The sequence below is a fragment of the Lissotriton helveticus genome, chromosome 10 (assembly GCF_964261635.1).
Source record: "Lissotriton helveticus chromosome 10, aLisHel1.1, whole genome shotgun sequence".
Classification (NCBI taxonomy): Eukaryota; Metazoa; Chordata; class Amphibia; order Caudata; family Salamandridae; genus Lissotriton; species Lissotriton helveticus.
In genome coordinates this window covers 750,237,977-750,382,155 of record NC_136071.1, presented here as the reverse complement: position 1 = coordinate 750,382,155, position 144,179 = coordinate 750,237,977, and positions in this window count along the sequence as shown.

The window sequence follows — 144,179 nt, the reverse complement described above, 5'->3', positions numbered from 1 at the left end:
TCATAAATTGCATGTAAGTTCTGTAACATGCATGTACCACTTTGCTTGGTACAAACGCGACACAAACTGGCTCATAATATACCCCCTGATTTATGGACCCACTCAAGACCACCCAATGGCAAAGTATGTAGAGGTGGGCCACCAATAAGGCTTTTATGAGACATATATCTCTCCTTTCTGTTAACTTGGGCTAATCTGTTGTGTCATGTAGAAGTGCAGCGTTTGTGACCAGTAAGGCAGCTATAACCATGGTGATAATTAGTGTGACCCAGATCTCCTACCAGTAAGAGCTAAGGGTGGTGCATTTTCATAAGAAATGGGCCATGTCGCGAGTCGCGGCTTAGCATCTTCAACTCCGCAGATCTCTGGTTAATCCTCCTTTGTTTAGCCTGCTGGGTGTCTAGTGCCACCTATATAATATATTGAAGTAACTGAATTTAAGTTCTGCTTCTGAAACGTGTTTGTCATGGGAAAATAGTTTTTCGTCCCAGAATCTTATTCTATGTAGTCATAGTAGTCTCTCCAACCACCATTTTCCTAGGTGCATATAAACAAATATATCAGAATCTGGAAGTCTGGTAAATCTATTGCAGGTGGTACCAGGAGCGTATGCACAAATTGTCTCAGCCTCTGGTAGATCTAAAATTGTCTAGGCAGTAAGTCAATCTCTATTTATGCTTCAGAAAAAGTTCTAAGTCTGCCCTCCATGACTAGTTGGTCTATTGTAGTTAATACTCGTTTTGTAAATGCATGGCCAAATTGTGCCAGCTGTGCATATTGCACCATTGTCCCAGAGGTTTTCCTTGTTGTAAATGAACTTGTGTATCCAAAATATTCCGTATATGCTATAGGCTATCACGTGAATTATGGAGTGCTTTATCATGAATGTCACGAAAGTGCTTTATCGTGAATTATCACATGCTTATGTTTGACACTTATCATTAGTGTATATCATTTTAATCCGTGCGGCATTCCCCATTATCACATTCTTCTTAACCCTTAAGTGTGTTTCTAATGTAGTGTGTAAGTGATATCAAAATTGTGCTGGCTGGAAACCTGACTAATAGGAGTCTACGTACGGAAGACAAAGATCACCAGATTTTGTAGATGCATGTAACTTGACTTGCTAAGGCTTGGCTTTCTGCCTTGCCAAAAGTATGTCTTCCATAATTGCATTGTGGGTGGTTTGCGCTCAACCCCTGCCTGGCCAGGCTTTTGGCTTCAGTCGCAGAGACAGTGAACCCGGAGGTTAACAGTCTTATCAATATGTCACTACAATCTGCTTCAGTTCCTCTAGCTTGGAAACAGGCCAAAACTTTTGCCTCTTTTGAAAAAAACGTCTTTTAGTCCTTCTGTCCCTGCTAGCTATCGCCCTATCTCTCTTCTTCCTGGTGTGGCGAAGGACTGCGAGAAAGTTGTTAACAAGCAGCTCACCAATTATGTTGAGGGTTTTGGCCTGCTGCACCCAGCTCAACCAGGCTTCCGAGCCGAGTACTGAAACGGCCCTTGTCGAAATCTTTGAAGCCATTCGGGAATGTTTGGACATCGGTGGCAGGTTGGCTGTGATCTTGTTGGACCTCTCTGCAGCATTCGATACAGTACCTCACTCTCTGTTGCTGGCCCGTACCCCGGGCATTGGTATCTCAGGGTCTGCCTGGAACTGGCTGAAATCGATCCTAGAGGGCAGAACACAGCAAGATTGGCTCCCTCCTTCCTTGTCTGCTCCTCAAAGTGTGACAACAGGAGTGCCTCAGGAGTCTACTTTGAGTCCCCTCCTTTTTAATATGTATGTCACCCCACTGATCTTGCTGACAGAGGAACTTAGCCCCAAGATCATCGCATATGCTGATGATATCCAGCAATCTCACGTGGAATAAAACTGATCTATCCACCTCTCGTGCCAGATTATGCCTTACGGCCATTTTCCAATGGTTCCTCTCCACGCAGCTCAAATGCAATGAAGATAAATCAAAGATCCTCCTGTTTGGGAATTTCCCTCCACAGTTCAGGGAATTGCTTTGGCTGGCAGGCTTTCCAATGCCTAATTCCGTGGGTCTGCCCACTAAAAACCTTGGAAATTGGTTTGACAAAAATGTTTGTTTACCACACAGATTAAAAAGCTAGCTGGGCAAAGCTTTGGCACTCTTAAAGCACTCAAGAAATGTCTCCCCCTCCTCCCTAGGGCAGTCAAGGAAATGATTACTTGTGCCTTAAACCTTTCGTGCATTGAATATGCGAATGCCCTGTACATGGGCCTGCCAAGTTACCTTTTGAAGAGGCTGCAGGTAGTCCAGAAATCTGTAGCAAGGACTCTTCTTAATATCCCTGTAAGATCTAGAGTAAGGCAACATCTGCACGATCTTCATTGGCTACCCGTATCTGAAAGAGTAAAATTTAAAGCCTTTGTTTTGGCTCACTCAGCTCTGTATGAATTTGGTCCAGTTTACCTAAGAAATCGCTTCAGGTTCTGTCCCTGCACGACAGCTGCGCTCAGCAACGCAGCTTATTCCACGCTTTCGCCTCAAGAGAATTGGTGGAAGTTCTTTGACATACAAGGCAACTTTAGCCTGGAATTTGCTTCCCCTGGACGTTCGCAGTAACCTGGACCCTAAGCTCTTCAGGAAGAAACTGAAGACTTTACTTTTCATCTAATGGTCCGTACACTTCCGCCCCACTTTGTTCGTGCCAGGACACTCTTGAGTAACTGTGCGCGGTATAAGTGCTAATAACATAACATAACAGAGGAGAATCATAGCAAAGAGTTAGTTAAGGTGAGTCATTATGTTCATTTTGTTGGGGTATACTTTCCTCCATAATGAAAGATTAAGTTTGGAACAATAGGTTGTGTCTCTCTAAATCTTTTGAAGGAGTGGGCTCAGGTTGCCATGCATCATATTATAAGATGCTCTGTTGAATTTTATCCCCAGGTACTTAATATTGTGGTGGGCCAGTGGAAGGGAGTGGTTCCTACTCCCTTGGTTGTTGCAGGAGTTAATGGCAGGGCTTCACATTTTCTCCACTTAATACAATACCCCGAGAAGACTGAAAATGTTTATATTTGACCGATTGAGACAGTTTTGTGGATCTGAGAGTGTTATTAGGAAGTTGTCCATATACAGTAGTGCTTTGTGTTAGCCTTGCGCAAATGACTGTCCGTTTAATGAGGGCTTCATCTCTTCTTGCTGCTGCCAAGAATTCTAACACAAAAATAAAGAGAAGGGTGACAGGTGGCATCCGTGTCTTGCGGTCCTTTGGACACGTGGTGGGATTGGAGTACAACCACTTGCTTTTTTGGTGAGAAAGCCCTCTGTGATTCCAAATGTGTCCAATACCTGGAACATTGTAATCCTATTATACCCTTTCAGAGCCTATTTCCATATCCAACAACAATGCCACCATTTTTACTTCATCATTCCTCACCTACCACAACACATGAGAAAGGGAGCGAAGGTGGGAGGTGGAGGAGTGATGGGGACACATCTCACTTGGGCAATGTGTACCATGGTAGTTAGTAGTGTTGCTGATTTGGTGAAAAACACCTTTGTGTGCATATTTTGATCTATAGTGATCAATGAAATCAGTCTATAACTCTCACAATCTAATGTATCTTTCTCAGGGTTCAATTGTAAGGAAATAGCGGCTGCATTAAATTCAGGCAGTAGCTGTGTTCCCAATAATATTTTCACAAAGAGTTTTTGCATCAGGGGGACTACTCTTTCTATGTTGATTTAACAGTACACCAAGGGGTAGCTGTCTGGTCCTGGGTCAAGGCATCTATTGCTTCTCTGCTTCTAATGATTTGGCTTGTCCCAGAGATAGTGAGTTAAGTATATAGTGGGCAAAGAACCTGTCTTCATGCTCTAGTGTGTCCCTGATTTCTGAAGTGTGTAATGATTAGTAGAATTCTTGGAACGTCTTGAGTATAGTCACAGGGTGTGTTATAAATGTGCTTTGGTCTTTATTGGCATTGATGTGCATGGAAAGCAACTTTCTCAATTGGGTCTCATCAGTACGTTAATGGTGTGCTTCACCTGTGGTAAAGAGTGTAGTCTTTTTCGGATGTGACCATGAATGTATGTGAAAGTGAGAATTTTGACCTCTTCTAATAGGGTGTGCTCTTGTTCTTCTTTCTTATCTTTTTTGCGTATGGATGAATTGTGCATTAACTTCCCCCAGATGCTAGCTTTCCCTGCCTCCCACAGCATTTGTGTGGAGGTAACTGTGTTTTCGTTGTCGGCCGGGGTGGTGGTTAGAAACCCTCATAGGAATTTCCTGTCATCACGTAACTTTTTTTCATAAGCTGTATTAAGTCTGCAATTACCTCTCGTGGCTTTTGGAGACCAAGATCTATTGTAGCTGTCAATGCGGCATGTCTGATATGCTGCATCTTATTATGTCAGTCATCCTGACACCTGGGAGGAGGTTGCTCGTTGCTTAGTGGTAGTCTATGCCTGTTGGCATGCCCTTTACACATGAAGTAAAGGTATAATCTGTGTCAAAGGGGTATTGAAGGAGTAATGGGTCAACCAGCAAGAAGTCTCAAATGGTGTCCTTTGAATGCACATACTTTGTAGTTTATCCACGTTTAAGGACTCTGGACTATACTCCAATATACCCCTACCAGGAGTTTGCCACGTGGTAGGAAGAGCAACAGTGTGATCATATTTCTGAAATAGTGTGCTTGCACCTCACCAGGGAATGGATAGGTCCTATAATCAGTGTTTGTTGTTGCAATTGTAGTTTGATAAGTACATGGCGACTATCTGGGTCTTGCCCGGTCTGTGTATTGCATACTGGAATGGCCGTAAGTATCAGGATGGCAACTCCTTTTTCCCTATATACTTTGGTCGCTGCCATACAATTATTGTGTGGTGGGAATATGCAAAACTAATACACATTTCCTAACCATTCTCTCTTTAGTTTGTCTCCTTCTTTTGGGTGAGGTGCATTTCTTGTAAGACTACTATGTTAGGCGTATGTGAATCGAGTACGAGATGGTTTTGCATTTAAAATATTGCATAAGTCCATTGGGGTTGAGTAAGACAATGGCTAGTCCATTTTTAGAAGACTCAGTGGCCATTATGGGTCTTGTAAGGGTCAGGGGCTAGAGTATTGTTAGAGTGTCTACCCCAGTAGAGATTTACTAAATGTGTTCTGGCACTATGACTTGTAGAAGAGGTATCGTATTAGAAGTCTCCAGTCAGTAAGGGGGATCATTTGAGTGGGGTTCTTCGGGAAGGAAGGGTTAAGATACTGGGATAAGCTTTGATACTGGTGGTCTGATTCAATGCAGAGGCCGGTGCTTCATAGCTTCTGAGTGTCATCTTGGGCAGTCCTATGGGAGTGGCTAATTATGTGTGCAGCTTGATTTTATTTGTAGAGGAGGGTGGTTGCAAGCAAGTATCAACTCAGGTCTGAGTGTTACTTGTTGTTCAAGTGTTACGTCTTGGGGTTTGTATAGGGAATCAACGCTTGTGTTAACATCGTTACCTCTATGAGAATTAGTAAGATGCCCTTTGTGGCTAGTGCCATGAAGAATGGCCTAACATAGCACTTCACCTTCTTAACAAAGCAGTATTTATTTGACAATTACACTTCTATCACCACACCCCCTTTACCATCATACCACTGCCAGTATGTGGACTGGTTCAAGTCTTTTCTGATGTGTTAAATTATGTTTTCAGCGTCTTTTTTGCTTAAGCTTTATCATCTTGGTTTGATTGAGGTTGTGGAGTGTCTCTCTCCTGTGTGGGCTTGAGCTGGCATCAGGACTTGTCATGTTGATGATCCTGGAGTTGCTTGGAATTTTGCTTCCCACCTGTGGATAATTGGTGCATCATTTTCTTTAGACATTCCCTTTTCTAGTACCAGAGTCTCTACGTTTGTGGAGTCATGGGGGCAGTAGAGAGTCCAGATGAATCTGTGATACTTCCATTTCGGTTTTTGTCATCTAGGAATCTGTCCAAACTTCTGGACCAGTGGATTCAGTGGTGCATCCATTATATGTGATCAACATGGTTGTTCCCTCTAACAGCCATATCAAATTTCTAGTTTTTTAATTCTCACCCTGAGCACTAGAATGTGCTTTCTCTTTTGCAATGTTTCCTTTGAAAAGTCTTAGGATGCTTATACCTTGATTTCTTGGCACGGATGTATGTCAGTACAACGCGATCTTTTAGATCGCTGTACTTTAAAACGCGGTTATTACAACGCAAGTCGTTACAACGACTTGCGTTGGAGGGTGCGGATTGAGGAATCTTATAATTTTATATTCCAACACCAGTCCACGTAACAGTAGGGAAGGTGTTGGCATATAAAATTACAATATTCCTTAACCAACAGCGCCGGTAGGCAGACAAAATATCGAATTGTTAATATCGAAGTACAATAATATCGAAGTAGTAATATCGAAGGTGAGTAATATCGAATGTAAGTAATATCGAAGGTAAGTAACATCGATGTTACTAATATCTATGTTAGTAATATTGATTTTACTAATATCTATGTTAGTAATAGCGATGTTACTAATATCTATGTTAGTAATATCGATGTTACTAATATCGATTTTTATATGATTTTTATGTATATTATTATGTATTTAATATGAATATTTTTTTATGTAATTTAAGTAACTTTTGTATTTTAGTACCGTAGCGGGTTGTGGGTTTATAGGGGAATAGGCTGGGAAGTAATTTAATTATACAAAATTAATTATTAATTTATTAGGAATTATAAATTAATTTTTAATTAATAGGTAACTAATTTTTATTAATTAGTAATTTATTTTAATTAATTGATTAATTGATAATTATGTTCTGTAGCGGGTTATGGGTTTACAGGGGAATAGGATGGGAAGCAATTTAATTATAGTAAATTCAATATTAATTTATTAGGAATTATAAATTAATTATTAATTAATAGGTAATTAATTTTTATTAGTTAGTAATTTATTTCAATTAATTGATTAATTGATAATTATGTTCTGTAGCGGGTTATGGGTTTATAGCGGAATAGGGTGGGAAGTAATATAAATGTAATTAGGTAATCATTTTTTTATTAATCGTTTTTGGTAATCATATTATTGTTAATTAATAATTAATTGGTAATTAATTTTTATTAATTGATTAATTGATAATTATGTTACGTGTATTATTGCTGTTTGTTGTGCGCTAATAGGGGAATAGTGTGCAAAGTAATTGATATGTAATTAAGTAGTTATTAAATTTAAATTTGTGTATTGGTAATTAATTTATTGAATGTTAATTAATTAATTGGTAATTATTTTTTTAATCATTATTTATTGGTATTTGTAAATAGTTTAGATTTATTTAATAAATAATATTTTTTATATTTTAAAATATAAATTTATTTATAAGTATGTTATTTTTAATGTCTACGCTATCCAACTCTTTCCCTACTGTTGCACTCTCTGGAGTTGGAATAGTAATTTTTACCCCTACGCTATCCAACGTTTTCCCTACTGTTGCACTCTCTGGAGTGGGAATAGTCATTTTTTCCCCTACGCTATCCAACGCTTTCCCTACTGTTGCACTCTCTGGAGTGTGAATAGTAATTTTTACCCCTACGCTATCCAACATTTTCCTTACTGTTTTTTTGGGGGGGGAGTTGGAATAGTATTTTATTTCCTCTGTTATTTAATATGTTTTGTTTTGTTTTACTTAATGTAGTATATAATTAATTTTAGAAGTATTAAAAGTAAATTATTTTTTTTGTATAATTATTACATTTTTATTTATGTTATTATTTTATGATTATAGTTGAATTTGTAATTTATAATATTTGTATTATGTATAAGTTATTACAATAATTATTAAAACTGAAAATTAAGTAAGTATATATATTATCTATTATATGTATTTGTTTAATATATTTTTTGTTAAATTATGTATATTACTTATTCATTTTAAATAATATAAAATATGTTTGACTATATTTATTATATTTTTAAGTATGTTTTAATTAATTTTACATATTGCTTTTAATTAAAAATAACGATATTTTTTTTAAACGATATTTTTGACATCTATATACTTTTTTCGATATTTTTGTACTTACCTTGTTGTAGATAGGATGTCGATATTGTTGACATCGATATTTTTGTTGCGATATTTTTGTATCTCGATATTCTGAGTTTCGATATTCTGTCTTAGATCCCAACAGCGCCATCCAGCGCAAGTCGTAGTAACGACTTGCGTTGTAATGGCAGCGTGGTAAAGGTCGTGCGGTGTAAACACCGCACTGTAAACGACGTTTACGGTGGGAACACACCTCTGCTTTTAGCCTGTTGGAGTATATGTCTCCCTTGTTTTTTTCTGAGGAAACAGACTATCACCGTTTGTGGGCTGTTTGTTCTTGTGGAAGTGTACATGCATACTATGTGGGCAAATACTAGTCTAGTAAGTTCTGTGAGAAACCTTTTCAAGAAGGTCATAATGTGGTCTGTCCAGTATCACATAGGCATAGAGGTTGTTTCTCCTATTCACGTCTTCTAACTCTGTCAGTCTAGCCCACATTTAGAAGATGTCCTGTTCCCAGTCTACTGCGGTGGCAAGCTTGGGTTCCACTTTGTCTAGTCTGTACTCTGTGGCCATTAGGTTGTTGTTGCAATATCAGTTTGTAGTGATGATAGTTATGAATTTGCTTTCATTGTGTTACCTTCTTTTGTTGAGACAGAGGTTCTAAGAAATGCATGTTCCTTCAGAACTAAAATAAGGGTCAAGCCTTTCATCATGTTATCTGCCAATGATGACTGTTTTTCTCCCTCAAAAAAGCACACATAAAGGATTTTGAGGGTCTATCTAAGGGAAACACAAGAATGTTCTTTTGCACTCTCTAGGAAAGTAAGCAATTAAGGATGAAAAATCTCACCTCCCTTTGGATAGCATGCTTCATCATTGGGGTCCTCCTGTTACAACTGGAAAAAGTGATGATGGAGTGGGCTACAACTCTTCCAAACCAACAGAAGAGGATCCACGTTGCCCACTGTAGCAGAGGGAACACCAGTATGAGCCGACAGGTATTGATGAGGTTAAACAGAGTGTAGCGTAAAAAATGCCTCTCAGTGGACTTAAACACAACTTTAATACATGTCACTGAGGAGCATATTAAAAACGAAAATAAGTGAAATAAACCTTTAGCTCAAGACAGATAATAGGGTCAACATGTTTCTGCCACTAGTAACAAGCCTACTATGATGGTTATGGCATTCTTCAGGACCTCAGTTCTAAAACATATCACTCTGAAGATAAAAATTATAGAAAAATATGTGAATAAACTAATTTAAAAACTGAGCCGTAATCAATATGGCTGTTTCCATTGTTATCCGCATCTGTGAAGACAACAATAAGACCATTAAAAACACACATTACCACAATATAGTGACAAAGAACAACCTTATTCACATGTAACTGTTTCACATAGTATTCCCTATTACAGAGACACATTAAATTCATAAGTGCCACCACTATCCCCACAAAGATTAACTATTCATGTCATCAATGTAATCAAAAACACCACAAAACGTGACTTAGCATATCTCTCTCCTTTTTGCCCACATTCAATCAGGCTACTGGATTCACCTCGCCAAAATTGACAAGAGTGCAAATCATGATTTGAAAAACAAATCAGCCTTATTTACATCCCCCATCTAGTGATTACAGCATGCCTCATATTCAGACCAAAACCACCACATGACAGTTCACTAAAGATAATCACTCGGTCCATACAGGCAGGCTATATATACACACAAGCACCCTGCTTTCAGCGGGAGATAGAAAACACATCCTCAATGGTAAGTTTAGGTGGCCTCAGACAGAATTTACAACAAACAGTACAGATCTGGGATGAAAGTCTCATAAACTAGCAAAAATAGCAAAGGTGGAAAGCCACAGCCTTCGCCGTATGGATCACCTCTGCAAGGAACACAGGGAACAAGAAAACCCCCCAATGTACCTTTAAAATAGCTACTGTCACTCACCATGTTCTGCCCAAGATGGTGAGGAAAAGTGCTTTACGCACTTCCTTTTAAAGACAGTTCCTCTCGGACGCAGGGGACATCATCAAAACATCACCACAAAGCGACCTCATCTGGAATGATGGGAATAATGTGGCCCAAAAGATGCAACTCAAACAATTAATTTTGTTAAACAGCATATCACCTGGCTCATACACTAATACTGCATCCCAATCACAAATCAAAAATATCACTGAGAGTAGGCTTACTATGCCATATGTGCAGAGGACTTTCTAAATCTGAAACCAGGACAAATAGCAGGCCGTTGCCTGTATGCCTCAAGCGCCCTGACAGTTGGGTTCTCATTTATTCAATGATCAGTAGGGATCAAAGCCAAACTATAAACGGGAACTGAAAGGGACAAACCATGCATATGGAAATTTCATTACAATAACTCTTCTCTGATATCTGTAACAAAAGTCACAAATAACTGGTACTGAAACAGATGGCTGGACAAAACAAATGCAAAACGCACTCAAACAGCCTTTGAAAAGAATTCTGAAGACAAGGATTCACCACAGGGTCTTCCAGGAAATCTCATTGTTCAGACCTCCTATCTGAGTTTTAAGCCTGAATACCCACCATTGTTCCAGATTGTGTAGGAAACTTTGTCTAGCTGTCCCTGTGGGAATCCAAATGAGTTTATCATTCTCTGCCCAAAAGATATATTGATCGGTGTGGCCCATCTCAAGGGAGTGTCTAGTGAGCTTTGTATTGTTGTTATTGCACCTAATTATGCTACTATGCTCAGAAATCCTGATCTTGATTTTATGTTGAATAAAGCCAATGTAGCGCAGGCTGCAGGGACCCATGATCATGTGAATCAAGCCACTGCTTTTACAATTACTAAAATGTCTTAGTTGCCATAGGGTATCAAGACCCAGTTCTACCTGTATCATCTGTTTAGTGAACTGGCACACCGAACAGGTGCCACAGGGGAAATGTTTAATCACTTTAGGCAGAGACCACAGTGCATCTCCGTAATTTGTCTCCTTCTGTGGTGGCCTGGTGTGTACAACCGTAACTTTCATGTTAGGGCCTCACTGGTACGTGCACATGGAAGCTGCTAAATCCATATTGCCTGTGTTTAGTAACATCCAATTTTTATGACTTGATTTTTAAATATTATTGGAGAAACTACAAAAAGTATTCACAAAAATGAATTGTTCATTGGGTGGTCAGTGGTGATCTTCTTACAGAGCATACCGGTTATTATTACAGGTCTACTTGACTGCTCTTTGAATCAGATGTGTGGGATATTTCCACTCTCTAAGATGTCTACTTAGAGCACCAGAATGTGTGTCGTAATTATTTACTTCTGAACAATCTCTCCTAATCCTGAGGAATTGCTCCACAGGCATGTTGTCCCATAAATACCCAGGATGGTAACTATCATAACATAATCTCAACTGTCAGGGTGCTTGAGGCATGTAGATGACATTCCACAATTTGTCTTGGTTTTAAATTTGGAAAGTCCTCTGAACATAGGGCATATTGAGTCTACTCTCAGTGACAGTTTTTGTTTGTGATTAGCACACAGTATCCGTGCAGGAGCCAGGCGATTCTCTGTTAAAAACCTTGATTGCTTGAGATGTATCTTTTGACCACATTTCCTATCATTCCAGGTGCAGTCGCTTTTTGGTGATGTCATGTGGCATCCATCAGGAGCTCTCTTTACATGGATGAGCATAAATCCCTTTTACGCACCACTTCGGGCCAGGCATCGTGAGTGACAGTGTACTTTTTCAAGGTACGTTGGTGGGTTTTTCCCATTCCTTGTGTTCCAACAGACGAGGTCCGTACTGCGCTGTCTTTGCTAGATTACGAGACTTTCATCCCGTGTGGAAGAGTTGAAGTCCACTCCACCGCCACTTTAGCCAGTGGCAAAACGAGGAACCAGATGATGAAGCAGGCAATTTAAGCATGGGTGGGGGGTTTTGTCCTTAAAGGATTACTTTCCCAGAGACCTCCAACTGCCAAAACCCATTCTTGTGTTTCCCTTAGATAGCCCCTCAACTTCCTTTATGTGTGTTTTGTGTAATTGGGGTTTACATTGAAGGGGTCTGGTGGCTTAGTGGACTAATGTGTTCACTGGAGGGGCCTGTGTTTGACCTGATGGTCACAAGTTCAAATCCCGGCCGTTTTAATCAGCCTTTCATTCTTCTTAGGTCTATAAAATGAGAATCAATACCAGAATTGCTTTATGCAGATGATGCTGCACTCCTATCCAGAACACCAGTAGGCCTGCAGAAAATGATGAATGCATGTGGCAAATTATTGACTCTAAGGAAAATGGTTATTAACAAAACCAAAACATTCACTAAGGTGGTCATATACGCAAATGATGTAGAACTTTTTTTATTGATAGTACCCCAATCGTTTCAGTGAAATCCTTTTGCTATCTGAGGATATTGTTTGTGGGCAAGGGCTCATGGACCCAGCATGTATTAAATACCAGAGCCAAAATGGGGGAGGACTCCAAGGGGATCTTCAAGTTTGCGCCGAAACAGGGTAGCCGTCCTATCAAGAAAATGGTGGCCATATATAAAGCTAAGGGCATGACAACAGCAACTTGTGGAGCCAGTTTTGGGGGCCACGCCAATGCCCATGCCCTGAAAATGAGGAAAATACATTTTTAAAAAGGCTTTCATATTTGCCACCTTGTGCAGCAAACACTATAGTCCACAATGAGGTTAACCTGCAATTTATAGAGGACATCCTTCTGGTTAAACCCTTGTTATTATGGATATCACTGTGGGCCAAGGATGAGATTAGCTTTACTAGAAATATAATCCTTCACTGTCTAACTATGGATAAAGCCCTAAACATACTGTGGCTATTTTACGTTAACTCCTGTTTGGGCGAATTGTTTAAGTTGTCCGTCTGGTCTGATTTTTTTTTTTTTGCGAACTATATTTTTATTGCAGAATAGTGCAGTATACATCTAGTACGATCAACAATCCAGATACTGGCATGTGCAACGCACACGCCATTAAAGTGTAGCACACGGCCATTCAGCCCACAACCCGGAGGTCGGACGGCATGAATCAGGAGAGTAATGGTAGTCTGTATGCAATATAAATGCAATTGTGATCAATCCACAAGATTCTTTGCATCCACATTTCCCTTTTCTCCCGTCCCCCCAACCCCCAAACATCAACTCCTCCCGTAATACCGAAAGTAGGTTAACTCCACAGCTACTATTCTTACACGCCTTTACTACTTACTATTGTGTAACTCCTCTTACTGATAAACCTACAATACTAATTCAATGCAATATCAGATCACCAAAAGTCCGTCTGGTCTGATACTACTCGGTTTACATCACTTAGTAAAAATAGGATTAAACAAACTTTTTTCCAATCTAGGCTCGCCAAACGTAATCTGGAAGAGGGGAAAAATCATTAGTGATATTTTACAAGACCCTGGACAAGGAAGAGGAGGCTAACTATTATTTGACATACGTAAATATCGCACAACACTGCTTGATGCTTACATGGTTGACATGCGGTATTGTGCACTACCTAGTCACTTTCCCATATATGAGGTCTTGCCCCTCTGATGCAATTGTGTGCCCTTGTGATGGCCATAGTAAACAAAGCACTCTGCACTTTATAATATTCTGTAAAATGTACCAGAATTTGAGGACCCGTTTTCTGAAACCTATGTTTATCGCCCAGAATATCCGAATGCATAAAACTGCACTGAACTTTTTGGTGCCACTAGGAGGCCCACATGTGTGTTACAAGGCTGCACTATTTATAACGAATGCTAATAAAATTTGGAAAGCATACCGTAAGCAGCTAACTGTGATGTACCAAAAGGTCTATGGAAGGTTGGACTTTTATATGCTTTTATTACAGATCTGTAGTATCCACCTATAAGATCATCTGTATTATTTTTAGATGCGTTTTAACCACCTCTCCATATATAATAATTTATACACAATATGGATTTTATTCTACTTATGCTTATATTGATATGTTGATTTTAGCATTGTACTTTTATGGCTGTATATTTATAGACCCGAATAAAGTTTATGAACAAGAATCATTGACTTGGGTAACAATAAACATTTGACTCCGACAATGCTACCACCTTGAACATTCACCACAGCTTCTTGAGGGGTGCTCATAAAGAGTCGACCATCGGGGGGGTAGGCTAAGCCGCGAAGCGCGATGGCCACAGCTTAGCCGAGCTCTGCTAATCCCTCTCCTCCCCCGTCTATCCGCCACATTCATCCGGAATTTAATCTCGCAGTCTTTGAAGAGGAAAGTATTCGGTACGTGTTCACTGGAAAACAAACATTGAGGAGCGACCATTGGCTGAGATCTGGCCGTGTATGCTGTGCGGCCTTATCGTGAAGGAGAGACTGGGGTCTCGAGTGGCAGCTAAGGCGGAGAATGAGGATCGTCCGGGAATACCCCAGCTGGGAGTCTAGTGCTGGAGTATATCGGACTTGTGTCACCTGCTGCAGCTGGAGCGGAGTTTCTCCGGGAGTCCCGGAGCAGACTTTGGAGCACCTGGGGCCTAGACGAAGAGCCGGCGCAAGGACCTCGAGTACTGAAACAGTTGGCACGTGGCCCGGGTGCTCCTGTGACCGACCAAGAAGTCTCACCGGGGTTTGGGATCTGCTGACCGGAGTCCATTCGGGGCTACCCCCACCCTCCCCCTCCTACATCGACAACATTGCGGCTGAAAGAAATCACAAGAGCGGGTGAACAGAGTGGTGGCTTGGATTGGGTGTGATTGGCACACACTTTGTCCGTTATCCTCTGGAAGCGGAAGCACTCGCACCTTAAAATCAAGCCCCCGCCTGCATAGTTTACAGCGCTCTCAGATGGCCTGAAGGAATTACGTTGTGAAGGCCTATCCTGAGGGCTGCACACTTGCAACACCTGCTGGCACAGAACAACCACAATTCAAGCATCACCAGTTCGCTTACAGGTGTACCTTCTGCCCTTTGTATTGTGGCGCTTCCACGGTGAGTCAACTCATTGACTGATTCGACAGCCGCCCTGGGGCAGTCTGCCCTGCAGATATTGTAACTGGTGTTGTGCTTGACCTGTTCCCCCACCCAGAAAGGCCTGATGCGGTTTGTTATCACCTAATGGGCACGGTGGCCCCTTTGGGAGTGTCATTTATTGCCACCTTGGTACGCCCCACCCCCCCGGGCTGCGGCGGTAACAGACTCGGTTGGACACCAGATGAGAGTGCGGGCGGGTCGTAGACATTACCAGGACCTCCCTGCCTGGTCACTGACTTAGAGGCCGGAACTCGCGTGAACGCTGGAGGGGCCAGGTGCAGTGACAGAGTGACCCACGCCCTTGGGGAGCGAAATCTCACGGTTGCCGCACCGGGAACAAGGGGCGTCATCAAGGGGCAACAAACCAGTGCAACAGAATCGGCTTGATATATGCACTCTCCCCAAGACCTTGATGCCTCATTCCTCCCCTGCTGGTAAGGAAAGCGATGCACAAGGAGAAGTAATGCCGGAACCCACACTGAAGGACATCCTGGCGGCGATTGCCGATATTAAAACTTCCCTAGAACACAAGATGGACTCCATTACGGTTGAAGTTAACCTGCTCCGAGCAGATATGAACAAAAACAACTAACTTGTTAAGCAAGTTAAACTAACCATTGCCAGTCTGGTGGAAGATGCCTCCAAGCTACAATGAGAAGTCAAAGACCTACAAACATTCCGGAGATTCGCAGAATCTAAGCTGGATGACTATGAAGGGTGCCTGCGTCGTAATAATGTGCGGCTCCTAGGCGTCCCAGAAAAATCAGAGGGAGAGTCTACAGATCTTTTCGTGGAAGATCTTATCCTGCAACACCTGCATCCCAAGGGGCTTGGAAAGTTTTTCATTATCGAGAGAGCTCATAGAGTTCCCGGAGGTAGGCCTAAACCTGGGGCCCCCCTCGTCCAATCCTGGCCAGGGTACTCAACTTCCGTGACCAAGATGTCATACTCCAACACACCAGGGCGGGACCACCCTTGAAGTACGAAAACACAGACATGACCTTCTTCCCGGACTGCACCCAGCTAGTTCAGAGACAGCAACGCTCCTTTCTGGGAATCAAAAAGGCATTGAGGGATAAAGGCTACAAGTATGCCATGATGTTTCCAGCCAGGCTTCGAGTTGAAGCAGGCGGTGGAGCCTGTTTTTTTGAGCATACAGAATCAGCGGCGGAGTGGCTAGAGAATCGCTGATTAGTGGAACATTTGACGCAGTGGTGAGACCGGCGGGGGGGAGTGGGTGGGAGCTGATGGATGGGGTGATTCCCAGAGTGGGCCTTCAGGCAGACCTAAGCAGGCCGGAAAAAGGACCTAAAAAAAGTACACGCCAGTGAGTAACTTCAGACATTCTGGGCCTTCTCAGTGCATATTATTGAGTGGTAAATTGAATTATTTGTATAAGATTGTGAGATTGTTTTTTGAGTGGGGGGATGAGGGGCTCAAAAAACAATCTACTTTTAGTTACTTGGTGGGGTGACGGGCACTCTACAAGTTTAATCATGGGCAGTTCAAAGCCCGGAGTGCAGGAGATCAGGGAGGGGGTGGTTGGGAGTGAATGTTCATGTTGTTTGAAATTAATGTTATTGAAGGAACAGTTCAATCGACTACACTGGATGATGACATAGAGAGGGAGCAATGTACAATTACAATTACAGATGGGCACTCAGTCCTTGGCTAGAATGTCAACGGGCTGGGCGATAAAATTAAGCGTAGCATGGTGCATCAGTATTTCAAAAGGCAGGCCCCAGATATTATCCTGATGCAAGAAACTCATTTGATCGGTTACATGTGCCAAGCGATGAACAGAGAGGGGGTACAGGCTGGTGGCACACGCTGTCTTTACAACAGGTTCCACAGGGGTGGGCATATTGGTCAGGAAATCGTTCCCTTTCACGGCGCATTCCACATGGTCCGACAACAGGGGAAGATATGTGGGAATATCAGGGCAGTGGGAAGGTTGGACTATGACGTGTGTTTCAGTATATGTTCCCCCGACCTTCAGAGTGAGAAATATAGAGCTAGGTTCAGTGCTGCTGATATTTCCGCTGGGGCTCCTAATTGTAGGGGGGGATGTTAACGCTATTTTATCCAGTGAGCTCGATCGTCACCCCCCACGGGACATTAAGCCTGCGCAGCGGTGGCTCTCTAACACCCTTGAGGCCGTGGGGCTGGTAGATGGATGGAGGATGCGAGAAAGAGCCCAATACACCTTCCAGTCAGGGGCCCCTCATAGTCTGTCCTGCATTAATTATATCTTAGTCCCGGCGGCGCAGGCCTGTGATATCCGAGAGATTCACCATCTGGGCAGGGGCATCTCAGATCATTCTCCTGTCTGGATGTGACTGGTCCTGGGTCAAATTAGTGTAGGGAGAATTGCTCCCATGAATCCGTGGTATCTACGTGACCCTGACATTAGTAAAAAATTGATTCAGACCACTGATCATTATTTCCTGGAAAATGAGGGAACAGTGCCCAGCCTATAAATCAGTTGTCCGTGGGGAAGCCTTGTCCCTTATTACGGGTAAGAAAAAAGACAAGCAAAAAGACTTGGGGAGGGCAGAGGATGAAGTGCTTAAACTGGAAGAGGAACTGTAGCATATAGTGACGCCTGAAAAGGTGCACCTATTAAGCTTAAAGCAAGATGAATTCAGAGGCATAGCAACAAATAGAGCTAGGGCACAGGGGAGAGAAATGCAGAGTACACTTTATGAACATGGGGACAAGGCAGGGAAATTGATTGCATGGTTGGATAGGAAGGAATGGGCATCACGGCTGGTACTCAACCTAACCGGTGAGGGTGCCAATCCCAACACAGACCTGCAACGTATAGCAGACCGGTTTGCAGATCACTATCAGGAAGTTTACAGAACAGAGGGACAGTACACTGAGGGAGACCATGTTGCCCTACTTCGAGATATTATACTCCCCACCCTGGCTGACGAGAATCGTGAGTACCTGGAGTCCGCTTTTTCTATTGATGAGGTGGCTCAGGCTATAGGAGTGGTTAGTTCTGGTAAAGCGTCGGGTCCTAATGGTATCCCGATCGAGCTGTACAAATTGAGACCGGATAAGATAGTTCCTCACCTCCATTCAATGTTCATGAACAGTAGGGACAAAGGGACACTTTCAATAGATCAGAGAATTGCTAATATTGTGGTCATTCATAAAGAAGGCAAGCCTAATACTCTCTGCACGTCCTACAGACCGATATCACTTCTCAATGCTGAGCCTAAGATCCTAGCTAAAATGCTGCCTCCACGCCTGGTAAAAGTGATCGATATCCTGGTGCACCCTGACCAGTCTGGCTTCATGCTACACCGTAAAACTGCCTTAAACTTACATCAGCTGCATGGGGTTTTGGGCAGAGCTACAACTATCTTAGAACCTGCAGTCCTGGTGTCACTAGATGCCACCATGGCATTTGACATGGTGGAGTGGCCGTATCTCTTTGCTGTTTTAGATAAAATGGGATTCGGATCCCAGTATGTGAGCTGGATCCGGTTGTTATATTCTAAACCCATGGCCCGAGTTGTTGTGAACAATCGCAAGTCAGTAGCATTTGAGCTTAGTCGTGGAACGCGTCAAGGATGTCCCCTGTCACCGCTCCTCTTTGCCTTAGCACTGGCGCTGTTGGTGGCGTGGATCCGCAGAGATCCAATGATCCGCTGTATGCGTTGGACCCCAGACTGCAAGGATAGGATATCATTATACGCAGGTGATGTACTGCTGTATTGGACCTATCTGAGGGCCTCTTTGATATACTTGCTAGACATCCTCACAATATTCGGCAGATATTACGGATTTACCATAAACTGGTCTAATTCTGTGATTTATGTCTTGCACGGTAAACCGCCGGTTCTTCCAAAAGGCTGCCTGATACAGATTGCCCCAGATGGTTTTAGATACCTCAGTATTTTCATTACATTAAACACTACGCTCCGGTTCACCCATAATCTCCTACCACCTATTCAGAGATTGAAGGGTGATATCACCCTCAACTGGTACGATGGAAGCATCAGTCTCCCGGACCTTAGAAAATAATATTGGGAAGCCCCTCTGGCCGCGATGAACCAGGGGATGTATGGTCATCCGGATGGCCCATGATATGCCATGGATAGATGGCTCCTCCCAGATGAGGACTATAGTAGAGCACTCTATTCCAAACCCCGTAGGTACCCCCTCACCGGTTCAACCACGCACTCAGTTCACATATGGCATAAGGTGACCAAACACCTGGGATGGGACCGTAGGCTCACACTGGCAACTTCCCTCTGGAATTCCAAAAAGCTGGGGAGCCTCTGGCAAACTAAAGGGTTCGATAAATGGGACCTTATTGATATTTCCCAAATCAAGGATCTCTGGGTCAAGGGCGCAATCCTCCAGTTTGCCTCTCTCCAACAGCAATATAATCTGGCTGGCACTGGGTACTATAGATATCTGCAGGTCCGACACGCACTCCAGACTAAACTTGCTAGTAGATCCTCCCCTCCCTACATATCCCCTCTAGAGGATAGGATATGACGGCCATCTTCCCAAGAGGTCTATCTCACTGATTTACAAAAAATTGATAAACAATATGGAAGACCCACTCCAGTCCCTTAAGGACAAGTGGGTTAAAGATGGCTTAGAACTGGACAACTAAGACTGGCAAGCAGCGGTCTCCTCCCCGAGGGAAGTGGCAGTACAAGCAAGGTTACGTTTGGTGCAGCTAAAGATTCTGCACAGAATTTTACATCACTGGGCCAGGTTTCGTCCGGATGGGCAGAATGGATAGTGGAGAGTGCAGACGTAAGTGTGGGGAGGTGGGTACATTTATCCACATAACACGGGAATGTGTGCAAATACAATCGTACTGGAGAGTCTTACATCATACTCTCCGTGAGGTACTCACAGTCGACTTGCAGCCCGAAACCCGCAGGTGCCTCCTAAACATTTGGGAGCCGACAGACCTTACCTTTTATACTAAGCAATGGGTGACCCTGGCACTAATGGTGGCTAAAAGGAACATAGCACAAAATGGGGGGCCCACCAACCGCCAATGCTAGAGTAATGGAAGGAAGATATGGACTGGTGCAGGTTCCAAGAAGAGTATATATATGTGCCAGAGGGTGTCCCGGGAAATGGAGCAAAGTATGGGGGACCTGGAACTTGTATAGATGAAATATCTGTATCCCGCCAGCACCCCTGAATGGTGATGAGACTCTTGAAACCCCCTAATTGTCATGTTTTGTATATTGGGAATGGACTTACTGTAACCCAAGTCGGAAAATTGTAGCATAAATAGTTTCTTGCTCATGTCGCATATTGGTATATAATGTCGATTTGTTTCATAATAAAAAGAATTACAAAAAAAAAAGAGTCCACCATCCTCCTAAAGCGCCAGGCTCCATTACACACCTTTATTCTTAATCAATACATTTCAAAACTCTCCAGTGAACCACAGAAACTTTTATCATTTTCCACAGCTTAGGCAACGGATAAATATTACACCAATAACACTTTACTCTGTAGTCACACTTCCAATGGGCTTCAATGCTCTTTTGACATTTTGGATTGCTGTTTTTAGAAACCTAACCTGAAATCAACCTCGTCAAAACCCAAGTGATAATATTTCAGCCAGGGAATATTCATATGAGATTTGGGTTGAGCAGAGGCTTTGGAGGTGGCACTTATTTTTTGCTATTTGAACACCCAGACTTATGGCCAGCTCTATAGGCTCTATTAATACATTCAAAGAAGCAATTTGTAGTATCCAGTGTTTGGCTTTATCTGCTTCATTATCAAATATGTGGTGGATAAGCAAATGGTCAATTGTATAAAGCCAAAGTGTTTCCACAGGAACAACATGGGGCAGCAGTTGAGATTATTGATATTAAATGAAACACATATTGTTGACCTAAAAGTATGAGGAAGATGTGAGTCCTTTTGGTGCACTGAAGTTGTGAGTCTTTGGGATTTGGAATTCATCATTGGTGGAATTAATAAAGAGTGAAGTTGAACTGTACTCTGCAGGATTAATTCTAATGCACAGATGGAACTTTCCGTTTTACATGCATACTCATTCAAAGTTTCATATGTAAATTATGGACAGCTAGAATACAAGCACTAGATGTTCAGAATTTTAATTAATGATGAAGAGATATGAGCAAGACTTGATGATTGTGCATGGAAATCAGTGGGCAAGAGCATGCCGCCACACATACAGTGTTGCACTGTGAAATCTAGCGGGGTAATTTTGACCCATAACAGGTGGCCTGCCAATCTGCTAGCCTTCTTGGAAGAGATACCTTAAATGTCAGAGAAAACACCACAGAGGCGATTACTGTGAAGGTTGAAGAGTCTCCTGAGCAGGTGTCATTTTTGTGGTACCCTTTCTTTAGCCATTTTGATTTTTAGGAAAACACTGAGTTTGCTTTTTTGAAATTAGAAAAATCAAAGGCCCTGACAGGTTCACTGGCACAACATCGATGTAATAAATATCTATATAAAAAATATCGAGTAAAAAATATAGACAAGAAAAATATGGACTCCTATACATAAACAGGTAAGTAAAAAAATATAGACTAAAAAATATTGATGTAAAAATAAAGATGTATAAAATATTGACTTTGATATAAACATAAAATAATTTATATATTCAATATTAAATGTAATTTTAACAAAACAAAATACATTTAATAAAAACATTTTAATAAAATATTACAAATAAACTTAATAAAAAAGATAAACACACACACATAATTATTTATACATATACATTTATTTTAAAACAATTAATAAGCTATTATTTTTAACGTATGTTAAACATTTAAAATTATATAAAAAAAATAAAATATATATTAATGATTTCAAATATAAAAAAACAAAAATCTATAATAACTTAAAACATTAGGCACAGTCCTGGGCACATGTGATGAGGATATTACAGAGTTAAATTCAGTCTCAAAGCGTTAGATAAATGCAGTGGTCAACACCAATATAAGTTCGAAAAGTTTTTTATGTTGCTGCAACGACTATGTTGAACAGAACAAAACCAACGAACACGTGTTTCGTCACTAGGAAAGGTCCTGTGACTCATCCAGGCTGGGAAGGATGCAAAAGATAGGGAGAGAAAAGAATAAGGGGGTAAACATAGGGTAACCTAGTCGTTGACATACACAGTAAATAGTGAGAAGGGGATCATCCTGTAAAATAAGGGGGGTGGGAGAGAAATGTACTGTGTGGCACTTATGGTGAGAGGTGACTATTGTTAATGTGCAGCTTTCATGAGTGGGGCTCACGATGAGGGCGCTGGAAGACGTGGCAAATAGTGACTGTTGTGAGTGTGCTCTCATGGAATGGAAAACATGATAAAAAACGCGGGAAACATGTTACATGAAGTGATGTGGCATGTACAACAAGTGCGAGTAGTAGTGAATATCTAACATATTCCCAATGGACAAACAGCAAAGGGTACACAATTGCAACAGTGGAAACTGCTTTCTACATGGTGGGCAAACTCTGCCAAACATTTTTTATACAAAAGGCATTGAGTAAAGAGGAGCGATTAATCTGCATGAATCGGGCTGAAGAAAGAGAGACCTAAGGGAAAGAGTATCGGAAACTACTCAGACAGGGACACAGTGGCCTACTCAGAGGGCTAGGACATTAGTAAACGTAAGGTAGAGAGCCTGTTACCTGTATTGTGAGTGGATAGGAAGTTATGCAGGCCCCTGTGTGAAAAAAGAAATGGGACGACAGCGATCAGTCCAGTGGAGAGAATACCACAAGCTGTGGCCTTCCTGACATGAGGTCAATGAGTATATAGTGCTGCTCACCATGGAACCGGTGATAATTCCAACCCGGTTTAGGGGCGTGTGGAAGGCTAAAAGTATTTTGGATATCGGCACTAGGAAGATCGCCCCGTTGGAGAGGAGATGCGGATAGATAATGGTGGACGGTGTGGGAGGGAAAACAAGGGATAAGGATGGGGACGAAAAACTACTGGTTTGGAAAGGGCTGTGAACAAAACAACACCTACCAGGCAGGATAAAGCTGTTCAGCGTGATCAGAGCAACAGACCGGTGCAGGTGCGCCGAGACGGTGGAGTGAAAGATGATGCTGTGGGGAATTGAAATAAGAGTTGGAGCTTGAAGTAATTGGAAAGCAGACCGACACTGTAATTATAAAATAAATAGCGTGAGCTCACCCTGGGGGTACGAAAAGGTGGAGATCCAGTGTCCGAAGGCATGGAGGGGTAAAGACGCCGGGTTGGCGGTGTGGGTGGGCCGTGTGGAGCTAAAAAGGAGCCGCAGAGGTATAAGGAGTCTAGACCGAAAGGAGCCCAGGAGCTCTTAGGTACGGGTTTAAAAAGAAAGGAAAACTTACCCCAGGTGCGGAAAAAGTTTTGGCAATCGCACACAGTGCAGATGCAGGGTGGTGAAGGCGCCTGGAAGGTGAAACGGAAAGTAGATGTAAAAAGTGTTGACAAAGGCCAAGTAAAGGGCAATAATGGAAGGGGGAGTAGGCGGCAAGGCAGCGAGGCAATTTACCTGTGGTCTATAGCAAATGATGCACGGAGGACACTGGAGCCGTCTGGATGATCAGGGTGAGACAACAAAGTGGTGGGGCGTGTTTTATCCTGTCTGTAGGTCAAGAACTAGACCGTGCAGAGAGGATTAAACTGATTAAGAGTGGGTCGCCATGTTGGGGGGCTGGGGGTGGAGGCGACTGGTGGTGCGCATGCGCGGAGGAAAAGACGCGGCCGATGGGGCCGTTGCCGTGGTAACCGGAGCAAGGAAGACGTGCTGAGGTCAAAGAGGAAATATGAATGATATATAAATTAAAGAACAGAGGTATTAGTAGTCACAAAAGCACCACGCGGCAGCAGCCATATGAAACGTGGAATGAGGAGAAATAAAAGGGGCAAGCACCGTCCAGGTCGGCTTTGAATCTGGTGCTCTGTCACTGGCATGAAGTTACAGCCAGTATATCGTGAGAGGGAAGTATAGCCGGCAAATTGACTTAACAAAAAGGCTACGACACTGGCGCACTGCCGTTCACAGGAGTACAGAGGTAGACTGAAAACATAGGAATTGTGGTGTGTACATGTACATCACATATCAGTGGGTGCAGCGGGCGCCACCCAGACAAGATAGGCGAGTGCATACAAGATTGGCATGACAAATTAATTCATAACATTAGGAACAGTAACAGTGGAGACTGGCAAGGTCAGAGAGACGCGCAAGTGTGACATAGTTAGCAGTAAGAGGACACATGCAGTGACATGAGGAATTAGTTAATAAAGAGTCCAGCGCATTGATGCTAATCAATTGGTCATTCACCCAGGAAGTAATGTAACTCATGGTCATTGTTAAGTCCATGTTGTACCATCCGTAAACGCTTAATCCATGTTGCTTCCAGGCGTCTGAGTGTGAATTCTCTGCTGCCACCTCTGGCATTGGTGCTTGCAACGTTGAATCCGAAGAAGGAGATCTGTTTCTTTGTGCCTTGGTTGGGGCAAGTGGCAGCATGGACAGCCATGGGATATCTGGTGTCCTGGTGTTGTAGGGCTCTGACGTGTTCACCAATTCGATCCTTCAGTGGGCTGATCGTGGTACCAATGTACCAGCATTTGCAGGTGCATTCCAGAATATAGACCATGAATTTGGTGTTGCAATTAATGTTATGCTTGATTTGATATTGTTGTTCGTTCGTGGCTGTGAAGTTTCTGGCCCCGTGTTGAGCTGTTTGAAGACCCCGCAACACCAGCATTTAAAGAAGCCTAAGTTATGGGTGGTGAGCCATGTGGGACTAGTACTAGGGTTTGAGATACTAGGGCTGAGTCTCGTTCTGAGAGTCCTGCCTCTTCTGTATGTGATTTGTGGTTTTGGTGGTATGACCTCTCTGAGAGTGTTGTACATGAGTAATACGTTCCAATGTTTGTTGAGGCTTTTCCTCATTGCTATCCCCATGTCGGTGTAGTCGGTGATCAGTCCGACCGGTTGGTCCTGCTCGGTGGTTGTCTTCTTGGTGTGTAATATGTCCTCCCTCTTTTTGTTTTTGATTCTCTTTTCTGTGGAGCCGATATTGCAGGCACTGTAGCCCCTGTCCTTGAATCTTTGTTTCATGTTAGTAAGGCACTCCTGAAATTCTGGTTCCTCGCTACAATTTCTCCTGGCTCTCATGAATTCCCTGTAGGTGCTAGAGTTCTCATGAATTTCATCCTCATGTCATTGCGATTAAGGTGTGCACAGAATTCGTCAAGTTCATGTTGTTACCCAGACCAGAGAAGCAAGCAATCGTCTATGTAGCATCCCTAGTATATTATGGAATCAACCCATTGTGCTCCTTTGGTGTCCCAGATCCATTTGGACTCTAGAACACCCATGTACAGGTTCGCAAAAGAGGGTGAGAATTTAGAGCTCATGGCTACTCCTTTGTTCTGTTTGTACCAAACATTGTCATAAATAAAGACGTTATTATTCAGTATGATATCCATCATAGTCAAAAGCATTTGGGTATGTAGCCACAAACTGGCTGGTCTGTTGTTGAGTATGATGGTTTCAGCCTCCAACCCCAGTATTGGTTCACTGGTAGTAGATAGGGAAACTATATCCAGGGTCGCTACACTAGGGTCATGCCCGGTTGCCATTGGACATCAGATAAGATGCTAAGAATGTGCTTAGTATCTTGAATGTTGGATGGCAGGTTTTTGACCAAAGTCCCAAGGAAAAGGTCCACATATTGTGTTAGTCTTTCGGTTGGTCCGCCAATACCCGATACTATATGTCTCCCTGGTGTAAAGGGTGCCGACTTATGTATTTTAAGAAGGGTGTATAAATAAGGAAATGCTGGTCTGTGTACTTTCAGATACAGCAGTTCTTGGTCATCATTGAGACCTTGCGTGTGCCATTCTGATAAGCATTTGTTAATTTCAGTGACCAGTGTGGCTGTAGGGTTGTAAGAAAGCTGTTCATACAAGATGGATCTCTAAGTTGGGTCAAGATTTGTGCGTGATAATCATATCTGTTCATGACCACTACGTTCCCCCCTTTATCAGCATCCTTGATTATGATTTATCTGTTAGATGTAACTTTCTTCAAAGCCACTCTTACGTCTCTCTGGAGATTGTCTTTATTGCTATGCTTGGCCTTGAGGGTTTTGGTTTCATGTCTATCCATATCATTCAACACTAGGTTGTAAAATGTGTCAACAGCATTGCCCCCTTGGAGCGTAGGTGTCCATTTAGACTTGGTATTGAAGCCACTGTGGAGACTAAAATCTTCCTCTGAGTGAAAGGAGTAGATGGGTGACCGGAATGTCACTGATACTCTGTACCCCTGTTGCGTTGTCTGCGCAGATCTTGCTAATGTTTTTTGTAGTGGATGGAGTACCACTAAAGTGTTTTTTTTATTTTAATGCTCCATATAAACTTGAAAAGGTCAATCTTATGTCTGCAGATGTCTCCACCTTTTCGTACCCCCAGGATGAGCCCACGCTATTTATTTTATAATTACAGTGTCAGTCGGCTTTCCAATTGCTTCAAGCTCCAACTTTTATTTCAATTGCCCACAGCATCATCCTTCAGTCCACCGCCTTGGCACACCCTCCCCGGCCTGTCGTCCACATCCTTACCGACATCCGCATCTCATCTCCAACATGGTGCACTTCCTAGTGCCAATATCCGCAATACTTTTAGCCTGCCACACGCCCCTAAACCGGGTTGGAATTATCACCGGTTCCATGGTGCGCAGCACTTTATACTCATTGACCACATGTCAGGAAGACCACAGCTTGTGGTATCCACTCCACTGTACTGACCGCTGTCATCCCATTTCTTTTTTCACACAGGGGCCTGCATAACTTCCTATCCACTCGCAATACAGGTAACAGGCTCTCTACCTTGTGTTTACTAATGACCTAGCCATCTGAGTAGGCCACTGTGTCCCTGTCTGAGTAGTTTCCAATACTCTTCCCCTTGGGTCTCTCTTTCCTCAGCCTGATACATGCAGATTAACCGCTCCTCTATACTCAATGACTTTTGTATTAAAAAAATGTTTTACTGTTTATTTATGCTGGCGGAGTTTGTCCACCATGAAGGATCCAGTTTCCACTGTTGCAATTGTGTACCATTTACCGTTTGTCCACTGGGATTACGTCAGGCACCCAATTATCCACTACTGCTCGCACTTGTTGTAGATGCTACATCATTTCATATAACATGTTTCCTATATTTTTTATCATGTTTTCCATTCCATGAGAGCGGCACACTCACTACAGTCACTATTTACCATGTCTTCACGCGCCTTCATCATGAGCCCCACTCATGAAAGCCGCACATTCACAATAGTCACCTCTTACCGTATGTGTCACACAGTACATTTCTCTTCCCCCCCATTTGCAGATACACCTAGGGTGATTCCCTCCTCACTATTTACTGTGTATGTCAATGACTAGGTTACCCGCTGTTTATTCCCTTATTCTTTACTCACCCTATGTTTTGTATCCTTCCCAGCCCTGATGAGTCACGTGACCATTCCTAGTGACGAAACACGTGTCGGCTGGTTATGTTTCGTTCAACATAGTCGTTGAAGCAATATGCAGAAACTTTTCGATCAAATACTGGTGTCGACCACTGCATTTATATAACGCTTTGAGAGTGAATTTAACTCTGTAATATCCTCATCACGTGTGCCTAGGACTGTGCCTACTTTACAGTGTGGATCCTGTGATTCACACACTCCTGGGGGTTATCGGGTTACACCCCCGACCTGGCAGCACCGTACCGACACAGGTCTATAGATAGTACACGCAAGAGCCCGAGCACCATTTTCCTGACTTAACTAAAAACCCCACCCCTAACCCTCAAATTAAAACATTAAACTATTAAAAAATATTTAAACTTACATTTCACAATACAGTCAGTCCAACAGTAGGGAAAGTGTTGGAAAACGGAGGGGTAAAAATAACTATGCCCACTCCAGTGAGTGCAACAGTAGGGTAAGTATTGGATAACAGAGTCATTAAATTTACTATTCCAATTCCAGTGAGTGCAACAAAAGAGAAAGTGTTGGATAGTGGATGGGTAAAAATGACTATTCCCACTCCAGTGAGAGCTACAGTAGGGAAAGTGTTGGATAGTGGAGGGGCAAAAAATACTATTACCACTCCAACGAGTGCAACAGTAGGGAAAGTGTTGGATAGCGGAGGGGTAAAATTTACTATCCCCACTCCAAAGACTGCAACAGTAGGGAAAGTGTTGGATAGCAGAGGGTTAAAAATTACATTTCCCACTACTTTCACTCCACTGAGTGCAACACTAGGATAAGTGTTGGATAGCGGAGGGGTAAAATCTGCTATTCCAACTCCATTGAGTGCAACAGTAGGGAAAGTGCTGGATAGCAGAGGGGTAAAAATTACTATTACCAGTCCAGTGAGTGCAACAGTAGGGAAAGTGTTGGATAGCGGAGGAGAACATTACTATTCCAACTCCAGTGAGTGCAACAGTAAGTGCAACAGTAGGTAAAGTGTTGGATGGTGGAGTGGCAAAAATTAATATTCCCACTCCAGTGAGAGCAACAGTAGGGAAAGTGTTGGATAGCTGAGGGGTAAAATATTTTATTCCCACTCTGGTGAGTGCAACAGTAGGGAAAGTGTTGGATAGCAGAGGGGTAAAAATGACCATTCCCACTCCAGTGAGTGCAACAGTAGGGAAAGTGTTGGATAGCGGAGGGGTAAAAATTACTATTACAACTCCATTGAGTGTTGGATGGTGGAGTGGCAAAAATTAATATTCCCACTCCAGTGAGAGCAACAGTAGGGAAAGTGTTGGATAGCCGAGGGGTAAAATGTACTATTCTCACTCCGGTGAGTGCAACAGTAGGGAAAGTGTTGGATAGCAGAGAGGCAAACATTACTATTCACACTCCAACAGTTAAAAAAATATATCTATATATATTACACATTTAAAAAATATATAAATATAAATAAATAATATGATTTTATTTAATCAACTATATTAAAGAACACATATTATAATAGTTGTTATATATAACACATGCATGCAAATATTATATAAAATAAAATAATAAATACATTGAAAAAGAAATTCTTTTCAATTAGAAAATAATTACAAACAAAAACTTTAATTAAAACATAAATGTGTTTCTTTTATTTCCTACCCTATAACACCACAACAATAACAACCCACTTCAACATTTTAAATTAAATTTACTTAACATAATTATTAATCAATTAAAAACATATTAATAAAAACGAATACACCACCACACACACCTAAAATTAATTACACAATTGCCATTATACATTTTTCATTAATTTAATTAATATCAATTAACAAATAATTATTACTAAAAAATAAATATACTGCTTAAAATCCTTTACCCTATAAACCCCAAAACACATAGCTAAAATTATTACACAATTACCATAATTAATTACCAATTAATTAATTATAATTAATTAACAGCCAATAATTCATCCATTAAAATACATTAATTCCCACCCTTAACAACTATAAACACCAATACACACATCTAAAATGATTTACTCAATTACCATAACTAATTACCAATTAATTAAAATGAATTAACAACCAATTATTAGTTCATCAATTAAAAATAAATTACTTCCTACCCTTTACACCTTTAAACACCAAAACACACACCTAAAATTAATTACACAATTACCATAATTAATTACACAATATATAATTATTATTAATTAACAACAAATTATTAATTAATTAATAATAAATTACTTTAAACATATAACACCATAACAACTCAATTATAGAAATATTAATAAATAAAAAATAATCAATTAATTTAATATAATTACATTAGTTCCCACCCTATTCCCCTATAAACCCACAACCCGCAACGGAACTAAAAATGCGAAATTCAAATAAAAAAATATAATAACTACAGAAAATGTAACACATATATAAAAAATACAAACAATTCTTATTCAAAAACATACATCACATACATTTAAAACATATACTAAAATACATAACATTAATTTAAAAAATCGATATTTTTAACAAATATATTTTTGCAAACGATATTAAACACTTCAATACTTTTAAAATCGATATTGCTTACCTTAATTCGACATTACTGAACACAATATTCTTGCTGTCAATTTTTCTGAACCACGATATTTCTGACTCCCTATTTGTGCAACTCAATATTTTAAACTCGATATTCTGTCTGCACACCTCCTGACACCCGTGGAGTTTTTGTTTTCTCCTTGAAGGTGGAGTGTTTGATGTATTTCCCTGCCCAGGACCACCATGTCTCACAAAATACATGCAAAACTTTCAACAGGCAGAAGAATTCATGTGCAATCTAATAAACACTGTTACAAATCTAGTATATTCCTTTGTTTTATTATTAAAATGTCACCGCTAACTGAAATCCGAATTGCGTTTTATGTGGAAATGGCTTTTCATAAATTTGTTTTAATTTTCATGTTTTTGTACATGGGCAATTTAAACCAAAACATATTTTAACAAAGGAAAAATATTTCTGTAGTTGCAACTTAAAAATTGTGGAAAGAGGAATACATCAACAAATTAGTTCCATTCATTCTTCTCCAAGACTATCTTCTAAGTTGTCTTTGTGCCAGAGTTCTTTGCTTTGCAGCCAAGTAGACCACAACACACAAACAATTATGAATGCCATATTTGGACTTGCTTATGTGTTCCCAATTTGATCAATTGGAATTTCATTGAAGATAAAACTATATCAACACTTTTTAAGGGAAGATAAATGTCAAAATGTATTGGCAGAGAATGGTATCCTTTATAGCCTTGACACCATGGCTATCAGGCGCGCAACACCCATTGGGCTCACCGGGCTTCAGCCCCCCCCCCCCGTCGCCTCCTCTGCCCGGGCTAAGATGACACGCACTGAAATCATTAACTAACGCTGCGCATCGGAGCCGAGAATGTGATTTTTATTATTCATTCTGAGAGGCCCAGCAGCCCGAGCAGACAGCCAGCCTCTGAACAGTTTCCTCGAGTGAACCCCCCCTGCCCTCACCTCTTGATTTCCTTTAGAGTGGCGCCGCCGAGGTGAAATCCTTGCCTGAAGGCAGGGATTTCACCTAAGCACTTGATGGGTTATAAGCATGGGGTGTGAAGTGCACAGCAGGGAGGAAGGCATGGCCAGTGCAGGTGACGCTTTTCTTTTGTATGGGAATTTCTGCTGCCGTCATAGCCCAGGGTGTGCTGTCTGTGCACTTGTATAGATGTGTATTCCATACAAGTGCACAGACAGCAAACCCTGGGCTAAGACACCAGCAGAAATTAATTTTCAAAGGAAAAGCATCACCTGCACTGCCATCCCTTTCACCCTGCTGTCTGTGCACTTGGATGGAATTCACATCCACCGCACTGCTCACCAGATAAATGGTGAACAGGGCCATGGATCTTTCTATTTTCGCATCCAAGGGCAGCAGCGAAGAAGCAGAGGGGACCCAGGCAAGGAGAATCCAGGAGACCTATCTACTCTGAGACCTTCGAGGGGCTGGATGCCAGGACGCAGTACTGCTGATCAGCCCGACTCCACAGTACAGTATCAGAGGAGCAGGCAGCAGTTTTTTATGTAAGTTCCAGTAACTTTAATGCATTTTTCAGCACATCATTACCTACTGCCTGCATATCTAGGTTACTGTGAATGTTATTCTTGACTTACATGCATAGAAACGTCAAAGAGGACAGTCCCCTCCAAATATGCAACTGTAATGTAAGTTTGTAGTGTTCATTTTGTTTTTGGGGGTGCTAGTGGGTAACTTTAGAGTTCAGAGTGGGCGTGGGTTTTAGGGAGCCAGTGAGTAATTTTATGGTTCATGGTGGGTTACAAATTGGGGTGCCAGGGGTTAATTTTAGGGTTCTGAGCGGGTATGGGTTTTGGGGTTCCAGGGGGCAATTTTAGGGTTTAGGGTGGGTATGGGTTTTGGGGTGCCAGGGGTCATTTTAGGGTTCAGCGTGGGTATGTGTTTTGGTGTGCCAGGGGTAATTTTAGGGATCAGGGAAGGTGTGGGTTTTGGGGTGTCAGCGGGCAATTTTAGCGTTCAGGGTGGATATGGGTTATGGGGTGCCGGGGGAATTTATGGTTCAGCATGGGTATGGGTTTTTGGGTGCCAGAGGGTAATTTTAGGGTGTGGGGTGGGTATGGGTTTTGGGGTGCCAGGGGTGGGGGGGATACTTTTAGGGTTCAGGGTGGGTGTGGGTTTTGGGGTGCCATGGGATTAATTTTAGGGTTCAGCGTGGGTATGTGTTTTATAGTGCCAGGGGTAATTTTAGGGTTTAGGGCAGGTGTGGGTTTTGGGATGTTAGGGGGCAATTTTAGGGTTCAGGGTGGTTATGGGGTGCCAGAGGGGAATTTATGGTTCTTCATGGGTATGGGTTTTGGGGTGCCTGGGGTAATTTTAAGGTTCAGGGTGGGTATGGGTTTTGGAGGGCAATGAGGGAATTTATGGTTCAGCATGGGTATGGGTTTTTGGGTGCCAGAGGGTAATTTTAGGGTGTGGGGTGGGTATGGGTTTTGGGGTGCCAGGGGTGGGGGGGATACTTTTAGGGTTCAGGGTGGGTGTGGGTTTTGGGGTGCCATGGGATTAATTTTAGGGTTCAGCGTGGGTATGTGTTTTATAGTGCCAGGGGTAATTTTAGGGTTTAGGGCAGGTGTGGGTTTTGGGATGTTAGGGGGCAATTTTAGGGTTCAGGGTGGTTATGGGGTGCCAGAGGGGAATTTATGGTTCTTCATGGGTATGGGTTTTGGGGTGCCTGGGGTAATTTTAAGGTTCAGGGTGGGTATGGGTTTTGGAGGGCAATGAGGGAATTTATGGTTCAGCATGGGTATGGTTTCTGGGGTGCCAGGGGTAATTTAAGGTTCAGGGTGGTAATGGGTTTTGGGGTGCCAGGGGGTAATTTTAGGGTGTGGGGTGGGTATGGGTTTTGGGGTGCCGGGGGGGGGATAATTTTAGGGATCAGGATGGGTATGGGTTTTGGGGTGCCAGGGGGGCGGATACTTTTAGGGTTCAGGGTGGGTGTGGGTTTTAAGGTGTGAGGGGGCATTAACCGATCCTGATTATCTGCCATTTAGCTCCGCCCCATTGATTAACATTAGCCACGCCCCTTCTTTTGCCATGTTAGCCCCCCGAAATGAAGACCTAGTTGCGCCCCTGATGGCTATAGTACAGTAGATTAAGTAACCCCGTTTTTTACCAGATACATCTACTGCATGCAGTGTCTGACGACAGCTTAGCATTTCTTATTCTGTTAGTTGTTTTGGCGAGAGTGGCAGTGTGCTGCTGAGCCTGCACTAAGTGGAGGTCCAGCCACCTGGGGTGTCCCTGCTTCCTGGAAATCTATAAGCCCTTCGTGTGACAACTGGGTGTCCTAAGGTGAGCAGAGTAGGACCCCACTCCTGCGCTGGTCGCCCATAGAGTGTGTCTGCAGTGAGAAGTGCTAGCATATGGGCCCTGCTAGGGGAGGTGAAGCGAGTCTCGCCTTGCAGTGGGAGGCATCTCCCACCCCCATACATGACTGTCCAAGCACTGTACATTAGCCGTGGCCCAAATGTGAACCCTGAGAATCGCTTTCCTGCGATTTGAAGTATCATGCCGCCGAGGTGAAATCCTTGCCTGAAGGCAGGGATTTCACCTAAGCACTTGATGGGTTATAAGCATGGGGTGTGAAGTGCACAGCAGGGAGGAAGGCATGGCCAGTGCAGGTGACGCTTTTCTTTTGTATGGGAATTTCTGCTGGCGTCATAGCCCAGGGTGTGCTGTCTGTGCACTTGTATAGATGTGTATTCCATACAAGTGCACAGACAGCAAACCCTGGGCTAAGACACCAGCAGAAATTAATTTTCAAAGGAAAAGCATCACCTGCACTGCCATCCCTTTCACCCTGCTGTCTGTGCACTTGGATGGAATTCACATCCACCGCACTGCTCACCAGATAAATGGTGAACAGGGCCATGGATCTTTCTATTTTCGCATCCAAGGGCAGCAGCGAAGAAGCAGAGGGGACCCAGGCAAGGAGAATCCAGGAGACCTATCTACTCTGAGACCTTCGAGGGGCTGGATGCCAGGACGCAGTGCTGCTGATCAGCCCGACTCCACAGTACAGTATCAGAGGAGCAGGCAGCAGTTTTTTATGTAAGTTCCAGTAACTTTAATGCATTTTTCAGCACATCATTACCTACTGCCTGCATATCTAGGTTACTGTGAATGTTATTCTTGACTTACATGCATAGAAACGTCAAAGAGGACAGTCCCCTCCAAATATGCAACTGTAATGTAAGTTTGTAGTGTTCATTTTGTTTTTGGGGGTGCTAGTGGGTAACTTTAGAGTTCAGAGTGGGCGTGGGTTTTAGGGAGCCAGTGAGTAATTTTATGGTTCATGGTGGGTTACAAATTGGGGTGCCAGGGGTTAATTTTAGGGTTCTGAGCGAGTATGGGTTTTGGGGTTCCAGGGGGCAATTTTAGGGTTTAGGGTGGGTATGGGTTTTGGGGTGCCAGGGGTCATTTTAGGGTTCAGCGTGGGTATGTGTTTTGGTGTGCCAGGGGTAATTTTAGGGATCAGGGAAGGTGTGGGTTTTGGGGTGTCAGCGGGCAATTTTAGCGTTCAGGGTGGATATGGGGTATGGGGTGCCGGGGGAATTTATGGTTCAGCATGGGTATGGGTTTTTGGGTGCCAGAGGGTAATTTTAGGGTGTGGGGTGGGTATGGGTTTTGGGGTGCCAGGGGTGGGGGGGATACGTTTAGGGTTCAGGGTGGGTGTGGGTTTTGGGGTGCCATGGGATTAATTTTAGGGTTCAGCGTGGGTATGTGTTTTATAGTGCCAGGGGTAATTTTAGGGTTTAGGGCAGGTGTGGGTTTTGGGATGTTAGGGGGCAATTTTAGGGTTCAGGGTGGTTATGGGGTGCCAGAGGGGAATTTATGGTTCTTCATGGGTATGGGTTTTGGGGTGCCTGGGGTAATTTTAAGGTTCAGGGTGGGTATGGGTTTTGGAGGGCAATGAGGGAATTTATGGTTCAGCATGGGTATGGGTTTTTGGGTGCCAGAGGGTAATTTTAGGGTGTGGGGTGGGTATGGGTTTTGGGGTGCCAGGGGTGGGGGGGATACTTTTAGGGTTCAGGGTGGGTGTGGGTTTTGGGGTGCCATGGGATTAATTTTAGGGTTCAGCGTGGGTATGTGTTTTATAGTGCCAGGGGTAATTTTAGGGTTTAGGGCAGGTGTGGGTTTTGGGATGTTAGGGGGCAATTTTAGGGTTCAGGGTGGTTATGGGGTGCCAGAGGGGAATTTATGGTTCTTCATGGGTATGGGTTTTGGGGTGCCTGGGGTAATTTTAAGGTTCAGGGTGGGTATGGGTTTTGGAGGGCAATGAGGGAATTTATGGTTCAGCATGGGTATGGTTTCTGGGGTGCCAGGGGTAATTTAAGGTTCAGGGTGGTAATGGGTTTTGGGGTGCCAGGGGGTAATTTTAGGGTGTGGGGTGGGTATGGGTTTTGGGGTGCCGGGGGATAATTTTAGGGATCAGGATGGGTATGGGTTTTGGGGTGCCAGGGGGGCGGATACTTTTAGGGTTCAGGGTGGGTGTGGGTTTTAAGGTGTGAGGGGGCATTAACCGATCCTGATTATCTGCCATTTAGCTCCGCCCCATTGATTAACATTAGCCACGCCCCTTCTTTTGCCATGTTAGCCCCCCCGAAATGAAGACCTAGTTGCGCCCCTGATGGCTATAGTACAGTAGATTAAGTAACCCCGTTTTTTACCAGATACATCTACTGCATGCAGTGTCTGACGACAGCTTAGCATTTCTTATTCTGTTAGTTGTTTTGGCGAGAGTGGCAGTGTGCTGCTGAGCCTGCACTAAGTGGAGGTCCAGCCACCTGGGGTGTCCCTGCTTCCTGGAAATCTATAAGCCCTTCGTGTGACAACTGGGTGTCCTAAGGTGAGCAGAGTAGGACCCCACTCCTGCGCTGGTCGCCCATAGAGTGTGTCTGCAGTGAGAAGTGCTAGCATATGGGCCCTGCTAGGGGAGGTGAAGCGAGTCTCGCCTTGCAGTGGGAGGCATCTCCCACCCCCATACATGACTGTCCAAGCACTGTACATTAGCCGTGGCCCAAATGTGAACCCTGAGAATCGCTTTCCTGCGATTTGAAGTATCATGCCGCTGGGTGGGTGGGTGCAGGCCATGGACCATAAGTGGAGAAGGAGTAATCCCAGACTGTTGGGGAAACAGAAGACAATATTCGATGTGGTGGCGCTTGGTGGTCCATCAGGCTAACAGAGGTGACTTTTGGGGCCATGCAACACCAGGATTGTAGCACTGCATGTACACCTAGTGTGGAGTACGAACAGGGCATGCAAGTGGTGCCTGTCACATTTGTGACTACTGAACCCATGGGGCGCTTGAGGACAGCTAAGAGCATGGGTGGGGGATCTAGACCAGGAGCTGACAACTCCCTTGTGCATAACATGTAGGTCCTGGGGGGGTCAGGGTGTACCCCTTAGGAGGAGTCTGAGAGAGTAGATGCTGTGTCTCTGAACCAAATACTGTATGCTGTCAACAGGACTAGAGAGCTCCTGGAACACAAAATTGACAAAGTCGCCATAGACTTTAGGGATGTGTGAGATGATGTTTGCAGGCTGACTGCAAGTTGGTGAGCACCAAAGGTACCCTTGGAGAACTGCAATTGGTTTTGACATTAATACAAGGGCAGATGAAGCTGGTAGCATGAAGAGTTGACACACTAGACAAACTGGCAGAGGATGTGGTGGGCTGCAGCCCCCGCAACAATATCAGGACAGTAGGTTTACCAGAAACAGAAACAGTGGAGGGAACGGGCATGATGGTTTATCTCCAACAGTAGATTTGCATGGCAGTGGTGCCAGAAGGCCTGGCCTCCTTCTTTGCTTTGGAGAGGAAACCCCGGGTCCAGCCAGTGTACCTCCCTCTGCAACACCCCCACGACCAGTGATGGTGCATCTGCTTCATTATAGGGACAACATTTTCCAGAGGGCACACAGGCTGGGCTGAATCTAGCTGGACAACTCCAACATTTTCCCAGAGTACACGATGGAGGCACAAGGTAAGCATGCTTCTTTTCTAAGGTGAAGCATGCACTGAGGGAGACAGAACTTCACTACGCGCTGATACTCCCAGCCAGGCTCAAGATCATGATAAATGACTGCATGAAGATATTTGACACACCTTATGTGGCATGGAACTGGCTGGATAAGTATCGGCAGGGATTAATGGGGAATGGGTCAGGCCCACAGCCCTGAATCGCAGGAGGTGGCAGCGTGGAGGCAGGTTGTAGGTTTGGAAACACCTCATGCCAGATGGACAAGCAGAGGGAGGACTCATTGGAAATGGTGAACTTATTTGGTGCCCTATCCCAGACAACATAAAGCGAGCAGTCCTTGAACCGTCAGTCTGGAAGCTCAGACAAGGAGCTGACACCCTGTGCAACTCCATCATTGCCTCGGGTCACACCACACTCTGCCGACGAACTTTAAGGCTGATGTGCTCTTCGTGGAGTTATGCACTGTTTGGACGCTGCCTCCTCCTGTGGCATTGTGACTGTTGCTGAGGATTCACTAGCCCAGATGAGCTGAAAACCTGGGGCTGAATTATTTTCTAAGTGGCAATGCAAACAACTGGGAACAAAGAGAGGAGTGATGCTAGTTGCTGCTTGGTCACATAGTTCTCTTCATAAGTCTTGTGAATGTTGGCATTGAGAGTTATCATGATGTTAGTTCATCTATCGGAAAGTTTCTGTTCTATGAGGTTCTCCTTTTACACAGTTTGGGCCATTGAGATTCTGACCTGAGAAGGAAGGGGGTTGAGGATATTGGTGCATCAGGTATACAAGCTGTACATTAAACACACACTTGGACCCCCATACTTTAGTATAACGCAGTTTGAGGTGGCATTGGGCTACTGGGCATAGAAGCAACCACCGACAGTACACAAAAAATGGCTTACTTCACTTAGAAATTTCTTTTGTGGAACATGAGGGGCATGGAATTTATGTGAAAAAGGCATAAGGTGACCTACTTGAGGCACAAAGGGGTGGACATTTCTCTCCTAGAAGAAACGCATTTGGTGCTAGAGGGTTTAAACAGCTGGTGCATGTGTTGCCGGTGGCCGTTCAATGGCACAGGCTTATCCTCATATTCAAGAGGAGCTATTATATTGGTGAGACCTGGTATCCGCATGGACCCCATCACCTTACACATACATCACAAGGGTCCATATGTGATGTTGCAGGCCCGACTTAATGGTGATCCAAGTGCTGCTGGGGAGTATCTATGCTCTTAATGTATGACATCAGCTGTTCTTGGACTCTCTTGCTCCGATCCCGTCCCTGGTGGCTTGGCATCCAATGATTTTAGAGTGAGGTTACAACTGTGAGGAAAATGTTGGGTTAGATAGATCGACCCTTCCCCCCCTGGCTGGCACACCAGAGATAAAGATTGCATTGGAATTTGGGGAATGGGTGAGACAGTGGGTACTACGCTGTTATGAACAGAGGGGCTCTCTCAACAAGTTGTCCACATGTAAAACTTAGGCCACATGCTATCAGATCATAGCCTGCTTAAGAAGAAAGTCGCATGGGGATACCACAGGGTTATTATTCACAAAAAAGGGGAGAGGGTCGAAAATAAACTCTACCACCCCGAACCTCCTAATATCACATATAAACACATAAAGGGGCAGAGAGGATGAGACCCAACAAAAGTAGAAAGACATGCAGTGGCACAAATGTGTGTTTTGAAAAACTGCCCTCACTCACACACAAACGTGTGTGACATGCTTCATAAGTCGGTCGGCTTACAAAACGCCCCTGCCTAGCCACGCATGGGACGGAGCATAGGGAGGGGGGGAAAACGTAAAACACAAAAACAAGGACAAACACAAATGTGACTAACAGCGATCACGAGTAAAGTGTTACCCCAAGACTGGGTATGGTGATAGACAGAAAATGCAGTAGGTTAGTAGTGCTCATTTAAAACTGGCTCATGGATACCTGTGAAACCTTTATTCGTAGGTTCCAAGGTCAGGATTAAAAATAAGTGAAGGATGGAAAGTGTTTGTGAAGGAAATCAGGTTCCTAAAACACTCCTCCTTGAACGGCGGTAATCAACATGTTTTGACCATGTTACAGTGCCCACAATTTAACAGGTCACACCGGTCTTCATCAGGACATCTATCCATCCCAGTCTTCTCTCCCCTCTTACCTCAGTCTGGCAATATAGAGGATATCCACGTGGAGGGCAGTTCCACCAACATGGAATACAGTTACTGTGGAGAAAGAAAAGAACAATTCTAGCAATCTAGTGTAGTTTATCATCTTGTAGGAATGCTGTTTCCCATATTATACGTGCTATATTGTTCACGAGTCCCTCTACTCCCACTGTTTAAAAATACAAACTTAGTATTTGCGGCATTCCCAGAAACAACTTGTTTCTTATGTTAATGCCCTTTGCTCAAATTTCTCACTTCTCAAATTAAATGAAGACGTGTTATCGACGGAATATATATATATATATATATATATATATATATATATATATATATATATATATATATCAACAACATAGGTCACTTCTGAATCACCAGTCGCTTCGGAGATTCCACAAAGAAGAAGACCAACGAATCCCAAAGATGCTGGCAAAAGGTACTTTATTCCATAAAGGTCACAGCAGCGTTAGCAGATATATATACAAGTAAAAACACGTAAAAAAACTTCTGCCATACTCCACAAGCTTCACATCACACGATTCAAGATTGAACACATAGCCGTTGTCACCATCGTGACGAGCATTCAACCCTCACCTTTCAAATGCATAAGTGACTCACCAAGTTCATTGTTTGATTACGCACAAACTGGCGTCAGGCGGGGGGAGCTCCAAAGAACACAACCTGTGTTCAACAACGACATATGCTAGGTGTGCATGTTAGATCGTATACAAAAGGGCATTCCGCAGCTTAACAAAATGCCTCCATTACATGTTCTCTACAAACAGTAATACACATGTAACTTCTTTCCTCTCGCCTCCCATTCCTCCCAAACGTTGCCTCCCACAGTGGATAACGTTTCCCGGAGCAAGTTTAGCCAAAGTGTAGAAAAACCACAAGGACACTCATTCTCATCTTACTGTTCCGAAAGGGGTCTCTAGCACTAGTCGTGCCCATGTCCTGATACCACAGGGTTACCATCCCAACGTGTCTCCTGTAGTCCTTTCACTTGGCTGATTACACCTTCCAGATCTATTTGGGATCTGTTACAGAATACTTATGTGCCAATCAAGACAAGGCACGCCATGTGCATACTGATATTATATTCCATATAGGTACCCTATATAGGCGCAGGTAGCACTGCAACCTTTCACCTATATCCTTCCCTGCATTACATACATAACGGTTAATAGGGACTGACCTTTTACCTAGATACAACACTACAGTCAGAACGGGGTTTTTCCCTAGTTTGAAACTCATACATTATGCATGAGGCTTCTTGGAAGCACAGCAGGACTGTCAGCAGGACAAACATGTCCTGTATAATATCTATGTATAAAGTTCAAGCCTGACGTCATACTTTTAGGCCGACACAGCAACACAGCAAGATAGGACCCCTGGGGAGACCTGTGGGCATATATACATCATGTCTTGCTTAGATAGATAGAGAAGACTGTGACTTTCCGGCTGACACACTGACCAGAGATGCTGAGGCTCCTGCATGCAGACGCTCCAGCTAGTTGTGATCTAACTTCCCTCCAGGGGTGTCCAACTCGAGACTGGGACGGGGTCCCATATTCTCTCATTTCTCAGGTAATCGGGTTGACTAGAGCTTAGAGGTATTCTTGGCATAACACCTACACCAATGCTAGGTTCATTTAGGTACATCTAGTTAGGGAGCCATCGTAGGAGAACGCACTTTTTTATCATGTGTTTCATGGTATTGTGTATATACATGATTACTGCAAAATGGTAGAACTGTACCATCCCTTTCCTTTCATAGTACTGCTAATCATATATCTCTGCTACTATCTAATGGTTGTTACAGCAAATCTATTCTACACTAGAATAACAACTGTTCAATAAATCCTTATTGAAACACCCAAACTGTTTATTCTGTGTCTCTCTGAGACAAACTAAGTGAACACGAGTGATTGAGCGAAAAGTAGTATATTGATCCACGATCCTGAGGGAATAGGGTTGTCATGTTCTGAGGTTTCCAGAAACTATTCTCTCCCCGATAAGAGGAGATTCTAGTGGTATTGTGAGCTAGCTAATGCAAACAGGCTAACATATCCGCTGGGGGTGCTCGGAACCAGTCTGCCACCAAACCCACAGTTTATGGTATCCGAACGCGCATATCCTGTATATGATATATATGAACTACACGACACTGAGTGGGAGGCATTCAAGGTAGTGGTGAGGGGCTTCTGTCTGGGACAGTTGGTTGGAGTCAAGTGATCTCTGGAGTTCAAGTTAGGGATGCTGGAGGACAACATCTGGGAGAAAGAGTGGAAGCTCTCCACGGACCCCTTAGCACGCCTTAGGGTGGTTGAGAAGGGAGAGAAGCATGCTATATTACAGAAGCGACTGAGGACCATTTTCCATAGGAAGTATTGGCCACGCTGAGCGAGGAAGAGCTGGTTCACTACACTAGCGTGGTGTTAGAAATTGGGTTACTGGGGTGTGAGCCCTGGTCAAGCAGCTACCTCAGTCCTAATCAGGGTAAGTCACAAGCCAACCCCAAATGAACATGTTTTAAACTTCCCTGGTAGTTTGGCGCTGAGCAGTCAGGCTTAATTTAGAGGCATTGTGTATAGTATTTGAGCAACAGTTCAAACAGTAAAACAGTCAAAACACCACACAAAAAGATCCCACACCAGGTTAGATAACTATGTAATAATTTACATTATTAAAATGTAATAATTAAAAAAAGACAAAAATTACAAAAATCCAATCAGTAGAACTGGAGATATTGAATTTTAACATTTTTACAGGCAATTGCACCAAAATGTATATAGTGCCAACTGGGGATATCTGGTTGCACCGGACTGGGACAAAAATCATAAAATCAGGCCGTGCACGATGGTGCACGAGCCCGCTACAGTGATCCAGTTTGGCCAATTGAACATAGTACCAGCTGAGGTGATGCATCTGTTCTGAGATGCGGTGAGGCTGCAGTGTGAGGCCCTGTTGAATTATTGTCGAAGATCCCATCGACGAGGCTTGCAATACAAAGTACGGTGTCGAGGGATGCAGAACGCAGTTGAGGAGATGCATTGGTTCCAAAGAACTGTGAGGCTGTGATGCGGAGTCTGGTGTGATGTCAAGGCTGCCGTCAATGACAAATGCGAGGGCCTGTGCCAAGGATGCATCACGCAGTGGCGGTTCTGAAGGCAATGCTGGCTGCACAGCAGCAGTGATGCAAGCCTATTGCAACGGGTCGAATCATTGTGGCAGTAGAGATGCATCAGTTCTGCTCGTGGTTGCAATACACAGCAGAGTAGATGAGTCAGTTCCACTGATACCACAAAGGCTGGGAAGGCACCTCAAGCTCACCTCCAAGGGTCCAGAACCGGAGTGGAACCACTTGGCAATGTAGTCTCATAAATGGCAGAGTCCAGGTGCAGATGGAAGGTTGTTGGAAGCCTGTTATTTCCCTTAGGCTTCGGATCGGTAGTCCAGCTAACTAGCCATTTCAATCACACTGGGTTCTGGGTTCAAGTGATGCAGGTCAAGTCCTTCTCACTCAGGGAAAGAGGACAGCAGGCAGAAGGTCAACACTGCAAAGCAGGAAACCAGAAAAGTAGCAGTCCAGCAAAGTGGCAGTCCTTGTAGCAGCACATTAGTTCTTCTTTCCGATAGAGTATCCATTGTTCTAGACATGTACAGAAGTGGTGGTGTCTGTGATCCTTTTTATACACAGTTGTGCCTTTAAAGTGGGAAGAAGTTTCTAGAGGCATGCCTTTGAAGTGCACAAATGCCCTTTCTTCCCTGCCCTCGCTCCAGAATAACTACAGGAGGTATGCAGCCCTTTGTGTGGAGATAGGGCACAGTCTTTTCAGGTGTAAGTGAGACTGGGTCAAGCTTCTCTCTCCCATTCTGCTAGTGATGGCCCATCCAGTCACACATAAGATCCCACTATTTTATGGACATCTAGGAGGAATACAGACAGCCAACTACACCCAGTCATTAAACCAGAGATAGGCTGCAGGTACCAAATGGCTAAGGCACAAATTGTGCGGCCATTGTGGCAGGGTGAAGCTCTAGTGGTTGTGGAGCCCCTGACTACTTCTAGGCAGCACAGCGCCGAGGCGTAGCTTTCAGACATCCTGAGGAGTTCGAAGGCTGCAGGTTGCGCTAGTGTTTTACTGACTACTCTGTTCCTAATAATTATCGCTTTTATTTTTTTAGTTTTTGCTCGACATTCTTGCACGAGCTGTGCTTACTTCTCATTGTTGATTCTGACTGTCTCCCGGTCCACCGCAGCTTGTATGTGCTGTTTTAGTGGAGGGAGCGTCATCTCTTATTGACAGCAGAGGGATTCCTACCTACTTCCGGTCGGGGCACACTAGAGCGGCCACTGTGGCAGGGTGACGCTCTAGTGGTTGTTGAGCCCCTGACTACTTCTAGGCAGCACAGCGCTGAAGCGTAGCTTTCAGACAGCCTGAGGAGTTTGAAGGCTGCAGGTTGCGCTAGCGTTTTACTGACTACTCTGTTCTTAATAATTATCGTTTTTTTTAACTGTTTGCTCGACATTCTTGCACAAGCTGTGCTTACTTCTCATTGTTGATTCTGACTGTCTCCCCGGTCCACCGCAGCTTGTATGTGCTGTTTGAGTGGAGGGAGCGTCATCTCTCATTGACAGCTGAGCTATTCCTACCTACTTCCGGTCGGGGCACACTAGAGCGGCCATTGTAGCAGGGTGACGCTCTAGTGGTTGTGGAGCCCCTGACTACTTCTAGGCAGCACAGCGCCGACGCGTAGCTTTCAGACAGCCTGAGGAGTTCGAAGGCTACAGGTTGCGCTAGCGTTTTACTGACTACTCTGTTCTTAATAATTATCTTTTTTTTTAACTGTTTGCTCGACATTTCTGCACGAGCTGTTCTTACTTCTCATTGTTGATTCTGACTGTCTCCCCGGTCCACCGCAGCTTGTATGTGCTGTTTGAGTGGAGGGAGCGTCATCTCTCATTAACAGCAGAGGGATTCCTACCTACTTCCGGTCGGGGCACACTAGAGCGGCCATTGTGGCAGGGTGACGCTCTAGTGGTTGTGGAGCCCCTGACTACTTCTAGGCAGCACAGCGCCAAAGCGTAGCTTTCAGACAGCATGAGGAGTTCCAAGGCTGCAGGTTGCGCTAGCGTTTTACTGACTACTCTGTTCTTAATAATTATCGTTTTTTTTAACTGTTTGCTCGACATTCTTGCAGGAGCTGTGCTTACTTCTCATTGTTGATTCTGACTGTCTCCCCGGTCCACCGCAGCGTGTATGTGCTGTTTGAGTGGAGGGAGCGTCATCTCTCATTGACAGCAGAGGGATTCCTACCTACTTCCAGTCGGGGCACACTAGAGCGGCCATTGTGGCAGGGTGACGCACTAGTGGTTGTGGAGCCCCTGACTACTTCTAGGCAGCATGGCGCCGGCGCACAGCGGACGTACGCAGCGGGCGAGCCAAAGGCAAGCCCATCTGTGCCCGTGCGAACCTGTTCCGCGTCCAGCGCCAGCCATGCTGCCGGCTGCTCCCAGCTTTTTTGATTGAGACATGGTGACTGTACTCGCCCTGTAAGTTGTTGTCCGTCTGGACTGGTTAAGGATAATTTCAGATGTGACAACTGCTCGTTCACTCTGAAGCCTCCCAATAAACCACCCCCCTTACAGGTCAGACCTGCCTCACACCCCAAGCCCCCAATATCTGTCAAAGCCTGTCTGGTGAACTGTAGATCCCTCCCACGTCACGCAGATGATATTTGGCTCTCTCTTTCGACACATTCGTGGGATCTCATGTTCTTAACAGAGACATGGATCATGGACTCTTCCAACCCGGACATTAATTTGGCAATTCCCCCGGATTATCGTTTTGTTGGAATCCATCGCCCGGGTCTGAGGGCTGGGGGCGGGATCGCCATTATCCTTCGATCCTATTGGAAGGTCACGTCTAGAAACCTCACCAACCTGGGGCCTGTAGAAGCTATGTATTTTTCCATCTTAGATGCATCCAATCTTATTCTAGTGGGCGTCTTGCTATATAATCCCCCTGGCGTCTCGCCATCTCCTATCACAGAACTGCTTGCCCCCATTGCAGACCTCTCCCTTAAACACCATTGTATTGTTCTTGGAGATTTTAACATTCATATGGATGTCACCACGTGCACAAAGGCTAGATACCTCTTGGATACCATGCGCGGCCCAGTATGCGGCAGCAGGTCCAGGGCCCGACTCACCTTGCAGGCCACACTGTTGATCTGATATTTTCCAATCATTCGGGTCTCACAACCTCTGCTACGATTCCCCTCACTAGGACTGATCATTATCTGAACCCTTTCCAGTTGTCTATTCCCTAGTTATCAGATATACCATCTAAAGCCAGAGATTTGAGCAGAAAATGGTAAAAGGTTTCCTGCAAAGCCCTTGAACCGAACCTACCCTTATCGTTCAACACGACATACAATGATCTGAACACTGACGTTTACAACTTCAACTCCAACCTTTCCTCGGCCATTAGCATCATTGCTCCTTTAAGACCTATATCTTCATCTAGAATGAAGCCCTCGGCTCCCTAGTTTTCTGCGGTCCTACGTACAGAGAAAAGTAATTGTAAAACACTGGAATGCATTTGGAGACGAACTTACGATATCTTCGCCAAAGCCTCCTATAGATCTGCATTAAAAAGATTTCACAAACTTAAGCGTGCCACTATGAGGGAATACTTTGTCAGCAAAATTGATGCAGCTGAGAACTCTTCTAAAATGCTATTCAAAATTGTGAAGGAATTTGCCAAACCCTCAGCCCTGTTGTTTCCTATTACTTCTAGTCAAACCCTCTGTAACGGTCTTTAGAATTTTTTCTATGACAAAATTGCTGACATATTTGCCTCTTTCACTTCTACCTCTGCATTACCTTTGTTAACACCCAGGGTCCCCGCCGAGGAGGGGTTTATATCTTTGAAGCCTTTGTCCATGGACACCGCACTTACCAGGCTTCAATCAGGTAAGTCTGGGTCACCTCTCCTCCCGTCCCCTGCCCAGGTACTCAGTATTCTAGCCCCCTCTTGGTGGGCCCTTTACTCTCCATATGGAATACATCGCTAAGCTCGGGACAGTTTCCCTCCTTATGGAAGCAGGCTATGTTAATCCCCATCTTAAAAATAGCTGACGCTGATCCTTCAGTGTTCAGCAATTATCGACCGATCTCACTTCTCCCTAAGCCCCCTTCGTCTAAGATTTTCCTTAGTTCTTCCACTGCTATCAGGATTGCAGTTTCTGTGCCGTGTTGTGGTCTAAATCCATTCTGTGATGGATGGAGACGAGAGTTGTTTTCAAGAAAGGAGGATCGATCAAACTACCATGCTTCGCCACTAAGTTACCAACTCCTTGTAATAACGAAATAGGGCGATAATTGGCCAGTACGTCAGGGTCAAGGTTAGTTTTTTTTAGGAGTTCTCTAACCACAGCCTGTTTCCATTGAAAAGGCACCATTTGTGTTGCTAGAAAAGCATTTACCACATTTAGAACAACCGGGGATACCGTCTCGGTGATTAGGTTTAGGATATTAGGGGGAGCAGCGTCTGACGGTGCCCCAGACTTAAGCTGGCTGAGAAGTCGTTGGAGGGAGGACAGGTTTAAAGCAGGGATGACCTCCAGTAACTGGTCTTCATCTTGGACTATCTCTCCAAGTGACGGTACGGTATGTGGAACCATCGCTTGAGGGAAGGAATTATAAATCATTTGTATTTATTCCGCCATATCATTACACCAGTTGGGTGTGTCTGCAAAAGTGATGGGAGCAGTGGGGGGGGGGGGTAAAGAGAGATTTTACAATCCGGAAAATGTTGCGTGGACGGTTTGTCGACAGCGTGATGTTTTCCTCATAGTAGAGAGCTTTGGCTGCCTTTATATCTATTTTATACATCTTTATAGCCTCTCGATACTTGCTTTTATTGACAATGACTTACATATGCAGGGGGAGTTCTGCTAGTGTTGTTAATTCACAGATCTGATGTTTTCGAATTGAGTGTGAGCTTGTGCGGTATAAAGAATGTTTTGGAATTGCTCTTTTTTTTATTTGTTGCGGGGAACTTTAGGAAAACCTGAGATGCTTAGAGGAGAGGGGGTGCATGGGTGACTTTCCCCAGCTAGACTGGAGGGCAACTGAGACTGGGCGCCCTGTACTTTGTGCCTTTGCATTCTTGCCCATGTATTGTATTGGAATTGTTCCACTGCTGTATTGAAATCCCTAATACAAAACAGATTTATTTTTAATGCCAATGCCCCCTGCCCATGGCATTTGCATCATGATCTGTTCACTTGGTGAAAAGCTATTGGTTAGGGAAGAAGATGCTCTTGAAGTTGAGGAGTAATTATTTAGATTAGCAGGTATGTGTGGCCTTGCAAATGTTGTGTGCTTATTCAAACAAATGAATCCCCAGAAAACAGCTAAACATGCACATTTGTATCTGCTGAATGTCATCTCCTTGCAGCCAAATAACAGCGGCGTAGACTGAGGAGGGAGGGGGGGTTTGGGGTGTTACACCCCTTAATAATCGTAATTTTCCTATGAGTAGTTGGGTACAGGGGCTTTCAGACGATTAGGGTGAGGTGTCTGTCAGATTTTACCTGGGATTTTTGCATGCACACAGTGACAAAAACACACACAAACTCTCTCATCTCTGTTTTGAAACTCTTCAAGATGTTGGTTATTTTACAAAATGTTCTGTTTTTCTCACTTAGTACTCCTACAAAGCTGCCTTACTCTCCTTTTCCACTGCCCCTTAAGTCTCTCTCATGTGCCCTACTTGGCGTATAATGTATTTTAACATTATATGCAAGTATGATTGTTTGGAAATCTGAAGCTCACACCCCCCTAATCTTACTGACCAAGCTACGCCCCGGCCCATTAAAAACATTTGTTTTGAAGGTGCAGAGTGGCAGACCCTTGCTTTCTTTCAAATATTATTCGCAAGCATGTACATTCCCTCTGGACTCCACTGTCAGACTGTTCTACCTCCTAGGGTCTTCAATAACATAGGGTGTGATGTACGTCAAACAAGGTCACAAATTATAGGTGTAAATTGCACTTTGATATTTTTCACCTGCCTATCATTTTGAAATGCAATGTGTGTACTGAGAAGCAGTGTCGCAAAATATATAGGGTCGTCGCAAACACCTAATTAATAATAATTAGGCAGGTCACATTTTATGACTCTATGTGAATGGCTTCAAATGCAGGAATGGTGGCCAGGAAGGGACAGCAGATCATTATCCTTACATGTGCTTTCTAAACTGGAAACATTCTTAAAGCAGCCAGCTGACAAATCTCAGCAATGGGTTCAGATGAGTTCATTTATTGACATAAGCTTGAGTCTCAAAGATAATCACCTCTATATTTGCCTGCATCCATACCTTGCTGATACTGGGTACATTGTATTGCATTGGTAACCATGGTGAAGATATGTGTAGCCACCATGCCTATTCATATATGCCATCAAGAACTGTGAACACCGTACAGTATGGGCGAATTTTGCGGATCTGCGGTCCGCGAAATCGCAAAAAAGTCGATGAATTTGTGGGTTTTCCCGCGAAATCGCTGATTTTTTTGCGAATTCCATCTACTCAACTGGAGTACGTTCTACTGGTTAATCAGTAAGTGCTACCTCGTTGGGTAAATGTATAGTGCTTTTCCTACACCGCAGCTGTGTAAAGGGGCAGAAGATTTGTCTCCACTGACCATGTGTGCCTGTAACTCTGCCACCGTGCCAAAAGGCGCCGAGGTCCCTTGAGTGAGCTGTCCATCATAGTTGGGAAAGGGCGGGAAGACGTTTGATACCGCTAGTGTGTGGTGCGGGGCTTTTATGCGTGTTCACATGCCTCTTGTGTATAAAGGGTCAGAGAGCGAGCAGGGCAGCAGGTGAGGCAAAAGCAGCCTCCTGGTCACAGGAACGGGGATTGCGCTCGAGAAACTTAGGGATGCAAAGACATCCCTCGGATATTACAGCTAATATTCGACTGCAGATATGGGGTTAAAGCACACTTGCCCAGCCTCGACCGTGCTCACTAATGCTTTTGGGCTGATGAAAACGTTACTGAATTTGAGCTTCAACTCGGGCACCTGCTTTATTTATATCTGTAAGTGTTTCCTGTTGAGGTTTAATTTTTGTGACAGGAGCCTCGTGCCAGAATGAATCCTGCCCTGCATAGTTATCCACGAAGATGCCACCGTTTTGTGCAATACCTCTACTCAACTGGAGTACTACTGGCTAATCCAGTAAGTGCTCCCTCGTTGGGTAAATTATAGTGCTGTTCCTACACTGCAGCTGCGTAGGGCCAGAAGATGTGTCTCCACTGACCATGTGTGCCTGTAACTTTGCCACAGCGCCAAAAGGCGCCGAGGTCCCTTGAGTCTGCTGTCCATCATAGTTGGGAAAGGGCGGGAAGATGTTTGATACCGCTAGTGTGTGGTGCGGGGCTTCTATGCGTGTTCACATTCCTCTTGTGTATAAAGGGTCAGAGAGCGAGCAGGGCAGCAGGTGAGAAGAAAGCAGCCTCCTGGTCACAGGAACAGGGATTGCGCTCGAGAAACTCAGGGATGCAAAGACCTCCCTCTGGTATTACAGCTAATTTTCGACGGCAGATATGGAGTTAAGCACACTTGCCCAGCCTCGACCGTGCTCACTAATGCTTTTGGGCTGATTAAAAAGTTACTGAATTTGAGCTTCAACTCGGGCACCTGCTTTATTTATATCTGTAAGTGCTTCCTGTTGAGGTTTAATTTTTGTGACAGGAGCCTCGTGCCAGAATTAATCCTGCCCTGCATAGTTATCCACGAAGATGCCACCGTTTTGTGCAATACCTCTACTCAACTGGAGTACTACTGGCTAATCCAGTAAGTGCTACCTCGTTGGGTAAATGATAGTGCTTTTCCTACACTGCAGCTGCTTAGGGCCAGAAGATTGGTCTCCACTGACCATGTGTGCCTGTAACTTTGCCACAGCGCCAAAAGGCGCCGAGGTCCCTTCAGTGAGCTGTCCATCATAGTTGGGAAAGGGCGGGGCGACGTTTGATACCGCTAGTGTGTGGTGCGGGGCTTCTATGCATGTCAACATGCCTCGTGTATAAAGGGTCAGAGAGCGAGCAGGGCAGCAGGTGAGGAGAAAGCAGCCTCCTGGTCACAGGAACGGGGATTGCGCTCGAGAAACTCAGGGATGCAAAGACCTCCCTCGGGTATTACAGATAATTTTCGATGGCAGATATGAGGTTAAAGCACACTTGCCCAGCCTCGACCGCGCTCACTAATATTTTGCAAAAAACACAGTTGATGGACAGAATGTAGAACAATGTCATACATTCACCCCAGTACAAGGATCTGGGCCTAAATCCATCGTTTTTTTGCACTCCACACCACCCTGGGTTAGACACTGGCTATATGCAAATCAGCTCTGACCCTGTGCCTCATGGGAACAGTCCAGTCCGAACTACCAAGCCATGTCTTTCCCAGACCGGAATCAAGCATCCAAGGACCGGTTTCTGGCTATCAGCCTTCATCAGCCTGGATAGCTTGACTCCAGTGGTGTGGAGAGCCTGGGACTCACGTCTGAGCATCCCCAGCACACTCGGGGTGAAATTTGCAAAAAACACAGTTGATGGACAGAATGTAGAACAATGTCATACATTCACCCCAGTACAAGGATCTGGGCCTAAATCCATCGTTTTTTTGCACTCCACACCACCCTGGGTTAGACACTGGCTATATGCAAATCAGCTCTGACCCTGTGCCTCATGGGAACAGTCCAGTCCGAACTACCAAGCCATGTCTTTCCCAGACCGGAATCAAGCATCCAAGGACCGGTTTCTGGCTATCAGCGAACGCTGCATTGGCTCCCGGTGGCTCAGCGGATTCAGTTTAAGGTCCTCTGTGTCGCCTACAAAATACTCAAGGGATCTCCAGCGGTGATTTTGTCCAAACTTCTGGCTCACTATACTCCGGCACGAGCACTAAGATCTGCTGACTTAGAACTAGCTGTTGTCCCCCGCTTTAAGCGCAGCAGAGCCGGTGGACGTTCCTTTCAAGTCCGCGCAGCTATGCTGTGGAACTCCCTTCCCCCAGCGATTCGTGCCCATAGGGACTTGCTCTCATTCCGTCGCGCGGTGAAAACTTTTCTGTTCCCTTAGCTTCACCCTACTGTGTTTTTATCTCGTTGTGTTATGCTGCTACCTTGTCGCGGCGCCAGGACGCTCCTTCGCTGGAGCAGCTGTGCGCCTAATAAAAGTGCATATCATAACATAACATCAGCCTGGATAGCTTGACTCCCGTGGTGTGGAGAGCCTGGGACTCACGTCTGAGCATCCCCAGCACACTCGGGGTGAAATTTGCAAAAAACACAGTTGATGGACAGAATGTAGAACAATGTCATACATTCACCCCAGTACAAGGATCTGGGCCTAAATCCATCGTTTGTTTGCACTCCACACCACCCTGGGTTAGACACTGGCTATATGCAAATCAGCTCTGACCCTGTGCCTCATGGGAACAGTCCAGTCCGAACTACCAAGCCATGTCTTTCCCAGACCGGAATCAAGCATCCAAGGACCGGTTTCTGGCTATCAGCGAATGCTGCATTGGCTCCCGGTGGCTCAGCGGATTCAGTTTAAGGTCCTCTGTGTCGCCTACAAAATACTCAAGGGATCTCCAGCGGTGATTTTGTCCAAACTTCTGGCTCACTATACTCCGGCACGAGCACTAAGATCTGCTGACTTAGAACTAGCTGTTGTCCCCCGCTTTAAGCGCAGCAGAGCCGGTGGACGTTCCTTTCAAGTCCGCGCAGCTATGCTGTGGAACTCCCTTCCCCCAGCGATTCGCGCCCATAGGGACTTGCTCTCATTCCGTCGCGCGGTGAAAACTTTTCTGTTCCCTTAGCTTCACCCTACTGTGTTTTTATCTCGTTGTGTTATGCTGCTACCTTGTCGCGGCGCCAGGACGCTCCTTCGCTGGAGCAGCTGTGCGCCTAATAAAAGTGCATATCATAACATAACATCAGCCTGGATAGCTTGACTCCAGTGGTGTGGAGAGCCTGGGACTCACGTCTGAGCATCCCCAGCACACTCGGGGTGAAATTTGCAAAAAACATAGTTGATGGACAGAATGTAGAACAATGTCATACATTCACCCCAGTACAAGGATCTGGGCCTAAATCCATCGTTTGTTTGCACTCCACACCACACTGGGTTAGACACTGGCTATATGCAAATCAGCTCTGACCCTGTGCCTCATGGGAACAGTCCAGTCCGAACTACCAAGCCATGTCTTTCCCAGACCGGAATCAAGCATCCAAGGACCGGTTTCTGGCTATCAGCCTTCATCAGCCTGGATAGCTTGACTCCAGTGGTGTGGAGAGCCTGGGACTCACGTCTGAGCATCCCCAGCACACTCGGGGTGAAATTTGCAAAAAACACAGTTGATGGACAGAATGTAGAACAATGTCATACATTCACCCCAGTACAAGGATCTGGGCCTAAATCCATCGTTTTTTTGCACTCCACACCACCCTGGGTTAGAAACTGGCTATATGCAAATCAGCTCTGACCCTGTGCCTCATGGGAACAGTCCAGTCCGAACTACCAAGCCATGTCTTTCCCAGACCGGAATCAAGCATCCAAGGACCGGTTTCTGGCTATCAGCCTTCATCAGCCTGGATAGCTTGACTCCAGTGGTGTGGAGAGCCTGGGACTCACGTCTGAGCATACCCAGCACACTCGGGGTGAAATTTGCAAAAAACACAGTTGATGGACAGAATGTAGAACAATGTCATACATTCACCCCAGTACAAGGATCTGGGCCTAAATCCATCGTTTTTTTGCACTCCACACCACCCTGGGTTAGACACTGGCTATATGCAAATCAGCTCTGACCCTGTGCCTCATGGGAACAGTCCAGTCCGAACTACCAAGCCATGTCTTTCCCAGACCGGAATCAAGCACCCAAGGACCGGTTTCTGGCTATCAGCCTTCATCAGCCTGGATAGCTTGACTCCAGTGGTGTGGAGAGCCTGGGACTCACGTCTGAGCATCCCCAGCACACTCGGGGTGAAATTTGCAAAAAACACAGTTGATAGACAGAATGTAGAACAATGTCATACATTCACCCCAGTACAAGGATCTGGGCCTAAATCCATCGTTTTTTTGCACTCCACACCACCCTGGGTTAGACACTGGCTATATGCAAATCAGCTCTGACCCTGTGCCTCATGGGAACAGTCCAGTCCGAACTACCAAGCCATGTCTTTCCCAGACCGGAATCAAGCACCCAAGGACCGGTTTCTGGCTATCAGCCTTCATCAGCCTGGATAGCTTGACTCCAGTGGTGTGGAGAGCCTGGGACTCACGTCTGAGCATCCCCAGCACACTCGGGGTGAAATTTGCAAAAAACACAGTTGATAGACAGAATGTAGAACAATGTCATACATTCACCCCAGTACAAGGATCTGGGCCTACATCCATCGTTTTTTTGCACTCCACACCACCCTGGGTTAGACACTGGCTATATGCAAATCAGCTCTGACCCTGTGCCTCATGGGAACAGTCCAGTCCGAACTACCAAGGCATGTCTTTCCCAGACCGGAATCAAGCATCCAAGGACCGGTTTCTGGCTATCAGCGAACGCTGCATTGGCTCCCGGTGGCTCAGCGGATTCAGTTTAAGGTCCTCTGTGTCGCCTACAAAATACTCAAGGGATCTCCAGCGGTGATTTTGTCCAAACTTCTGGCTCACTATACTCCGGCACGAGCACTAAGATCTGCTGACTTAGAACTAGCTGTTGTCCCCCGCTTTAAGCGCAGCAGAGCCGGTGGACGTTCCTTTCAAGTCCGCGCAGCTATGCTGTGGAACTCCCTTCCCCCAGCGATTCGCGCCCATAGGGACTTGCTCTCATTCCGTCGCGCGGTGAAAACTTTTCTGATCCCTTAGCTTCACCCTACTGTGTTTTTATCTCGTTGTGTTATGCTGCTACCTTGTCGCGGCGCCAGGACGCTCCTTCGCTGGAGCAGCTGTGCGCCTAATAAAAGTGCATATCATAACATAACATCAGCCTGGATAGCTTGACGCCAGTGGTGTGGAGAGCCTGGGACTCACGTCTGAGCATCCCCAGCACACTCGGGGTGAAATTTGCAAAAAACACAGTTGATGGACAGAATGTAGAACAATGTCATACATTCACCCCAGTACAAGGATCTGGGCCTAAATCCATCGTTTGTTTGCACTCCACACCACCCTGGGTTAGACACTGGCTATATGCAAATCAGCTCTGACCCTGTGCCTCATGGGAACAGTCCAGTCCGAACTACCAAGCCATGTCTTTCCCAGACCGGAATCAAGCATCCAAGGACCGGTTTCTGGCTATCAGCGAACGCTGCATTGGCTCCCGGTGGCTCAGCGGATTCAGTTTAAGGTCCTCTGTGTCGCCTACAAAATACTCAAGGGATCTCCAGCGGTGATTTTGTCCAAACTTCTGGCTCACTATACTCCGGCACGAGCACTAAGATCTGCTGACTTAGAACTAGCTGTTGTCCCCCGCTTTAAGCGCAGCAGAGCCTGTGGACGTTCCTTTCAAGTCCGCGCAGCTATGCTGTGGAACTCCCTTCCCCCAGCGATTCGCGCCCATAGGGACTTGCTCTCATTCCGTCGCGCGGTGAAAACTTTTCTGTTCCCTTAGCTTCACCCTACTGTGTTTTTATCTCGTTGTGTTATGCTGCTACCTTGTCGCGGCGCCAGGACGCTCCTTCGCTGGAGCAGCTGTGCGCCTAATAAAAGTGCATATCATAACATAACATCAGCCTGGATAGCTTGACTCCAGTGGTGTGGAGAGCCTGGGACTCACGTCTGAGCATCCCCAGCACACTCGGGGTGAAATTTGCAAAAAACACAGTTGATGGACAGAATGTAGAACAATGTCATACATTCACCCCAGTACAAGGATCTGGGCCTAAATCCATCGTTTGTTTGCACTCCACACCACCCTGGGTTAGACACTGGCTATATGCAAATCAGCTCTGACCCTGTGCCTCATGGGAACAGTCCAGTCCGAAGTACCAAGCCATGTCTTTCCCAGACCGGAATCAAGCATCCAAGGACCGGTTTCTGGCTATCAGCCTTCATCAGCCTGGATAGCTTGACTCCAGTGGTGTGGAGAGCCTGGGACTCACGTCTGAGCATCCCCAGCACACTCGGGGTGAAATTTGCAAAAAACACAGTTGATGGACAGAATGTAGAACAATGTCATACATTCACCCCAGTACAAGGATCTGGGCCTAAATCCATCGTTTTTTTGCACTCCACACCACCCTGGGTTAGACACTGGCTATATGCAAATCAGCTCTGACCCTGTGCCTCATGGGAACAGTCCAGTCCGAACTACCAAGCCATGTCTTTCCCAGACCGGAATCAAGCATCCAAGGACCGGTTTCTGGCTATCAGCCTTCATCAGCCTGGATAGCTTGACTCCAGTGGTGTGGAGAGCCTGGGACTCACGTCTGAGCATACCCAGCACACTCGGGGTGAAATTTGCAAAAAACACAGTTGATGGACAGAATGTAGAACAATGTCATACATTCACCCCAGTACAAGGATCTGGGCCTAAATCCATCGTTTTTTTGCACTCCACACCACCCTGGGTTAGACACTGGCTATATGCAAATCAGCTCTGACCCTGTGCCTCATGGGAACAGTCCAGTCCGAACTACCAAGCCATGTCTTTCCCAGACCGGAATCAAGCACCCAAGGACCGGTTTCTGGCTATCAGCCTTCATCAGCCTGGATAGCTTGACTCCAGTGGTGTGGAGAGCCTGGGACTCACGTCTGAGCATCCCCAGCACACTCGGGGTGAAATTTGCAAAAAACACAGTTGATAGACAGAATGTAGAACAATGTCATACATTCACCCCAGTACAAGGATCTGGGCCTAAATCCATCGTTGTTTTGCACTCCACACCACCCTGGGTTAGACACTGGCTATATGCAAATCAGCTCTGACCCTGTGCCTCATGGGAACAGTCCAGTCCGAACTACCAAGCCATGTCTTTCCCAGACCGGAATCAAGCACCCAAGGACCGGTTTCTGGCTATCAGCCTTCATCAGCCTGGATAGCTTGACTCCAGTGGTGTGGAGAGCCTGGGACTCACGTCTGAGCATCCCCAGCACACTCGGGGTGAAATTTGCAAAAAACACAGTTGATAGACAGAATGTAGAACAATGTCATACATTCACCCCAGTACAAGGATCTGGGCCTACATCCATCGTTTTTTTGCACTCCACACCACCCTGGGTTAGACACTGGCTATATGCAAATCAGCTCTGACCCTGTGCCTCATGGGAACAGTCCAGTCCGAACTACCAAGCCATGTCTTTCCCAGACCGGAATCAAGCATCCAAGGACCGGTTTCTGGCTATCAGCCTTCATCAGCCTGGATAGCTTGACTCCAGTGGTGTGGAGAGCCTGGGACTCACGTCTGAGCATCCCCAGCACACTCGGGTGAAATTTGCAAAAAACACAGTTGGTGGACAGAATGTAGAACAATGTCATACATTCACCCCAGTACAAGGATCTGGGCCTAAATCCATCGTTTTTTTGCACTCCACACCACCCTGGGTTAGACACTGGCTATATGCAAATCAGCTCTGACCCTGTGCCTCATGGGAACAGTCCAGTCCGAACTACCAAGCCATGTCTTTCCCAGACCGGAATCAAGCATCCAAGGACCGGTTTCTGGCTATCAGCCTGGATAGCTTGACTCCAGTGGTGTGGAGAGCCTGGGACTCACGTCTGAGCATCCCCAGCACACTCGGGGTGAAATTTGCAAAAAACACAGTTGATGGACAGAATGTAGAACAATGTCATACATTCACCCCAGTACAAGGATCTGGGCCTAAATCCATCGTTTTTTTGCACTCCACACCACCCTGGGTTAGACACTGGCTATATGAAAATCAGCTCTGATCCTGTGCCTCATGGGAACAGTCCAGTCCGAACTACCAAGCCATGTCTTTCCCAGACCGGAATCAAGCATCCAAGGACCGGTTTCTGGCTATCAGCCTTCATCAGCCTGGATAGCTTGACTCCAGTGGTGTGGAGAGCCTGGGACTCACGTCTGAGCATCCCCAGCACACTCGGGGTAAAATTTGCAAAAAACACAGTTGATGGACAGAATGTAGAACAATGTCATACATTCACCCCAGTACAAGGATCTGGGCCTAAATCCATCGTTTTTTTGCACTCCACACCACCCTGGGTTAGACACTGGCTATATGCAAATCAGCTCTGACCCTGTGCCTCATGGGAACAGTCCAGTCTGAACTACCAAGCCATGTCTTTCCCAGACCGGAATCAAGCATCCAAGGACCGGTTTCTGGCTATCAGCCTTCATCAGCCTGGATAGCTTGACTCCAGTGGTGTGGAGAGCCTGGGACTACGTCTGAGCATCCCCAGCACACTCGGGTGAAATTTGCAAAAAAACGCAGTTGATGGACAGAAGGTAGAACAATGTCATACATTCACCCCAGTACAAGGATCTGGGCCTAAATCCATCGTTTTTTTGCACTCCACACCACCCTGGGTTAGACACTGGCTATATGCAAATCAGCTCTGACCCTGTGCCTCATGGGAACAGTCCAGTCCGAACTACCAAGCCATGTCTTTCCCAGACCGGAATCAAGCATCCAAGGACCGGTTTCTGGCTATCAGCCTTCATCAGCCTGGATAGCTTGACTCCAGTGGTGTGGAGAGCCTGGGACTCACGTCTGAGCATCCCCAGCACACTCGGGGTGAAATTTGCAAAAAACACAGTTGATAGACAGAATGTAGAACAATGTCATACATTCACCCCAGTACAAGGATCTGGGCCTACATCCATCGTTTTTTTGCACTCCACACCACCCTGGGTTAGACACTGGCTATATGCAAATCAGCTCTGACCCTGTGCCTCATGGGAACAGTCCAGTCCGAAGTACCAAGCCATGTCTTTCCCAGACCGGAATCAAGCATCCAAGGACCGGTTTCTGGCTATCAGCCTTCATCAGCCTGGATAGCTTGACTCCAGTGGTGTGGAGAGCCTGGGACTCACGTCTGAGCATCCCCAGCACACTCGGGGTGAAATTTGCAAAAAACACAGTTGATGGACAGAATGTAGAACAATGTCATACATTCACCCCAGTACAAGGATCTGGGCCTAAATCCATCGTTTTTTTGCACTCCACACCACCCTGGGTTAGACACTGGCTATATGCAAATCAGCTCTGACCCTGTGCCTCATGGGAACAGTCCAGTCTGAACTACCAAGCCATGTCTTTCCCAGACCGGAATCAAGCATCCAAGGACCGGTTTCTGGCTATCAGCCTTCATCAGCCTGGATAGCTTGACTCCAGTGGTGTGGAGAGCCTGGGACTACGTCTGAGCATCCCCAGCACACTCGGGTGAAATTTGCAAAAAAACGCAGTTGATGGACAGAATGTAGAACAATGTCATACATTCACCCCAGTACAAGGATCTGGGCCTAAATCCATCGTTTTTTTGCACTCCACACCACCCTGGGTTAGACACTGGCTATATGCAAATCAGCTCTGACCCTGTGCCTCATGGGAACAGTCCAGTCCGAACTACCAAGCCATGTCTTTCCCAGACCGGAATCAAGCATCCAAGGACCGGTTTCTGGCTATCAGCCTTCATCAGCCTGGATAGCTTGACTCCAGTGGTGTGGAGAGCCTGGGACTCACGTCTGAGCATCCCCAGCACACTCGGGGTGAAATTTGCAAAAAACACAGTTGATAGACAGAATGTAGAACAATGTCATACATTCACCCCAGTACAAGGATCTGGGCCTACATCCATCGTTTTTTTGCACTCCACACCACCCTGGGTTAGACACTGGCTATATGCAAATCAGCTCTGACCCTGTGCCTCATGGGAACAGTCCAGTCCGAAGTACCAAGCCATGTCTTTCCCAGACCGGAATCAAGCATCCAAGGACCGGTTTCTGGCTATCAGCCTTCATCAGCCTGGATAGCTTGACTCCAGTGGTGTGGAGAGCCTGGGACTCACGTCTGAGCATCCCCAGCACACTCGGGGTGAAATTTGCAAAAAACACAGTTGATGGACAGAATGTAGAACAATGTCATACATTCACCCCAGTACAAGGATCTGGGCCTAAATCCATCGTTTTTTTGCACTCCACACCACCCTGGGTTAGACACTGGCTATATGCAAATCAGCTCTGACCCTGTGCCTCATGGGAACAGTCCAGTCCGAACTACCAAGCCATGTCTTTCCCAGACCGGAATCAAGCATCCAAGGACCGGTTTCTGGCTATCAGCCTTCATCAGCCTGGATAGCTTGACTCCAGTGGTGTGGAGAGCCTGGGACTCACGTCTGAGCATACCCAGCACACTCGGGGTGAAATTTGCAAAAAACACAGTTGATGGACAGAATGTAGAACAATGTCATACATTCACCCCAGTACAAGGATCTGGGCCTAAATCCATCGTTTTTTTGCACTCCACACCACCCTGGGTTAGACACTGGCTATATGCAAATCAGCTCTGACCCTGTGCCTCATGGGAACAGTCCAGTCCGAACTACCAAGCCATGTCTTTCCCAGACCGGAATCAAGCACCCAAGGACCGGTTTCTGGCTATCAGCCTTCATCAGCCTGGATAGCTTGACTCCAGTGGTGTGGAGAGCCTGGGACTCACGTCTGAGCATCCCCAGCACACTCGGGGTGAAATTTGCAAAAAACACAGTTGATAGACAGAATGTAGAACAATGTCATACATTCACCCCAGTACAAGGATCTGGGCCTAAATCCATCGTTTTTTTGCACTCCACACCACCCTGGGTTAGACACTGGCTATATGCAAATCAGCTCTGACCCTGTTCCTCATGGGAACAGTCCAGTCCGAACTACCAAGCCATGTCTTTCCCAGACCGGAATCAAGCACCCAAGGACCGGTTTCTGGCTATCAGCCTTCATCAGCCTGGATAGCTTGACTCCAGTGGTGTGGAGAGCCTGGGACTCACGTCTGAGCATCCCCAGCACACTCGGGGTGAAATTTGCAAAAAACACAGTTGATAGACAGAATGTAGAACAATGTCATACATTCACCCCAGTACAAGGATCTGGGCCTACATCCATCGTTTTTTTGCACTCCACACCACCCTGGGTTAGACACTGGCTATATGCAAATCAGCTCTGACCCTGTGCCTCATGGGAACAGTCCAGTCCGAACTACCAAGCCATGTCTTTCCCAGACCGGAATCAAGCATCCAAGGACCGGTTTCTGGCTATCAGCCTTCATCAGCCTGGATAGCTTGACTCCAGTGGTGTGGAGAGCCTGGGACTCACGTCTGAGCATCCCCAGCACACTCGGGTGAAATTTGCAAAAAACACAGTTGGTGGACAGAATGTAGAACAATGTCATACATTCACCCCAGTACAAGGATCTGGGCCTAAATCCATCGTTTTTTTGCACTCCACACCACCCTGGGTTAGACACTGGCTATATGCAAATCAGCTCTGACCCTGTGCCTCATGGGAACAGTCCAGTCCGAACTACCAAGCCATGTCTTTCCCAGACCGGAATCAAGCATCCAAGGACCGGTTTCTGGCTATCAGCCTGGATAGCTTGACTCCAGTGGTGTGGAGAGCCTGGGACTCACGTCTGAGCATCCCCAGCACACTCGGGGTGAAATTTGCAAAAAACACAGTTGATGGACAGAATGTAGAACAATGTCATACATTCACCCCAGTACAAGGATCTGGGCCTAAATCCATCGTTTTTTTGCACTCCACACCACCCTGGGTTAGACACTGGCTATATGAAAATCAGCTCTGATCCTGTGCCTCATGGGAACAGTCCAGTCCGAACTACCAAGCCATGTCTTTCCCAGACCGGAATCAAGCATCCAAGGACCGGTTTCTGGCTATCAGCCTTCATCAGCCTGGATAGCTTGACTCCAGTGGTGTGGAGAGCCTGGGACTCACGTCTGAGCATCCCCAGCACACTCGGGGTAAAATTTGCAAAAAACACAGTTGATGGACAGAATGTAGAACAATGTCATACATTCACCCCAGTACAAGGATCTGGGCCTAAATCCATCGTTTTTTTGCACTCCACACCACCCTGGGTTAGACACTGGCTATATGCAAATCAGCTCTGACCCTGTGCCTCATGGGAACAGTCCAGTCTGAACTACCAAGCCATGTCTTTCCCAGACCGGAATCAAGCATCCAAGGACCGGTTTCTGGCTATCAGCCTTCATCAGCCTGGATAGCTTGACTCCAGTGGTGTGGAGAGCCTGGGACTACGTCTGAGCATCCCCAGCACACTCGGGTGAAATTTGCAAAAAAACGCAGTTGATGGACAGAATGTAGAACAATGTCATACATTCACCCCAGTACAAGGATCTGGGCCTAAATCCATCGTTTTTTTGCACTCCACACCACCCTGGGTTAGACACTGGCTATATGCAAATCAGCTCTGACCCTGTGCCTCATGGGAACAGTCCAGTCCGAACTACCAAGCCATGTCTTTCCCAGACCGGAATCAAGCATCCAAGGACCGGTTTCTGGCTATCAGCCTTCATCAGCCTGGATAGCTTGACTCCAGTGGTGTGGAGAGCCTGGGACTACGTCTGAGCATCCCCAGCACACTCGGGTGAAATTTGCAAAAAAACGCAGTTGATGGACAGAATGTAGAACAATGTCATACATTCACCCCAGTACAAGGATCTGGGCCTAAATCCATCGTTTTTTTGCACTCCACACCACCCTGGGTTAGACACTGGCTATATGCAAATCAGCTCTGACCCTGTGCCTCATGGGAACAGTCCAGTCCGAACTACCAAGCCATGTCTTTCCCAGACCGGAATCAAGCATCCAAGGACCGGTTTCTGGCTATCAGCCTTCATCAGCCTGGATAGCTTGACTCCAGTGGTGTGGAGAGCCTGGGACTCACGTCTGAGCATCCCCAGCACACTCGGGGGGAAATTTGCAAAAAACACAGTTGATGGACAAGCTATCCAGGCTGATGAAGGCTGATAGCCAGAAACCGGTCCTTGGATGCTTGATTCCGGTCTGGGAAAGACGTGGCTTGGTAGTTCGGACTGGACTGTTCCCATGAGGCACAGGGTCAGAGCTGATTTGCATATAGCCAGTGTCTAACCCAGGGTTGTGTGGAGTGCAAAAAAACGATGGATTTAGGCCCAGATCTCTGTACTGGGGTGAATGTATGACATTGTTCTACATTCTGTCCATCAACTGTGTTTTTTGCAATTTTCACCCCGAGTGGGCTGGGTATGCTCAGACGTGAGTCCCAGGCTCTCCACACCACTGGAGTCAAGCTATCCAGGCTGATGAAGGCTGATAGCCAGAAACCGGTCCTTGGATGCTTGATTCCGGTCTGGGAAAGACATGGCTTGGTAGTTCGGACTGGACTGTTCCCATGAGGCACAGGGTCAGAGCTGATTTGCATATAGCCAGTGTCTAACCCAGGGTGGTGTGGAGTGCAAAAAAACGATGGATTTAGGCCCAGATCTCTGTACTGGGGTGAATGTATGACATTGTTCTACATTCTGTCCATCAACTGTGTTTTTTGCAATTTTCACCCCGAGTGGGCTGGGTATGCTCAGACGTGAGTCCCAGGCTCTCCACACCACTGGAGTCAAGCTATCCAGGCTGATGAAGGCTGATAGCCAGAAACCGGTCCTTGGATGCTTGATTCCGGTCTGGGAAAGACATGGCTTGGTAGTTCAGACTGGACTGTTCCCATGAGGCACAGGGTCAGAGCTGATTTGCATATAGCCAGTGTCTAACCCAGGGTGGTGTGGAGTGCAAAAAAACGATGGATTTAGGCCCAGATCTCTGTACTGGGGTGAATGTATGACATTGTTCTACATTCTGTCCATCAACTGTGTTTTTTGCAATTTTCACCCCGAGTGGGCTGGGTATGCTCAGACGTGAGTCCCAGGCTCTCCACACCACTGGAGTCAAGCTATCCAGGCTGATGAAGGCTGATAGCCAGAAACCGGTCCTTGGATGCTTGATTCCGGTCTGGGAAAGACATGGCTTGGTAGTTCGGACTGGACTGTTCCCATGAGGCACAGGGTCAGAGCTGATTTGCATATAGCCAGTGTCTAACCCAGGGTGGTGTGGAGTGCAAAAAAACGATGGATTTAGGCCCAGATCTCTGTACTGGGGTGAATGTATGACATTGTTCTACATTCAGTCCATCAACTGTGTTTTTTGCAATTTTCACCCCCGAGTGGGCTGGGTATGCTCAGACGTGAGTCCCAGGCTCTCCACACCACTGGAGTCAAGCTATCCAGGCTGATGAAGGCTGATAGCCAGAAACCAGTCCTTGGATGCTTGATTCCGGTCTGGGAAAGACATGGCTTGGTAGTTCGGACTGGACTGTTCCCATGAGGCACAGGGTCAGAGCTGATTTGCATATAGCCAGTGTCTAACCCAGGGTGGTGTGGAGTGCAAAAAAACGATGGATTTAGGCCCAGATCTCTGTACTGGGGTGAATGTATGACATTGTTCTACATTCTGTCCATCAACTGTGTTTTTTGCAATTTTCACCCCCGAGTGGGCTGGGTATGCTCAGACGTGAGTCCCAGGCTCTCCACACCACTGGAGTCAAGCTATCCAGGCTGATGAAGGCTGATAGCCAGAAACCGGTCCTTGGATGCTTGATTCCGGTCTGGGAAAGACATGGCTTGGTAGTTCGGACTGGACTGTTCCCATGAGGCACAGGGTCAGAGCTGATTTGCATATAGCCAGTGTCTAACCCAGGGTGGTGTGGAGTGCAAAAAAACGATGGATTTAGGCCCAGATCTCTGTACTGGGGTGAATGTATGACATTGTTCTACATTCTGTCCATCAACTGTGTTTTTTGCACTAATATTTTGGGCTGATTAAAACGTTACTGAATTTGAGCTTCAACTCGGGCAGCTGCTTTATTCATATCTGTAAGTGCTTCCTGTTGAGGTTTAATTTTTGGCCCACAGGAAGCACTTACAGAGTTAAGGCAGGTGCCCGGGTTGAAGCTAACTTTGGAACCATTTTAGAATGGCATCAGCAAGCACTCTGGCAGCTTGCCGGCGCCATTCTAAAATGGTTACAAAGTTAGCTTCAACTCAAGCACCTGCCTTAACTGTGCTTCCTGGGGCCAAAAAAAAATCCGCCCGCTCGTGAATTCGCCAATTTTTCGGCAATTTCGCGAGATTCGCGGATTGCGAAATTGCCGAAAATTCGCACATTTCGCAAGCGGAGCGGATTTTGCGCCCAGCTACAGCTTTGCACAAATTGTGGTTGAGGTTTATGAAGCAGCCCTTTAATATAGAGAGAGCATTAACTTTAACATATGCTCTCTCTCTTTCTCTTAGAAACAGTGAGTCTTTCTTCTGTGTCATTCTCCCAGTGATATTACGTCATCGATGTAATGCACTCTACGTCATGTCATGGAGCCCCTCATCATCCACGTCAAAAACCAAGAGGAGAGAGCTGCGATGCCATATTTATTTCAGATGTGCACTACACTAATGCCAATTAACACTTTCTTTGTTATAGACGTTGGGTATTGTCGAGATATATCTTGATGGGATTATGCCTTCATGCATTTAAATTCACGCATAAAAGATGTCACTGTAAGAGAACAAAGAGGACTCAACATTAGACACTTTTTCTTCATTTTAATACATTATCTGCCAAGTGCCAGAAATAATAAAAATCTGTAGGCGTTTCTGTAAGCGAAAATCCCCAAATGTGCATGTATGCACGTCAATTGACTGTAAGGTGAATACTCTATCTGCCTACTGGGGTATCTATCATTGGTGCAGCAGGTGCAGTGGCACTAAGAACCACACGTCAGTGGATTCCACTGATCCTCAATTATATCTCAATTTAATAACTCACTGAGGGATGGAAGGTGTAGTTTGCCTTAGGGTCCTTTGTTAGGCCGCTGGCCAGTGATATGCTGAAAGTTCTTTCTTTTCAATATTGCTTCCTAAAAGTAAGTCCTGATATGGCAGAATCCACATTATGATGTACTGCTGGAAATATGACAAGGGTTCACGTGCTGTCGTGCTGTTTTAACACATCACTGGTTTGGTATTGCCTTATCGCACGTGGGTTTCCTGCAAAATCTGAACACTCGAACAAACCGGAAAGACGCAATCTAATTGGTGACCGCACAATTGTCCAATGTGTAAAAAATTAACATTTAAAGTGTGCACGTATAATGTAATGCTGCAGCTAGCAGTGGTAGCATTTGCTTTCAATAAGGAAGAAAATACTGCCGGTTTCTAAAAAGGAAACCTGCTTCAGATAAGAGGCTGCTAGGATTCCGTGCCTGGCTTTTCCTACAGCGCCCTCTATCCTTTTTCAGAGATATGCATAGAAGGAAACACGCAGCTGTAGAGATATCTCTGTGAGTTCACTTAAGGTAGAACTAGATGGGATTTGTTTTCATGTTTTTCTAATGACGAGTGTTTTGTTCTTAATGATCACCGATAAATAATTAAGACTGATTGCTCTCGTATGGGTTTAAAGTGATTTGAAGTTACCAAAAACAAAGGAAATTCTCAACTAGAATATTGTAAAAAAAAAGAAAGAAAAAAGACGACTGGATGTGAAACTAAATGGCTAGCAAACCTTAAGAGCAGTTCAAACACGGTTAGAGACTGAGGATGAGAGGAATAAATGTCTGTCATGTTTCTGCCAATTCAGATCTCAAGGTTACAAAGAAAGGGTTGGCTGTCTTTGAATATACAGGTGATATATGTTAAAATATCATTTATATCATAAGAAATAGAAATATCCTAATTTAATCACTTTAACGTGGTAAACATTTTTTGTAACTGCATACTTTTTAACATGAATCAGATATTATGATGTAAGAGTGACTCCAAGGACGTGCCCCGCCACCCGTATATGGTGCACATTTACACCCATTAGGGCAGGAATATATGCCCTATTTACTGGGAGACAGGCAAGTAGCAGCGTCGGATTGGTAACGCGGGCATTCGGGCAATGCCCGAGGGGCCGGTGTCCGGGTCTCTATTTGTTCGAATATAGCCAGTGGCCCAGTGGGTGTCTGAGTGGCCTTTCTAGAGGCAGATGGGTGCTCATTACCTCGGTTTAGCAGCAGGCAGAGGTGTCAGTCCCTTTGTCTCGCTGGCCGGCCCATTAATGTGTGCACATACTGAGCGGGGGCAGGGGGCCTGAGTAGAAGTGGCCTCACTTGTTTCACCAGTGTAAACTAACGCATGCTTTTTTTAAAAACACCCCTAAAGTTTTTTTGTAAGATTACGCCAAAGCAGTGATTTGAGGAGTGATTATGCAAATGTGGGCCGATTTTTTGGGGGGCGTGCCCGGGACGATTTTCAATCCCAATCCAACCCTGGCAAGTAGGCCTGTTAATTTGTATATGTATGTTGCGTAAGTGCACGGCAGAGACTTTTTATGATAATGACATGATAACCTTGACATTAAAATAGGTTGCAACATAACAGACCAATATAAAACAAGTCCTGATTAAAGTCCAGAACCCATACAGGCCGTTGGAAAGAGCTGAAAACTGTCAACAAATAATTATGGTGCAATAGTAAGGATTTTAGCCATACCACAGATACCTAACAATAACGTGGAGCTGGGGTGTCCTTTAGGCTTGTTTATGCAGACACAAAACATCCCATCAGGAAATATATTCAAAGTGCCCCCTATAAAACCGTCAAGCCCACCCTGGTTTATAAGCGACCAGGGTCAGACCGTATGAGGAAGCATGAAACCAATAGGGTGTCTGAGGGTCCCTAAAAAAACTCTTTGGATCTCTCCATCTAAAGAGGATTTGGGTCAGTTAGAGAAGAGACTGTCAAAGGGGTGGTAGGATGCTTTTGTGATCTGGTGTTACAAATAGGGAGTCAGTATTCTGACCCTCCCCCCCCTCCCCTAAAAAATACCTCTGTCCCCTCCCCAGACAATTATCTGGGTAAAACAAAAAATAGCTTTGATACATCAATCATACTGTCAACAATGTACAATGCAAGTAGGAGTTTTTAAGATTTAAAGTGGCAGTTGTTAGCACGGGTGGAGCTGAAAAAAGAAACAATTTGTGAAAAGGCTAGAGAGCACAGAAGAATTGTTTTCGTTCCTGAATCATGCAGATTGGTATCAGAAAATGAAAAGAATGTAGCTGAAAGAATTTCTGAAGTCATTCCAGGACAAGTTGAAGATAAAGAACAGAGACAAGACACTTGAAATCAGACACTAACAGAGATGTGACTTGCTCAACCCAGCAATTTACCCAGAAAAATAAACGTGCATAGGCAATGAGAATCATGATGAAGAGGGAGGGAGTTGGGGAGGCATGGCACATACACTGAGAAAAATCACGAAGAAACAGACAATACATCTTTATGTTCCACCCTACTGTCTTCAAGTATGCTCCACACTAACCATGGAGCACAGTACACGATGACCAAAAAAAAGACATGAAGGCTTACTAAGAAAAGGAAGAATGAAAACTAATATTCATGAATATCACTCATGTTATGTTATGTTATGTTAAGGAGTGTTTATATAGCGCCTATCACCGCCGGTCTCTAAGCGCTTAACAGAAGAACATAACACACTGATGCCCATAAACCCTCAGCTATTCTACCGCCTAGACTGTAATAAAGGCCTGTCTAAAAAGATGAGTTTTCAATTTCTTTCTGAAAGGTAGAAGCTGTGATTCCTCCTTCAAGGTGGGCGGGAGGGCATTCCACAATTGTGGAAGAAGCACAGACAAGGCCCTCCCTTAATTTGAACCGAGGTTGGGACAGATTGGAAATTTTTCCAGAGCGCAAGGGTCTCCCAGGAGTATACCTCTTCAAACGTTCTTTAATGTACTCTGGGGCTTTCCCAAAACGTGCCTTATGGGCCACACAGAGACATTTAAACTGGACTCGGAATTTCACTGGAAGCCAGTGCAGCTTCTGAAGCAGGGGGGTTGCGTGCGAGTTTCTGGGCAAAGAATGAACCAGTCTGGCTGCATCATTCTGTATTACCTGCAGCTTCCTTAGCAGCTGCTGTGGCAGGCCAAGATACAAGGCATTGCCATAGTCAATTCTTGAAATGACTGTGGCAGATACGATTGACTGCAAGGTGGGGGCAGATAGAATAGGGACTAATTTTCGTAATTGCCTCAACACACCAATGCAGGAACCGACGACAGCAGAGACTTGAGGGGCCATTGAGAGATCTGTGTCGATTCCTAGTCCTAGGCTTTTTACCACAGGGCCAGGAGACGGGGTGGTTCCTAATTCTGGAGGCCAATACAGATCGCTCCAGGGGTCCTCTTTGTTACTGATTACCAGCACCTCCGTTTTGTCAGCATACACCTTCAACAGATTGTTGGTCATCCAGTTGACCGTGAAGCTGAGCAGATTCCTCACGGATTCCTGGGCCTCTTTGGTATCATCCAGCCGAACTAATAGCTGGGTATCATCTGCGTAATTATAGACTTCGCAGTTCATACACATCAGCTCTTCCACCAGTGGTTGTAAATAAATGTTGAAAAGCAGGGGGGATAAAGCCGATCCCTGGGGCACCCCCCAAGTCACCTCACTGATCTCAGACAGTTAGTCTCCAAGCTGCACTCTCTGGGTTCGACCTGACAGGAAGGATTCTAGCCACTTTAGCACCTGGCCTGAGATCCCCAATTTCGCGATACGGTCCAGTAAGATGGTGTGGCTGACCGTATCGAAAGCCGCTGATAATTCTAGGAGAATCAGGGCACATGGTTGTTTATTATCAGCCCTGACTCTCAGCTCATCAGCGACTGAGGCCATAACTAATTCTGTGCTATGTTGAGGCCGGAATCCAGCCTGCCTGGCATGGAGAAGATGGTGTTCTTCCAGATGGCCGGCTAGGGTACTGAGAACGTGCTTTTCCAAAATCTTACTAAGGAAAGGTAACTGCGAGATGGGCCTATAATTTTTTAAGGCTTTCGTATCCGTACCGGCTTTCTTTAAAAGTGGGGAGACCCTGGCTTCTTTCATCTGGGCAGGCAGATAGCCTGTCTTCAGTGAATTATTCAATAGACTCAGCACCTGAGGCTGGATGCCTGGAAGGGCCATTTTAAAATTTTTTGGGGGACAAGGATCTATGTTTGAGCCTGACTTGATCTGTCCAACTAATTCTACTAAGCCTTTATCATCAATAGGAGGGAAACTATTCAAAGCCTTAGAGGGCGCCAGGGCATTTAGGCTGGGCGGCATGGTTATGGCTGGCCGTGTGTTGATATCAGCAATGATATCCTGTACCTTCCGCAAAAAGAAGGTTTGAAAGGAATCACAGTCTGGTTGATCAGCCACAGAAATGTTCCCTTGCCGTTGTGTGAGTTCCCTTAATATTGTAAAGGTCTCACGCTGTATATTTATTGCTTCCCTGATTCTTCCCTCATAGAAGACCGCTTTTCTTTTCAGGATGTCAGTCTTATATTTTAAAAGCAGAGTTTTAAAAACTTTGGCCTCTGTTTGGCAATAGTGACGTCTCCACCTTCTCTCTGCCTTACGGAGGACTTGCTTCTTCTGTTTTAGAGAGGCGCCAAACCATGGCGCTCCTTTCCCTTTGGTTCTAGTGCTCTCCACCTGCTCAGGGGCTAGTTTGTCCAGAGCAGCGAGCATCCAAGTCTTTAGCGTCTTAGCATCATGGTCCAAATCTGTACCACACATTTCTGGAGGGGAGGAGGAGAGTAAGGTCGAGGTTAGAAGCTCAGCTTCTACCTTGTTCCAAGGTCGAGTTTTTCTCCGTAACTTTGTTGGGGCATCCCTCAACGGGTCGCCTGGAACCCAACACCTTATCATAGAGTGGTCCGACCAAATACATGGGCTGACCTCCGTTATTTCTGTGTTAGGCAGGGAGGACCAAACTAGATCTAATGTATGGCCTTTGATGTGAGTCGGACCCACCACTAGTTGTTGCAAATTAAGCACCGTGAGATTAGATTCGAACTCAGTCACTATAGGGTCTCTAGGTACTTTATCCCAGTGGTAATTGAAATCGCCTACCACCAAAATAGACTTGTATCTAGAGGCCAGGTCTGTCAGAAGTTCAAAAAAGATGTCATTAAAATCCGGTGAATATTGCGGCGGGCGGTAGACTACCAATATTACTATACATGAGGACTTGAGCGAGATTTTAATTCCTAACAGCTCCGCAGTGGCACAATTTTGTGCTATAATTTCTTTCACTATGAGGCCTTTTTTGAACAGGAAGGCTACACCCCCCCCCCTTTGCAATCATTTGGGCGATTGTGCCAGATTGCATCATACTCTGGGGGTAAGGCAGCCAGAATGTCTGGCATAGAAGCAGAGCCAAGCCAGGTCTCTGAAAGAGCGAGAATATCGATGTCTCCATCGAGCAACAAAGAAAAAACTTCAAGATGGTGCTTTTGTAAAGAACGCGTATTAAGTGACGCTAATGTAAGACCAAGTGACTGGCAGCTGGTAGACGTGAAAGACGTTTCGGAGCTTATACATGTAGTCCGCACCAGGGCATCAGCTTGCAAAGTGGACAAGGTGACATTATCAAGACAGATAGCATCGGTCTTTAAAGCCCAAAGTGCCTCGGGAGAATAAGAACGAATTTGACCAGAGTTTATGGCCCCTGGGCCCGGTCTGGCCCGGACGGGCCCAGACGGGCTTTCCTCTGGCGCTACTCCGGCGCGATGCTGCGCGCGATCGCTGCGCGCCAGCATACTAGTGGATATTTATAGTGTCTGGCTAGAAGACAGATGCAAAGACTAGCCTGCTAACCTCCAAGAGTGTCTAGCACACACCCAAGATGGCGGACGGGCGTGGGGCGGCGAGGGAATCACCAAAGTGGTGAGAAATGCTTTTTATTTCAATTATAGTGCAGGCAATGCGGAGAATGATAAAAACATGAGGTCCCTAGGCAGTAAACCGATCTCTAGAATATTTTAAAAGCAATTTCTAGGCAATAACGATTTTCCACCAACACACAGTTTTAAAAAGGAGCTAGCCTCCAACAAACAGTAAAAGAGCAAGAGCAGTCCTCTGAATGCAGCAGTGGTAATTCGTTCTGATTCTGGTTCTCATGACAAAAGAAAGAAAACACCTGCCAGTAACATTCACGCCATCTGATGACCATAACCATTGGTGGCAAATGCTGTACTGCCGCTGACGGTAAATGCATGACTGCTGGTAATCTTCAATACAGACAAAAATACTGCTGGAGCTGATGGAAACCCGTGTTTAAAGCATGTTAAGTTTCCCTCCAATCTATTTTCATCTGGGTTGGTTGAGCGCCAAGATACTCCTTGGAGTGGTAGGAGCGCTATATAAGTGCCCATTGCATTACATTACATTACATTACAAGTTTGAATCTGATCAAAACAAATAGGAAAACAGGTCAAACCTATATCTAGATGCAACTGCATAAGACTTTGGTTATGACTGTACATCAAACCCTCAGGCTATTATGCGTTTTGTCCTGCAGGGGGCATATCGCTCATCAAGAAATAGAAAAGTACTTATTGGTCAGTTGTATTCTCCACACCCGGTGTTCATCATCATCATCAAAAACTTTATTTCGCATTTAAAGAAAAAATGCATAAAAGTACATAGAATAAAGTTCACCTCATACAAATTAAGACTATAAATAGCATTACAGTACAATCCAGGATCATTTGATTTGAATAAGATATTACAATTCCTTAAAAACACTGTTTCGATAATTTCCTAATAATACTGTTTTGCCTATACTGCCTTATGTCAACCACTTTAAGTAGAAATTTCAATTTTAAAATAATTCGTGAAACAAATTTTACCAAATTTTCATTACAAAATATAGCAGAAGAATCACAACCTATATGTGCCAAAATTCCAAGATCGCAAGATTGAAAAGGGTTAAAATAACCTATTTTATTTGGATTTGCTTAACAATCTTGCAAGGTACTGTATATTAAATGCAAATCTATTCATAGTCAGACTTTGTACCAGAAACATCCAGTGTTCAATTTTTCTCCTGACAGTAGTGATCAGCTTATACATGCATAACCAGAAGTGTTTTCTTGACTGTTTTTAAAGTACCAATAGTAATTACCCTCCCAGGGAAACCATATTCCTGACACAAAACTTCAAATTGTTGATGAATTGCGTAGTGTCAGGAAATTTGGACTTCTTAGGAGACGTGGAAAAGTTTCATCCATTGTTCATAGAGAAGTCGCAGTGTAGTATATCTGTTAATTAAAGGACAGTATGCAAAATATACTTCAATATGGTCCACTGATTCTGGGCTCGTAATATAAAATCCTATCAAACGCTCAGCTTTACACATAAAACTTCAGACAAAAAAGTGAGGTCATCTTTAACTGATCCCGTGGTTTATTTGCATCGTTCTCTCACTTACCGGCCTGCAATATGGTCTTTAGACATCCTCTTTTTTCACATGAATGTTTATAAGATGCTAAGAACTTAATTCACTGGGGTGCAATTTCTGCCTCAATAATAAGCCTATGCAGGAAGAGTATTATAGTGAAACTATGAAAACTCTACATAGAATGAAGATAGCTCTTCATAATGCAACACACGGTTTTATTGTGGCGGATACATCATTATGGATCATTCGCAGGGAACGAGGTGCCTCGTGACTATTGCTGTTAGTATACTGAGCTACACGGTAAGCTGCTATGTGCAGTTTATCATCCAAACAGGTATGGTACAAGAAAACAGAGACCTAAATATGGTTTAACAACATATTGCGCTCTAAACATAAACATCCAAAGCCAGTGGAGCACTATTTGTGTAAAAAAAATGTAGGCCATGTAAAAATGTATGTGAAAACTCTGATATTTAGAAATGACGATGTACCACAGTGATTCATAATGTCCACATTTTTGCCACAAGGACTGTTAACTATTCTTCTCCATGGCTGTTGCCCCGATAGATAAACATATTTTGTCATGTCAGAATGACCTTAATCCTTCAAACTAATAGCTGCTCGTGACGTGCTGAAGCGATGACTACTTTATTATCCCTCAATATCCCGAGATTGTGAATACACAGGCTGTTGTGCAAGACACACCCACAGTACATAATGCATTGTTCACTGCACGCCCATACTCGTAAAACGAAGGTGCAATCTCCAGAGATTCTGTACTTCCTGTACTCTAGGTTTCAGTGACTAAGCATCCTGTTTGGGTACGTTTTTGGCACGCAGCGCGGAAGGCACTATCAGAACTTCCTTTTGGCCTTTGGCGGCCATTTCGCACTGGGAATGTCTTCTTTGCTGAAGTAATGCGTGACTCATTATGACATACAGGATACGACCCAGAAGAAACACGTGAACAAGCCATTGTTTAGAGCAATGAATGTATGTACCTGTACACCTGGATGTGGTTAATCATTTCCATGAAACTCAGACATTCAATGTCATTTTCTCAGGAAATGTGTTTAATGAACTCGTTGTCAACAGGTTCAAGGCTTAGTCATCTCACCGGATTAGGTTGTGCTAAAGAGGGGAAGATTACTAGATAAACGCACAGGAGTTCTGAAAATCTAGGCATTAATGTCGGTTGTGATGAAATGTAATAGCCTTTTTAAGTTTAGAACTTCAGTTAACACGAAAGCAAGAAATCATCCTTTTCCAACTCAATGAACATCTGTGAGATATGGAAACTGGAGGGTTCCTCCTCACATTCTGCAGGGGGGGCATCATTTTACATTACGTAGAAAGGGTGGCGTGAAAACTGCTCAATTACTGAATGGACCGTTGGCATTTAAGAGAGCAGATCTTGACAGTGCATGCCGAGCAGGGTCGAAATGAGAAAACAAAGAGGTAGATTTATTAAAGCAAGGGGATCGCCATTGGCATTTGCACACATGCAACATAATGCGCATAAATCGTTTCTGATTTAGAAATCTGGAACTGATCATGGACAAAAAGTCTGCAGAAATTGCCGAATTCTCACATCATGGGTGTAAAGATATTGATTAAATGCCCCCTGAAAGTTTGCTTAGGAAAAGTAGGAAGGACCAAACACACAACTCTTCAATGTGTTAATCATTAACCAGAATGGATTTATTGAGTGGGCAAAGGATATGGCCATATAGAGTCACTATTAACTGCAGTGTTGATGTCCAAATTCATGCTCTATTATTTTGAAAAAACTGTGAAACTCACAACAAAATTACACACACTAAGGCAACTTTTATGAATGAAAATGAATCCGGGGATGGAATCAGGTGGGTCACATAACCCATGAACACAAGCAATCAAACTGATATAATGACATTGAAGAGAGAAAACAGATTGAAGCAGGCAACATTCCCTGATACCATACATCACGCACTCTCACACACTGCGAACACAAGTGAAGGGAGCATCATTCTGCACAACAAAAGCAATTATAAGATTGAAGCAAAAGAGTGTGAGCAGCTTTTACTACACACACACAAGGGACCAAAATCGGAGACAATTCAGAGAAATTGCTGTTCGGTGGACACACTCAACTGTGGAACAACAGCTGGTGGCCAGTATCCCTGGGTACCCCACCAACTCCGACACTAACAGCAAGGAATCTGGGAGTAATGATTGACACCACCCTGTCTATGAAATCTCACGTATCTACAATATGCGGCAAAGGTTTTGCCGTGTTAAAGATGCTCAGAAGAGTATTCCCCTGGATTCCCACAGAGTGTAGAAGGATCCTGGTTCAGTCACTACTGATGAGCAGGCTGGACTACGGTAACTCCTTGTTCATAGGCGTGGCAGAATATCTCTTCACCAAACTACAAATAGTGCAGAACGCGGCGGCCAAGGCCGTATGCAAGAAAAGAAAGTTTGACTCAGCCAAGGGCTGCTTACGAGAGCTCCATTGGCTGCCAATGAGGCAGAGAGCAACTTTCAAGATGATGTGTATAACACACAGAGCACTGCACAACACAGGCCCATTTATGCTTAGAAATAGGATTCAGTTCTATGCACCAACCAGAAATCTCCGCTCTCAATTCACGGCAAGAGCAAGAACTACTCGAGTGAAGAGAGCCAGGATGGGAGAGCGAGCCTTCTCCCACATAGCTGCAACCAAATGGAACGAATTGCCCGCAGCTCTCAGACTTACGGACTGCCATCTGGCATTTAGGAAACAACTGAAAACCTTCCTTTTCCCTAAACCAGACTAAAATGATATTGCCCATGTTAACCCATCACTCATTATAGCTACTACAGCGCCGTGATATCCTACTCAGGATGATTGTTAGCACTTTATAAGAACACAATAACAATAACAATAACAATAACAATAACCAAAATGCTATATGCACAGGACTGAACTTTCCACCAGCCATACAAATGCTTAAACTACATCAGGGGTATCAAACGGGGAGCCCAACAGTACCCTTTTAAAAAAAAATGTTTTATTGAGCAGAGTAAGAACATAACAAGATTATTAAGAAGGAATACTGATACAGATAGCCAAATTAATACTTGTACAATCATTTTCATTAGAAAATATTCTCACAACAGATAATATTACATTATCAAAAACTATTTCGTAGATAGTAATGTGTAAGTGCTAAAGTACCAATTTTTCCAAATTTCCTCTCCACTAAATTGTCCATATAAACTTTCCTATACATTTGTCTATTAGATTGGCTTATCTTCCATCCAGTACTTTACCAAAGTGCAAATGTGTTTACATGGATTGCTATAGTCAACTGGGTGAGTTTACCCTTGGAGATCTTTTTCCATCTGATACAAATACTTCCATATTGAGATAAATCATTTAGTAGCTCCCACCCTTTTCGTGTAAGCTTCTTCATATTTTTTTATCTACTCATTTATTTAAACCCTTCTAAAAAGGTCGGTACTTTGGTTGTTTTCCAGTAATGGAGGATCAACGAATGTGCCACCAAGGAATAAATTGATAAAAACATTTCCCCCTCTCTGGTTAGTAACAACCCACCAGTACCCTTGGGGGCATAATCATAAGAACGTGTGCTAAACATCACCAAAAAATGTTAACGCTCCTTTACACATCGCAGCCCATCGCGAGAAAATCACCCTTTGTTAACGTGGAATTCACAACAAGGTGGTAGCATGCGATAGCCTGCCGAAACCGTGGCCAATGTGCGCGATACAACCACCTTGACGGCAATAAAAACTCAAACCTCAAAGCGAATAAACATGTGATGGGCCAAAGCGCGATGATCAAATCAGCGATAAGCAATGTCAGGCCTACAACACACAAATGGCAGGTGGGAAAAATCACAATAAACGTAGAAAAAACACACAAACACATACTGACCAATACCCAAGCACCATGGAGGCAGCCAGAGCAGCCGCAGAGGACGAGCACAACCCCACAAGCACCCCAGACGACCAGCCTGGGACCTTGGGGACAGGGAAGGGCAAGGACAAGAAGAAGAGGAAGAGGAAGTTCAGTCTGCAGGAAAACAGAATCCTGATTACAGAGGTGATGGAACACCATCAACAACTGTTCATCACCTCCAACTTGTCATTGGGAACAAATAATGGGATATTGCGGAACATCATGGACAAGGTGAATGCCGTCAGAGAGCACAAGAGGTCAATAGACAAGGCCAAGAGGCGATGGATTGACATCAAGCGAAAGACCAAGGAGAAACTCGCAGCCAACCAGAAGGCAGCAACACAGACTAGAGGTGGGAGCCCAGCGCCACAGCTCGTGCTGGATGACATGGAGGAGTTGGTGTCGACAGTCATCAGTGTGGAGACTGTGGCCGGAGTCGGGGTAACAGACACTGCTCGACAGGACACAATATAACCTCAACAGGGTGAGTGACCACCAGGTACTGGGGGGATGGGTGGAGAGGGCCACAATGGCATACATACACAATCAAGCAGTGTACACCCACAATGACTCTGGGCCATGCCCCTGATCGACACACTATCACAATGTACAATGCCATGCTGTCTGAATGTCAACATGTACCATGCGGCTCCATACATGTGGACAAATTATAATACACCATTTCCCCTTCACATTGCAGGGGCACCGTCAACACCCCCTGAAGAGCAGTCCCAGCCACTCTTCACTGATGACGAGGAGGACAACCCCAGCATCGAAATGCAAGCCCTCCAACACATCATGGACATCATCCGCAACTCACCTCCAGGATCAGGGCAGCCCAGATGCATCGAGGGGACCCAACCCACTACCCAAAGCACCCAGCAGGAGGCACCCTCCGTAACGGCAGTCTCCCAAGACCCCCAGGAACAACACATGGCCTTCCAACACCGGGGTGCTGGAGGGCCAGAGGGAGACGGCTGAGCAGGTGTGGGTGGGGTTTGACCTCATGGCTACAAAACTGGACGCCATCCATGGGTGTCAAGGTCCCTAACTGACACCCATGGTCTCCAATGAGCCCTGACTGACATCGCTGGAGTCATGATGCGGAGAGAAGTACACCTGTCCACTCGGACTGGCTCCAGAGATTCCAGCCATGAGCTGGCACACAAGCTAAGGCTCATGGAGGACTTGGTGCGGATTGAGGCACAAAGGATGGCAGCCACCGCTGCACATCAGCGTGATTAGTCAGAGTCGAGGTGCTAGTATGTGTGACTATCAGAGACAGAGTGGAAGTGGGGGGCGTGGCTTGCGCGCCGCTCTGAGATGGCGGTCGGCGCTTGAGCTCCGGGAGGACAGCGGTTGCCGGGACGTCTTTGGGAGCCTTATCGGCATCGCTTTTGTTCCTAAACGGCGCAAAATGTATCGGAATGCGCCAGGATTGTGAGGAAATGCATTGCTGCCACTGCGAATAGCGGGAGTCTTCCTTTCTGCTCCTTTGAAGCTCCGTTCACTGCTTTTGCCGTGCGGCCGCCATTTTGTCTCCTGTGTGGCGTCGTTCGTAAATTTACCTCAGGTGCAGTAGCGCATCCTAGGAGCCGTTATTTCTACTGTAGTGAGGTGATATTTCCTGATATCTTCAATATTCATTATTCTCACCATTGACTTTGCGTTTTTAGGGCTCGGCCTACGTCACCACTTCGTCAGAAATGGGGCGGAGCTCCGAGCTGTTTTGTTATGGGGCTCAGAATAGTGTAGCAAAAATTCCTCAGTGCGCGAGATTTTTCAGTAGTTATTTTTGCCATCTGCATGGTAATTGGTCCTCGGGGTGCTGTGTTTGTAGTAGCCTTCACGCAATAGGCCATATGTATTTTATTTTCGGCACTTCCTGCATATTCTGTGCGGTTATGCGCAGGGGAGTGTAATACATTTTCAATTACGAGCTGTCAGGGTGCCGCGGAAATAGAATCCAGATGGTCGGGGTGCGTTCACCAGTCTGCAGTGAGTTTGGTGGGCGCGCGTTCGTCTGCATTTTTTCATTTGTAAGTGTTGGCCTTTGAAGAGCTGGCTTGGTCGTGCGATAAGTAATTAAGACGAAACAGATGTTCCCTTCAGTTTTATGAGGGCAGGAGGGCTTTTGTTTCTGTCAATATAGTTACGTTTCTGCATTTCAGTTATTAACTTAACATGTTTTTAAAACTAAACATTTGTTGTCTTATGACTTACATCAGTGTGTTCTTAGAACCATCTATAGACATAGGTCAGTCTAATACTGAGAACAGCATGTGGGAAACACGTGCACAAGCATCACAACAACTTTGTGGTGCAGCTCTCCTTGTCAGTGTATATGTGTATCGCAGTGCTCTTTAATATTTATTTTGTTGTCAATTTACTGCAGCTAAAATGTTCAACAAACATTAAGTAGCCTATCCTGGGGTAAACATAATCTTGCCAGCTGCTTTGAAACTTTTTACATTTTTATGTAACACCTGCAAGCTGGGCAGAAAGCTATGGATCTCCCACTGAGTAACAGAAACGCTTGCTACAGTCGCGTGACATTACATTATTTTAACGTATTGTGTACGGTTACTTTCACTAGTCTCATTCTATTATTTCTATCTCTTGTATTCTAGTAATCTTTGGTCGGTAGCACAACCTAAGTTTAGCAGAAAGAAACAACAATTTCCGTAATACCATGGGTGATAACAGGTAACGAAAGTCAATTTGTGTTCATCTAGAGAAATGAGGAAATAAAAGAGTGCGATGCTGCAGCACGTGCCTATATCATTATTTACGTTGTTGATGGCAGCAGCTGGCATTTATATACTTTCCCTCCTGCGTTTTCCTGTTGACTGCATGAGTAATCTGTAATGTGCCTCTTAATAAAAATTGGTACCATATGCAACAGGATAAAAACACAATTTCATTCATGCAACACAAATGATTTTTGAAAAATGTGAATATCACACACAGGCACTTCTCACACACACAGGCACTTCTTACACACACAGGCATTTCTCACACACAGGCACTGTTCACACACAGACACTGCTCGCACACAGACACTGCTCACACACACAGACACTGTTAACACACACAGACACCGGCACTGTGCGCACACATAGGCACTGTTCACACACACAGGCAGTACATACACATACAGGCTGCTCACACACACCGGCACTGCGTGCACACATAAGCACTGTTCACACACTCAGGCACTACATACACACACCGGCACTGTGCACACAGACAGGCGCACTGATCACACACATGCACTGTTCGCAGACAGACACTGTCCACACACAGGCACTGTTCACACACAGGCACTGTTCACACACAGGCACTGTTTACGCACACAGACACTGTGAGTGAGTGTAGAGTCATTGCAGAATAATTGCAGAAACAGAGTGAGTGCAGAATAAGAGAGAGTGCAGAGTAAGTCCAGAGTGAGAGTCATTCATGCAATACAAATGATTTTTGAAAAATGTCAACATCACACACAGGCACTTGTCACACACACAGGCACTTGTCACACACACAGGCACTTCTTACACACACAGGCACTTCTTACACACAGACACTGCTCGCACACAGACACTGCTCACACACACAGACACTGTTCACACACACAGACACCGGCACTGTGCGCACACATAGGCACTGTTCACACACACAGGCACTGCATACACACACCGGCACTGCGCACACACACAGGCGCACTGATCACACACATGCACTGTTCGTAGACAGACACTGTCCACACACAGGCACTGTTCACACACAGGCACTGTTCACACACAGGCACTGTTTACGCACACAGACACTGTGAGTGAGTGTAGAGTCATTGCAGAATAATTGCAGAAACAGAGTGAGTGCAGAATAAGAGAGAGTGCAGAGTAAGTCCACAGTGAGAGTGAGTGTACAATCAGTGCAGAGTGTAAGAGCGAGTGAGTCCAGAGTGTGACTGCGTGCAGAGTGCGTGGATAAAAACACAATTTCATTCATGCAATACAAATGATTTTTGAAAAATGTGAATATCACACACAGGCACTTCTCACACACGCAGGCACTTCTTGCACACACAGGCACTTCTCACACACAGGCACTGTTCACACACAGACACTGCTCGCACACAGACACTGCTCACACACACAGACACTGTTCACACACACAGACACCGGCACTGTGCGCACATATAGGCACTGTTCACACACACAGGCAGTACATACACACACAGGCTGCTCACACACACCAGCACTGCGTGCACACATATTCTATGAAATCTAGGTGTCAATGGCAATCACTGTATAAGTTTGCGGGGAAATGTGAGTATCTACAGTGTACACAGAGTGAGAGGAACATGAGAACAAAGTAAGTCCAGAGTAAGTGCACAGTGAGAGTCAGTGCACATAGTGCAGAATAAGAGTGAATGTACTGTGAGTGCAAAATTAGTGATAAATGAGAGTGAATGCAAAGTAACAGTAAATGCAGACTGAGAGTGAATATAGAGTGAGAGTAAGTACAGTTTGAGCTTGAGTGAAGAGTGAGAGTGAGTGCCTAGTGTGACTTATAGCAATTACAAAAGTGAGTGCAGAATAAGTGCAAATGTAAAGTACAATGACTGCAAAATTAGAGTGAGTGAGTACAGAGTTTGAGTTACTGCAAAGTGCATGTAAAATGAGTATTGAGTAACAGTGAGTGCAGACTGACTGCAGAGTGACAGTGAGTGCAGAGTGAGTGCAGAGTTACAGTGAGTGCAAAGTGAGTGTGATTGACAGTGAGTAAAGAGTGCGTGTGAGTGCACACTGAGTGCAGACTGAGTGTGTGTAGAGTGAGTGTGAGAGCAACAGTGAGTGCAGAGTAAGTGCAGAATAACAGTGAGTGTAGAACGACAGTGAGTGCAGAGTGACAATGTGTGCACAGTGACTGCGAGGGACAGTGAGTGCAGAGTGAGTGCGAGTGACAGTCAGTGCAGAGTGACAGTGAGTGCCGAGTGAGTGCAGAGTAACAGTGACTGTAGAGTGAGTGCAGAGTGATAGTGAGTGCAAAATGAGTACAGAGACAGTGAGTGCAAAGTGAGTGCAGAGTGACAGTGAGTGCAAGAGTGACAAAGAGTGCAGAGTGCCTGTAGAGTGACAGTGAGTGCAGAGTGAGTGCAGAGTGACAGTGAGTGCAGAGTGACAGTGAGTGCAGAGTGACAGTGAGTGCAGAATGAGTGCAGAGTTACAGTGAGTGCAGAGTGAGTGTGTGCAGAGTGAGTGTGTGCAGAGTGAGTGTGAGAGCAACAGTGAGTGCAGAGTGAGTGTGAGAGTGACAGTGAGTGCAAAGTAAGTGCAGAATGACAGTGAGTGCAGAATGACAGTGAGTGCAGAGTGAATGCTTTCACCAGGCACAAACACCAACAACCATCAATGTACGCTTTCACCAAAAACAAATACGACCATGCATCAGTGCCGCTAAACACCCACCCACACAACAAACAATGTCAGTGCAACTTTCACCAAACACACACACACACACCAACAGCTGACAGTGCACCAGCCACTCTTTCAATTGGCACAATCATCAACACCTGTCAGTGCACCCTTTCACCAACCACACGCATTACCATCCAGCTCTGTACGCTTGACAGCCACACTCAGTAACAGCTCTTACTGCACGCTACCACCAGTCATACACACCTCAAGCCACCACTACACGCTTCCACCAAACACACACACCAACAGCCATCACTGCACAATTCCTACAGGCACACACATCCACCACACATCAATGCACACACCAATTGATAACGCATCCACCAATTAATATTGTACCTATCGCACTATGCTGCACTTTACCTTTTAAAGATAATGCGTTAAAGTGCAGCATGCCACCATTGATAACATTCCAATACAACATACATATCTCAAACACACACCACATGCTTCCACTCCAAAACACATGCCTAAAACACATTGCCATTTACAATGCCATTATCTCAAACTCAAACAAACCCGAGCCCTAATGCATTCCTAATGCTTGTTTTTTATATACTGCTGGCAGCTCTTTTTCATGTTTTTTCCTGCTTGACGTGCCTCATATATTTCTTAGTGGACTTCCTGATATTTTGCTTATATTTTTTCTTGCCTACTATGGATTGATGTTCTGGTCAACCTGATTGCGAGGTTGCTGGATGTCTGGAAGTCGGTATTTTTGAATACGTGCTTCAGTCCCCATTTTGTGTTCTAATACTACGATTATTCCTCAACGGTGCTGCTCACACATTTACTGCTAACAAGGAGCCCTTGAGTCTTGTATTCACCTGTTTAATTCTTTCTTTGCGCATAATTCTTCAGTCACAGGGTTGGTGTTTTTCAACGTAGGTTGTGCTTATGGCAGACAACATGGGTGTTCCTTCTAATACCAAGGACTCTAAAGGGGCTCTTAAGAGGTCCAAGCAGCATTCCCCTACTCCGGAATCTTCCCAGAAGGATTCTACTTCCACATTAGATACCATTTTGTCGCGTCTCAATGCAGTTCATGATATCGCACAATCTACTAAAACTAATACTGACCTTTTACAAGTTGAGGTGGCGGCTCTCAGGAATGATTTTAAGGCATTAGCTGTTAGGGTTACTGCTGCGGAAACTCGCATTAGTGGTGTGGAAGATACAACGCATCAACACTCACGGTCTCTTCAACAAATGGATTGTTCAATGGCGGCTTTGAGGAGAGACCTTACGGAGCAGGAGGATCATAACAGGAGAAATAACCTGCAAATTTTTGGCCTTCCTGAAGATGCAGAGAAGTCAGCTTCTTCGATGATTGACTTTATCTCCCAATGGCTTCCTTCTACCTTGCAAATTTCATTTCTGAGAGACTTTGAGATTGAGAGGGCTCATCGTGTCCCCTCCTTCAGGTCTAAATCTTCTACAAGCCCAAGAGCGGTAATCTTCAAGCCATTGTGTCACCAACATTCAGAGCAAATTTTGGCACATATGAGGAATGTCAAATCTGTGACTTGGGAGGGACATCGCATTTCTATTTCGCAAGACTTTGCGAGAGATTCTGTGATTCGTAGAAAGGGTTTCCTCAATCTGCGGAAGCGTCTGTTGGACATGAACATCCCTTTTTCTTTTGCTGGCCCTTCCAAATTTCGTATTACCTTCAAGGGCCGCTACAGAATTTTTGATAAACCTGCTGATCTTTCCTCTTTTCTTGATAATCAATCTGAATCACATATGGATTCGTCGCCTGCTCCAGTTCCTTCTGGTTCTTGAGTCTTTTTATGTTTTTTCTGTGATTTTACATTTTTCCGTCTGACATGTGTCACTGTTTAGTGTTACATGTTGACTATGGCTCCCCCCGTAGATCTCTGTAGTTGGTCAGCAGTTTACTGTTCATTTCGTATTTTTTGTTTGTTTGGTTTTCCTCTCTGTGTTATATTTTTGCATTGGCCTTTGTCGCTCTTTCTGCTTTTTTCTCTGATGATGCTCTTCTTCCCTGGTTGTTCTGATTGCGTTTTCATTCATCCAGCCTTTGTCCTTGGTCCTTTGTTTACTTGTGTAATTAGTCTTTCTGTTTTCCCTTTCTCTTTTTCTTTTATTCTTCAGATTGAGTCTGTTTATTCCACCTCCTTTTCCCTTTTCGCTAATATATGTCTTTCGTATGTCCTATTTGCTCTGCTTCGTTCGGTTCTCTTGTTTTCCTGTACCACACCAGATTTTTATTATTGCTCGGCGTATGTCTTTTGGTCGTTTTATTCTTATTACTTAGCATGTTTTGTTCCATTGTCTTCTGTTCGTTCTAAATTGCGTTGTTTTGGTTAGTTTTGCAATACTCTCATTCTTTCCGATACCTTATGTTTTATTCATTTTTTACCTTACTGTGCGCTTTCTCTCCATGCTTTACTCATTATCTCCGATGACCTTTTATGTTCTGCTATTTGTGTTCCATATTGCTTCATGATGTTTTTTTTTATTACAATATTCTGCATATTGCTATGTTTCTTATATTACTAATTGTTTAGGCCCAATATATGAAGTTTCAGTATATTTTTCCCTTTATCTATGATGTTTCTCCTCTAATATTTCTCAGACTTCAAGATTGCATATATTGTATGTATGCTACCTATATTAGATGGTTGTTTAATCCTTAAGGAAAATTCTCTTGTTTACCTTGTTGATTGCATTCTTTTAGCATTTCTGCTGCTCATAATTCTTCATTAGATCTTTCGCTTATTGTATGATGCACCCTTATGATCCTGATTATGCTTTGCTTTAGAGGCTTGTTTCAGCTTTTCTTTTCTTCTATCCCATTCTGAGTTCTTCCATTGCTATGGTTACTCTATCCTTTTTTGGCCTTTTTCTTTCCTTTGTGTCTGGTTTAGCATTGCTACTTTTACTATTATATAAAGCCCGGCATCCCTCTTCCCTCCCGCTTCCATGTCTCCCCAGGTATGAGTTTGGTCCTTAATAGACCTTCCCTGGTGGGTCTTTTTCTTTTTTTCTCTCTATTTCTTTCTGGTGCCTCTATTTCTCCTTCTCTTTTCCTTTTCTCTTTCTTTTCTTTCTTTACCTTTCTCTTCTTGGATCATCCAATAATTCTTTCACTTTTCTCCTTTTTCCCTTCTTACTTCTCTACACGAATTTCTTGTTGGGGTTCTCCTTTTGTGTTGTCTGTAATGCGACGTTGGTGGTCTTCTGCTGTCGTTGGTCTCTCCTTCCTGGTATCTATGTACTATGATTTATCTTTTCTGGTAGGAGTATGCCGGGCTTGAATGTGTTGTCCCTTAATGTTAGAAGATTAAATCATCCGGTGAAAAGATCAAAAATTCTGGACTACTGTAAATCCTTATCTTCAGATTTGATTCTTTTACAAGAAACGAAAGTCTCCTCCAAGGAGGCCTTGTTTTTGAAGAAAGATTGGGTTCTTGATGTTGTTTGTTCGGAGGTCTTGGGCAAAAAGAATGGGGTGATAACGTTAATTTCTAAGAATTCTGGTCTATCTGTGATCTCTACTGAACATGATTCGGAGGGCAGATGGTTACTATCCAAGTTCTCGGATGGTACAGATGATCTTTATGTTATGAATATCTATGCTTCAAACATTGATGATCCCTCCTTTAGGCGAACAATTACTAAAACATTAGCTGACACACCGCATAAAGGTAATCTAATTGTGGGTGGAGATTTTAATTTACCAATGGATCCCTTGTTAGATAGAAGTTCTGCGTTTAACTTCCGTTCTCCTAAAGCTCATGAGCAGATGACGAATATGTGTTCCTTGACTCATCTCCAAGATATTTGGCGTCTTCATAATCCTACGGGTAGTGACTTTTCCTTTTTTTCCTCTCCCCATTTTAGTTTCTCTCGTATTGACTATATTTTGGTTCATTCGTCTCTTGTACAGTCTTCCTCTTCCCCGTACATTCATCCTATTCTTGTCTCTGATCACGCAGCTGTTTCCTTTACACTTTTGTCCTTTGCTCCTAAATCGCGTCCTCGCTCTTGGAAATTAAATACTGAACTTTTGCATGACGACTCTCAAATTTTGGCCATTTCCAAAGAAATTGATACCTTTTTCGCTGATAATGAAGGCTCTGTTTCTTCTCCAATAGTCTTGTGGGATGCTTTTAAATGCACTCTTAGCGGTCACATTATTTAGCGTTTGGCGACCAGAAATGCTGCCATCAAAAAAGAACTTGCTGATTTAGCGGATGAAATCAAAAAATAAGAATCTCTCTATCGCAACTCTAAGGACAACAAATGTTTACAGTCCATTAAGAATTTAAAATATTCCTACAGCACTATTGTTACTAAGAGAGCTCATATAGGTATACAGGCTCAGAAATCTAAACGGCTACTTTTAAAAAACCGAGCAGGTAAAATTTTGGCGGCGACGTTGAAGTTTCAGGAATCTTCTTTTCAATCCTCTCAGATTTCCTCTATCAATGATAGCTCGGGTATCAAAAAATTTCAAACCACAGAGATTCTTGATGTATTCCGAGATTTTTACAGTAAGCTCTATACTCCTACCAATCAGGCATCTTTTTCCCAATGTCAGGAATTTTTTAAAACGATTCCTATTCAATCTGTGTCTGTGGAGGATAGTAGCAAATTGGGTGGCTCGATTACCTCTGAGGAAATTATTGCTGCAATCAAAGCTACGCGGTCTGGGTAAGCTCCCGGTCCTGAAGGTTTGCCCATTTTGTTTTATAAGACCTTTCTTCCCTCTGTTGTTCCTCGTCTTAAGTCAGTTTTTGATGCCTTTATTCAAGGGGGGTCTGTTTCGGGTTCGGCTGCTGACACCACTATTGTGGTGATTCCAAAAGAGGGTAAGGATCATTCCAATCCCAAGAATTTTCGTCCTATTTCCCTTCTTAATATGGAAGCTAAGATTTTTGCCAAGATTTTGGCCAGACGCTTGGAGTCTTAAATTCCTAAGCTTGTCCACCCTTCTCAGACGGGGTTTGTCAAGGGTAGACTCGCCAGGGACAATATTCGTACCTTCTGCCATATTCTGAGTTCAGCTAAACGTTCTAATCTTCCGGCTGTAGCTTTGGCCCTTGATGCCGAAAAGGCCTTTGACAAGGTCTCTTGGCCTTTTTTACGTGCTATTCTATGTGCGCATAACCTGGGGGACTCTTTTGTTCACATGGTTATGTCCCTCTATGCTCAACCTAGAGCCAACATTAGAGTTAATGGGGCTACGTCGTCTTTTTTTAACCTTTGCCAAGGCACCAGACAAGGCGGTCCTTTATCCCCGCTTTTGTTTTTATTATCTATTGACCCGCTTCTCAGATTGATCGATCTCCACCCAGACATTAAGGGTTTTAATTTCGACTCCCATTGTATGAAGACAGCTGCCACTCCTGGTGTCCCCCCGCCCTGGGCAGCGCACCCAAACCAACAGACCACGCACGCAACCTGGGATTCATCCTGGACTCCTCCCTCTCCATGACCAGACAAGTCAACACCGTCTCCTCGTCGTGCTTCAACATCCTGCGCATGCTACGTAAGATCTTCCGGTGGATCCCCACCGAGACCAGGAAGACGGTCACCCAGGCCGCCTGGACTACGGCAACTCCCTCTACGCCGGAACCACCGCCAAACTCCAGAAGATACTCCAGCGGATCCAGAATGCCTCAGCACGACTCATCCTGGACATCCCCCGTCGCAGCCACATCTCCGGACACCTGAGAGACCTGCACTGGCTCCCGGTCAACAAGAGAATCACCTTCCGTCTCCTCACCCACGCACACAAAGCCCTACACAACCAAGGCCCAGGGTACCTCAAGAGTCGCCTCAACTTCTACGCTCCCAAACGCCAGCTCCGATCGACCGGCCACGCCCTCGCTGCCGTCCCCCGCATCCGAAGAGCCACCACAGGGGGACGGTCCTTCTCCTACCTCGCCGCCAAGACATGGAACTCCCTCCCGACCCACCTCCGCCTGACCCAGGACCACCTCGCCTTCAGGAAGCAACTCAAGACCTGGCTGTTCGAGCAGTAGCGGACCCCCCTCCCCTAGCGCCTTGAGACCCTCTGGGTGAGTAGTGCGCTATATAAATGATTTGATTGATTGATTGATTGATGCAGACGATGTTCTTATTTTCTCTGAGGACATAGTATTGGCCATTCCTGCCATTACCGCCACCATTTCTCTTTTTTCTAATGTCTCGGGTTATACCCTTAATAGAGACAAAACTGAGATGTTTCCCTTAAATGCTTATTGTTTCCCAGCACACATGGGTTCTGCAGGTTTTAAGCGGCAATCTAAACAGCTTGAATACTTAGGGATTTGGTTTTGTGGTACCCTTTATGATACTGTAGCGTATAATGAAGCCCAGACTATAACCAAAGTGCGTCGTCTTCTAGACACCTGGTCTCCGAAACATATTTCGTGGTGGGGTCGTCTCCAAACTTTGAAAATGATGATAACACCTATCATTAATTTTGTATCAGCCATGCTCCCGGTGAAATTATCCTCTTCTTTTTTTCATGAGATGGATGTCATTACCTCTAAATTTCTCTGAAATGACAAGCGAGCTAGAATTGCTTACAAATTCTTGAGAAATACTTATGATATGGGGGGTTGTAATTTCCAATTCCAAAATACCAAGTTGCTTTTTTAGCCTCTCAAGGAGCTCTTTGGTTTTCTTTGGTTCCTGATCATATGCCCTCCTGGATGTTCATTGAACAAGAGCTTTCTGCTCCTTTGCCACCTTCTTTATTTTTAACCACTTCTACTTTATCTATTCCGTTTTCTTGTTCGATCATTTTAGATACCATTGCAGCAGTCCGGTTGGTCGAGAAACGAGTTGCTACTCCTCTTCACAAATCAAGATGGTCCTCAATTTGGCGTAATTCTAAGATTAAAATTGTTATTGATCACAAGTTGATGTCTTATTCGGCTACTAAAGGGATTTCGCTTGTGCGTCATCTTTACGATTCAAATAATGATCCGTTACACTTCTCCTCCTTAGCTCATCAATTTTCTCTCACTAACTTAGACTTCTACACATTTCTAAAAATTCAAATTGCTCTTGCTAAATTACGATTGGTTCCCAATTCTCCTACCGTTACTTTATTTCAATTGTGGATTAGAACTGGTCATGTAGCTTCCAAAATCTATACATTTTTATCTTCTAATACTTCTGCTCAGCATACTGTTACCCAACACAAATGGCTGCGCCATTTTGCTCCTGATCTTACAGAACATATTTCACCAGATTCCTGGCAATTAAATGGGACGCTGTCTCTGCATAACAAAATTGCTCCTTCTTTAATGCAGTCTAAGTTCTTTTCTATCAATCTCCTTCATTGGACTCCAGTTCGATTGTATTCTCTGTCTCTAGAGGAAGATGACCTATGCTGGAGTTGTGGTTTATCGGCTGGTACTTTTCCACATATGTTTTTTGAGTGCTCTCTTCTGCAATCATTTTGGGATTTGATACATAAGCCTCTTATGTTAATATTTGATGTTCAATTCCAGCTTTCCTTTCCCATGATTATACTGGGTCCCTTGGCCTCTCCAATCCCGTTGCCTTTAGATTCCTTAGAATTACAACTCATGGATCTTCTATTAACTGTTGCTGTCAAAGTGATTCTTATGGAATGGAAGTCTTTTTCCTTAGTCTCATACCATACCTGGTGGGCATGGGTTTCCTTTTTGAGAAGTGCACATACTTCGGTTGATGAGGCCCATCTCTCTCCTTCGACAATACTCATATGCAATTTATCCAATGAACTTAGCCTCCATGATATATTATTCTTTATTGATACTCATCACCTGTATCACTTTTTATTATGTTGAACTATTTATTTACTACCTCAAATTCTAATAAATTTTTTGGAACTAAAAAAAAAAGAGACAGAGTGGAAGTATGTTAGCAGGCCAGAAGCAGAGGCTGGCATAAGAGTGGGGACAGGTAATGGCCTTTTGTTATTTCAGACAGTGTGAGTGTTGTGTCCATGCATGTATATATATATTTGTTTAACTGATTGTGCATATGCCTGCTATTATGCATGTGTAGTATAAGTGGCTGGCTTTGTGTCCCACCTTGAAAGAAATTGTTTCTCCATGGAAACCATTACTGGTGTCAGGGACCAACAAACGTATATGATGCCCCCATTATAGGAGGTTCATCTCTAGCACAGTTATGACTATTCTTGACATAACATTGACACTGGTATCATAATGGCAAAGTTTAGCATATGTTGAGGATCCTTGTACTAATAATGGCAACTGTCTTTGCCATATTGTGAGTAGGTTTGTCCTAATTATGGCCATCAATCACATAATCCTAGCCATCCTCGAAATAAAAATGTCTATGACAACATGGCCTGATTGTTCTCGGAATTATGGTGGACAACTATAGCACAATTTTGGCCCTGACATAATCGTGGATATCCTTGGCACAAAGTAGGCATCATTGCCAATAGGGGAGCATACCTGGCACATAATGGTGATATCTGGGCTGGTGACTGGGGCTGGTGGCAGAGAAAATCTCAATATAATTTATTTGTACTTGGGAACACTCAAATTCACTTTTGGGGACCATGAATGACTGATTATGAGAAACAAATTGCTCTTTCCTCAGAAAAGGACAAAACCCTTTTGAATTGGTTGGCCCAATATTGAAAGGGTATATTTGAAAGAAAAACATGTAATTTGCAAAAAGGATATGCTGCTTTTTGAAAAAAACATGGTTACGAATACAGTTGCTTTTAGTATAATAGCTCAAACAGAGTTGAAGTGCTTATTAATGGCTGTTAACATTTCCTTTGTGCCAGTGAGCACTTTTTGCTGTTGCTGGTATTTAATCAGTTATGTGAAGGCATTGTATATTAATTTAAAAAAATCCCTGACATTGCTGTTAGTAACCCTGTCTTTTGTGATGGAATGATTAGTGTTCAACCCCAATTTCGAGTTTTAAATATCCTCCTGCCAAAATAGATAATTAGAATAATTTATTCCACATTCCTAACTCCACATTTATCCCCAAGATATATAGATGCTGAGTTAATAATAGTAAATCTAAATTTACCTGATATATGTACTTCCCTAATATTGTATTAGTAAATAGTATTTTATCATTCAATACTGTGACACACATCTGAGTGTCATGACTAGTAATTCTGCAAGGTGTGATCACTACTGCGACAATGATCAAAGCCATAAGAATCTCAGGACGGCTTTCATTGATCAGAAATCACTTTAATTATTGAAACGTTGAGAGAACTCGGATTTAGTGTGTGGTGGAGCAAGTGGACCAATTTAAATTGGAGCTGTACCCCTGCTCCATTTAGAGGTCGATGCACCACAGGGTATCCACTGGCAGAGTCTCAGCTGGCTCTTCAACAAGAAACCTTTAATCTAGTAGCCTGCCTTCCACAAAGTCACCAGTTTATATTGCTGGTCACCCTGCCCTATTTTTGACAAGGCAGACCTTCACTTAATTTCCCTTTCTTGGGTCATCGTGCTAGGCATGGAAGTCCTAGGCAAACTCCCACTTTCAAAGTGTGAATTTGAACTAAAAAGTCTTTACATACCAGGGTAAAAACAACATGGGGCCCACTCAGCAAAGTGTTCTGTCCCCAGAGCAAGTGATGCACAAATTATTCTGAGGGTAATGTCCCCGAAATATGGCAAGCAGCATTTTGCCAGGGAAGTGGAGACCTGAACCTCAGGTGGCAGGGTTCTGCAAGGGTTCAAATAAACCCAAATAGTCCTATAAGACTATCATAATTCTCTAATTTAAATAGTACAGTAATAATTGCTTTCCCATTAGTGAGAGTTTAGACTTTTGCAAACAATATCTTTAAAAAAAGACTCAACATTATTGGTTCTAGTAATACTTCTATGCTTTTAATTATTATTACTCTTTGCCATTGTTCAAGGGAAATGTCATTGCTCTGACAGTTAGCCTACTGTTTTTAATGACTTTAGTTGACAGATATAACTTTAAAAACATGTCCCAGGTATGCCACTACAAGCTGTGTGGGCAGTTTAAACTGCCATGTTAACTTGGTAAAATAAACCTTTTGCCAGGCCTAAAACCTTCTTTTATAATACGTATAAGTCACCCTATAAAAGTAGGACATACGTACTTAAGTTTTACATTGCTTCCAGAAAGCAACACAAAGGGGTATTAGGTGTGGAAAGAGTAGGCCATTCTGACAGGATGACTGGGAGGGGGTTGTGATGAGTCCCACTTACACTTTAAAGGGTTTTCCCCTCTGCAAACACAAAGGAATCTGATACCAGGACTACCCTGACTTTGATCACTCAATACAGGTTGGAGCCTTGACAGGGAAAGGGGATGTGGGGGTAGGATATGGAGTCCCCCCACACAGAGGCTGACTCCAGGTATAAATATTGGATCTCCTAAGACATTTTCCAGAATGAGCTGTTTAAGTTGCAGAAGAAGGACTGCCTTGTTGCCAGCGGACTGCCCTGTTGCTTGAAGGCTTGTGTTGCTGTCTGAGAAGGAAGTTTGGACATGTTTACCTTCCTCACAGGCTACCCAGAGAGCCTCCAAGGGTCAGTTGGCACACCTCATGTGTGAGCTACCTTGACACAACAAGCGTCAGAGGCCTCCCTTCAACTGGCCAGCTGCCTGTGTCCCTGATGTTGGGCTTTGCTGGAGTGAGTCCTGATCTCCTAGAGGTGCCCCCATATTCTGGACCCTTGGCTGACATCAACGAAAACTCTACTATCTCTAACTGAAGGTTCCATCAGTTTCAGCACAATGCGGAGTGACACAAAGCCCCTAAAAGCCTCACCACACAGATGACAGCTTCAGCGGAACTGACATTGAGTGATGTAAAGACCTCAAAGCCTTGAGGACAAGCTGAAAGCTTTATCGGAACTGACGCTGAGCCACGTAAAGCCTTGCTTCACATCTGAGAGCTTTATTGGAACCAATGCAGAGAGATGCAAAACCTAGCCACACAGATGACGGTTTATTTTATACCAATTTAGAACAATGCAAGGCCATACAAACGCTCACCGCACAGCTGAGAGCTTCAGCGGAAGCAATGCAGAATGATGCAAAGCCTCGCAAAGCAACCCCTCGCAGACCTCGCACCAGGATATATGGTACAACTGCTAGTGGGCTGCCTGCGGTCCATTGAAGTCAGCCTAAACTTGTGTCTTGGTCCAGCGCACCCAGACACCCACAGTTACAGCTAGAACTTTAACATTCAGTATGTGATATTATTAAAATACACATTCGTTAACTAAATGAGTTTGGGATTTTTTCTTATCTTGTGTTTCCACTTAATTACTGTTTGTCTTCTGTATAGAGACTATACACAGTGCCTCTAAGTTAAATCTGACTGATTTTGTGCTAAGCTTCCACAAAGTTAAGCACAGATTAATGTATTGACTTTGTGGTTCACTCTGAGAAGGATTGTTGTTATTCCCTAAGTGGGGCTTCCACCTCTCTCAACCAATAAACACATTTCTAAATACTAACAAATTCATATCTAATGACATCCCCTCTAGGCTATACCTCATCTGGATAGTATTTCTAAAAGTATGTTTAAAAAGTGGTAAGCACATCAAAAGGGTCTTCCAAAAAGAAATCTCTGATCTTAATTTTTTTATCTCAAATATTTTCATTTGTCAAGTGAGCACCCATTCCTCTCTCCATGCACCAAATGCTTGCGCTTTTGAGTACTCATCATAGTCCTTAATCGGATCCTGAAGAATTACTTTAAGAAAGAAACTAGCACATTTTATGCTTCCCACACCACTCTCTGGTTCCCGATTAGTACTCGGTTCTTCTTCCAACAGACGTTGTTTTTGTAATTAAGAAGCAGTTCTCATCTGCTCCTGTTCCCTCCTTCTGGTTACAACCCCAAAGGTTAGCTCTCTAAAGGCCTACTTAAATGTAGTCAATATTAGACTCAGATCTCTTGTGTGTTAAAAAAAAGACAGTTTGTCCCTGACAAAATAAAAACACCTAAAATTAGCTTCCACATTGCTGTGCAGGAACAGTCACTAGCAGGCTCACCCGAAGAAGCATAATGGCATGGCCTGTGTAATGTATTGGAGACAGAGAGGGACATATTTATCAAGCGTTCATGCAACTTAGGGCAGCATGCAAAGTAGCTGTGCTGTGTTTGTGAAAGGGAGAGAAGCGCTGTATCTACTAAGATATGGCACTCTTCAGCTTTCTCCTAGTGCTGGCACACTTGTGGCTGCTTAGCGCCAAAACAGGCATCCTTGCGTCATACATCAATGGTGCCTGTGTTATGGGAAGGATTTATTTTAGTTGGAAGGGATACCTTCATGCACAAAACATACTTCGAGAAAATTTCCTGTTTCTGTGTGTGATGCAGAACAGAATACATCACATTTCGAAAGAGGTAGAAATGGGAGAAATAAAGATATTTCTGCTTGTTACGCCTCACTGTGGAAGGGGTAGGATTTTGATACATTTCCAGGGTTATTAGCTTTAGCAAATCTGGGAATGCACCAAAATCGATGGGTGGATTTATGGGAACACCCATGCTCCACCCATGGAATGCCTCTGAGAGGCAGTGTAATGCAATGCAACACAATGAGTAGTAATACCAATAACATTTTGCATTACAGCAGCGCCAAAAAGGTGGCAAAACCAAGACGTTAACTGTTAGTAAATATAGGCCTGTAGAAAAGACGTAAAGATAAATTAAAGACATTAAAATATATGTCCATAGTAATATTTTTCTTGGGGATATATTTTGAAAAATGTGTGTACTCTATGCAAATGATGTCATAGGAGCTTTATAGCTACCAGGGTCAGGTAGAACCTAGAGCAAGTACTGAGGACACAGAAAAAAGTGAATCATTCTTTTCATGGCCATTAAAAGCATTGAGCCACATACAAGCTAAAAAGAGCATAAAGGCCCAACTCATCTATAATACTAATCATTTAAAATTATGTTATGGTAATAAGTGACATAATTCAATCCAGTGTAGTAACTATCATTACGTACAGAAAGATTCCCTCGGAATGTAGTTTGCCTACAGATCTCCTGTGGGACTCTCCCATATTCTGAAAGCCCGGCACAATGCTGATGAAGTGTATTTTGCTCACCATGTCTCTGCTCAATTTTCCAGTTCATATGAGTCCATGCCAAACCCTTTGGGCTCACCCAGAAGGGCTATGATGCTTACCTAAAGGCACTGTGCCAGAAACACCAAAAAGCCACTACTCTTCATCAAATATTGTTAGATCGATTACATTTTTGGAGCTTGTCATTTAGTTGTATTGCCTCCAAAAAGGTGGAAATATAGAAAATAACTGTCAGGCAGAAATCAGAATATTATTACATTTACCTTCACTCAGGACTATGTTGAATCTTTTTATAGTCCTAAAAATAACTGACCATGAGTACCCACCATATTGTTCTTGAGAACTTGCATTTTGTTTTGGCAATTGTCATACCCTGCTCCACCCAGGGCTTGCTTTAACCCTGGTGGCACCCGGTGCAACAATCATTTTTGGCGCCCCCACATTGCATGACCGGGACCTCTGATTCTCTCAGTACCTCAGGGCAAAAGTGCCCCTCAACTCTCCAATAATAAGTTAATGTTAAACACAGTGCCCCCATCCACAGGGCAGAGCCCACTTTGCTGCACCAGTCGCACTGCCCTAAAGCAGCCCTGGCTCCACCCATGTGCATATAGGTGTGGCAGAAGTAGTGGCACCAGGACCCAGATGTCTAACGGCTCACAGTACCTGCTTCTTCAGTCATATCTTTCAAGTGACTCTTTTTTCTGGTATAATTTCACACTTAAGCCATCTTTAGGAACAGTCAAAAATGGATCACTGACACACAATATCACAAACAACAATATTGAGATGCAGAAATATTGTGTCAAATATATTGATTACAAAAAACCTATACTTATAATGGTACGCAAATTTTAAAAACATATTGTTTTACACTAATATCATTAAAAAACATACAAAAATATTGTTCTTTAAGATATATATGTAGTTTGAAATAGTACATCTTAAATATTATTTATATATAACATTAATACAATGTAAGTTGTTTACATTTAAACATGTAATACTAAACATAAATATATATACTTATATAAACACACACAACTACATATGTGTTATATATTTTATATTAAATTAAATTGTTTGGTAGCTTTATCGGGCATCAGTCAGAAAATTAGGTCTCCACGGTCGGAGGAAACTTTGCAGATTCAATGTCCTGATGGGTAGGCCAGATGAGGGTAAGGTTTGAGGTCTGGTCGATGTCAAGTTTTATATCCCATTGTAGTAGCACAACGTGGAATGGACCACTATGGCAGCCATATTGGGGTCAGGTAAGGGGTTCTGACCTTTGTGTTAACATTCAGCAAGTCCCCATTTTTATCTTTTACTCAACAAGGGGGGAGAGTTGTTGTGCAGAGGAGCAGCTTGAGGGCAGAGCCAGTGTCCACATGCCTCCCGAGGAGGAGAGTATTTCTGAGTTATAGCTTCCAGGGGGAGAGACGGCCGCCAATTAAGGATCAGGCGTGGTGCCTCCGGTGTCTCTCTTGGTTGATCATTAAGCTGATTGTGGTCTTCCCTAGAGGCCGGAGCTGTTGCTGCTACTACCATCTATTTTGCGGCCACTATGCTGTAGGTGCTAAAGGGGGCCTCCCTTGGGGTGTTGCTTTTTAGCCCCCTGGCTACGATCTGCTGCAGGCACCATTTTGGGGTCGGGCGCATTAAATAAAGGCTCTTGAATAGAACTAAATGCCTTAAAAATCTAAAGAGGACAGTGTCGGGAGCCCCAGCCTCGCGGGCTCACCATCAGGACTCCCAGAGATGTAAACACCTTCTTTCATCTCGCGGTGAGTGTCTGCAATGGCGGGCGGGATCTTCATAGGATTGGTGTTATCTCCTCCCCTCGTTGTGTGCGCCCTCTCCGTACCGACAGTCTTCTCACTGAGACTCCACCGTGTCACTCCTGGAGGGTCGCTTCTGTCTCTGTGCGGGAAGGTGTTGCGCTTCAACAGCTTTGTTTTCTCGGGACAGGCGAGCCTGGAGGTGCCGATTTTGTTGTCTGCTCTGTATCTCCACAATGCTCGGTCGGAGAAGGGTAGAATTTAACTCTACGAGATCCGCATGTATTCCGGTGGCGGAATAATAGCTTTAGGGAGAAAAACCATTCGGCAGAGCGCTGCTCACGAAGTCGGAAAGAGGGTTCACTACGGGCTGTTTCCTCCTCCTCCTCAAGTTAGATAGTAACCTCAGGCTTTTATATTGTAGCATATGGCTCAAACTCTCTTATTGTGATTTTATAGCTGGACCTTTTATGGATGTTACTAGGGTTGTTCCCTCAGTCATCTAATATTTCATCTTTTTAGCTGTTGTTTTAACTGTTTTACTACTTGATCGTCACATTACGACTATTAAGCTTTGTGATGTACCTAATGAATTATACCTTCATTTGGAATAGTTCCGGCAGATGTATATACTGCCCATATAAAGTAGACGAGATATAGGACATTGAGAAATACAAAGACTACGGGTTGGACTCATGAGGTGAGATAAGTTTTGAGTATGTTACTAAGAGGAAACCTGGTAGTGACTTTGATAAGGGAAGAGGATATACAGGCACTTATAACAACTCTGTAGTTAACCCTTGGGAGAGAAGAGAGGGCTAACATAGGAGAGAGAGGTATCTGACACCACCCACTAAACCATAGAGATTCAGAAATAATATGAATGCAGTACAAACCACCACATAGAATATGCATTAGGAATTATAAAACATCGTAGCAAATGTGCAATAGGTAAATCTGAAGTGAGGGGAAGAATACATCGGGATAGGTAGTTTGATAGAGGTAATCACCCTAAGAAAAGAGGTAAGAGCCTCTGCCAAATACAACTGGGAAGCAGAGGGTGGCAAAGAAATAGCGCCCTGAAAAAGTTGTCAATGGTATAGATATCCCTTAGGATGGAGAGCTAAATTCATTGACTTATGACATAGAGAGAGGAGTTTTTTGATTGATTAGGATGACTAATTGTGCACTTTGATTTATTGAAGGGAGAAGATATACAGCAAATTTTGAAAATGTTGAACTTTTCAGACAACGAGAATTTTAAGTCTTGATAAAGATGGAGATAATTTGATGAAAACCATTGAAACGCGTCAACGCTTTCCTTTAGGCACAATTGAAAAAGGTCAAAAGGTCTTACATGTTGGGTTGTCTTTATTATGCTGGTCATAATTGGTTGCTTGGGGCATCAAGAAATGTATGAACTACTTGTATTGTTGTGATTAGATTTTATATTTTGATTATAATATTGTTTTTATGGTCAATACTGTGTAAGCAATTTTAAATGTTTGATGATGTTTAATGAGCTCTAAAATAATTGCTTTTTTGATGATAAAATGTATGTTTTTAATTAGACTATAAGATAGTCGGTATATGGTTTATTGCATGCCAACATTATAATTTAGTGGGTCAAGGGAACAATCGTTTTTTTGGGTTTAAGTACCTCATTTCCCTTTTCTTTTCCACGGGGGCCTCTCTATTCTTCACTATAATTTGCACAACCAGTTAGTTGAAGAGGTGTTTTGGTCTCTTTTTTTTTTTTTAAGTTTTTTATTTAACAAACCGATCAGGAAGATATATGTTAATACATACAGAGAAAAAAGAAAAAAGTATAATCATTACTACATAAAAGGAAGAAATTATATCCTCTCAAGTCAATGTTTTCTTAGGAAGATTCCACTTATTCCACTTATTCCATATTACAAATAATACTGCTTTTCCTGCCCTGAAAATAGGGTATATACAAATAGATACCAAAAAGAAGATAAAAGAAAGAAAAAGAAGAATGAGAAGATAAGATAAAAAAAGTTATAACAAGGATCTGAAGGCTAAAGCATGAGTATTTGCGAGAAGAGTTTAAGAGAAAGATTTAATAGTCTAATAATAGTGATCATGTTAGAGAAAGTTGCTCCAGTTCTTTTCATATTTGATCAATGAGCGTATCCCTCTGAGATTCGCTAAGGCTAACTCCATAGAATGTATCTCTGTTACTAAGGCCCACCAATCCCATACAGTAGGTGATTCAGGGCAGGTCCAAGCTCTAGCCAAAGTTAATTTTGCACATGACATAAAGATTGTAGTTAGAGCAGACGAAGGCGAGGAGACAGGGTATATATCAAGTAGAACTGTTGGTGCAGTAATTATAGGCAGATCAATCTTCTTGATTTTCATTACCTTATATATTTCCTCCCAAAATTCCTTAAGATTGGGGCATGAGAACAACATGTGTTCTCGATCTGCTGCCTCAGCGGAACATTTGGGACATTTCGTGCAATCACTGTAGGTGCTATTAGGATACCATTTAGAAATTCTTTCAGGCGTATAGTATATCATACATGTGGTTTTGAATTGTTGCAGCCTTAGGCTAGATGACCTGACTAAGTTGTTTATATTTGATAAAGAGTGTGTTATCTGTTTAGGTGTTATGTTTAAACCAAGCTGTCTGCTCCATTTTTCTGCTAATTTTGAGCAGTCATTTGTTTTGAATACACTCAGGTGCTTATAGGCTTCACATATTACTGATTTATTTTTAGTTGAATATAAGCAGTTCCAGATCTCACAATCAGAAATGTCATGGATCTGTTTTTTGTTAATCAAAAAATCATGTATCTGTAGATGTTTAAATCTCATAGTTTCAGGTAGATCATATATGAGTTTGAGTGTACAAAAGTCTAAAAATCCCTGTGTGCCATAGAGATCTCCCAAAACATTGATTCCCAGCCTGGACCATCTAGAGACCGTACCATCATTAAAATTTCCCGGGAGGCCAGGGTTGTCCCATAATTGCAGCTTCGGATGGTAAAAAGAAGTTTTGCAAAATGTTAATATACTGCCCCAAATCTTAATTATGTCCCGAGCGGTCTTAAATTTTACCCTCTTGTAGTAATTGGGATCGTTGGTGCGGAGCAGAAACATTCTTGAGTCACTTTTCAACATAAATACATGAAAGAATAATGCGTCTTCTCTATTTAATAAGGATCGAAGACGTTTTATAAATGAAGACCAAAAATATAACTTAAAGTCGGGGAAGTCTAAACCGCCCTCATTAGTGCCGTTTTTTAGGAGCTTCAATGATCTTCTCGCTTTTTTATACCCCCATATAAAGCTACTGAATACTCCATCTAGTTGACTAAAAAATGAATTGTTTAATGCTAATGGGATAGAGCGAAAGAGACACACGAATTTAGGCAGTATCTTCATCTTTATTAAATTGATTCTGCCGATTAAATTCAAGGGTAGTCTATGCCATTTTTTTAATGAAGAGATGGTGGATTTAATTAGTTCATTATAGTTAATATTATTAATTTCCCGTATATTAGATGTGATTTTAACGCCTAGATATGTGGCAACTTTACAGATCTCAGGGACCGCCACCGCTGGTGTATAATTAGCTATAATTTGTGTCTTTTGTAAGTTAAGCTTATAGCCTGATACTTTCCCAAATTTGCAGGCCTAAGAAGAAATCCCTTGAAGTGCCTCGATAATGTCTTGTGAGTATATAGCAATATCATCGGCATATGCCGTAATTTTTAGTGTTTCTGAACCAGACCTAAAAGGTACAATCCGAGATTGGGACTGGAGAGCAGACAAAAATGGTTCTAATGAAAGGGCAAATAATAAGGGGGACAGGGGGCAACCTTGACAGGTGCCCCGAGAAATTAAAAAAATCTGAAGAAGTCAGACCCCCATAACTGATACAGGCCATAGGGTTGTCATATAACGCCTGTATACCCTTCAAGAATTGTCCCTCGAACCCCATTTTGGTCATAACGTGCCAGAGATAGTCCCACCCCACTCGGTCAAACGCCTTTTCGGCATCTAATAAAATCATGCCGAGTGGGGTTGACTCCGTCCCTGCCACGTCGAACGACGTTATAGCTGTATTGACTTGCATTGTTGTATCGCTCCCAGTTATAAACTAACCCTGGGCGTAGTGGGCGGAGTGGGGCTCCGCGGAGCTACGTGAAGTGGGCGCACAACTACGCCCACCCACGCACTCCGCGTAGCCCCACTCCGCGCCGCCCGCCTCCCTCCCGCCCTCACTAAATACATAAATAAATGAATAAAAAGCTTTTAAAAACACTTACCTTGTCTGCCGCGTCCCCGGGCCTCCCTCTCGCCGTCCCGCGATTCGCGCCGCCACTGAATCGGATCCTAATGCCCGCGCATGCGCATTCCTCACGAGAAATGCGCATGCGCGGCCGCCCGCGCATGCGCATTAGGATCCGAAATGGCGGCGCGCATCGCGGGACGGCGAGAGGGAGCCCCGGGGACGCGGCAGACAAGGTAAGTGTTTTTAAAAGCTTTTTATTCATTTATTTATGTATTTAGGGAGGGCGGGAGGGAGGCGGGTGGCGGCCGGCTACGCACCGTCTGCGGAGCGCGCGTAGTGCCGCCTGGCTACGTCCACTCCGCAAAATGCGTAGGAGACGGCACTCCGTGCACTCCGTGCACGGAGCGTAGCTGGCCGCGCACCCTTATTATAAACCCATGTTGCTGCGGGTTAACAATCCTGGGCATGATGGGGGCCAACCTTGATGCTAATATTTTTGCAAATATTTTTGCATCCACGTTGATCAGCGAGATGGGCCTATATGACCCCCTCTCCTCTTTCGGTTTTCCCTTTTTGAGAAAAAAAACAATTTTGGTCTTGTTCCATGAGTTAGGAGCTTTTCCGTTTAGCCCAACAGATTGTATAACCCTCAGCAGCAGAGGTTCCAATTCTTCCAGACAGGTTTTATAAATCTCGAGGGGAATAGTGTCTTCCCCTGCCGCTTTTCCTACAGGTAGTGCAGCGATGGCCTGATGAAGTTCCAACCCTGTTATAGTGTTAGACAATGAATCTGTTCCTAAATTACCATATATATTTGTTAGATTCTCTTCTACGTAATCCCGTATTGCATCTAAGCTTGGTGTAGATTGCGGCGTATATAACACTCTATAGAAATCAGCAAATTGTTCTAAAATATCATGTGGCTGATCGTAGATCTTGTTGCCAGTTCCGCGAATATTAGTGATCATAGTACCAGCTCTATCTTCCGCTGTTTTATAGGCTAAAATGTTACCAATTTTGTCCCCCCCCCTCTTATTGCGCAATTTTATGTTTGTGTATTCTGACGCTGTTTTTTTTAATAAGTTTAGCCTTAATGTCGCATTTTAGTTGCCCAAGTTTGAGACCTATTTCTGTGATCGTAGACAGATTTGATCGGAGCGCCGATACCAATAGTTCTTCTTGGTCAGCTATATTTGAGGTCAATAGTACATTAGACTTGCGATGTTCCAAATTTTGTCTGATAACATAATCTTGTGTGAAACCCCTGATACTTGCCTTACAGGCGCCCCACACCATACCGCAGGTAGCCGTGTTCATATTAATCTCTATGAAGTCAGCAAGATGCAGTTTGAGCTGTGATATGTAAGCTGAGTCTGATACTAAGTATCTAGGGAAGGAAAATGGTCTCGGACTTGTCCTAAAGTGTGGAGTAGAAAATGTCAAGATTATAGAGTTATGATCCGAGGAGATTCGGGGGCAGATAGTCATTAAGCTGGCATTCAGTAAATTGTTGCTAGCTAGGGCCATGTCCAATCTAGAGCAAAGTTTGTGAGGTGCAGAGTAGTACGTATACCCCGGTGTTTTTGGGTGCAGGTACCGCCATGCATCCTTGATGTTATGGATTCTGCATAAGTCCAAAATAGACGACCTAGTTTTACACATTCGTTGGTGGCTTCCGGTCCTAGTGGTGTCTATCTTATAATCCATAATGCAATTAAAATCCCCCATTATAATAAGTTCCCCTTCCCAATCCAAAAGTTTTACATTTAAGTAGTCAAAAAGCTTCGGTTCATCCTGGTTAGAGCCATACACCACACATAGAATATATTTGTTGTTTTCAAAGCTCATCTGTGCGATGGCCCATCTACCATCTTTACCATAAGCAGTTTGAAGGATTTCTACCCTAAATCGTTTGTCTTTAAGAATCACTACCCCTCTAATAGAAGCCCCCAGAGTAGAGCAGACCACAATGTCATACCCCAATTGCTTGAGTAGCTTTTTATCTTTACCAGCTATATGTGTTTCAGATAGTAAGCAGAAATGGGGGTTGTGTAGCTTTAGCTCCTCCGATACCAGAGATCTCTTCTTTTTGCTATTTAGCCCTGCTACATTCCATGCTAAGCATTTTATTTTATACATTTAAATACAATATATACATTAAACCAATGAACAAATGGTAATCTTCTATCCTCAGAGCAGAAAATAAGAGATGTGAGCCTTTTCTTGATTACATGTCTCCCCGTCAGCTTGAAAATGAATTTTTTCAAGTTTCCCCCCCCAAGACCCCCCACCCTGCGGAGAACAGCACCCCCCCCTCCACCCTCCTAGCTCCCACCCCAGCCGGGGAGAAGCCACCCTTCAGCTTCTGCTGCCGTTGTAGTGGCAGCGCATACAGCAGAGTACCTGAAGAGGCCCCCAATCCCTCTCAAGAAAAAAAGGGAAGACAGAGAGAGAAGAGAAAACAAAAAGAAAAAGGGAGAAAGGCCATAGGAAATAATTCTTTAGATATAAGACCCTAGTATATAATCTCCCTACCCATAGTGCCGTCTACAACATGTTTATGCTAGTTTATTTAGACAAAGGTTTTTTTTTTTTTTTAATCTAGCGCTAGTTCTTGCTCTTGCTCATACTAATACTGGAGAGATATGCTTCAGCTTCTTTAAAGTCATTAAAGAAGTAAGTATGCCCATTTTTAATAACCTTAAGGGGGGCAGGTTCCTGGAGATAAGCTTGCCCTCCACTAGATTTGATTGGAACAATTAATTTGCAGAGCTCCCACCTCCTGTCCATTGTAGCTTTGCTTAAATCAGAGCGAGCAGATATAGAAAGTCCCCCTATAAGTATAGGGGAATTAGGACAAGCCTTCTGCCAGACAGCCTGGCGCAATAAAAAATTGCCAAAGTAGATCAGAAAGGGGCGTGGGAATTTACTCTCCCTATTCTTCTGAACTAGAGGCAACCGATGTGCCCGTTGAATTTGCGAGTCCCAATCCCAAGCTACCAGGTCTGGAAAAGCCTTCTGCATTAAACCGACCAGATAGGCCCTTGGATCAGAGCCCTCAGACCCTTCCGGTATCCCAAACAATCTTAGATTTGATCGTCTCTGTCGATTTTCCAAGTCCTCGACTTTTATCTGAAGCGAAATCAGCTGGGCATCATGGTTGCTAACTTCAGTGTTCATACGTGTGGTTACTTCCTCTACCTCTACCACCCGATGTTGTAACTCTGCAATATCCTGCGAGACGCTACCAAAGTTAGTGGTCAGCTCTTGTAGTGAGGTCTGCATCTTATTATTGTCCTCTCTCAGTTGTAGATAGTGTTCTTGTGCCTCTATGCGTTGATTATTCAGTATTTGGAGTATAGTATCCAGCTGGGAGGGACCAGTTTCCTGTCGTATCTCGCCTTCCTGCCCCTGTGATGTATTTATATTTTTAGCCATCACGGAGAGTGATTGCAAAGATGTCAAAGCTAGAACAGGGGTATCAGGGACATCGGGAACAGGAGCAGGAGTGGAAATAGAGCCAGTAGCTGGTGATTCTATATCGCTGCTAAGCCCCAAGTTCTCATTTGTCAAAACTATATGCGTTAATAGTGGTAGTTCTAGTTCTTGTTCTTGTTCAGTTAGCACTGTTAAAGATAGGTTTGGCGAGACATGTAATGCAACATGCGATGTGCTGGCCTCTGATGAAAAGTGGCAGTCTGGTATGCTTGAGGTTAACTCAGGATCCGTAGGACTAGCCCCCGACAGTCTTTGCGTCATATTTTTGACTAAGCCTTTCGCCTCAATCCACTGTCTCAAAGGACTCTTGTCACTCAGGATTTTCTTTGTGGATAGATTATTGCTTGTGACAAGCCGACTTAGTGCAGTGCCAGTCTTACCACTTTTTTTTGCTTTAGTCTTGTTTTTTGGTTTACGTCTTCTTTCCACCAAAGATCTTGCAGCCCGATCAAGGGGGACGTTCTTCTCGGCCCCTTCATCCTCCGTATCCGGATCGCAGTCTTCATAGGACCCCGGGTCAATGTGCTCATCAATGTGCTCATCTTCCACCTCTCCGGTGATAGAATGGGTATTGTGCCTCTCTATGTTGCATACCCCTGCATCCTCTGTTGTCGGGCAGACGGCCAGTCCAGGTTCTACATCTGAAAGTATTTCTGCAGAGGCTGAATTCAGATCCTCCATAACTGGAGCCACTGCAGCAACACTAGCATTATCATTGTCATTGCCATCTGCAACCACTAGCATTGTTTCAGCGGCTAGTATCTGCTTAATAGTAGAGCCACTAAGTGTCTTTGTAGGAACAGATACAGTGTTGCTAGGTTGTGGCTGAAGCTGTGTATGTGACCCAGCTGAGTCTTTTATGGGTTCCATAACAGAAGCACACTTCGAGGTAGAGGGTGTTCCCTCACCAACAATCACTCCTCCCGCTGTTGCCGGCGGCTTCCCCCTCAACTTTGTAGCATCTTTACCGGTCGCTTTAAATGTGCCCACCCCCAACACGGGGGGTCGCAGTATCTGCTTACCGGTAATTACGCGCTCCGGAATTTTGTCTCCCCCTGCCACCGTCTTTGCCACTGCAGCTGCTCCCGATGCCGGTACCACTGTGAGTGCTTCGTTGTGTATCGTCGCCTCCCCCTCCGTAACGGGAAGAACGGGGAGAGCAAAGAGTTCGAGTGAAGCAGTTCCTGCAGCCTCCACTACTGTCGTCATCGCTGTTACGTTGGGAGGCGCCGTAGCTATCGTAGCTGCTGCCAGAGAAGGGGGGGTGCCGCCTCAGTGTTCTTGCTGTTGCGTGTAGTCCGAGGTGGATTCTTCTGAGACATTCTACCCGACCACCAGGTGCGTGCCAGCAGATGAGAACCGGGCCAGCCAAGACCAGAGCCCTTAAGTAAACCATAGATCGTCTGCTGTAAGTGACGCAAGACGCCGTGTAGCGAGTATGAGCCCAAACATCGGTGAGTGCTACTCGCAGCTTTCTATTCTGGAGGGGTCTTTTCGCCGTTACAAATAAGTTTATAGATGAGTTTGTTGCATGTTTTTCAATATCAGGACCATAGCCGTTCCTCTATTCCGTTAGAGAGGGATTTAGAGGGAGCCTACAGGTCTGCTGCCGTACGGCCGGATCCTCACACCGCCATCTTGTTGGTGTTTTGGTCTCACGCAGGAATATACAAAAAAGTCACCACTTGAGTAAATAAGGGGACGGAATAGGATATTACCATGGACAAACTAAGAACATTTGGATTCTCGGAAGATAGATTTAGCAGACTTATGTCCTTGAATCCGCGTGGTAGTATTTCCAAAGTTTTGAATAACACCAGCCACGAACAATTAGTTAAAATACTTAATCTGAAAAAGAAACAGATACAAACTGAATTACATGCTGAGTTTCTGATAGATTATCTTAAGGCAAGCGTCATCCCATTGGGCTTGCAAGTAAGAAATGAGCCGGGCCTGTTTGCAGAAAATCCGAAGTTTATTTAGACATGGACACTTATAGCTAATCGATGCAGCCGAGATTGGCTGATCCTTAATATTGAAACAGCACAGGAGCTGATAGAGATAGAAAAACAAGAAATAGATTTGTTATAAATACAACTAAAACAATCATCAGCCCTTGAAGATGCTAAGAAAATGATAGAGGAATTGGAGCCAGAGACACAAAGTTATAGGGAATACTTATCTAATAAAAAAATTAAGAAGTTTAGAAAAGATGTAGAAAGGTACAACACGAAGCGGGTATACCCATATACTAACAAAGACTATTATGAACAGAGAAAATAACAGAGATTGGAGAAACCCCAATTTCAAAGACCGGTGTACTCAAGGGGAGGGAGTAAAAGAATAACTTTCACAGAGACCTCAGGCTCCAGCAGTGAGGACGAACCAAGTGTGGCACCAGGTAATAGAGGGATGTCCTCTTTCGAGCGGGAACCTTTTTTAGGGAAACGCCTATTTCGAGGACAGAGAGGATACAGAGGTTACAACAGACAGGAACCCCAGAGAAACCATCAACTTCCAAATGAGGGACAGGAATATCTAGCCACACGAAACAAACAATACTGGAGGTAACAGAACTCCCCATTATAAACCAAACTCAAAGACCTCTCAATAGTGAAGAATTACAGAGAGGTTTTAGTTTTGCACCCACATCAGGGCATAGTATGTTTGAGCTGGAAAGTGATCTCAAAAACTTCTTTAGAAAGATAAGACTCAATAAATTATTTGAGGATAAAACATATGAACCACAAACTAGTGTAACAGGCTTTAAACCTAAGTCTACTTTTATGCCAAGTTTGGCTCAGGTCCATAAGCATGTGGAGATTTTTGAGAAGGTAGTGGAGATGGAAATAAAAAATATGCGAAGGTCTGTACAGTACAATTATAATAATAATTTACCATCAGAAGAAAGGATGGTACTTGCAAATCTCCAAACCTCTGACCAATTGACTATAAAGCCCGCGGATAAAGGCGGCGGAGTAGTGGTTTTTGATACACCAAGATATGAGAATAAAATGAGAGAACTCTTGGATGTCAAAGATCATTATGAACGGATACAATTCTCTAGGATAGGTAATCTCAAAAAAGAAGTAGCAAATCTCCTTACGGTAGGCAAAGATGAGGGATGGAAAAGTGAGAGGGAATATAGATTTTTGCTCAACTCTCATCCAATAATCCCGGCAATCTACGGACTGCCTAAAGTGCACAAAATTATTTCAAATCCACCCATGAGACCTATAGTCAGCAGCATAGGCTCTATATTGGAACCACTCAGCAAGTATGTGGATTTCTTTTTAAAGCCTATTGATCAGTGGCAGAGATCATATCTCAAAGACACATCACATGCAATATCAGTTTTCGAAGGCCAGGGCTTCAATGGGGTGACCCAGTTCCTGGTCACCCTAGACATTGAAGCCCTGTACACGAATATCCCCCAGGATGATACTATTGAGGTGATTTCCGATATACTGGATGGAGAGGATCTAAATGGAGGCAATACAACTTTTATTATGTCGTGTATTAAAATGGTTTTAAACAACAATTTGTTCCTGTTCAAGGATGTACTTTATCTGCAGACTAAGGGGGCCAGCATGGGGGCCACTTGTGCCCCCAGTCTGGCATGCCTCTATGTGGGCAATTTTGAGCAGAGACATACATTTAATGAGATGGCGCCCTATTTTGAAAATATCACCTGCTGGCACCGCTACATAGATGACATTATTTTCATATGGAGCGGTGCCAGCACGGTTTTACCAGAATTTCTAGAATGGATTCATTTAGGGGATCCTAATTTAAAATTTACAGCTAGTTTCAGCAACACAAAAGTAGAATTTTTAGATATTAGCATAAAAAATGTGGAGAATGAGCTCCAAGTGGAGTTGTATACAAAACCAACAGATAAGAATACATTACTCCAATATGCCAGTAACCATCCTCGATCTCAAAAAGATAATATTTCCTTTGGAGAATTTATTAGACTCCGTAGGAACTGTACAACAATATCTGATTTCTATCGCCATGCCGAAGTTCTTAAGCAAAAATTTAAAAACAGAGTATATCCTAACAAATTGATAAAAAATTCCATAAAGAGAGCAAGATTTTATGATAGGGATAGACTTTTGGAAGGAAATAAGGAAAAGAAGAATGCAGCTGAAGGTAGAATAGTGTTTGTGACACAGTTTTCCAACATCAATAACCAAATAAAAGATATAGTTAACCGCAATTGGAGAATCCTTAATTATGGGGGGAATGTGCAACTTCAGAAACCCCTTTTCTCATTTAGGAGATACAGAATGATTAGAAATGCTTTGGTGCAAACATATAAAACACCAAGAGCAAGTCAAAATACACTCATGGGGACTGTGGCGAAGGACAATCACAAATGTGGCACATGCTTGGTATGTCGGCAATGCTTGGAGTGCAAAGTGATGAACTTTGCAGGGAAAACTTTGACTGCAACCACTCTTAATAACTGCCGCAGTAAAAATGTCATCTATCTCCTGGTGTTGCCCTGCGGTCTAGATACGTGGGGGAGCCCAGTAGAGCGCTTCGCACCAGAGTATTAGAACATAAGTCTGCCATTAGAACTGGCAAGGAGAATGCCCCTCTTACAGAACATTTCAGGAATAAACAACACGCTTGCAATGAATTTAAATGGTTCATTTTAGAAAAAATAGTTATCAATAGACGAGGAGGAGATATAGATCAGAAAAGAAAAAAACGTGAACAATGGTTCATGTGTTTCCTCAATGCAGTGGATGGCGGATTGAATACAAAAGAAGACTGGATAAGAATTATATCGACCTAGTGGCCAGTATTAGGGTATTAGAGGAGCTCCCGCCTAAGTATATTGACACCCTGGAGTGTAGAATTGGACTCACTGTGAATATTAATGATGAGATAGATATATTAGACAGTTCGCAGTGAATTAAAGGATAGGCAGGAGAGAGCATGAAGATCATATTAAATAATGAGAGATTCATTGTGCAAAATAACTTTGGGAATGAACTAATAAAGTTACAATAAAGCAAAAAACATCGTAGTCAGCGTGTATGCCGGGTAGGACCAATGAAAATGGAGCTCTCAGGATAGATCAGGAGGGTGGTGCTAAAAACGAGGAATATCCAATTAGAAGGTGACACTCAAGAGTTAAATACGAGCTCTTGAGATTTTTACTCCGAGGATTCACAACAAACCAGTAGTGTTATATTACAGAGTATACACGTGCAATTTGAGGTATGTAGAGAATTTGGGGGCCGCCTAAATGAGTAAAGATATGTCAAAAGAGATTTTACTCCCCACACCTTTTATATACTCTTTAGTGTAATTGGACTTGTTTTTTGGTTGTGTTTCAGCGGCGTAATACAGAAGCGTAGCCCGAAACAAACGACCCGAACGAGACTTACGAATGTAAGCTTGATAAACAAACGGGGTAAAATACAGATTTTATCAGGTAACAACTGAGACAGAGAGGGGACGACAAGGGGAAGCGACCCTTTATGATTGCATCGTGGGAAGAGATGTATTACAATAGTAAGAATCGTCCTAAGTTTTATTTTTTCTCGCTTACTACAGAAGACAGAGATAATCTGGAATGACGTATAACACAGAAGTTAGGCGAGAAGCTGACATTTAATTAAACAGAGTATCAGCACATTTTTGACATCGTATATACGAGTCAATTGAAAAATGCAGGTAAACCTATGTAAATCCCATAATAAGTGGGAGGGTGGTTTTTTAATGAATGTGGTAGTAGAATGGGTCTCACTTATACTCTTTCCCTTCATTTGGAATAGTTCCGGCAGAGTGATATACTGCCCATATGAAGTAGACGAGATATAGGACATTCAGAAATAGAAAGACCACGGTTGGACTCATGAGGTGAGATACATTTTGAGTATGTTACTAAGAGGAAACCTGGTAGTGACTTTGATAAGGGAAGAGGATATACAGGCACTTACAACAACTCTGTAGTTAACCCTTGGGAGAGAAGAGAGGCCTAACATAAGAGAGAGAGGTATCTGACACCACCCACGAAACCATAGAGATTCAAAATGAATATGAATGCAGTACAAACCTTCACATAGAATATGCATTAGGAATTATAAAACATTGTAGCGAATATGCAATAGGTAAATCTGAAGTGTGGGGAGGATTACATCGGGATAGGTAGTTTGATAGAGGTAATCACCCTCAGAAAAGAGGTAAGGGCCTACGCACAATACAACTGGGCAGTAGAGGGTGGCAAAGAAATAGCGCCCTGAAAAAGTTGTCAATGGTATAGATATCCCTTAAGGTGGAGAGCTAAATTCATTGACTTATGACATACAGAGAGGAGTTTTTTTTAAAGATTATTATGACTATTTGTGCAGTTTGTTTTATTGAAGGGAGAAGATATACAGCAAATTTTGAAAATGTTGAAAATGTTAAGACGAGAATTTTAAGTCTTGATAAAGATGGAGATAATTTGATGAAAACCATCGAAACGCGTTGACGCTTTCCTTTAGGCACAATTGAAGAACTGATATGTAAATAGTTAAATACTGATGCAGACAATATGTTAACTGACATATCTAGAACGGAAAATCAATGTGCTACTGTATTTGACAAGAGTTAGGTCTGTGTAAGCATTTTTAAATGTTTGATGATGTATAATGAGCTCTAAAATAATTGCTTTTGTGATAATAAAAGGTATGTTTTTAATTAGACTATAAGATAGTCGGTATATGGTTTATTGCATGCCAACATTATAATATAGTGGGTAAAGGGAACAATCTGTTTTTTGGGTTTAAGTACCCCATTTCCCTTTTCTTTTCCAAGGGGTCCCTCTCTATTCTTCACCCTAATGAATTATTGCCACATATGCAATCACGAAATTTTGTACTGTATGCATTTGCACTTTTATGATCATAATGTATCTAATGAATTATTGCCACGTATCCAATTTCATAACTCTGTACTGTATGCATATGCGCTTTTATGGTCGTAATGACCGGAATAAAGTTTTTGTCTGACTGAAAAATTATATATAACTTAAAATTACAACTATGTTTAAAAAACATGTATACAAACAATAAGTACACATAAAATGTATATATGAACTAAAACACATAAAGACAATTTCAGATACTACATTTTTGACAAATATGTTATTTAAAATTATATTAATATCAACAATATTCTTGATAACGATATTATTTACCTGAAAAATCGATATTCTTGGCAAAAATATTTTTTATCACAGTATTTTTATATCACAATATTTTTTTCCAATTTTTCTGTAACTCAATATTTAAAACTCAATATTTTGTCCAAATACCCAAAAGACTATTTGCCTGGAACATCGCTTCAGTATTGCAGAGCGGACACACAGAACCGATGGCCTTTGATCCATTCTATGCGAGTAAAAGGGTGGTAATAAAGCATTTATTTAAATTTTGGATATTTAACAGCATAAAAATGACAATTTCTGTAAAACCTCTGTGTCATTAAAAGCACTGGTGTCTGTGTAAGGAACGTAATTTTACGAGAAATTCTAAAGAAGTAATATCCAATTTAAACTCAAAATGTACTGAATGATAGGTCACAAAGACCACAATCAAAAGTGCACTTTATGCTAAATATGCATCCCATTCTTGATGTTATATGTAATAAAATGGAAAACATCATAGAAAGACAAAAACAACTATTTATAAAAATATTTATAATGTAAAATGGCTCTAAATATTCAGAGGCCTATTCATAAACATACATTAAGGGATGAAAATGTCTTATTTATGATTTAACAAAAGGGTTACCAGCATGCATAAATGCCTTTACTACTACAGAATATAAGGCACTAATAAGAACTCTACAATTGTAAATCCTGCTTAATGGAGTGGAAAATGTGTGTTCCCAGGCATGGTTTGCCTTGGGAGTTTGGAAATGCCATCACATTTGCATTTTAGTGGACATTCTCAAACTTTGATCCAATTTCTTTTTCATTCTGGAGCTTTCTCTACATTGAGAGACAAAAGAGATACTCTATACACTCATGTTGGACTTTACCATACGTAGAAAGCTGCACAGTGGGAACAGCACAGCATGGTAACTGTCACATGGCATTCCCAGTGGTATGCCAGGAAACCTGGGTTTGGCCCGCTTTCCAGGAATACTAATGGGAATCCTATTGAACTGGAAAAAAATGCAAAAGTACATTCAGATGAATATTTCAATCTGCTCCAGTATTTTTTCCAAATAGAATTTCAAGTACAAATGCTATGGAATTTAGCTTGCAAAATTTGGAACCACTTGTCAAAGGTTTCTTTATAAGGCATGGATGCTCTGCCTGCTTACTATAATCAATCAGTGAAATTTAGGGCTGCGGAATGAGACATCACCTTGGAGTAAAGGACATTTCCATAGCCTGATTTCCTGAGGTGACGGGGCCCCTAGAATGGTTGGGGCAAGCCCTGCACTGTCGGGTCACAGGGGCATTTGTTACACCCCAGAGACTCGGTGGAAATAAGGGGGCCGATTAGGATGACGGACGGATCGCCACCGCATGCATGCGGTGGCGATCCATTCACCATCCGTGCCCGTCCGCCACCTATTTCCCCTCCGCCATATTACAATGGCGGGGGGGATCACCGCGGACAGAAACACCATCCGCTGCTAAGGGTTCATATGGCTGGCGGTGTCTTCCAGACACCGCCAGCCATATTAGGATGGCCTCATGCAGATGCCTTTCCGTGGCGGCAATGCCATCACGGAAAGGCATGCGGCCTTTACTTTGGGGGCCCCCTGAGGGCCCCCGTGGTGAAGGCGAGAGGGGGTGGTGGACATGGGGGGTACCTGTGGTACCCCCCTGCATTTGCATACACAAAGTGGCAGGCACTGCGCGGTGCATGCCACTTTGTGTATGCAAATGCATGCCTGCATTTTTGACATTGCGGCAGGCGGTGCTTTCAGCACCGTCCGCCGCAATGTTAAAAGTGCATGATGCGCCTGCCAGTGTGGTGGGTGCATCATAATCGGCATGGCGGGACTGCTGCCCACATGGCGGACGGTCCCGTTTTCCCAGGTTAGATGTCCTGCACATCTAACCTGGGCTTCTATTGGAATTCTATAACGCATATTAACAAGCCCATTATCGCCCTTTTAGCGGCAGTTTCCTGCCGCTAAAACAGCGATAATTTTAACGAGGTTCTTGCTAATATGCCCCTCTATCTTTATAAGGAGAAAGTTTGCGTTTTTTGGGACATCAAGAAGATACTTTCCATCTGATAGAAGGCTTCATAATGGATTATTGATGCTACATTTGTGTGGTAGAATGGGTGGAGCAAAGCCACGCATTACCTCATCTAGAATAAACCATGCTTTCATACTGTTTTCTTTGGGCAACATTTTCATTTAGCTGGAGTCTTCTAATCAGTTTCTTTGAGAGAAGTAGGTAACAAGAGTTAGCATAATCCAGATGTGGCTGGATACATGTGGTAACTACATTAAAATAGTATTAAAAATACAGAGTTGTCGACGCAGCGTTTCGGTATGGTGATAGCACCTTCATCAGGACAAAGTTCTAATTGGATAGAAACATACAATTAGACGTCGACAACTCTGTATTTTTAATACTATTTTAATGTGAATTTGACACAATTTTTAACTGTTTTTATTGGCACTATGTATGTATTATCTTTATATTGAATAAATTGTACAATTGTCTAATAATTATTTTATCATTGTTTTGATACTTTTTGCCTATTGCAGTGATTTATTGGACATGTGGGTATGATGTTTATGGGTTGATGATTTCAAACTGTGTGCACTTTTTCCAAATCTAGGTAGGGTAGTGTTAGACCTGTCAGCCTTAGGGTGGTCTCCCCTACATTTTTGCCCTTGTTGCCTCCCATTTTTACCTTACATTTTGTTGGACTTAGGACTCTGGGCGCCTCACCACTGCTAAACAGTGCTGAGGCGCAGGTGCTCTCCCCTAAAACATTGTGAGGCTGGCATATCTGCCACAAGCCCCTGCTACTGCAGTAAGGCTAATTCCCCATAGGCTAATATTGGGAACCTCTCCTTATGGGATAACTTCTGACAGGGACCTAATAAGTCTGTCATGTTTGGTCTTGTTGGACTCGGGGCGGGGAACCCTTTCCAATGATATATAGGGTTTGGACATTACTACGCTAGAGATCCCACTTTTATGAAGGGGACCTTTTCCTGCCTACACTGAGATTAGGGTCTGCAGACTCCCCCCTCCCCTCTGCATACTGATAGCCTGCCTGGGTTGGGAGGTGGGAGTGGTGATTCACACCTTCTTCCCTGGGATGAGCTGTGATGGGCTGCCGACTGTAGCCTTAACGGCCTGTCTCTCGTCACTTTGACAGCTAGGTCAGGGAAGGCAGGGAACATACCAGAACTCCCTGGACTCTTCCAGAAGCCCCTGACCCCAGACCCTTCCAGAGACTTCTACCACTTTCTAGCCCTTAGACTGAAAGATATATAAGGGAGGGTCCTGGCCTCACTTCTTTGTTACACTGCTGGACCTGGAAGAATCCCTGCTGGAGTGAGGACTGCTGCGCAAGAGGATTGCCACTGGGAAGGAGGCTGACTGCTCCAAGGAACTGCTGCCCCACAACCTGCTGAGCTGCCCTACTGTCTGCTGATCCTGCCCTGCATGGGAGACTGCAACATCACTAACAGAGTGTCTCCACAACATCCCAAAGGAACTACTTTTCTTTGAACAACATTTTAAAGAGTCTTCAACCTCTTAAATATTGCCTTTTTGGGACTGCACCCTTTTTAAGCTAAAGGAAACTACCTGTCCTTGGACCACAGCATTTTAAAGACTGCCCTTTGGAACAGCAACAACACTCTCAAGATTTGCTCTGCAACGCTGTGCCTGCCCTTAGCACTGCTTGCACCGTGATCCTCCCGGGGGCTTTGTGATTGCCTCTGCTTCTGGCGCAAGCCGACTGAAACTGGCCCTGAGGTCACCGCCACTGAGACCGGAGCGCGCTGTGTAGCGCTGAGAAGCGAAGCGCTGTGTGGCAGGAGGCTCAGTCGTTGCCCTGGACTTGGAGGCACTGTTAAGCGCTGTGCTAAAGGAGCGCTGTGTGGCCGTGACCCCCATCCGGGCAGCGCCTGCTGAGCCCGAGGCCCCAGGAGGAGAGGAGCCTCGCACCCGCGCCCGCAACCACCACCCCAGGTAACGCCTCAGTGCAACCAGGCTGCTGCGAGGGGGCAGGGTGCGGGTTGGCCGGGTACCTGGAGTGTGAGCTTTGTGCTTGGCTGGGAACCGTCCTTCACTGACCGGCCTACGGGGGCATAATTACTTGGTAATTGACACTGGGGCATTTTTTAGCATTACCAGCAGCGCCTGGGCAGCCACACTTCCTACGCTGGGAGCATCATTTCTATGAGAGGCACACTTATTACGCTGCAAGGGAACTTTGGCCTAAGAACCTTCCCACAGTGAATTTTGACCATAAGAACCTACCTCAAGTGAACTTTTGCCATCCAAGGACACTGTGAGAAAGACATTACCAGCAGGAGCCCTTGGCACACATGAGCTTTTGGTGATTTGATCAGGCCTGGGAACTGGATTCATTCTTATTGATTATTGATCTTGCTTGGAAACTGGAATCCTTTTCATTATTGATCTTGCCTGGAGGTGGATTTACCTGCTTTTGGTCCTCGCATATTTTTTAGATAAAGAAATTCTTATTCTTATACAAAACTGGTGTGGTGTTCCTTTTGTGAGTGTTTTTACTGTGTCATCGCCGTTGTGTGTTGCACAAATACTTTACACATTGCCTCTGAAGTTACGCCTTTGCTGCTCTGCGCCAAGCTACCAGGTCGGAAGCGGTGGTCCCTACTTGGACTAGGGTACATACCCCTGCCAACTAGAGACCCCGGTTCTAACATTGGTGGCAGCGGTGGGATAGGACTTGTGCTTGTGTAACACCACGCAGCGACGCAGTGTACACTGCAACCCTACACCTGACTCTACTGAATTTTTGTCTACCCTCTCCAAATGGCATTTTTGAATTTTTTTAAAATTTTAAATTCTCCCTGACTGGCTGCTCTTTTTAAAAGTCCTTGTGCCTAAGTCCTATTTGGTTTTCTCTACAAACGTCTGAGGCCCTACCTAGCAAGATGGAATTCCAGCTGGCCAATCTGGAAGTTTACACAGTGGCACAACTCAAGGAATTCTGCGAGGAGAAAAGGGTGCCCTTTAAGCGAGGCGCTAAGAAGACAGAGCTTCAGAAAGCCTTGAGGGCATGGGTAACGGCCCACCCAGAAGGAGATGGAGAAGGGGACGGGCAGGGAGCGGAGCAAGGGGCCACAGGAGAACTTGACCTACTGCCCTTGGTGGAAAATGGCAACTTGTTACCAGGTACAAGGGTACCTTCCAGGGCAGGCAGTAGTGTGTCAGTAAGGACCCTGTCCTCAGAGGAATTGGAGGACAGGAGAGAGGAGAGACAGTTTAAATTGGAACTCGCCAAATTGGAAAGGGAGCGTGAGAAAGAAAGGTGGGCCATGGAGGAGAGGAAACTTACCCATGAGCTCAACCTGATGGAACTGGAAATTCGAGCCCTACAAGCAGGGACGAACAGCATCAAGAGTGGTGGCAGCATACCTACGGAAGCTTCACGTGAGTCCAGGGTTTTTATGCCTAAAGATGTGATGGCCAGTTTTAAGGTGGGGGATAATATTGATAAGTGGTTAGCTGCCTATGAGGTGTCACTAAGAGCCCATGGGGTCCCAGAGAGTCACTGGGGGGGTGGTCTGTACAAGTACATACCTCCGGAAGTTAGGGACACACTCCTTAGCCTAGAAAAGGAAGACCAGACCAACTATTCGGTTATGAAAGAAGCACTGCTTAAGAGGTTCGGTCTTACCCCTGAGAGGTATAGGCAGAGGTTTAGGAATAGCCACAAACTTCCCACACAGAACTGGGTAGATTTCCTGGACTACGCTAGTAAAGCTTTAGAGGGCTGGGTGCGGGGCAGCAATGTGCATGACTATGAAGGATTGTATAACTTGTTTTTAAGAGAGCACCTTCTAGAGAAATGTTTTCCAGAGCTGCGCCAACACCTGGTTGACCGCAAGTTGACCAATCCTAGGAAGCTTGCGGAGGAGGCGGACACCTGGGTCAGTACCAGGGTATCTAACAAGGGTTCTGGGGGGGACTCCCAAAGGGGTGGTCAGAGTTCCCACCAGAAGAAGGAGGGGGGAGATAAAAAGAAAGATTTCTCCAAAGGCCCCCAAAATAATTCACAAGGGAAAGGGTCTGGGTCCCAGCCCCAATCTGGCCACCAGAAGCCCACTTATCCTGACAAAAGTCAGCAGCCCAGAATTGTCCGGTGCTATGAGTGTGGTGAACTTGGACACTACAAGGGGGATCCCAAGTGTCGCAAGAGAGCACCACAGGCCTCTGGAGGTAAAACCCCCGGGGTGGCTAGTGTAGCGCTTGGGGAGGAGCTGTCCCTAGATGATGGGAGTGAGGGGGCCGGGCTTGTCCTAGTGTCTCTGGGAGACAGTGAGATGGTTCCTAAGGTCCACGTGCCCTCCAATACTACTAAGTATAGGCAGTGGGTCACCCTCAATGGTCGGGGGGTGGAGGCCCTGAGGGACACAGGTGCCAGCATGACTATGGTAAGGAGTCAGCTGGTGTCCCCAGAGCAAATAATTCCCGATGCAGTCCATCCAGTTGTGATGGCTGACAACCGGGGGGGTCACTATCCCATAGCACAGGTTCCATTTGAGTGGGGAGGGGTTTCAGGCCTTTTAAGAGTTGCTGTGAGCCCTGCCATGCCAGTGGACTGTCTGTTAGGGAATGACCTAGAGCATACTGCCTGGAAGGAGGTAGAGCTCAAAGCGCATGTGGAGATGCTGGGGTTGCCGGAGTGGATTTGTGCTACCACACGGTCTATGGATGCCCGGAAAGGGAGTCAGCCAGGGCTGGAGCCTGGAAAAATGGCCCAGCCAGCTGCTAAGAAGGGAGGAGCCCGAGGGCGTGGGAAGCTCCCCCCGGGGCAGTCACCCCGTGAGATGGATGGGGCACCTGAGGAGATTGCACCGGAGTCCACGGAGGGGGGTGTTGTTCCCTTGGGGGACCTACCTACCCCTGCAGGGTGGCAGGTGGAAGGAGGGCCCACCAGGGAGGAGTTTTGCCGGGCACAGAAGGAGTGTCCTACCCTTGAGGGCATGAGGCGACAGGCCGAAGCCCAAGCAGCAGGCAATGCCTCCGCGAAGTATCATATTTACTGGGAGGATGGGCTCCTTTACAGTGAGCCCAAGGCTCCTGTGCATGGGTCATCAAGGGCCTTAGTGGTCCCCCAGTGCTACAGGGCCTTTCTTTTGGAATTGGCTCATGAGATCCCATTGGCAGGACACTTGGGCCGAGACAAGACCTTTGCTAGGGTTGTCCCACATTTTTATTGGCCGCAGATGAGGATCTCCTCAGATACATTCTGCAGGACCTGTCTGACCTGCCAAGCTAGTGGGAAAACAGGGACTAAGCTGAAGGCTCCCCTGGAACCGCTGCCTGTCGTTAGCACCCCCTTTGAGAGGGTGGGCATCGACATTGTTGGGCCTATGGATCCACTGACTTCTTCTGGTCACAGGTTTATCCTGGTTCTGGTGGACCACGCCACCCGGTACCCAGAGGCTATTCCTCTGAGAACCATCACTGCACCTGCAGTGGCACGGGCCCTGATGGGGATTTTTACAAGAGTGGGTTTTCCCAAAGAGGTGGTGTCCGACAGGGGTACCAATTTTATGTCTGCCTACATGCAAGCCATGTGGAAGGAGTGTGGGGTTACTTATAAGTTCTCCACCCCTTACCACCCACAGACCAATGGTCTCGTGGAGAGATTTAACAAGACCCTAAAGGGCATGAAAAAGTGGGACATCCTCTTGCCCTGTTTGCTGTTTTCCTACAGGGAGGTACCGCAGAAGGGGGTGGGTTTCAGCCCCTTCGAGCTCTTGTACGGTCACCCTGTTAGGGGACCTCTCAGTTTAGTGAAGGATGGGTGGGAGAAGACTCCAAGGAGGCTTCCCCAGGATGTAGTGAGCTACATGCTGGCCTTCTGTAGCCAAATGGCTAAGTTGTGGAAACAAGCTTCTGACAACTTACAGGCCAGCCAGGCGGTAATGAAGGAATGGTACGACCAGAATTCTCACCCTGTGGAGCTAAAACCTGGACAGAAGGTGTGGGTCATGGAGCCTGGAGAGCTTAGTGCCCTCCAGGATCGCTGGACAGGCCCTTATGAGATATTGGAGAAGAAGGGCAAGGCCACTTACCTAGTGGACCTTAAGACCCCCAGGCAGCCCCACAGGGTACTACACGCCAACCGCCTCAACCGCCTCAAACCCCACCATGAGATGTCTGAGCTCACCTTACTGATGGTGACTGATGGGGCCGAGGAAGAGGAAAGTGAACCTCTCCCGGACCTCTTTGCTTCCAAAGAGAAGGATTGATCGGTGGAGGGAGTGGTCCTCTCCCCATCCTTGACTCCTGAGCAACAGAGGGACTGCCGCCAGGTCCTGGGGCAGTTCTCCTCAGTGTTCTCCCTTATCCCTGGGATTACCCACCTGTGTACCCATGATGTGGACACAGGAGACAGCCCCCCTGTCAAGTCCAAATCTTACAGGCTGTCAGATAAGGTGAAGGCCAGCATCCAGAGTGAGGTCACTAAGATGCTGGAGTTGGGGGTGATAGAGCCCTCCAGCAGCCCTTGGTCCAGTCCGGTGGTTCTGGTACCAAAAGCTGCCCCACCGGGCACCACACCAGAACTTAGGTTCTGTGTGGATTACAGGGGACTGAACTCTGTGACCAAGACTGACGCTCATCCTATCCCCAGGGCGGATGAGCTCATTGACAGGCTGGGGGCTGCCCGATACCTGAGTACCTTTGACCTCACGTCAGGGTACTGGCAGATCGCCCTAACAGATGGAGCTAAAGAGAGGTCCGCCTTTTCCACCCCAGAGGGCCACTACCAGTTTAGGGTGATGCCCTTTGGACTGAAAAATGCTCCTGCCACCTTCCAGCGGCTGGTGAACCGGGTCCTCTCCGGTTTAGAGGCCTTCTCTGCTGCCTACCTGGACGACATAGCTGTCTTCAGTAGCAGCTGGGAGGACCATTTGGGTCACCTCCAGGAAGTGCTTCAGGCTCTGCAGCAGGCAGGCCTGACTATCAAAGCTAGCAAATGCCAGATAGGGCAGGGGTCGGTAGTCTACCTAGGACACTTGGTAGGCGGGGGCAAGGTGCAGCCCCTACAGGCCAAGATAGAAACCATCCTGGCCTGGGAGCCTCCCAAAACACAGACTGAGGTCAGGGCATTCCTGGGCCTCACAGGTTACTACCGCAGATTTGTCAAGGGCTATGGCACCATTGTGGCCCCCTTGACTGAGCTAACCTCTAAGAAATACCCGAGGAAAGTGATCTGGACAGAGGCTTGCCAAAAAGCCTTTGACTCTCTAAAGCAGGCCATGTGCACAGTTCCTGTGCTAAGGGCCCCTGACTTCTCCAAAGAGTTCATTGTCCAAACGGACGCCTCAGAGCATGGCATAGGGGCGGTACTTTCGCAACTCAATGAGGAGGGAAGGGACCAACCAGTAGCCTTCATCTCCCGGAGGCTGCTCCCCCGAGAACAGCGGTGGATTGCGATAGAGAGAGAAGCCTTTGCGGTGGTCTGGGCTGTGAAGAAGCTTAGGCCATACTTGTTTGGTTCCCACTTCCTGATTCAGACTGACCACCGGCCCCTCAGGTGGCTCATGCAAATGAGGGGCGAGAATCCCAAATTGTTGAGGTGGTCCATTTCTCTACAGGGGATGGACTTCAGGGTGGAACACAGACCCGGAGTAGACCACGCCAATGCTGACGGTCTCTCTCGGTTTTTCCGCCTTAGTGATGAGAACTCCCTGGAGGTTGGGTAGTTCTCCCCACTTTCAGCTGGGGGGGACACCTGTTAGACCTGTCAGCCTTAGGGTGGTCTCCCCTACATTTTTGCCCTTGTTGCCTCCCATTTTTACCTTACATTTTGTTGGACTTAGGACTCTGGGCGCCTCACCACTGCTAAACAGTGCTGAGGCGCAGGTGCTCTCCCCTAAAACATTGTGAGGCTGGCATATCTGCCACAAGCCCCTGCTACTGCAGTAAGGCTAATTCCCCATAGGCTAATATTGGGAACCTCTCCTTATGGGATAACTTCTGACAGGGACCTAATAAGTTTGTCATGTTTGGTCTTGTTGGACTCGGGGCGGGAACCCTTTCCAATGATATATAGGGTTTGGACATTACTACGCTAGAGATCCCACTTTTATAAAGGGGACCTTTTCCTGCCTACACTGAGATTAGGGTCTGCAGACTCCCCCCTCCCCTCTGCATACTGATAGCCTGCCTGGGTTGGGAGGTGGGAGTGGTGATTCACACCTTCTTCCCTGGGATGAGCTGTGATGGGCTGCCCACTGTAGCCTTAACGGCCTGTCTCTCGTCACTTTGACAGCTAGGTCAGGGAAGGCAGGGAACATACCAGAACTCCCTGGACTCTTCCAGAAGCCCCTGCCCCCAGACCCTTCCAGAGACTTCTACCACTTTCTAGCCCTTAGACTGAAAGATATATAAGGGAGGGTCCTGGCCTCACTTCTTTGTTACACTGCTGGACCTGGAAGAATCCCTGCTGGAGTGAGGACTGCTGCGCAAGAGGATTGCCATTGGGAAGGAGGCTGACTGCTCCAAGGAACTGCTGCCCCACAACCTGCTGAGCTGCCCTACTGTCTGCTGATCCTGCCCTGCATGGGAGACTGCAACATCACCAACAGAGTGTCTCCACAACATCCCAAAGGAACTACTTTTCTTTGAACAACATTTTAAAGAGTCTTCAACCTCTTAAATATTGCCTTTTTGGGACTGCACCCTTTTTAAGCTAAAGGAAACTACCTGTCCTTGGACCACAGCATTTTAAAGACTGCCCTTTGGAACAGCAACAACACTCTCAAGATTTGCTCTGCAACGCTGTGCCTGCCCTTAGCACTGCTTGCACCGTGATCCTCCCGGGGGCTTTGTGATTGCCTCTGCTTCTGGCGCAAGCCGACTGAAACTGGCCCTGAGGTCACCGCCACTGAGACCGGAGCGCGCTGTGTAGCGCTGAGAAGCGAAGCGCTGTGTGGCAGGAGGCTCAGTCGTTGCCCTGGACTTGGAGGCACTGTTAAGCGCTGTGCTAAAGGAGCGCTGTGTGGCCGTGACCCCCATCCGGGCAGCGCCTGCTGAGCCCGAGGCCCCAGGAGGAGAGGAGCCTCGCACCCGCGCCCGCAACCACCACCCCAGGTAACGCCTCAGTGCAACCAGGCTGCTGCGAGGGGGCAGGGTGCGGGTTGGCCGGGTACCTGGAGTGTGAGCTTTGTGCTTGGCTGGGAACCGTCCTTCACTGACCGGCCTACGGGGGCATAATTACTTGCTAATTGACACTGGGGCATTTTTTAGCATTACCAGCAGCGCCTGGGCAGCCACACTTCCTACGCTGGGAGCATCATTTCTATGAGAGGCACACTTATTACGCTGCAAGGGAACTTTGGCCTAAGAACCTTCCCACAGTGAATTTTGACCATAAGAACCTACCTCAAGTGAACTTTTGCCATCCAAGGACACTGTGAGAAAGACATTACCAGCAGGAGCCCTTGGCACACATGAGCTTTTGGTGATTTGATCAGGCCTGGGAACTGGATTCATTCTTATTGATTATTGATCTTGCTTGGAAACTGGAATCCTTTTCATTATTGATCTTGCCTGGAGGTGGATTTACCTGCTTTTGGTCCTCGCATATTTTTTAGATAAAGAAATTCTTATTCTTATACAAAACTGGTGTGGTGTTCCTTTTGTGAGTGTTTTTACTGTGTCATCGCCGTTGTGTGTTGCACAAATACTTTACACATTGCCTCTGAAGTTACGCCTTTGCTGCTCTGCGCCAAGCTACCAGGTCGGAAGCGGTGGTCCCTACTTGGACTAGGGTACATACCCCTGCCAACTAGAGACCCCGGTTCTAACAGGTAGGGACTTTTTTCATTTGCATCAGCCCCTGAGTACACATCTGAGTAATTAAGGTGCCCCTCATTATGTCCTACAATGTCTTTCCTCTACATGTCCTAAAAATGTGTGTTCTATACATGCTGACATAAATGTGTATTTTGTTTGAATGTCCGACACAATAAGCCTGTACTGGTGGTAAACGCTCACCTAAGCTTGATGAAGCATCACTATCCATCTCAAAGCCCTGAAGTCAGATCACTAAAGCAATTTTGCTTTATTGGCTGTTCAGTTGTGAAATCTACAAAGAGGATGACAGAAAAATCCAGCTACACTGCTTAATTGTCTTTGTGACTGCCCTGGATCAGATGGAGTATACGTCAATTTAATGTTAAACAAGTGTTGTCTGGTTTGGCGTTTACTTCGTTATTTTTTTTTTTCATCGTCACTATGTGTGCCCAGGAACACAAATCGCTACACATTGTGTTTCCATGCTTTTTATTGTCTCTCGCAGAGCTGTCTGCCCTGCATGTGTTTGCTTTGAGGGTAACGCACAGTGTTTTGTGGAACCTGTCCGGTCCCGCCGGCAACAGTAGAACTTTTGTGGTGAGGAAAGTTTTGTTTATTATATGTGGTATGCTGTTTCCTAGAAAAAAAGGAAAAAACAACATTCCACAGCTGCTATGTTTTTTTTGCGCTGAGCCCATTTTCGGGGGTAAGACTTTTGTGTTTTAACTTCCCTGGCAACCCTTTACAATTGACAGTTAAACCGCTTCTTAGCGGTTTGAAAATGATGGTGCATGCTGTCGTCAGCCCACGTGCAGCTTTACCTTCATCTTCAGTCCTGTTGGGTCTCCATGGATCCTTCATGACGTTCCTCTGTGTTTCCTTGGTTCTTTGGCGGCTGCATGCACCGAAGTGCTGTTAACCATCCGGCGGAACGACTGCAATGTGCCACCATCTTGTGTTTGGCGGCAGCTTTAAACTTCTTTGGTTTTTCCCAGTGGCATTCAACGCGCTTACCGGAGGGTTGCTGTTTTCCTCAAATTTGTTTCAGCACGAAGGTAGCGGGATAAGGTTTATCCACTATTACAGTTCTGGCTGTGCACGCAAGACTGGGAATATGTGCAGATGAAGACCTCTTTCAGGCATAGTTAATTGTGCCCAAGCACTGAGTTGTAGATACGGCAAGCTGCATAGAAGTATGTGCGGCGCAGGAGTGATCAGGACTGTGAATTGTATTGTTCTCACTTTCCTTTTCCGTTTGCAGCACAAACATTGTACTCGGCAGACACTGTATTTTCGGTGTCATATTTATGCATTTTCCGGTTGTGCCTGTTGGGATGCCCTGCAGCTAAGGTTTTTTACCGGACGGTATGGCAGAAGATTTTTCTAAAAAGTAAAGGTAAAGTTTGTTTTCATGTTGAACTGTCTTCAATTGTCAGTTAGATTACTTTTTCCACTTCTAGCTCTCTATGTTCTGAGTCAGCATTATCTCTTTGCTCACATGTCAAATTCCACAAATTAGCTTGTTGTCAGTTATGAACATAAGTGTAAAGTTTACTAGTGTATGTAAACAGCCTGCTTTAGCAAACGTGAGACTTCGCTCACAAGAGGAATTGTTTAACAATGTATTGGTTATGATGTGGGTAAAATGAAAAGTCAAACAAGAAGTATTTGGTTCCCTTACGCAAGGATGTTTAGCATAGTAGTATTCGAGTGAGGGGTCGCTCACCGGTGAGGGACACAGTTTAGTAGTGTTCTACTGTTAGTGGAATTGTATTTGTATTCACCATGCAACGTTATTATATTACGTGATGTCACAGTTTAACGCCGTTTAATTGGTTGGGACGTCCTAGACTCCTGGTGGGTGGTCATCACAGGTTACTCCTTACATGAGGGTGGTTCTACTCTTGGTGGGTGGTTTTCCACCTCTATGTATTGGGGTCACATCACATATGTGGTTTTATGTTGTGATCAATGTGTGTAACTCGCCTTGCGCTGCACGTTTTGTCTGTTTGTATGTGTGTAAGTCACCCTCCGCCTCACTTGTTGTCCTGTGTAAGTCGCCCTGCGCTTCAGATGTTGTTGTGTGTAAGTCACCCTGCGCATCACGTGTTGTCCTGGGTAAGTCGCCCTGTGCTTCAGATGTTGTTCTGTGTAAGTCGCCCTGCGCCTCACTGTGTGTACCCTCTATGTGGTCCATATTGTGGTACACGTGTATTTGTGGTGTTGGTTCACCCTTGTTGTCTGTTTCTGGCCTCAGGTTTTAGTCGTGGGGTGTATTCACCCTTCACTACATTACTTTCCAATGTTTTCGTAGGGAAGGATGGGGTTATTGCTTGCTTGGTATTTATTATTGCTTGACAATTATATTCCTTCCCAAAGGTACGCAGTGTTTGTACTCTGGCGTAGTTGCCATTAGTTGGGTTTCTCTGCGTTTTAACATTGTTTGTGACTTAATAATTTATTTAATGTTTTGAAATGTCTTAATCATTTTCATGAGGGAGGATGGGGGATATTGCTGCACATTTTTATATGTCGTATTTTGCCCATCTTTTCTTCATTTGGATTGTTCTCTCTTTTGTGATGTTTTACTTTTAGTTGCATCCCTGAGTTATGAACATTACCACTTTCTTGTGTATAGTTCTCTTCTTTAGAATTGTAATTTTTGTTTTCATTTTAAAAAGAAAGGGATAATGTTATATACTAAGTATTTAATTTATATGTAATCAGCCTAGATCCCCCTAGCTGCTCAGCCAGAGTGGGAGATGGTAATGGAATGTTGGTGTGACTGTGATGAATGGAATGCCTGGGTGCCTGTGTGGATGAGTGGTGAAAGCTGGAGATGGGCTGAACAGCTAGGCATGCTGCTCCTGGTGGGGCTGGTGTAGGAGATGTAGGAGCTAGTACATGGCCGAATTGAGAATAATACTACCCTGAACTGGAACCAATAAAGAAGACTTTGAAATATACAACATGGTTTCCAGAGTTTCTATGTGCAGGGTACAACACTTTTCCTACTTCAGCACAGATTGGAGTGGGAATAGTAAATCCTACCTTTTTGAAGTCCACTGCTTTTCCTACTGATGCACAGAGTTCAGTAGGAATAGTAAATTTCACCCCTCCGAAGTCCAACACTTTCCCTACTGTTGCTTAGACTGGAGTGGGATTAACAAATGTAACATCTCCAAAGTCCAATGCTTTCCTCACTGTTGCACATATTGAATGGGTATAGCAAATCTTACCCCTCTGAAGACTAATGCTTTCCCTACTGTTGCAGAGACTGGAGTGGGAATAGTGAATCTTACCCCTCCGAAGTCCAACACTTTCCTTAATGTTGCACAGACTGGAGTGGAAATAGTGAATGTAATAGTGAATGTAACCCCCCTGAAGTCCAATGCTAGTAAATGTCATCCCGACGAATCCAACGCTTTCCCACGGTTGCTTAGACTGGAGTGGGAATAGTACATTTTAATCATCCAAAGTTCAAAGCTTTGCCTACTTTTCCACAGACTGGAGTGGGGATAGTGAATCTGATCCGTCCGAAGTCCAGCACCGTCCCTACTGTACCACAGATTGTAAATGTATGTAAATGTAAATGTATTGCGACTTATATAGCGCACGTATCACCCGAAGGCATCAAGGCACTTGCCTTGGGAACCTGTCCTGGTTTTTCCCTGTGAGATAACCCCTATTGGGTATCCCAGGGTGAAAGCCAGGCATCCCGCAGCAGGTGGGCCGCCATAGTGGAGATTAAGCAACTATTGCCCAGAGTTGCAGCGTGGGACCCCATGATTAGAATAGGCACCGAGGCGAGAATTATCGAGTCCGTGGACATTTTAGGCTCAGGACCCTGCCGCGTCGGGAATTGAACCCTGGTCCCGGGCCAGACCTCTGCATCAGGGTCTGCCGCTCTAATCAGTGAGCCACACTCCTCCACTTGGAGTGGGAATAGGAAATCCTACCTTTTTGAAGTCAAATGCTTTTCCTACTGGTGCACAGATTTAAGTGGAATAGTAAATTTCACAACTCTGAAGTCCAACGCTTTCCCTACTGTTGCTTATACTGGAGTGGGAATAACAAATGTAACCTCTCCAAATTCCTTGGCCCCACTCAGGGCCTCCTTGAATGCCACTGCTAGATTGATTACGGGTACAAAAAAGAATGAACACATATCCTCAGCACCAAGAACTCTAAATTGGTGCCCTACGAAGCAAGAATACAGATAAAGATTGCTTGTTTGACACATAAAGCCCTCCACTCCAAATCCCACGGTTTCCTGGCTCAAAAGCTAGAACTATCTGGAGGGGGTAGATCATCAGGAAGTGTGAATTCTCTCCTATTGAAACCACTCAGCTGCCTTCAAACATGAAGTAAAAATTATTCTAGTGATCAAGTTCTTGCCTTAAATGGTCACAGATCATCTGCTTTCTCAATGACCCCTACTACACTCCTTTTGGCCTAACAATTGTCAAGTGCAGGGTTGTCTGTAATACCCTATTATGCATGGTTTGTTCTCATCCTGGTACATTGTTAATATTTAATGTTATTCTCTGTTAACCCCTTGTAATATTCCCTCTTACTATGTTCTTCCCTTCCATATGTGAGGCGCTGTGATACCTTTCGAGGTCATGTTTGGCTATACAAAACTTTATAAATAAATAAATAAAAATTAAAAAGTACAACGCTTTCCCTACTGTTGCTTAGACTGGAGTGGGAATAAAAAAATGAACCTCTCCAAAGTCCAATGCTTTCCATACTGTTGCACATATTGAAGTGGGAGTAGTAAATCTTACCCCTCTGAAGACCAATGCTTTCCCTACTGCTGCAGAGACTGGAGTGGGAATGTAACCCCCCTAACGTTGAATGCTTTTCCAACTGGTGCACAGAATCACAAAATGGAGTGAGAATTATAAATGTCACCCCTCCGAAGTCCAACACTTTCCCGACTGTTGCTTAGACTGGAGTGGGAATAGTAAATGTAACCTCATCAAAGTCCAACGTTTTCCTTATTGTTGCACATACTGAAGTGGGAAAAGTAAATTGTACCCCTCAGATGACCAATGCTTTCCCTACTGTTGCAGAGACTGGACTAGGAATAGTAAATCTTACCTCTCCCAAGTCCAACGCTTTTCCTACTGTTGCGACTGGAGTGGAATAGTAAATTTAACCCATCTGAAGTCCAATGCTTTCCCTAATTTTGCACACTCTGGAGTAGGGATATTGAATCTTACCCCTCCGAAGTCTAGCGCTTTCCCTACTGTAGCACAGATTGGATTGGAAATAGTAAATCCTACCTTTTCGAAGTCGAATGCTTTTCCTACCGGTGCACAGTGTTAAGTGGAAATAGTAAATTTCACCCCAAGGAAGTCTAACGCTTTCCCTGCTGTTGCTTAGACTGGAGTGGGAATAGTAAATGTAACCTCATCAAAGTCCAACGTTTTCCTTATTGTTGCACATACTGAAGTGGGAAAAGTAAATTGTACCCCTCAGATGACCAATGCTTTCCCTACTGTTGCAGAGACTGGACTAGGAATAGTAAATCTTACCTCTCCCAAGTCCAACGCTTTTCCTACTGTTGCGACTGGAGTGGAATAGTAAATTTAACCCATCTGAAGTCCAATGCTTTCCCTAATTTTGCACACTCTGGAGTAGGGATATTGAATCTTACCCCTCCGAAGTCTAGCGCTTTCCCTACTGTAGCACAGATTGGATTGGAAATAGTAAATCCTACCTTTTCGAAGTCGAATGCTTTTCCTACCGGTGCACAGTGTTAAGTGGAAATAGTAAATTTCACCCCAAGGAAGTCTAACGCTTTCCCTGCTGTTGCTTAGACCGGAGTGGGAATAGTAAATGTAACCTCTTCAAAGTCTAACGCTTTCCCTACTGTTGTACATAATGACGTTGGAATAGTACATTTTACGCCTCCGAAGACCAACACTTTCCCTACTTTTGCAGAGACTGGAGTAGGAATAGTAAATCTCACCTGTCAGAAGTCCAACATTTTTTCTACTGTTGCACAGACTGGAGTGGTAATAGAGTGACCCTTCCAAAGACCAACACTTTCCCTACTGTTGCACAGACTGGAGTGGTAATAGAAATTTTAACACCACCAAAGTACCATGCGTTCCTTACTGTTGTGCAGACTGGATTGGGAATAGTAAATGTTACCCCTTTGGAGTCCAATATTTTCTCTAGTTGTTGTGCTGCTCCTAATTTTGTTAAATATTTTTTTTATAATGTACATTTGTTTATATTTGTATTTGTTTTAAAGTTTTATAATATTTTTTGCAAATATGTTTTAGTGTTTTTAAATGTTTCTATTTAATTTGTTTGGTAATCTATTTAATGTTTTAGAATTGAATTGTTGTTAATTTTTAGATTTGTGTGATATATATATGTGTGTGTGTATGTGATTTTTATAGTAGTCACTATTATATAATGGAAAATATATCTTTTGATAATTGTGTTACATTATTTGCATTGAGTGTGTGTGTTTATATATATATATATATATATACACACACACACACGTTTATGTGTTTATATAAACATATGTTTCCATATAGAATTACATATTAGTGAGATTTATTTAATTTACATTATATTATTAGCATGTATCAAAAACGGATTTATTACGTTAAACTATGTATACATGTATATATATGTACATATATAGATTCGTATTAAGAAACACTATTTGTGTATGATTTTTTAACAATATTAATATGAAACCATATTTTTTAATAGTTTTGTACTTAACAATATGAAGATAGGAAATCAATAGTTTTGTAAATAATATTTTTGGCACGATATTTCTGTTACACAATATTGTTGATTCCAATATTATGTCAGTGATCTGAAAAAAGGAATGTTTTCTCAGATTCAACCATTGTAACCTGGCACAAGGTTTCTTTGCAATGCCAACAGCTGTCAAGGTTCAGGAAATAATTTATGGGGGCTGAGGCACAGATTCCTCCACTTCCACAACAGATTTCGGATTCACACACAAAGGGCACCATTAGGATGGCGGGCGGATCGCCCCCGCTGGGCCAGCGGTAGTCACCGCCGGCCCAGCGGGGGCAATCCGCCCACCATCCTAGCAGCAAAGACCCCCCGCCATATTACAATAGCTGAGGGGTCCGCGGAGGATGGAAAGACGTCCGCTTTCCGTCCACCGCTTTTCCGGGCGGAAAAGGGTTTAATATGGTGGCAGTGTATTTTAGACACTGCCATCCAAATTGCAATGTGGGCGGGAACGTGCCTGCCTCCACGGAAATGCATGTGAAATCTGCTTGCGGGGGCCATTGCGGGCCCCCAGGGACTCTGGGGGGTGGGGGTGTAGTGTAGTTCCTATATTCCCAATAGGCTCTGCGCATTGGAATAATATATCCTATAGATTAGACGTAGGACTGAGGTCGACTAGCTCTCTATCGAATATAGTAGACTTAATTGTGTGTGCCAGCTAGCTCAGAGGTCACTAGAAACGTTCTCGAATTCACAAGAAGGGATTAGTCAATGACACCCGCATAAACATGACCACTTTGTTTCCCCAAGATAAAACGTATCTTCAGAGTCGTGGAAACAATAGATAGATAGTTCACTCAGTCAATCGTGCATGCTTCGTTTCACTAGAGGTGCAGAGAAAGTAGAAAGACGGGCGTTTTCAATAAAAGGATTTATTGAACAGTCTTCTTTCTCAAGCATAAGAAATGAACTGCTACAATCGTAACACAGTTTGTAAAATGTAATGCGTTCAGTATAAATAGTAGAATAAAATAATACTGTAAGAGCATTGTATGGTTTCTAAACCATATAGAAATACATACATAAATAACAGAGGCTAAAAGTACTCAACTGGTGCTTCTAAAATACGCCTACCCTGATGTACCTAACCTAAGCTTAGTACGAGGGAAGAAGTAAGTGAGGTGTAGCATAAATGTAGTATTCTTTGTCAAGAATCTGCACAAGATTTCTCGAAGGGTCTAATCAGCTCCGAACCTTAGTTAAGAATGGAGAAGGCTGGTCTCGGGACGCGATTTCCCAACAACCCGCAAGGGTAGCTTGGAAACACTGGAGCTAGATTTCTCGGCAGGAGAAAAGACAGTGTCTCTTTCAGTGCGTCTGCTGGAGGGTCGGCTTCCTTCGGCACTTGCTGTAGCAGGGCACGTCGGGCAAGTAGATAGTCGAACTGCTCCAAACCACCGTGTGTTTGCTTGGGCGAGTGTGGGCATATTTGTACCTTGAAGTAGCCGAGTTTGTTGTACAGTTGGACATAATAACGTCATCAAAGAGTCTCAGTTCTTTGAAAACTCCATAAGTTCTTGGATAAATCAATATTCAAGCAAGGGGAACTCCCAAGCTGCTGAAACTGAGTTTTCCAAGAAATCGTTGTGGATTTTCGGAACTAGTGGAAGTAGCCCTGCCGTATTTGGACTGCATGAGCTATGCCTAAATATGGTTATGATTTCTATGCCTATATAAGGATATGGTGATTTATACATATGCAAAGGCATGAATCGGGAAACTTACAATAGAGTCCTAAAATAATACATCCAGAGGGTGCACATGGGGGGTACCTATTTCAATAAACAATGTGGCAGGTATGTGCGGTGCCTGTCACGTTGTGCATTGAAAGGCACAACCTGCCTTTGTGGCATTGCGGCGGGCGGAGCTGTCACAAATGTGCCATGCGCCCGCCAGTGTGGCGGGTACATCCTGATTGGGAGTGCGGGACCGCCGCACCCTCAGCGGGTGGTCCCATTTCCTGGGGGTATGTCTGGCAGACAAAGCCCACCCGCCATACTAATGACCCCCCTAGTCTTTAGTCATTCTCTGTGTATTTTGGAAATCAACCGGCCAGTGAAAGCAAAGGAAGAGCAATGCACTTGACCAGTGAGAGCAGCAGAGAGGACTCTTTTATAACAGACCTCCTCTGAAAGGTGCCCCCACACTGAGTACAAGGGGATCTCTCTTGGCTTGGGCATTGTCTTATGACAAGTGTGTTCTGCTGTCAAAACGCACATGTATCAAGAAAACAATTCACATAAAATAATGTCAAATAACACTAATACTAATATTAATAAGAAGTGAATCATGCATATCTATGTATGCACATACATATATTCATGTATATACCAAATAAAATATGACGATGATCAAAAGTCAAAATGATTTCACAACATTGTGTAGGAAGGCTTCCCCTGGCAAACTGAATGTAAAGGGGTTTTGTTGCATAACTAATTGTATACTTGTGTTGTCTAAAAAACTGTTGTTACATCGGTTCCCGAAAAAAGTTGGGTAAGGAATATATCTGAATTGTATAAACTAAAAGTAGGAAACAGTGGGGCTCATGCAGTCTGGGCCTCCAGAGAAGGGGGTGGTAGAGGGCATCTTGCCCCCCACTGTTAGTAGTACTGAAGCAGAAATAAATGGCTTGAAAAGCTCCAGGTCTCAAGCCCCTACAGCCTTTCTTCTGATGTAATTAAACTCAATCGTAGTCTGTGGGCCCAAGTCTTGGCTCAGACTTTTGGAGCAGCAATCAGCAGGCATGATCCACCAGAATTCTGGAAAGGAAGTATCAGTGTCCTGTTGTTGAAAAAAAAGGGTGAAAGAGACCTGCCTTCAAGCTATCGTATGATCACCCTGCTGGACATTCTAAGTAAGATGTATGCAAAACATCTACTGGGCTTATTTGAAGAGTGGGTAAGTAATTTCACCAAAGTTCCAAATGGGTTTCTGTAAAGGGTACTCCACTACGGACGGCTGTTTTATCTTTATAATTTTGGCTAAAGAATACATTTTAAAAATGAAATAGCCCCTTTACATTTCATACATCGAATTGTCAACAGTGTTTGACACTATAAATAGGACTTTACTCTGGGAATAAATGTTTAGATGGAATCGTCCTCCAGGCTTATTAAAGCTGATAATGCACTACATGAGGGCTCAAAGACTAGAGTGGAACAGGGGGGCAATAGAACCCTTTCAAAAAAGATAGGCACTCCCAATGGACTTAGACAGAGCTGCATCCTGGCTCTGCTTCTGTTCTTCTGTTCTCAATATATATTGTGGATGGCATGGTAGGATTAAAGTAGGTTCGGTCTTTCCCTGAGGTCATATCACAACTGTTTTACGCTGATGACACCATGCTACTGGGCCTAACTCCTATAGGCCTTCAGAGTCAATTTGAGGTCTTTTCTGAATACTGTAAGGCCAATGACCTAAAGATAAACACATCTAAAACAAAAGTCATGGTCTTCTAAAAAGGAAGGATGCAGTCTGTAAAGTTCAAGTGGAGGGTTGGGGTTGAAAGTGGCGCCTACCCCTTCTGCCAAACTGTTTCATTGTCCTTCTTCACTTAATTGTATTTTGCACAGCACATGCTTTGATAAAATAAAAAAAGTTTGTTACCCCTTTTTTTTTTAGAATTTTACAGGTATGTTGTGAGACAGTAGTCTTAAAGTGTTATAATATGTCTGTGGTTTTACTGTAGGGAAACTCTTGGTCCTGATAGACAGAAGGGACAGAACAATTAAACTGTCCTGAGTCGAACCTCAAGGAATAAAGAATAATTGTGGCTGCTTCAATGGAGTGATACATTGTTACAATACAGAGCCCCAATTTTGTTTTTTGTTTTACTGAAAATATTTTGCCACAGTAATTCTTCAACAGACATGGCTCGTGGCAAAGTCCGCCCTTCAGGCTTCGGATCGCTTGTTAGCGAATGAGGCTGCATTGATAATTTGTAACTCTGCAGATTAATTCTGATACCTTCTCTATGGGGCACTCTACTTTGACTCACCAAGCAATACAGCTTAATACTGAGTCTGTGGGTGGATCTCATTTGTTGGTCATTTTTTACATACATTATCTACTACGAATTAGGAAATGTGGTTTTCTTAGCGAGAAGGTACATTTTGGACCTTCTCCTTTGAAAGTGAGATTTCTTCATGTCCATCACCTAAATCATGTTTGCCTTTAGGTTGCTCCTGTCCTTATTGTTTATTTTGTCCTGAAGAAGACCTGATAGTGAGGCACCTACTGGTCCTCCGCTCCATGCCAGGTCAAATACGGCGACATGTTTTTGAACTGCCTGGATTGTTAAATTCTGTTTCAAAATATCTTGAAGTATGAAATGTTTAACAAACTGGCACAGTTGAAATAAGTTTACACATGTTATTGGTTGTTCCTTTCCTTTCTACCTTTTACGCACACGCACCTTCTATGGAGCACATTGTTATGTGGAGTGGTGTGGCTAACTGGTTAGAGGCGGCAGACCCGGAAGCAGAGAACAGCCCGGGACCAGGGTTCAATTCCCGACGCGGCAGGGTCGTGGACCAGGGTCAACAGACTCGAAAATTCTCGCCTTGGTGCCTACTCTAACCAGGGATCACACTCGGCAACTCTGGGCATTAAGCTTGCCTCATCTCTACAACGGCCCCCCACAGACGCCGGGGATGCCTGGTTTCACTTTGGAGATACCCAGAAGGGACCATCTCACAGAGAAAGCCAGGACGGGTTCCCCAGCGGTCTCTAGCGCCGGGACGCTTACGGGCAGCTGTGTGCTTTACAAGTCCAACACATTTACACATTTACATGATTCTTGGAGCAACCAATGTATGAAAATGGTGCAGAGACAGAATATAGAGTAAAAAATTTATATTTTGGTTCAGAAATATCGACAGCAAGACTATCGTGGTCAAGAATATCGACTTAAGGTACGTAATATCGATTTTAAAAATATTGAAGTGTTTAATATCATTTGCAAAAATATAGTTGTTAAAATATCGTTTTTTTTATTAATGTTTTGTATTTTAGTATATATTTTATATGTATGTGATATATTTTTTGTATAAGAATTGTTTGTCTTTTAATATATGTGTTACATTTTTAGTACTTATTAATTTCTTCTTTTTTTATCTTGTATTTTTAGTTCCGTAGCAGGCTGTGGGTTTATAGGGGAATAAGGTGGGAAGTTATTTAATTATATTAAATGTATTGATTATTTTTTCTATATTCATATTTGTTTAATTGAGATGTTATAGCGTTATATGTGTAAAGTAATTTATTAATAATGAATTAATCATTGGTTATTAATTAATCTTAATTGATTACTTGGTAATTCATTACAGTAATTGTGTAATTTCAGATGTGTGTTGTGGTGTTTATAGGTGTAAAGGGTGGGAAGTATATTTTTTAAGTTATGAATTAATAATTGGTTGTTAATTAATTTTTATTAATGAATTGGGAATTAATTATGGTAGTTGTGTAAATAATTTTAGGTGTGTGTTGTGGTATTTGTAGTTGTAGAGGGTGGGAAGTAATTTGTTTTTAATTTATGAATTCATAATTGGTTGTTCATTTATTTTAATCAATAAATTGGTAATTAATGATGGTTGTTGTGTAAATAATTTTAGGTGTGTGTTGTGGTGTTTGTAGCTGTAAAGGGTGGGAAGTAATTTATGTTTAATTTATGAATTAATAATTGGTTGTTCATTTATTTTAATAAATTAAATTGGTAATTAATTATGGTAATTGTGTAAATAATTTTAGGTGTGTGTTTTGGTGTTTATAGGAGTAAACGGTGGGAAGTAACTTGTGTTTATTTAATTAATACATAGTTGTTAATTAATGTTAACTATTTGATATTTATTTTGGGTAATTGTTTTTTTTGTGTGTTTTTACTTTTGAAGGGGTAAAGGGTGAGGATTAAATACATTTTAATTATTTAATTACTAGTAGTTAATAGTAATATTCTTTTATTAAAACATATGTTTTAATTGTGTTTTATTATTTTGTAGTTTAATTTAGGTATGTGTTCTGGATATTATAGTGTTAAGGTATGTGTAGTCACTTTGTGTTTATTAGTTTTTTATTAATAATATTTTTTAATTGATTAATAATTATGTTAAATATGGAAATACATTTAATTAAAAATGCTGAAGTGTTTTGTTATTGGTGTGGTGTTATAGAGTAGGAAATACAATTAATATATGTATGTTTTGATTAAAAGAAAATGTGTATTTATTTTTTAGCTTAAAATAATTATTTTTTATAAATGTATTTATTATATTATTTAATGTAATATTTGTAGGTTTTTGTTATATGTAATTAATATTATAATATGTATTTGTTTTATATGTTTAATATATTTGAGTTTTTATTTCTTGAATATTGCTTATTTATTTTTATGATTTTTTAAAACTGTTTAATTTTTTTAACTGTTTGAGTGTGAATAGTAATTTTTGTTTATCCACTATCCAACACTTTCCCTAATGTTGCAGTCACTGGAGTGGGAATAGTAATTTTTACCTCTCCAGTATTCAGCACTTTCCCTACTGTTGCACTCACTGGAGTGGGAATAGTAATTTTTACCCATCCGCTATCCAGCATTTTCCCTACTGTTGCACTCACTGGAGTGGGAATAGTCATTTTTACCCCTCCGCTATCCAACACTTTCCCTACTGTTGCACTCACTGGAGTTGGAATACAAATTTTTACCTCTCCACTATCCAACACTTTCCCTACTGTTGCACTCTCTGGATGGGAATAGTAATTTTTACCCCTCTGCTATCGAATACTTTCCCTTCTGATACTCTCACTGGAGTGGAAATAGTAAATTTTACTGCTCCGCCTTCCAGCATTTTCCCTACTGTTGCACTCACTGGAGTTGGAATAGTAATTTTTTACATCTCCGCTATCAAACACTTATCCTACGGTTTCACTAAGTTGAGTTGGAATAGTAATTTTTTCCTCTCCTCTATCGAACACTTCCCCTACTGTTTCTCTCACTGGAGTGGCAATGCTCTATTACTTACCGGTAATCTTCATCACTCCGGGTCCCGTTGTCCTTATCCCATTCATTGACAAAGTGGAGATAACCATCTCCTGAGAGAAAAAAAGACAAGAGGAATGCTGGAACCCTAATAATGCCCCTCCCACCAGGAGTACATCAGCAGTACTTACCCAGCATTCCGCCTGTACAACCAATCCCACACAGGCCGGCCGTCCCAGCGTATGAATGGGACAAGGACAACGGGACTCAGAGTAATGAAGATTACTGGAAAATAGTATAGCATTACCCCTAGGTCCTTTATGTCCTCAACCCATTCATTGACAAAGTGGAGAATTACAAAGCAGAAAACTGGCCTTCGGAGCCCACCAGTGCACCCAGGAAACCATACCAAACGCAGCAATCCAAGGGAGCACAGAAAGCGGGAACTGCAGGAACTGCAGGAAGCAACCGGCTAGCATCCCAGAACAGGACTGCAGGGGCACAGAGAAGGACCAGAAAAAACCCAGCAAACAAAAACAGAAGGTCAGAACCACACAAGGAGGCTGCCAACCAGATAAACTAGAGACAGAGCAACCAGGCCAAAAAACCAGAAGGACAAGGCCAAGGAAACACACCGGACACGGACGACCAGCCAAGAAACACCAGGAAGACACCTAGGACCCGGCAGCCGCAAAGACAAGGAGCAAACCTGGGGAAGGCCAAAGAAAGAAGCCAAGGCCAGGCAACAGGGCGCAGACATAAGCACCCAACCCAACAAGGCAGGAGGGAAGCACACACCAGACAATGGCCCACCATAACAAACCAAAGGAAACGACCCCCAGAAAGACCAGAGAACGAAACCAACCAAACCCCGCAGAGGAGGACCAATCCCCAGAAAAGAAAGGACATCCCCACCAGGGCCAGTAAAGACCACACACAGCCCAGAGGGAGGAGCCACAGTGAGAACCCAGTATCCGACCAGTAACCAGACACCAAACAGACAGAAAAGGACATGGAAGTAGCCAAAGACCAGAAACCCCAGGAGGCCAAGAGCCCCCAAAGGGAGGGAGGCCGCAAAAGCAAACCAGACCCGGACATGAAACGCCACAGCTCAAGGGCAGATGAGGCCAACCCAAAAACCTTAGCCCAGACACACCCCCAAAACGACCCAGCCAGCAGCCCACCAAACAACGAGGGCAGCAAAGACCGGGAACCAACAACCTGGAACCGAACCAGCACCGCAGGGGTGGGGACAGAGCCAATGGCCACAACCCCAAAAAACCCCAAACCCAAAGGGAAGGAAGAACACCGCAGGGCTCAAGCCCAGGGCAACCAGGAACCCCCAACAGACCCCAAACCAGGAACCAACCAAGCACCAACCGGCCGAACCCCCGAGGGCAGACAGGAACAGGAGCCAACAAGGCGGAGGACCAGTGAGGAACCAAAGAAATGGCAGAAGCCAAAAGACACCCAATAGCCAGGCCCCACAAGCCAGAAGGGGAAGAGCAGCAGAAAGACCCAGGGCACACCGCACCCCGACCGGAACTGGAAGGGGACAAGAAAACGGCCTGAACCAGGGAAACAAGCAAAAGAAACCAGGAAGCCAGGACCGAAGCCAAGCAACCCGTCCAAGCAGGAGGACCCCAGGCCCAGCCAGCTCAGGAAGGGGCCCATGCAACACCCAGGCAAGGCCCCAGCCCCGGAGGCCAGCCGAGACCCCCAGCACACCAACGCCGGACCACATAAGGGGCCAGAAGAAAAAAACAAACAGAGGAAACTGCCAAAGCAGAAACCCGAAGAAGCAGAGAAGCCAGAGGGCCAGGAGCAGGTGACCCCAGGCAACTGACAACCAGGAGGCCAGACCCCAGAGAAGCAAAACGAGAAGCCCAGAATGGCACCCCACCCAGAAAAGGGGGGCGGCACCCCACACAGACACACACCAGGAGCAGAGCCCGGGGAAGCAAGGGAAGACAGGAGCGAGCCAGGACACCAGAACCAGGAAAGAACCCAGAACACCCAGCAAAACACACCCTAGAGCCAACAGAGAGGCGACAGCACAGTCAGCAAACCCAAGGAGGCACAGCAGGCAGCTGGAAGACTAGGAGCAACAGGAGGCTACTCCAAACACAGCAACCCAGAAGCACCAAACACCGGGACCCCACAAAGGCCCGAACAAGGCAGCCGCATCCCAGGGGAAACAGAGAAACCAACGAAGAAGGAGCCCCGGGACAACGGGGGAAACCCGAAGCCCAACGGATACCCAGGACCAGGCTGAAACACGAAAACCCAACCAAAGGCAAACCAATCCCAGGAAGAGAACCGCCGTCAGGAGCAATCCCAGAAGGAGACAGCATGTAATGGCCCGAAACCAACTGAGCATCACATCAGGACCCCCCGAGAAAGCACAGGCAAGAACACAGGACCGAAGAAGGCCACCACAGGAGCCGGAAAGCCCCAGCAGAACCCTAGGGAACAACAGCCCCCGGAGCCCAGACAGACCCCCACCTGGGGGAATCGCAGGACAGAAGAGTAGCAGCAGCGAAACACAGCCAGGCCCAAACAGCAGCGGCACAACCCCAGGAGCCCAACAGGTGCACTGCCAAAGGGCACACATCCAGGGAGGGCAAGGAAAGGAAGAGCAGGAGTCCAACCACACCAACCAAACCCCAGAGACCAGACACGAGCAGGAGCCGGCAGGGAGGGGAAAGCAAGAAGGTCAGAAAAAACCAAGGCACAGATACCTGCAGGCCCACCAGACACTCAACCAGACCGAGCAGACCAGGAGGGGCTGCCAGGACCCACATAAGCAAGCTCAAAGGCAAGCACCGGAAACAGAGGCACAGCAGAAGCCGGGGCACACAAGGACAACCCCAAGGAAACCCTAGAAGGGCAAGGGGAGCGCAAGAGCCAGACAGAGGAAAGCAGCCGGAGACAGTCCTCAGCCAGCCAGACCCCCAATAAGCAACTCAAACACACCAAAGGCCCCGGGACAAATACTGGCAGCCCCAGACCGGAGCAAAAAAGGCAGCAGAACATCCGCAAAAAGGAGGCAGCACGCAAGCCAACACCCAAAACACGGAGGGATCAACCCACAGAAGAGAACGGCGGCAGGCCAAGAGCGCATACCGGACCTGAAAGAAGTGGGGGAGGAACACCACACAGAGCCCCAGGCACAAAACCTGGAAGCCCCGAGAGGAACCAGGTGAGAGGAACCAGGTGCAGCCCACGGAAACCAGAGGAGGAACCCAGAATAGGGCAAACACAAGCCTGCAGGACCCCCAAGCAGACACCAGAGGGGCACGAGCACCGCCTCACCAGCAGCCCAGGGCAGGAGCAACAGCGGTGCCCGGATGTGAGTAGGAAGACCAGAAACAGAAGCAACTGGTGGCCGCCAGGTGCGGGCGGCGACCACAACTCCATGGCAAGCAGCAGGGGGAAGAGCGCAATCACGCAGGAGGATCCCAACAACCCAGGCAACTCCAGGAGCTAGCACAGAGGGAGCCAGCGAAAAAGGAACTCGCCACCACAGCAGGTACAGGAACACAGGCCAGCCCAGGGCAGTCAACCAACACATGGGGGCTCATTAGGAGTCCGCCCGTCATCCTTTCGTGTGTAGGGACCGCCCGCCATAAGAGAGGGGGTCCCGTTGGGGGTATTAGGAAGCGCCCGCCACAGTGGCGGGCTCATCCTGTATCTTTAGCATTGCGGCGCAATGCTAAAGATACATGTTGTGCATTACAAAGCATAATGTGACAGGCACCGCGTGGTGCCTGCCACGTTGTACTTTGCAATGCTGGGGGTACCCCCCCATGTGCACCCCCACCCCCCCGGAGTCCCTGGGGGCCCGCAACAGGCCCCCGCAGGGTGTCTCCGCAGGGTGTCTCCGCATTTTCCAATGCCTTCCATGGAGGCAATGCCGCCACGGAAGGCATTGGAAAATGCCCATGCTAATATGGCTGGCGGTGTCTGATAGACACCGCCACCATATCAAACCTTTTCCGCCCCGGCCGCAAGGCGACGGGGGCGGAAAAGTGGCAGACGGTCTTTCCGTCCGCCGCGGTCCCCCCACCATACTAATATGGCGGGGGTTATTCTGGGTAGGATGGCGGGCGGATCGCCCCCGCCAGGCCGCCGGGGAACAACCTGGCCCTCCAGCACCAACAGTGGCAGCCTGCATCGAGACGGGAAACAGATGGACCCGAGCAGAGGAGGCCAGCCCCCCCCCCACTAAATGCAAAGAAGGGTAATAAAGAGACCACTACGCAGGACTTACCCGGGAGGGAGGCCGGGAGACACGCACAAGGCCCCCCCCACCAGCCCAAGGCGCACCACAGGAACCACGCCAGGGCTGGGCAGACAGGTAGGAGAACCTGGGAAGACGCGCCCCATGACCCGGAAGACACCCGGAGGCCAGTGCACCAGCTGCAAAGGGACGGGCGGCACCCAAGAGCCCACTGCCAAGAAGAAACCAGCCTCCCAACAAGCCAAGCAGGCCAGGAGGCAGGACAGCAGGCACCCCGACCGAACAGCCAGGCAGTCAGATGGGGAGTATCAAGGAAGGTAAGCCACTCAATCCCAGTAGGAGCAGCACCAGAAACCACAGCAAACGTCTGTAGACGGACAGAAAAAAGAACAGGCAGGATGCTGGGTAAGTACTGCTTATGTACTCCCCGGTGGGAGGGACAGTGTTAGGGTTCCAGCATTCATCTTGTCTTTTTTTCTGCCGGGAAATGGTTATCTCCACTTTGTCAATGAATGGGACGAGGACATAAGGAACCTGGGGGTAATAGTAATTTTCACCCTTCCGCTATCCAACACTTTCCCTACTATTGCACTCACTGGAGTTGGAATAGTACATTTAATTCCTCTGCTATTCAACTCTTACCCTACTTTTGCACTCACTGGAGTGGGAATAGTTATTTTTCCCCCTTTGCTATCCAACACTTTCCCTACTACCTACTGGCTCAGCTGCCATCTTAGGAAACCTGCCAAACACACACATTTCTAAAAACTAGACACTCGGGGGAGTCCAGCAAGGTATGGCTTGCGTGGGTCCCCTAATGTTTTCATACCCAGAATCCCCTGCAAACCTCTAAATTGGCTGAAAAAAATCACTTTTTTCTCAAATTTCTTTGTGGGAAAGTTCCGGAATCTACGTGGATCCACAAATTTCCTACCACCCAGTGTTCCTCCAGGTCTCCTGTTAAGTACGGTACCTCACTCGTGTGGGTGGGTCAAGTACCCACGACAGGCAAGGGCCCAAAACTTATTGAGGAGACATCAAAATGCCCTATCACAAAACAACCTGGATTTGCAAAGGGGGTCCCCTGGATTTTCAGCCCCAGACTCGGCGGCCATCTTGGGAAACTTCCAAACCCACATATTTCTAAAAAGTAGACACCGGGGGAGGCCAGTGAGGTATGGCTTGCGTGGGTCCCCCAACGTTTGGGTGCTAGGTAGGAGGAAATTTGTGGATCCACGCAGATTCCAGAACTTTCCCAAACAGATATGTGAGAAAAAAAGTGTTTTTTTTTAGCTAACTTTGAGGTTTGCAGGGGATTCTGGGTAGAAAAACATTAGGGGACCCATGCACGGCATACCTCGCTGGACTTCCCTGAAGGTCGAGTTTTCAGAAATGTGTGGGTTTGGTAGGTTTCCCTAGATGGCCGCCGAGCCCGGGGCCAAAAACTCATGGGACACCCCTTGCAAAACCAGGTTGTTTCATGATAGGTAATTTTGATGTCGCCTCAATAGGTTTTGGGCCCTTACCTGTCGCGGGTACTTGACCCACCCACACTAGTGAGGTATCATTTTTATCGGGAGACCTGAGGAAACACTGGGTGGGAGGAAATTTGTGGATGCATGTAGATTCCAGAACTTTCCCACACAGAAATTTGAGAGAAAACATATTTTTTTCAGCTAAATTTGAGGTTTGCAGGGGATTCTGAGTAGGAAAAATGTAGGGGACCCATGCAAGCCATACTTCTCTGGACTCCCCCGGGTGTCTAGTTTTCAGAAATATGTGGGTTTGGTAAGTTTCCATAGATGTCCGCCGAGCCCGGGGCCAAAAACTCATGGGACCCCCTTTGCAAAACCAAGTTGTTTTTTGATAGATAATTTTGATTTCGCCTCAATAGGTTTTGGGCCCTTACCTGCTGCAGGTACTTGACCCACCCATGCAAGTGAGGTATCATTTTTCTCGGGAGACCTTGGGGAATGCTTGGTGGGAGGAAATTTGTGGATCCACGTAGATTCCAAAACTTTCCAACACAGAAATTTCATAAAAAAAACATTTTTTCAGCTAAATTTAAGGTTTGCAGGGGATTGTGGGTAGGAAAGCTTTAGGGGACCCACACAAGCCATACCTCTCTGGACTCCCCCGGGTGTCTAGTTTCCAGAATTGGGTGGGTTTGGTAGATTTCCCTAGATGGTCGCCAAACCCTGGGCAAAAACTCATGGGACCCCCCTTGCAAAACCAGGTTGGTTTGTGATAGGTAACTTTGATGTCGCCTCAATAGGTTTTGGTCTCTCCCCTGTCATGGGTCCTTGACCCACCCACGCAAGTGAGGTACCATTTTTCTTGGAAGTCTTT